Genomic DNA, 144,179 nt, shown 5'->3' with positions numbered 1-144,179 from the left:
GCATAGCAGGAGAGTTTGAGGGAGGAGGAAATTGACTTGTAGACTTGACTTCTGAGAGTAATGAGATTCTCTTTCTCATAATGATCCACAAAGTTGGGAATGTGGTTCAGTGGTACAATGCTTGCCTAGTATTCGTGAAGCCCTGTGTTTGATTCCTAAGTACCAGAGAGAAAGCTGAAAGTGGAGCTGTTGCTCAAGTGGCAGAGCAGTAGCCTTGAGCAAAAGCAACTCAGGAAGAATGTCCAGTTCTTGAATTCAAGCCTCAGGATTGGCAAAAAAAAACTTTTAAGCATAATGATCCACAGAACAATTAGAAAAGATGATGAAATGAAGCAATGAGCACAAACTTGAAGCTTTCAGTGAGTCTCTGGCCCTACCTAGTGGAATTTTGTATATCATAATTTCTGGCCAGCAAATTGGTTTCTAGAAAATCTGTTTTCTAATGTCACCCTGTGGACAGTGGAATGATTCCCTAGTATTACTCTGTCTCTGTCTCTCTCTGTCAATGTGTGTTATGAACTTGCATTGAGTGTGTCCACAAGCTTTGAGCTCAGGGCTTATGCCCTACCATGTTATCCACATCTTCACTTCTGGTATTTTTGTGATTAATTGGGCACAAGAGTTTCACAGACATTCCTGCTCAGGCCATCCTCCACCCTCCACCCTCATATGTTAATTTCCTGATCAGTTAGCATTAGAGCCGTATGACAACAGTGTTGTTTTAGGCATTCTTTTACACGTAATGTGTTTTTGCCAGCTGTGATTCACATATTAACAGGAAGAATATTGTTAATACTATTTTGTAAAAGAAGAATGTACTTTTTGGAACAAACACATAATTGGGTTCCTAGAACTGTCTTACCATGAACAAAATACATGCATACTTAAATCAACAGCCAAAAATCAGCCACATTAACATTTCTGGCTTCAGTGGTCCTATGGCACCAACTCAGTGTATTTCTGGGCCATAGCTTCCTAGCACTAACTGGAATTCTGAAGAATGAACTCTCTGTTCCCATCTGTGGATATGAGCGGAAGTAAGCTCTGGCACCTGCCCATAGTCATCTTCCTTTTAAATCCAAGTAGGATTCAAGAATAAAGAGCAGGAAATTTCATGACTACTTCAATAAGACTGAGGCATTCCTCTCAGAAAGCAAAGCATCATGTTGATTTCACTTAATCAGGTTCCTAGAACTGTTTAAGCATAGAATAAATGAATGAATGAATGAATGAATGAATGAATACACAACTATGTATAAATGATTGAGTTTATATAAAGAAATTTCTTTGAGAATTATCATAGAAAATTTATTATAATGAACACTGTAGGGACTGGGAATGTGGCTCAGTGGTAGATTGCTTTTCTAGTATGCATGAAGCCCTGGGTTGTATTCCTCAGTAACACATAAAAACAGAAAAAGCTGGAAGTGGTGCTGGGGCTCAAATGGTAGAATGCTAGCCTTGAGCAAAAAAAGCTCAGGGGACAAGACCCTGAGTTGAGGCTTCATGACTGCCAAAAAAAAAGGACAGTGTTATCACAATTGATTTTAATAGGTATAGTATAGAAGAGGTGAGGGAGTAGGATCAAGTGTTCTATGCCAGCCTGGCATGTGTAGTGAGATATTTTTCCACAAAAGTGAATCACAAAACCACCGTAAAACAAAATAATCATAGAAATAACAACAGCAATAACTTGCTGATTTCCATGCATCTCTGGCGGCACCCTGTACAGCTTTTTATAGTCTCTCAGCACTAGTTTGGCATTTTGAGAAATTAATTCTCCAATGCCAACCTATGTATGATATCCACATCTCTAGAAACCATGTGGAGGTGATGCCACAGCCTCACTGAAAGGATGATTTGAAATTTTATGGGTAGCACTTCAATTTTATCTGGGAATGAGTAAAAGCCATGTAATGGAAGGAAGAGGGAATAGGTAGTAAGAAACCTTTCCTGTTCCCTTCACAGAGTGACAAGGGCATTAGCTGCCAGCACTGTAGGACAGCACTAGAGAGTCCCAGCTTCACATGTTCCCCTGTCATAGGGGACTTCTCTCACTCACCCATCTCTTCTTGGACCCTGCCATTTTTTTGGGGGGGGGGTAGCGGTGAGTCCTGGACCTTGAATTCTGGGCCTGGGCACTGTCCCTGAGGTATTCAGCTCAAGGCTACTGCTCTACTACTTGTGCCACAGCACCACTTCCAGTTTTCTGGTGGTGTATTGTAGATAAGATTCTCATGGGCTTTCCTGCCTGGGCAGGCTTTGAACCATGATCCTCAAATCTGAGCCTCTCCAGTCACTAGTATTACAAGGGTGAGCTACCGGTGCCCAGCCCTGCCATTCTTTTTTTATTGTGAGAATACCATACAGAGGAGTTACAATTACATGGGCAAGATAAGGAGTAGGTCTCGCTTATGCAAACATAGTGTGTGCTATAGCCTGAGTACAACACTGGATCCAAACTGCATACTTAAGTCAGGACCAGACAAAATAATGCACCATCCCTTAATCAGCATGTCTTCATCATTTATTTTGTGGTCCATTTTGTGGCTGCAGGCCCAGAACACACACATAATGCTGGGGTTCATGTCATGAATCAGCATAGAACATATGGGTCATGCAACCTGACACCTGTACAGAGCAAATGCCCACTTTTGGGTAAGGTGCCCAGCATGCACATAGAGCATGTGCCAATCTGCAGCTGTACATTCTTTCCCAAGGAGCTCAGACCAACCTAGGGGGCTGCAGCACAGGTGCTGCAGGATAAGGCCTGAATGGATCCCCAGGGAAACTTCTACCAACAAATGTGTCCACATAACAGTGGTAAGAACACTGAATACCAGGTTAAGTGCTGGGAGGCCCAAGCACTGCCTGTGGAATGCATGGCTGTCACCCCATTACAGAAGCCCCGGGTATGTCAGACCTGTAGTTGCTAAATATAGAGGTACATGAAGGGTCACCTGTGTGTTCAGGACTATGCATCCATATGCCAGGAAGCCATCTGGCCCAATCAAGATATGTGTTGGCCCAGATGATATTGGCTCATTCCTACAGTTTGGGAGGCTGAGTTCTGAAGATTGGGTTCAAAGCAAGCACAGACAGGAAAGTCCACCAGATGTATCTCCAATTAACTTTGTAAAAAAGCCAGAAATGGAGCTATGGCTAAAGTCATATTGTGCTAGCCTTGAAAGGAAATCTCAGGCCCAGCACATACATCCTGAGTTTGAGCCCCAGAACCTGTGCTCAAAAAAAAATCTGGAATGGGGTAAAGGAGTGGTTATCATTGCTCCAGTTCTCCAGGACACTAAAATCTACAAACATGGCTTTGGAAGTAACCACTACAATTCCACGAAACCTTAAATTGTATTAGGGTAATATTTAATACTAATGATATATCTATAATTCGCATGAGTGCCATTGTCCTACATAGAATCTTCCAGATGCAATATTTTTAAGGGAAATCCAAGTGAGACCCAACCTGCTTTTCTTTTTATGTGTAGCTTTACTTAGTAGTTTTCAGCAGGATAAGATTTTCTCCTTTAGAGATACTGCAATGCTTGGAACAAGGTTGATGGTCACATCTGGGGATAGTGGACAAAGGCCCAGTAATCTACCTGCCCCCTGCAACCCAGAACAGAAGCCAAACACTTAGAGGAATGGGGGTCCAAACAGTGACAAGTAGAAAAAAATAATGATGCAATCACCTCCTCCTCTTCCTCCTATTTTCTTCTCCCCTTCCTCCTTTCTTCTTCGCCTCTAACTCCTTCTCTTTCTCCTGTCCCTCCTCTGCTTCCTCCTCCTCTTTCCCTTTCCTCCTCTTCCTCTACCTCTTCCTCCTACTCCTCCATCTCCTTAACCTCTTCTTCATTCTCCTCCAACTCTTTCTCCACTTCTTCCCCACTCTTCCTCCACCACCTCTTCCTCCAACTCTTCTCTGCTCTTCCTCCTCCTTCTCTTCCTTCTCCCTCTCTTCCATCTCTTCTTCCTCCTCCCTCCTCTTCCGTGTCCTCATCAATCTTCTCCAACTATTCCTCCTCTTCCTCCATTTCCTTCATCTCTTCCTCCACCTCTTCTTACCCTTCCTCCTACTCCACCTCTTTCTCCTCCACCACCTCTTCCTCCTCTACCACCTCTTCCCCCTCCTCCTTCTCTCTCCCTCTCCTCTTCCTTTGCTTCCTCCTCCTATTTCTCCTCCTCTTCTTTCTCCTTCCTCCTCCACTTCCTCCTCCACTTCTTCCTTGTCCTTCTCTTCCTCCTCCAGCTCCTCCTCCTCCTCTTACTACTGTTTCTTCTCCTCCTCTTCCTTCTTCACTTCCTCCTCCTTTATTTCCATATCCATCACCACCTTCATTTCCACCTCCCTTTCTTCACTTTTGCCATGCTACAGATGGACCCATGCTAGCTTTTTAAATTGCTGAAGACTTTTCTATCACTGAGCTACACTCCATATTCTATTTTGGACTGTGGATCTCACTTTGAAACCTGAACCACTCCATCCTCCTGCACCTGCCTCAGTGAAGGGATTGCAGACAGTGAGGACTCTAGCATGATGTAGTGTCTTTCTAAGAAAGAAAGAGAGAACAACCTGTAGACAATCAAAGTGTACGTATTTATTATCAGCTGAAATAAGGGCAATGCCTTAACTACAAATCTCTGGCAAAAAGGAAGTGGGGATTGGGGGAGGGAAGCCTGAGTCCATGAAAGTCTTACTGCAGAGATAAGGCAGGACTCTGTGGAAGATGCAGGGATTTGGGGTCAGCAATTTCTCTTCCATTTGGACTCCCCATAGGGAAGAGGTTGGCTTGGGTGGGGTCGGGGCTGTCCATGGAGAGGCTTCTGCTGGCTTCTCAGTCTTGTCTGTGGAGGTTAGGGAAGGGCTAGATCTGAAGAGGAGGGGGGTCAGCAGGAGGGTGATTCTCCCGGTCAAGTGGCTATTAGGTATCTGTGGGCGGAGAAGAGGACCCAGACATTGACTCTCTGTGTGCGGCTGTGCCAGGCAGGGCAGAGCATATTCTTTCTCTTTGCATGTGGCGAAGGCATCTAGCCGGGCCTTCCGTGGGAGGCGGGCTGGACTGTACTTGCTGATCAGCTTAGGGCTGCTGGATTTGGAGAAGGTCCCTTTCTTCCCAGTGCCGAGTCCGAAGTAGATGCTGGCTGGGTATTGGGTGGGCCAGCTATCCGCTAGTCCTCGCTGGGCATCAGGTTGAACAGCACTTTGTTTGTGGCTCCTGTCAGTTGTCTCCAAGGACATGGCAAGTACATAGGGTTTGGCGCCTCTCTTATTATAGATCCTCCTTTTGGCCAAGAAGCCGAATTCCAGCTTTTTCTGCTTGATAATCAGAAAGGTCGAAACAGAGAGGCCCGTCCAGCTTCCTCTTACCCTTGCTGCTGTGGCGGAGTGCTTAGAGCACAGTCTCCAAAGCACAGGGGTCAGACTTCTCCACTGGGGTGCAGTTGACTAGGCCGTTGGGGTGATACTGGATGGTCACCACATTGGGTTTCTGGTGGGCCTGGGTGTGCTGCTGCTGCCTGGATAATAGTAGATCTGACCAGGGCGCTGGGGCCCAGGTGCAACCAGGTGGCCAGTGATGGATGAGGGCATGGAGCCCAGTATGGGCAACCAGTCATGAACCTGGTGATAAGGGAACTCAGGGAAGTGTCCCAGTGAGCCTGAGGATGCTGCCATCCACAGGGCTGCTGGTCGAAGGGCCCCAGCTGGCTCTGCCAAGTGTTCAGGAAGCTGATCTGGAAAAACCCAGCCAGCTGTGCCTGGACAGCACCGGGCTTCACTGCCTGGCTGAAGCCCAGAATATGGACTTCATCCAGCACAGGCACCTGGCCAGACTTGTGGCCAGATATTTGACCATCTAAGTGCCAAAAGCCATCTGCAATTGGTGTGCCTGAGCCTCCAAGTGCGGCGTCTTTGGACCCAGGGAGGTAGCTGGGACCTTGGAGTGCCCTGGTAGTTGTCCAAGGCACTGCTCATGTTGCTATCCATGAGAGCCAGCACTGTTCAGCGAGTCTGGAGTCTTGTGGCTGAGAGATTGGAGCTTCCTGCAAGAAAACCTCTGCAGACTGTGGAGACACTGCCAACAGGAAGCACGCATGGCTAGAATAACCATTGGTCTCCAGGAAGCCGGCAGAGTGTGTGGAGGTTGGGCATGCAGGATTCTCTTTCTGGTGGTGCGAGCCAGGCACATGTTCTCTAGAAATGTGGGGAACAACACAGGTTGCAGAGGAACTTGCACAATCCCATGCTGCAACGTAAAAATCAATTGGAGTACCCCGAGGCCCATGCAAAACAGGCGCAAAACAAAAACTCTCAGGTGCATGCCCATGCACACCATTAGACTCTCTTTGTAAGTTTGTTCATGCATGTGAGCATGCCAGTGCAGCAGGAGGCCCACATGCACAAGCCGACTCATGGGCATCCAGACTTGTATGAGCTCCAGAAAGTCCATGAGCACCAGAAAGCATGTGTGCACCAGGAGGCACATGCTAACTACAAGGCCCATGTGCACAAATCTCCACGAGGTGGCACAAAAGAGCTCATTTCTCACAATGTCCTGCCGACAGGTGGTGCTATGCCTGCACACATCCACTAGGTGGCACCAGAGAGTTCATTTCGCACAATCCCTGTAACACCCAGGCACTATTCCCACATATCTCCATGAAGTGGCAGCAGAGAGCTCACTTCACATAATCCCCAGTGAGGTGCTCAAACCTATGCCCATACATCTCCACAGGGTAGTGCCAGGGAGCTCCTTTCTCACAAAGTCCTGCTGAAGGCTGGGTGCTATGACTTTCCAACTCCACGGGGTTGAGCCAGTGAGCTAACTTCCCACAATGCCCTGCTGATGGCCTGGTGCCATGTACATAGCTGTTCATGTTGGGGGGGGGTACCAGAGAGCTCACTTCTCACAATGTCCACTGGATACCCAGGTGTAAGACCCACATATCTCCACCAGGTTGATCCAGAGAGCTCACTTCCCATAATTCCCAGTGGCTCTCTGGTACTATGCCCACATATTTGCACAGAGTGACACCAGAAACCTCACTTACTATAATTCCCTGCTGACAGCAAGTGGCTATGAACTCACATCTTCATGGAATGCCGCCAGAGAGCTTATTTCCCACAATGACCTGCTAAGTTTCCAGTACTATGCCCTCACATCTCCAAGGGGTGGTGCCAGGGAACTCACAAGACCCTCCTGATGCCTAGGTGCTGTGCCCTCACTTCTCAGTGGGTTGGTACCAGAGAGAACGTTTCCCATAATGTCCAGCAGGAGGCCAGATATAATGTCCACACAACTCCACATGGTGGTGCCAGCGACCTAACTTCCCCAATACCCAGAGGGCAGCTGGGTGCTATGCCCTCACATCGCAAAGGAGTGGCAGCAGAGAGCTCATTCCCACAATGCCTTGCTGAGTGCCCATTGCTTTGCCTACACATCTCAATATGGTGGTGGTAGAGAGCTCATTTGCCACAATGCCTTGCTGAAAGCTGGGTTTTATAGTCACACATCTCCACAGGGTGGCATCAGAGAGGACACTGGCCACAATTTCTTCCTGAGAACTAGGTGTTTGCCTGCACATTTTCATATGGTGGAAGCAAAGAGCTAACTTCCTACAATGCCCAACAGGCAGCTAGGTGCTATGCCTGCACATGTCCACGGGGTGGCTCTAGAGAGCTCATTTCCCACAAAGCCTGCTGATAACCAGGTGCTATGCTTTACATCTCCACGTGGTGGCCCAGAGTGCTCATTTCCCATAAAGCTTGCTGACAGCCAGGTGCGGAGCCTGCAGATGTCCAAGGGGGTGGCATCAGAGAGCACATTTACAATAATTCCCTGCTCAGAGCTGTGATCGATGCCTGCTCGTCTACAAGGAGTGGTGCCAGATAGATCACTTCACACTATGCCTAATGGGAGTGGCAGAAAGCTCACTTTTCATAATGCCCTGCTGACTACCTAGTGCTATGCCTACACATGTCAGGGGTGGTTCCAGAATAAGCTCACTTCTCCCAATTCCCAGCATAGTTCAGTAGATCATATGATCAGCACTGGTGAGTTCTTGAGTGTCAGGTCCAGCACCAAAATTAAATGAAGGAAACAGATTCATTAATCAATCTCTGTGGCTTTTAGATAACTGAAATGTGACACTCTTCTGTGAATGAGGACTCCTCAGCACTTAAGCATGCTGGAAAGAAGTCATCTCATTTGACTGTGTGATTTTAATGGACTACAGAAACAATAACTTGAGCAAGGAGATGATGTCTCACCCTTGTAATATTACCTGCTCAAGAGGCTGAGATCTGAGGATGGAAGTGTGAAGCCAACCTGATGAGAAATATGTGTGGGACTCTTATCTTCAATTAACCACAAAATAGCTGGAAGTGAGGCCAGTGGTTCACACCTGTAATCTTAACTAATAAGACCTCTAGAGAGCTGAGGATCATGATACTGAGCCAGCCCAGGCAGGAAAGTCCATGAGATTTTAAGTAGCAGAAAAGCTGGAAGAGGAACAGTGGCTCAGTGATATAGTGCTAGCCTTGAGCACAAATTCTCAGGGATACTGCTCAAGATAGGCACAAGAAAAGAAAAAAGCTGAAAATGGAACTGTTGCTCAAGTGACAAAGCACCAGCCTGGCAAAAAATGCCAAGCAAGAATGTGTAGGCCCTGAACAAGTTAAGTTGATGTACACACAGAACCAAATATTCCTATCCCTGGGAAGGCAGTCAACAATGACAGAGATGTCCCTCATTTTAGTATCCACCACTCCTCTCTTCTAGCTCTTGGTCTTTTGCTTCTCTTTCTGTGCTGAACACGGCTTACATCCTAATCACCTGTGCCTTGAAGAGCCCTCGTTGTATTTGCAGACAAGACTTCTCATCCCACCCCGTCCTAAGTTGTACTCTTCACATGATGAAGAAGAAAGAGCAAGAGCTGATGTTTCCTGATGACCTTGCCTGCTGCCCCAGACAATCCGTGTGAGTTCTATGGTGGCACAAAAGGGATGAATAGCATTGACAAGCAGAGTCCTCAGGGAAGGCCCTGATTCTTAGAAGCCAGAAGTATCAACAGGCTGGCATTCTCACAGCAAAACAAAGCCTGGATGGTGGCAGACCTGTCCATTGAAGGGGTGGGAAGTCATTGTTGGCTTTATCATTTCAATGATAGCAAAGCTGGGATCAGATCCCTGACCATCATGACCCACAGATAAGGCCCTGACTCGAGGAACCAGCAGAGCCAGTGTCTAGCAAGTGGAAGGACATCTCCATCTTTCTCCTGATGAATGGCCCAGGCCCACGCACAAAGGCCTAGCCATCAGATACTGGCTTGAAAGCAGATGGCCTTTGTTCAGGGATCTGCTTGCTCATCTTGGGGTGTGGAAGCTCACAGCAGTGATTCACCCATCTTTTTCTGCCTCTGTTGCATCAGTTGAGCATTTCAGCGTGTTGTCCTTGACACAGGCATCGGTCTTCTTCTCCACAGGTGTGGCCCAGTTATAGTTTCCCATGAGTGGTAAGGATGGATTTGGACTCACAGTGTTTGGTGCTGGCTGAGGTAGTGGCTACTGCAGAGCCTGCACTTTGTGTTATAGTGGAGATGATCAAGATATGTGGGACCAATGTTCAGCGAGAGGGACAGCAAATGAAGAGGGCTCCATGAAGAGGAGCTGTTTTCCTGGGTACTCAGGGCTGGATCCCATAGACAGGAGGTAGAGTGGCAGATGGATGTGAGCCTCACAAGCAATGCTACTAGTCTGTGGGTCTCATCTAGGTCTAACTATGCCCAGGTAGCTGCTTAGGTAACTACCCTGGAAGTTGCCCATGAAAGCAGCCCAGCTGTGGCCCCGGGCTTTCCAGAGCAGTTCTTCTGGGTGGAGGGCTAAATCTTGGCCTTTACTGTGCCAAGGTATCTGCCCAGGTAGGTGCCCATGAGTCATCGGCAGTTGGCTTAGCTCAGCCTCTAAGCAAGGGGAGGCACGTTCAGACCTAGCATGGTGGCTCCAACTTTGGGGTGGACAGGAACTAAGGTGCTCCCCGTCTCTGCCCATAAGAGCACAGCCAGTCTGATGTCCAGTGGCTACAGGATCTGGGACTCTGAGTGAGCGGAGCACAGGATGCAACGGACAGAGTAGGGAAGCAAGCAAAGCATGTGGCATGCAGGGTGCCCAGGACCACTTATTTAGCAGTGCTACTTGTACAAGGCCTGTACTGATTCGTTGGTAACAGCATGGGGTGCAACAATAACCCAAGCACATCATGCTGCAGCAGAGAACATAAACCAAAGTGCAGCACAAAATATAAACCAACACACATACACACACACACACACATACACAGAGAAAGTGAGTGGAAATAAAATCCCATGTTCATGCCCACACATACAGCAGCAAACCAACTCCCATAAGAATGCCTCTGTATGCTAGCACCACTAGATGCACCAGAATGACTCCAGATTACAGGAGGGCAAACATGTCAACAGGCCTACATGCACTATGAAACCAGCCTCACCTGCAGGTGCACACGTACCAGGCAGCACTCAAGCGCCAAAGAACCCAGGCCTGCCCTTTACTTTACTTAAGTCATCCAGGATGGGTACTGGCAAGCCAGAACTAAGACTCTCAGCACAACTGGTAGCCCTTCCCAGGCATGGGAACCTATTCTATACCCCACGTGTGAACAGATGCTGACTCCCTCCAGCTATGATTCCCCACTCACCATGCCCATGCAGCTGCTCCTTCTGCTGGGGCCTGATTTCTTGCAGATGCTGCCAGCACTGGTGTTTGGGTGGGGCTGCCATAGGGCTCCCCGAGGCCTCCCCTCAAAGCGTGCACTGTGGCCCCTTAAGAAGGTTTGGGCCTCCTGGGACAGAGTGGGTTTCCACTGGATGTGAGGTGCTCAGTGTACATGAAGGGCTTGCTGGTACCACAAGTCAAGGAGCATAGGTAGTCATCTCTTCAGGGCAGCTGAGCCCTTGAGCACTCAACTGGACCCTATGTGCCCACACTCAGGTGTCTACATGATGCTACTCTGTCCATCCAAGACTTCCCATGTCGTTGTGTGGTATCAAATGTGCTGGTGCACATTTGCCTGCAGATATTCTTATCCTCCTGTAGTCATCCATGGTCCTTCTGGTGCACATGGTTGTGCTGGTGTGCGTGGGTATGCTTGTGTGGGAGTGGGCTCACTGGTGCACATGAACATACATGTGACATTTTGAGTTCATACATTTACTCTGTGTGTGCGTGTGTATGTATGTGTGTGTGTATATTGGTACCAGAGCACTAAACACAGCTCCACATAGTGGCCCCAGGTGCTCACTAAAAGAAGGAATTATTTTATTTTATTGTTTGTCTAGTATTTTTGTTCATGTTATTGTTTGGAAGATCATAAAAATTTGGATCTCACTCTACATGCCAGGCTCTGCCTCAATATCTCCTGTTCTGCAGTTTCACACAAGTGCCAGATACTGTTGGTATACTGATTTTTTTACATTTAATTTTCTGTGATAATAGATTCTTTATATTTCTCAATGAATCTTATTTATACATATACATTTTTGTATTTTACATACTCATTTATTGATCTTTCCTCTTTTTATTATTGGACACTTATAGGATCCCAGTTAGGCTACATTTTCAGGAATGTGTACTTTTTAGAAAAAAATGCCACATCTTTGTTAGAAAATATTTGGAATCACAGCAATGGGATTTCTTTCATTCTCTTCTTTTTTCTTTTCTTTTCTGTCTTTTTTCCTCATTATTTTAAACTTCTTTGCTTTCTTTTTGGAGCCAGATGTGACTCTTGAGCTGAGGGCCTAGTCGCTGAATCTGAGGTTGGCCATCTACCACTTAATGCACAGCTTTATTCCCAGGTTTTAGTGGTTAAATGGAGCTAAAGCTCTCAGCAGCATTGCCACTATTGATGCTGTCAAATCCTAATTCTCAGAACTCAGCATGCTGAATAGTTAGATTACCGTCATTTGTTACCAGCGTAGAGCAATGTCATGTTTTTAACATGGGGATTCAAGATGAAAAACGGTAAAGCAGAATAAAATGTGCAAAGGCTTTACAGTGTATTTGCTTTCCTATCCACAGGGTGACACCGGAGAGCTCATTTCCCACAATTCCCAGCAGGATCCACTAAAGAACCACTGTAAGCAGCATTGTTTTTGCCATTGTTTCTTTGGTTGTCTTGTTTTGTTGTGTTTGAAAACATTTTGGATAATAAGATCTCATTATACTTGCTAGGCAATCCTAGGATTTTTTGGGGGGCAGAGGTCCAGTTGTGGTGCCTGAATTCTGAGTGCTGTTCCTCAGCATTTCAGGTCAAGGCTAGCACTCTACTACTTGAGCCACAGCACCACTTCCAGCTTTTTTTATTTTTTCTGCTTATGTGGTGCTGAGGAATCAAAACCAGGGCCTCATGCATGCAAGGCAAGCACTCTACCACTGAGCCACCTTTCCAGCCTAATCCTAGAATTTTTAATCTTTCAGTTTAACCTCTCCTCTGATGCAATTATTGCAATCCATTAAGGCTACCCTGTATTAAAAGCAAATTTTCTATTTATTTCCTATCAATGATTTTTGAATCTCAATTATTTAATTTAATATATATGTAAATGTATATATATTTATGTGTGTATATATTAATATATATGCATATATATGCATAACATATATGCATATATATGCATATGTATATATAATATATGTACATATATATGTATATATATGTATGTACAGATAGATAGATAGATAGATAGATAGATAGATAGACAGATAGATAGATAGATAGATATGCATTCATTCTGGGAACTCAGTAAGTCTAAATCAACATGACAGAGTACTTTACAGAGAAGAACACCACAGTTTTGTTGAAAAGTATTTGGAATTTTCTGCTCTTTATATTTTAATCACAGTTCTGAAAGGGTAAAAACAATTTTCTTTTTGTCAGTTACAGGGCTGGAACCCAGAGCCTAGACACTGACCCTAAGCTTTTTCTCTCAAGACTAGCACTCTACCACATTGATCCATAGTGCCACTTCTGGTTTTCTGGGGGTTGCTTCATTTATTTTCCTGCCTGAGCTGGCTTTGAATCATGATCCTCACATCTCAGCCTCCTGAATAGCTTGGATCATAGGTGTGAGCCACCGGTGCTGAGTGATAAAAGCAATTTAAAAAGAAGATAACTGTGGAAAGGTGTTAGACTTTTTCCTCTCACGTTTACAAGGTGACAATATAGAGCTCATTTCCTTGAAAGCAAAAATGACGTTAGGAACTATGCTACTAAATGTCCACAAGATGTCGCCATATATCTGAGAAACCTCGCAATATTTTCGCTGCTATTGTTTCGATGCCATTGTTTTATAAATTTATTTTGTGAGCTCGTCTTATTGAATGAGACCTGATTATACATGAGAGCCTACTACAGAGCTGTACATCTTCCATTCTAAACTATCACTTCATGCAAATGTTCTTCTTGGTGCATATACACCTGCTAGTGTTTTAGCCTCAGGTGATATAAATGGGCCTCCTGATGTGCTCTCACCTGCTGGTGCCCATAAGCCTGCTGGTGAGTGAGCCTGCTGGTGCACAGGCTCATGCTTGCTGCTTGCCACTACGGGAGTGCAGGCACCAGCTCCTGTGCTTGAGCTTCTCAAGTGCACATGCGCCATCTACAGTCTTGAGCTTCTCAAGTGCACATGCACCACCTGGGGTCTGTCCAACTGCTTAGCATGTGGGCCTCTGATGCACATGTGCTACCTGAGATTTTCTGCCTGCTTCAGCTCCTGGGCCTCTTGGAATCCATGTGACTGTTGCTGTAAGTGAGTCTACTGGTGCATGTGCACCTCCTGGATTGGGTGAGAACCCTAGTGCTAATGTGCCACCTGGAAACCATAAAATTCTGTGGTACATATGTTCCTCCTGGATCCTGTGTTTCTGTTGCTGCTCATGCTGCTGCTTATACCTATGAGCCTTTTCATGCACATGCACTTGCTGCAGGCATGTGTGGGCTTCCTTGTACATATGCTCATCAGGGAGTCCATTTACCTGCTGGACTAGGTGGAGCTTGGGCTCCTGTAGAACTTACAACTGGTAGTCTTCTCCCATCCTCGGGATCCTATAGGAAGACATTCCTACTTCTAGCTATCAATCATCCTCCCATTGTATGGCTTTCGCCAGTTCCCTGCCAGATTTAAGTGCCAACCCCAAAATTTGAAATGCAAACTTTCAGCAAGGCTGTGGCATTATTCCAACATAATACCCAGAAAATGTGAATATTGTGAGCAAGGAGGCCCTGGAGAACAAATTTCCTACAATACCAAGCTAGAGTCAAGTGACATCACAGATATATTGAAACCAGGAAAGTTTTTGCTGTTCTTGATTCTTTGGATGTTTTGCAAGTCACATTTGGAGAATATTGTTTCATTATACATGCCCAGCTGGCCTAGAATGTTTTCCCCTGCTGCCTCAACTCTCCTGAGCCAGACAAATTACAATCAACTGTGAATATACTGTACTTTATAGAACATTTTCAAACGAGGATATACGATTGTTTTTATTATTTAATTTAATTGTTGATACAAACTTAAATATTAACCTATTTATTTACTTATTTAATCTATGATGAAACAGTTCCCAGAACCAGATTATACTAAATCACCATGGTGGTATGCTTTTCACAGAGGAACACCACGGCATTATTGAAGATATGTGAAATCTCCTGATCTTATCTCTTGAATCCCACTTAGAAAAAGGAAAAATGTAACTTAAAGGAGGATGGCTTTGGGCATGCACAAGGGCATATTTCCTTTCAGGTCCACAAGGTGGCAACAGAGAGCTCATTTCCCAGAATGCTATGCTGACTCTAAGAATTTATGCCCCTGAATTCCACTGAGTGGCACCACAGAGCCACTGTAACCAGCAATGTTATTGCTTTATATTTTTGTGTTGTTTAACTATTACTATTGTTTTCTGTATTGTTTTGTGAAATTGCATCTGAAAATATATGTCAAGGTGGCCCATTAAGACTCATCTTCCATTTTCAACTTTCCCATTGCTGAGGATTAACCCCATGCATTCAATCTTTAGAACAATGATCTTTAGAACAATGTGTCTACATTTACTTTCTATTACATTATATTATTTATGTTAACAGGATTTGGAATTCCCTGATGTTGATGCATGAACCTTAGCTGATAGAAAAAGCATTTTAATAGAATGATGACATCCTTATGCAACATATTTGGTTCATGTCTGTAAGCCTAATTGCTGACAAGGAGTTTGCATGTTAGAGGCTAGCTCACTGAGGAAAATTCATGAAACTCTTGTCTCTACACACTCAATAGAGAGAAGTGGAAATATATCCATTGGAAGGACGTTAGCCTCTATCATAAAAGCTCACATGCACACTGAGGCCTTGAGTCGATGCCCCAACATCAGCACAGAAAGACAAGAGAGCTAGAGAGAAGAAACTGAGTGTAAAATTCCTGCAGAATAGTCCGTGGGAGCAACTCCTTTCTTCTCCATAGAGTGGCACTAGAGATCTCCCTTCCCAGAATTCTAATCTACTGGCAGAAACTTACACTTACAATATTCCACTGGGTGGCGCCAGATATACACTGAAAACAGCACATATTTGGATCTCAGATCTGGGGAATGTATTTTCCTTTTCTGCCTTCTCTTTCACCTTTTCTTTCTTTGTTTCTTTGTTTCCTTCCTTCTTTCTTTCTTTCTTTTTTCCTTACTTTCTTTATTCCTTTCTTTGTTTCTTTGTTTGTTTGTTTGTTTCTTTCTTTCTTTCTTCCTTCCTTTCTTTCTCTCTCTCTCTCTTTCTTTCTTTCTTTCTTTCTTTCTTTCTTTCTTTCTTTCTTTCTTTCTTTCTTTCTTTCTTGCTTGCTTGCTTGCTTGCTTGCTTGCTTGCTTGCTTGCTTGCTTGCTTGCTTTCCTGCTTGCTTGCTAACTTTGACGCTCCAGCTAAGTGGCTAGAAGCATAAACTGAGGTTAGCAGTTATTCCCCAGGTCCATCTCCACACTGATAATCGTTAATTGGATTTAAACTTCTCAGCCCACTTTTTTACTTGGGCTGGTTTTAAAACCAAGGTCCTGACATCTCAGGCTGTCCTAGCAATTTTTATCCTTCTGCTCAACCAAGTTAGTTTATTATAAATACAAATTCTATTAATGTAGCTAGATAGTTATAAATACCTTTATTTCTTTATATAATTATATAGCTGTACATCAATACAACTGAGACACTGAAAGCATGCAGTATTCCAAATATACTGAACAATTGATTTTTGAGAAGTATAACCCAGACTTATTGCAAAGGAGTTGAAATCTCCTACTCTCAATACTTCAATCCCAGGTACTAAAGGGTAAAAGCAATTTAAAAGAATGACAATTTTGGATGTCGATAGAGTTCTTTATCTCTCATGTACACAAGGTGTCCAAAGAGAGTTCATTTTCCACATTGCTAAGCTAGTGCTAGGAAGCTAGGCCTCCAAGCTCCATGGATTGGCCCTACGGATCCACTGAAATCAGCATTTTTTGCTTCATTTTTTGCTGTTAATGATGTTTATGGTTGTTGTGGTTGTTTTCTGGGTTGCTTTCTGAATGTGCATGCATGCCAGTATATATTGAGATGAATGCCTCCATATTCAATGTTCTCAGTGATGCAGGTAAACCCACATGCATTCTACTGTGTCTATGCTGATTTTTTTTTTTTTTTGGTCAGTCATGGGGCCTGAACTCTGGACCATGGTACTGTCCCTTATCTCTTCAGTCCAAGGCTAAGGCTCTACACATGAGCCACAGTGCCACGGCTGGCCTTCTGCTCATGTGGTACTGAGGAATGAAACCCAGGGCCTCATGCATGCAAGTAAGCACTCTACCATTGAGCTACCTTCTATCAATCAGATTCTTTTGTTTTTATTTTTGTGTTTTTTTGGGGGTCCGGTCATGGGACCATGAACTCTGGGCCTGGGTGCTGTCCCTCAGCTCTTCAGCTGAAGGCTAGTGCTCTACCACTTGAGCCACAGTGCCACTTCCGGCTTTTTCCTTTTTGCTTATGTGGTGCTGAGGAATCGAACCCAGGGCCTCATGCATGCAAAGCAAGCAATCTACCACTGACCCACCTTCCCAGCCCCTTACATGAGATTCTTTAATTGAAAAATGACCATTTATATATTTAGATATTAAAGTATATATGCATTTATTTTGTTCTAGGCAATAATTCTAAGGACCCAAATAAATCTGCTCATATTCATAGTTATTATGAAAGAATAGAATATCATTGTTCAGAATAGGATTTTGAGTTGCCTGTTGTTTTGAATTGCCTAATTCATACACGAAACACAGCTGACAAAGAGAGAGCATATTAAGGAAAATTGCCTGATCAAACACAATTTGCTCACAGAAGTAAGCCTAACCACTCAGAAAGCTTGTATATGAAGTTGGAAGTTTGAGGCTCACTGAGGTAAAATTGATGAAACTGTGTTGCTGCAAAGTTACTAGGTTCTCATGTTCCACCGCAAGGCACCAGGCCCACAGTATACATTAGTAACCTAAAGTCCATAGTTGGAAACTAAAAGAAAATTTTCTCAAGTAACATTTTCCTGGGATGGGAATGTGGCTTAGTTATTGCCTCACATGCATGAAGTGCTGGATTGATAACTCAATTCCACATAAACAGAAAAAGCTGGATGTGATGCTGTGGCTCATATGATAGAGTGGTAGCCTTGAATGAAAGAAGTTCAGGGACAGTGCCCAGTCCCTGAGTTTATGCCTCAGTACTGGCCAAAAAAAAAAATTGCCTGACTTGGTTCTACTTATGCCAACACTGGATGGGCTGAGTTAGGAAGTCTCAAAACAAGAAATGTTGCATACTAAAGCTAAATCTTTGAAGAGGGCGGAAAAAATCCAGATGCAGTGCCTGAAACTGATCAGTATGGTTAGCTAGGTCGGAAGAGGTGATTGATGGAATGAAGTTCAATGCTAACGGAGGCAAAAAGTAAATGATACAATTATTTTTTCCAAGAAAGTAGTGGAGGTTGGCAATGTGACTCATGTTTTTAATATTATGTGACTGAGATCCAAGATGATGATGGTTTGAGGCTATCCAGGCCTAAAAGTCTACAATATAAAATCTCCAAATATATCAACCAATGAAAACCAGAGCTGGATAAAAGAGATTTTGAATGAGTCCAACACTGTATTATGCACCTGTGTTATGACCAATATATGAGGTTTCAGGTCTGGAGCCATTTCCAGTTGACAGTGTGAGAGTGCCTGACAAAATAACTAAAGCAACAGGAATAAAGTTGGTGGCATTCCCAAAGCAGTTTAAAAGGTAGTGACTCTGGGAAGATACTAGGGAATATTTCCTCCTATGTTCACAAGGTGGCAACAGAGAGGTCATTTACCAGATCGCCTAGCTGGTGCTAGGAAGCTATGATCTTATTCTCCACTGGGTGGCAACACAGAGTCACTAGAGAGTAGAATGCATTTCCTGTGGTTTGTTGTTGTTGTAATGATTATCATTGCTTTCTGGATTGTTTTGTGAAAATGCATTTCAATAAACAGTCACCATTGCCTAGTATGCTAAACCTCCACCATCTACTTTCCAGTACTATAGGAAATCCTGTGTGTGTTCAACTGTGGTTATACTGATCTTACTATAATATATCTATGTTTCCTTCATATTATGTTGTATTCTTTAAGTTCATGAAAGTTTAAGCTTAAGTCCATGAATTTTAATTTATTTGAATATTAAAATGGGTATGTGTTTACTATTGTCATAATGAGACACTCATAGGAATGATTTAAAGTATGTCTATGTGCATACTTCTGTAAAAGTTAATACATTCTTGTTCACATTTGGACTTAAAGTTTCCTGCTCTTAATACATGAACTCCAGCTGTCAAAGAACATTTTCAAAGAAAAAATTCTTGAACACAATTGTCTCTCTACTCTCAGACTAACCTTAAGAATGGTTAGACATGAGCTTTGAGATTTGAGCATAGATGAGATAGGAACATACATGAAATACGTGTTTCCATTTATACAGAAAAAAAGGTAGAATTTGAAATGTAACTTAAGTGGTTGAGTATTTTCATCAATCACAACATTAACGGTAACACTTGGGATGCGTTATAGATTAACATCTGGACAAAAAGAAAGGGGGGTGGAGACAGAGAATGCCTGCAGTATACTGCTAAGGGTCAGTTGCTCTATCATCCACAGGGTAGAATTAGGGGTCTAAGTTCCTAAGAATGATAATCAGCTGGCTGGACCTTGTGCCCACAAAATTTCACTTAGCAATGCCAGAGATGTACTGAAAGCATTGCAATGCTCTCTTGCCGACACAGTGACACTAGAAATTAGAGTTCTCAGAATTTCAATCAGCTGCATGAAGTTATGCCACAGGCTGGCACAGTTCTACTGAAAGCAGTGAATTCCACTCTGGTCCACAGGGTGTTACTAAAAACCTCACTTCCTAGAATTCCCATCTCCTGGCAGGAAGTTATGCACAAAAAATTCCACTGAATTGCACCAGAGGTCTACCTAAAGCAGCACAGCCTCTCTTGCCCAAATGGTGGCAGTAAGGAACTTTATTTCCAATTTCTGTGCATGAAATTATACACACAAAATACCATGGGGTGGTGCCAGACAGCTACTGAAACAAGCACAATTCCTCTCTTGCACACTGTGTGGTGCTAGAGTTCTCAGTTCTCAAAATTTCAGTCTAGTGGCAAGAAGTATGCAGTCAAATTTCCACTGGATGGTGCTAAAGGTCTAATGAAAGCAAAACAATTCCTCTGGTCCACAAGGTGACACTACACATACCAATTCCCAGAAGTCCAATCCGCTCTCAAGAAATTATAGATACAAAATTCCAATGTGTTGTGCCAGAAATCAACCTTGCACTCAGCGTGACAGTAGAGATCTCTGTTCCCAGAATTCTGCTGAAGGATATTATGCACAGAAAGTACACAGAGATCTAATGAAAGCAGCACAATTCTTCTGTTGCCCACAGGATGGCGATAGAGTGCTCAATTCTCAAAATTCCAATCTATTGTCAGAAATTTATGCAGATATCATTCTGTTGCATGCCACCAGAGATTCATTGAAAGTGGCAAGGTTTAGATCTCAGTTTTAGGGAGTCTTAATCTTTCTCTGAGTCTGTCTCTGTGTCTCTGAATCTCTCTCTTTCTCTCTGTCTTCCTTCCTTTGTACCTTTTCTTTGTTCAAGCATTTCTGTGGCTTGAAGTGAGTGCTTGGTGCTGAATTTGAGGTTGGTAGTCTACCACTTAATTCACAGCTCCATGATTTTGGTTGCTACTGGGAATGAAACCTCTCTGCCATATGTATGCTCATACTGGCTTCCACTGAGATTTTTATATCTCGGCATCCTGATTACTTGGGTTGTACTCTTGAGTTACCAGCTCACAGCCAGTATTGTGGTTTTAATAAGGGATTCTCAGGTGAAAAGCAATGAAAGCAAAATAATATGTGAGAAGGTCTTACAATACTTTTCTTTTCCCAGCCACACAGGGACACCAGAGACTTTATTTCCCACAATGTCCTGCTGGAGCCAGGAATAGATGCTTGCACATCTCCTTTGGATAATGTCCCCAAAACAAGGAAACTGGCCATATGGTTACTCTTGTTTCTTGTGTTATTTTGTTGTATTGCTTTGTTGATCTTTTTGGATAATGAGAACCCCCTGCACTTGCTAGGGTGTCTTAGAATTTTTTTGTCCTTTTACTCAACCTTTCCTATGATAAACTCATTTCAAACAATAGAGACTCTTCTATATTACTTAATTATTTATATTGTTTTGACATATAATTCTTTTTTTCTAATCATGCACATTTCTAAGAATTTGGTTAACCTGTCTCCATGGCTGTGTATTCTCTTCCAAAAGATACCAGAGCCTAGTTGAAGGAAATTTGCAATGTCATGTTATTAATAGGTGAGGTTCCTCTCAAAAGCTAAGGAAATTAAAATACAGAATGAATATGCCGAAACACTATGGAACATTTAATCTAATGTCCACATGGTGGCAGCATTGAGCTTATTTTCCAGAAAGCTATGCTGGTATAAATTTGCTATGCCCTAACACTCCACTTAGGGGCAAAATACATTAACAAATTAAGTTATTGTTTGAAATTAAAAGTTGAGAAATTGTTCTCAAGAAAGACATTCCCTGACTGGGTTCCATTTATTCCAGCATTTTGATAGACTGAAGTTCCATTCTAGCATAGGCAATAAGTCAATGATACAGTCATCTCAAAGAAAGTAGTGGAGTCAAGCACTGGAATTGCATGTACATAGGCATAAAAAAAAACAAAAACACAAAACTATAATATGAAGGGTCTAAGAATATCTACCCACAAAGAGAGCAAAATAAATGGGGCTGACAAGGCTCACTGTGGGAGTATACACCTGTAATCTCAGCAATATATGAGCTAAAAACCAGGGTTTTCTGGTATGAAGCCACTTCTTGGTGAAAATGTGAATCAACCTAAAATAATAAGTAAATGGGCTGTGAATGTGGCTCAGTGGTAGATTGCTTGCCTTGTATGCATGAGGCCTTGGATTCGATTCCTCAGCACCACATATGCAGAAAAGTCGTAAGTGGCGCTGTGCTTCAAATGTAGAGCAATAGGCTTGAGCTGAGGATCCAAGGGACAGTGCCCAGGCACAGAATCCAGGTCCCACAACCGACAAAAAATATAACTAAGCATCATAAAAACTGCTAAATGGCATGAACAAAAACAATTTGAAAGAGGGTGAGTGTTCCTCTCATGTCCACAAGGAGGTATCAGAGAGCTCATTTCCCAGAGTGCCTGTCTGTTGGTAGGATGCTATGCCATCATTTTCGACTGGGTGGCACCACAGAGCCAATGAGTCCAGCAATGGTTTTAATGTGATTTGTTGTTGTTATGGTCATTGTGTAATTATCCTTACTATCTTCTGGATTGTTCTGCAAAAATACATTTCGATATACATACCAGAGTGTTCCAGTATGCTTTAGTCTCCCTGACAACTTTCCAGTAATCCAAGTAACCCAATGTGTACTGCACTGTGTCTATATTGACCTTTAGAACAGTGTCTATCTTCACTTGCTATAACATTAGATTCTTTCAGTTCGTTGAAGTACTGAACATTCATATATTTGAATATTAATGTTGAAGTACTGAACATTCGTGTGCTTAATTATTTTTATTGTGAGACTCCATTAGGCACTTTATTAAACTGTATCTATATTTGTATACATTTTCTTAAAAAGTTAGCACCTTCTGGTTTCAAAGAGGATTTGAGGTCTCTGTTTTTCATACTGAACCCCAGCTCATAAAGGGAGAGAGCATGTTATAAGGAAAATTTCTACACAAACACAATTGTCTCTTTACATCTAACCTTCAGGCAGCTGTGAGTTTGGAGGCTTGAGGTTAGATCAGACAGGAACATCGATGAAACCAATGTTTCCTAGTAACCCTGAAATAGTGAGAAGTAGAACTATGGCTCAAGTGGTTGGGTATTAGCTTCGAGCACAAATGTTCATGGACCCAGCCAGGCCGAGTTTTGGACATCAGAGGCAAAAGGTTGATAGAGGGAAAGAGAGAGAGAAAGACAAGAGAAAGACTGTGAGTTTAAATGCCGGCACAGTACTGGCAGTGAACAATTCCTCTCCTCCCTACACGGTGGCATTAGGATCTCAGTTGTGAGAATTTCAATCGGCTGGCAGGAAGTTATGCACACACAATGATTTGAGCCACAGATTCATTGAAAACAGCAATGTTTTCTCCTGCTGTCTTTTGCTGTTATTGTTATTGTTTAATTATTATTATTTTTCTTTTCTGGGTTGTTTTGTGAAAATGCATTTTAATATACATGCCAGTGTGGCCCCAAATGCCTCAATCTCCATATTCAACTTTGCTGTGAGTAAACCTATGCATATTTAAGTTTGGCTACACTGATCTTTAGAAAATGTTTCTACAAAAGGAAAAAGAAAATGTATCAACATTTACTTTCTCTATTACTTTCAATTCTTTAAATTATTTGCAGTAACTTCTTTTTTATATATTTGCACACTAATGGAACCCAATTAAACTGAACTGACATTTCTGTGTACCTCTTCTTAAAAGAATAAACCATTCTTGTTCAAAATAGGATTTGCAGGGCAGGGAAGGGGGCTCAGTGGTAGAGCGCTTGCCTTGCATACATGAGGCCCTGGGTTCAATTCCTCAGCACCACATAAGCAGAAAAATAGGGCCAGAAATGGTATTGTGGCTCAAGTGGTAGAACACTCGCCTTGAGCTGAAGAGCTGAAGAGCACCAAGGCCCAGAGTTCAGGCCCCACAACCAGACCCTCCCCCCCAAAAAAGGAGGATCAGTTTTTTGCCTTGCAAAATAGGATTTGCAGTGTCCTGTTGTTCATACATGAATCCCAGCTGAAAGAGAGATACCATGATAAAAGAAAAATATTCACTTCAATACCATTTGTTCATAGCTGTAAAACACCCTTCAGCGTCCTGCAATATGAGTTTGGGGCTAACAAAGGCAGAGGTGTCCTTGAAAATCTTATTTCCAATTAACCTCCACAAAGCCAGATATGGGGTGTGGCTCAAGTAATAGGGTATTAGCCCTTGAGTCCAAATGCTCAGAGGCACTCTCAGACCCTGAGTTCATGCCCCAGTGTCTTCACAAATTGTCACAGAGCGAGATTGAGAGAGAGAGAGAGAGCGCTAGAGCACACATGCCTGGAGAATAGTGATAGGGAGCAATTCCTCTTTTGTCCACAGGGTGGCACCAGGGAATTCATTTCCAAATGCTGGTAAGAAGTTATGCATAGAAAAATCGACACCAGCCATTTACTGAAAGCAGCAAATTTTGGATCTCAAATTTGGGAATACCTCTGTCTTTGTTTATCTTCCTTCCTTTGTTTCCTTTCTTTTGTGGGCCTGTTCTGGGGCCCACAAAACGGATAGGATCTGCATCTGAGGAGAGCGTCTACCCCTTAAGGCTCAGCTACATGTTTTTGCAGGTTAGTTATACTTAAAGCTCTCAGCCACTTTTATTTAACCTGGCTGTCTCTGAAGCAAGATCATCAGCTCTCAGCGTACTGAGTAGTTGGATTATAGTTGGGAGCCAGTAGCACAAAGCCAGATAAGAGTTTCTGGATTAAAAGCAGTAAAAGCATGATAAAGAAGGCTTTATGATGTTCTTTCTGTCCTGGCTATGGGGTGAGAGCAAAGAGGTCATTTCCACAATACCCAGTTGAAATCAGGGAGCTATGACTGCCCATCTCTACAGGATGGTGGGAGAGGACCACATGAATCAGCAATGTGTTTGCTATTGTGTCTGTGTTGGTTTTCTTTGTTTGGGGATCATTTTAAGAAAAAATAAATCTCACTACTTACTTGGCTGTCCTACATTGTTCTATCCTCTGCTCAAATTCTTCCATGTTGAACTCTCACTCCAATCAACTGAAGCATCATTGCACTAAGAATAAATTTTCTATAAGCTTTAACTCTTTGTATTCATATAATTCACTATATTGCTAACATAATTATGTATTAATATAATAATTATTAATGTAATTATGTAAGTATATATTAAACATTAATTGCTTTCTAGGTCTCTTTAGTTGTATTTTAATAGATTTTTCATATTTGCTGACACAGTTTATCGAACCCAGTTACATTAGATCAACTTGACCATATGCGTTTCAGTGAATATCAACCCTGGTTTATTGAAGAGGAGTTGCAATCTCCCGGTCTTAATATTTGAATCTCCCTTGGCAAAGGGTAAAGGTAATTTAAAAAGAGGATGACTGTGAAGATTCTGTACAGTGTTCTTCCTCTGAGAAAGCAAAGATGATGCTAAGGATTTACACTAATAAGTGTCCACCAGATAGACCCACTGGTTAAGGAAAACCCTCAATATTTTTGCCACTGTGGTTTCTATGACATTATTTTAAAACTTCTGTGAGATCAGTGGGAGGTAACGTCTTGTTGAGCTTCTCTTCCTCCATCCGAAACTTCTTTCTTGTGTGACTGAATATCCAGATTTGTGTGTGCCTATCTGGTGAGCCTTGGCCTCCTGCTGAGCATGGACTGGCTGGTACCAATAGACGGCCTGGTGGGCATGTCCATAGTATTGCACTGGTGCATACTCCTAGTAATGCTCATGCCCCCAGTAATGTGCATATCCATGGCCCTCGTATCAAGAATGTGCATGGTTCCAGTAGTGCACATACCCATGCCCCTTGTAGTGCTCAGGCCCATGAACCCAGGCATGTGCATGCCCCTAGTAATGTGCATGCATATGGCCCTCTTAGTTCACATGACCATGGTCCTGGTTGTGTGCATGTGCATGCCCCATGTAGTGTTCAGGTCCATGACTATAGTAATGCAGACATGCATGCCCCTAGTCATGCTCATGTGCTTACTACTACTAGCATGCATAACAATGTCCTAGTGAGAATGTGCATGGCCCCAGTAGTGCACATGCCCATGTCCCTTGTAGTGGTCAGGCCCAAACATCTATTAGTGCACACGGGCATGCTCCTAATAGTGTGCATGCACATGGCCCTCATAGTGCACCTGCCCATTGCCCTAGTAGTGTGCATGTGCATGCCCCTAGTAGTACTTAGGATTATGCCACTAGTATTGCACATGCAATGCCCCTAATCATATTTAGGTGTTTGCCCCTAGTATTGTGCATGCCCCAGTACTGCATATGCCCCTAGTAGTGACATGGGCATACCTCTACTCATGTGCATGCCCACGCCCCTAGTAGTATGCTTGTGCATGCCCCAGTAGTGCACACGTGCATGGTCCTAGTAGTGTGCAGGTAAAAGTCACTGGTAGTTCACATGCACATGCCCTGAGTAGTGCTCATGTGCATGCCCAGTAGTGTGCATGCACTGAGTACTGAACATGGGTATGCTCCTAGTAGTGTGCATGCATGTGCCCCTTGTAGTCTATATGCGCCACATGGTACTGGGCCTGTGTGCCGCTTAGGAAGTGCTGAACATCCTGGAAAACAGGGTGCTTCCAAAGCATATGACATGCTCTCTGTGCATGAATGTTTCTTGGCCCACATCTTGTGAGATGTGTCTCTTCCCAGGACAAATGGATCACAGGTGTGTGCAACTGCAGTGATACGTGGACCTCCTGACAGGCATTCACATCCCATTGTTTGGGGTGTGTGGGCCTCCATCTTTGCCTGCTACTGTGTGTGGGCCACCTCTTGCCCATCCACGATATAAAGATTATGTGCCTAACTCATATACTTAAGCTTCATTTTGCACACGTGCCTGTTGATTCACCTTGTCCCTTGGTGCACATGTGCCTGCTGATATGGATATCCTGGTGCATGTGTGCCTAATAGCATGCAGGCTGGTGAATGTGGACCCACTGGTGCATGCATTAGTGCTTATGCTCTTGCTAGTGTGAGTGCCCATACTGGTACACATGCCCCTACTTATGTTCCTTTGGGTGTGCATGGTTCTGCATGTGCTTGCCCATACTGGTGCTTGTGGGCAGGCATGCTGATGGTTGTGGGCATTCTGGTATACATCAGCATGATGGTGTGCATGTGCATGATGGTGTGGGTGTGCTTTCAGAAGCACATGGACAGGGAGCTGATATTTGTGTGTGTGTGTGTGTGTTGGTACTGAGGCAGTCCAGTTTATTTTTCATGCTGAAGCTTGGAGTACTTGTACTCACGTTGAACCCCATACTGTTTTCAGTATGTCTGGATCCCAAACACCACTGAGCATGTAGAAAGGTGAGCCTGGATTGTGATGCATATGTGCCTCCTGGCGCATGTCCAACTGTGGATGTGCACAAACATCCTGGTGTGCATGCTTTAACTGGAGCCCGCCTACCTTATGGTGCAAGTGAGCCTCCTCTGCATGTGCATCAGCTGGTGTGAGAGCCTCCATGGGCATGCACCCTCTGGTGGCTGCACTCCAGCTGGTGCGTGTTCATTTCCTAGTGTGCATGATTTACTGGAGTGCATGTATACTGACTGCAAGCATACTAATGCACGTGCACAAGGTGATGCCTGCTTGTACCTCCTGGAGCATGTGTCTGCTGGTGTGCACAGGCCTCCTCGTGAGAATGCACCTCATCCAGCCTGAGTGTCTCTGCCAGTAAGTGTGCTTCTCCCGGTATGCTCGAGTCTCCTGGTGCATGTGTGCCTGCTGCAGCTCAAAAGCCATCTCGTGTCAGTGGGTCTAGTGGAGCACGTGAACGTCCTGGGGCTCTTGCACATTATTCAGCCTGCATGTCTGCTGGTGTGCAAGATCCTCCTGATATGCTTGAGCCTTCAATGGGCATGTGCCTCCTGGTACCTCTGGGCCTGCTGTAGCTTGAGAGCCATCTGATGCTAGTGGGCCTACTGGAGCACATGAGCCTCCTTAGAGGAACTTGTGCATCTGCTGATAAGCACAAGCATCTTAGTGAGCATGAAAAAGCTGATGTGCATGCCCTCTTCTGAGCTCACCTATCTACTTCTGCAAGCGAGGCTCCTGTGCATGTGCAGACGGTGGGCCTCCAGGATGGGTAGAACCTCCTGGTCATCATGCTCCTGTGGGAGCCCATGTCCCTGCTGGTGAGCACCAGCATCCTAGTGCACATTTACACACTGGTGCCTGAATGCATTCTGATGCTCATGCGCTTCCTGGAGCCTGTATGTCTGCTGGTACCATGTAGTGTTCTGGTGCTGGTGGACCTCGTGTTGCACATGCCCTATAGGAATGTATAAGCACGTAGTGGTGCACATGGCAATCATGATGAGCAGTGCAGGAGAGCCAGAGTGGGCATGTGTGGAGAACACAGTCAGCAAAGATTGCCCTGAGAGGAAGTTGAGTGAGCAGAGCTGGATTTGTTTACTTTCAGTGGGTAAACAGCTCATGGAAGTTTAGGTGCATGATAGGGTGTGGCCTTTACAGTGATTGGTTGATTCCACTTCCTCCCCTCCCACACAGTCTTTTGCTTTACAAAGGGCTTACTCTATGTTAATAAACGACTTTCTGCTTGACTTGACTCCCAGCTGCATCTGATTGTCTCCCAGGTTGACGGAGGCTGGGGAATGGGCAAGTAGCCACACTTACATTTCCTTGGACCCCGTCTGTCTTTCGTGGGACAGAGGAAGACCTGACATGCATGTGGTGCTAAAGATGTACATTCACCCCATCTCTGCTGACGTCCTGGAGACTAATCATCACTTGAATCCCATGTGTTTCCATCTGGTGGTATCCATAAATATCGACAAGATCCAAGTACCGCTGGGCACAGGGTCCCATGATTCCTGCACCACATGCCCTTTGCCTACCAAATATTTTGCTTCCTATTGTGCACAGGCCATGGTCTGTGTAGTTTAGCCAGCATGTATAGGTATACTGGTGCACGTGCTGGAGCATGTGAGTGTGCAAGTGCGTGAAGCTCTACTGGTATTAAGGGGCATTCAGATATGTTCATCAACTGGTGCACATGGGCACCTGTGCTCTTGCACCTCCTGATCCTGTGTGTCTATGAGAGCCACCTGTTGCTTATGCACCATCTGGATTCCTTGGCTTTGCTAATGCTTAGGAGCCTCAAAATGGGCCTGCACCTGCTGATGCACATGCACCCCCTGCTGTGCATGTGTCATCTGTAGTTACCTTGCCTGCTATTGACATGATTTCCTGGAGCAGTACACCTATTGGTTCACATCAAGATTCTGTTACATCGATGAGCACATGCCAATCAGCTGGGCATGCCCATCCCTGTGCATGAGAGACTGCTGGTGCTTGTGAAACTGCTGGTGTGCATGGGCCTCTCATGTAAGTGAGCCTTGTAGGTAGCATGTACCTCGTGGTGCACACAGCTTCCTGGTACTCGTTGACCTTCTGGTGCTCATACAAGTCTGTTTGCCCGTGAGTCTGCTTGTGCACATGGGCCTCCTGATGCACACTGGTGAGCTGACATGCCCAAGAAAGCTTACTAAAGAGGGTCTGAGGGTGTGTGTGGGTATGCACCTGGAATTTTGTATGTTTTGTGGGGGTATGGTTTGTGTACATGGACCTCGGGGTCCTCCAATTAATGGATTTTTATGCTGCAGCATGCTGGGTACAGGTTTCCTCTGAGCCTGGAGCTGTTCCCCACGTGTCACGAGAACATGCCAGGCTCGAGCAGCACTACCAGGAGGAGGCTTCCACGTGTCGAGCACCACATGCTCGCTTCCGGCTTCCTGGAGATCAATTGTCACTCCAGCGGTAAGCACTTCTTGTCTGTGGCATCTGAACACGTTTGCAGAGGTTTCCTTGCAGGAAGCTCAGATCCTGCAGCCACACAACTCTGGACCCACTGAACAGTGTTTGCTATCATGGGTATCAAGGTGAGCAGTGCCCTAGACAGGAACCAGGGCACTCCAAGCACCCAGCTGCCACATGGGTTCACAGGGTGAAACTGCCCTCGGAGGCTCAGGTACACCAATCCCATACGGCTTTTGGGCACCTACCTGGGCATCTATCTGTGCAGACGCCTGGCCGGGTGCCTGGGCGGCATGAAAACCATTTACTGGCCCTCAGCCAGGCAGCGAAGCGTGGTGGTGTCCAGGCTCAGCCAGCAGGGTTTTTTTTCCTGGGCAACTTCCTGAGCACCTGGCAGAGACACCTGGGGCCCTGTGGTCAGCAGCCCCAGGAGTCTCCCACCCTCAGGCACACTGGGAACCCCACCCGGAGTCCCTTGATCACCAGGTTCATGAATGGGTGCCCATCCCGGGCCCCGGACCCTCCACCATTGCTGTCTGTCTGGTTGCACCTGGGGAACCTCACTCCAGCCAGATCTACCATTACCAACGGTGGCAGCAGTAGCTCGCCCAAGACCTGCACCAGCACCCCTACACGGTGACCATTCACATCAGTCCCCCCTATCTCCCTGAAAACCGTGTCACTTATGCCCCTGTGGACAAGAAGCCAGACCCCTGTGTCATGGAAACCGTGCGCTCAGCCAGTGCAGCAAGGGCAAGAGGAAGCTGGGCGTGCCTCTCTGGTTTGAGCTGCAGGACCCCAAGCAGAGGAAGCTGAACCCCATTTTTCAGCCTTCAGGTGGATATATGGCAAGAGAGGTGCTATGTCCATTGACAGGAGCCACGAAGGAAGTGCACTACAGCCTGATGCCCAATGAGGATGTGGCGAATGCTGGCCCTCCGAATACCCAGCCAGCTTCTACTTTGGACTCAGCACGGGGAAGAAAGGGAGCCGGCCCCGGTTGCCCAGCAGCTCTGAGCCAATCAGCAATGGAAATAAGCAAGTTCTCTACAGCCTGCCTGCCACAGAAATCCCCCTCGATGCCTGCCCCATATGCTACCAAGAATAATCATGCTCTGCCCTTCCTGGCACAGCCAGACTCGGAGAGCCAACTTCCAGGACCTCCTCTCTGCCCACAGACACCTAAGAGCCACTTGGCTAGGAGAATCCCCTGCCTGCTGACACCCCTTCTACTCAGAGCCAGCCCTCCCCTGAACCCCACATATGACACTGAGCCACCAGCAGATGCCTCTCCCTCTCTATGGACAACCTTGACCTCATCCAGGCCCCCCAACTCCATCTGGAGAGCCACATGGAAGAGAAGTTGCTGACCCCCAATCCCTGCATCTTCTACAGTCTTGCCTTATCCCTGCACTAAGACTTGCAGGGACATGGGATCACCTACCCCCAATCCCCACTTCCTTTTTGCTAGAGATTTGTAGTTATGACATTGCCCTTATTTTAGCTGATAATAAAGTTATATAGTTTGTCTATAGGTTGTTCTCTCATTTTTTCTTATAAAGACAGTACATTGTGCTAGAGTCCTCACAATCTACAATCCCTTCATTGAGGTAGATGCAGAAGGATGGAGGGTTTTAGGTTTCAAAGTGAGATACTCCATTCAAAAAAGTATTTGGGATGTAGCTCAGTCTTCAGAAAAGATTGAAAAGTTTAGCATTCCCTGGGGGTCCATCTGTAACATGGCAAAAGTGAAGAAAAGAGGTGGAAATTGAGGTGATAATAGGGGTGGAAATGGAGGTAGTGGGAGAGGAGGAGGAAGAGGAGGAAAGGAAGATGATGTTGAGTAAAACTTGGAGGAGGAGGAAGAGGCGGAGGAGTTGGAAGAAGAGCTGGAGGAGGAGTAGCTGGAGGATGAGCACCTGGAAGAGGAGGAGGAAGCGGAGGAGGAGATGGAGGAGGAAGAAGAGGACCATGGGGGAAATGGTTCTGGAGGAAGGAAAGGTGAGAAGGAGGAGGAGGTGAAGGTGGAGGATGAGGAGAAGTTGGAAGAGGAGTTGGAGGAGAAAGAGATGGAAGAGGATGAGGAAGACGAGGAGGATCAGGAGGAAGAGGATGAGGGAAGTTGTGGAGAAAGTGGAGAAGGAGGAGGAGGTGGAAGAAGAGGTGGTGGAGGAGGATGAGGAAAATGAAAAGGAGGAGGAAGAAATGGAGGAGATGGAGGAAGAAGAAAATGAGTAGCAGGAGGAAGAGGAAGGAACAAGAGGTGGAGGAAGAGGTACTGGTGGAGGAGGAGGGAAGCAGTGGAGGAAGTGGTGGAGGAGTAGGACAGGTAGAGGAAGATGTGGAGGAGATAGAGAAGGAGGAAGAAGAGGTGGGGGAAAAAGAAGAGGAGGAGAAGGAGGAAGACGAGAGGAGGAAGAAGAAGAAGAGGTGACTGTATCATCCTCCTCCTCTCCCCCCCAACCCCCACAACTCCTATAAGTGTTTGGCTTCTGTTCTAGGTTGCAGAGAGTGGGATAGATTCCTGGGCCCTTGTCCACTATACCCAGTTGTGACCATCAGCATCTCTCCAAGCATGGCAGAATCTCTAAAGGAGAAAATTTTGTCCAGCTGACTTGAGTATGCAGCTACATATGAAAAGGAAAGCAGGTTGGATCTCAAACTTTCATTTAAAAATATTATGTCTGGAAGATTCTATGTAACACAATGGTATTCATGCAAACTATAGATATCTCATAACTATTAAATATTATCATAATACAATTTAAGGTTTTGTGGAATTGTTGCATTTTTTTTCCATACCAGGTGTGCAGGTCTTAGTGTCCTGGAGATCTGGGGGAGTGATAAATACTCCTTTACCCCATGCCGGATGTGAGTGCTGGCCCTGAGATTTCTTTTTATTTTTTATTTTTTGGGTCCAGTGGTGGGGCCTGAACTCTGGGCTTGGGCACTGTCCCTCAACTCTTCAGCTTAAGACTAGCACTCTACCACTTGAACCACAGTACCACTTCTGGCTTTTTTCTTTTTCTGCTTATGTGGTGTTGAGGAATTGAACCCAGGGCCTCGTGCATGCAAGGCAAGCGCTCTAAGTCTGTACAACCTTCCCAGCCCCTGAGATTTCTTTTCAAGGCTAGCTTGCTATGACTTTAACCATAGCTCCACTTATGGCTTTTAAAAGAAGTTAATTGGAGATATGTCTCTGACTTTTCTGTCTGTGGTGGCTTTGAACCCAATCCACAGAATTCAACCTCCCAAACTGTAGGAATAAGCCAATGTCATCTGGCCCAGCACATATCTTGATTGGGACAAATGGGCATATAGAAGCTAAGTCTCTGACCACACAAGTGACCCATCATGTACCTCTATATTTAGCAACCACAGGTCTGACTCACCCAGGCCTTCTGTAATGGAGTGACAGTCAGCATTCCACACCCAGTGCTTGGGCCTCCCAGCACTTAACTTGTTACTCAGTGTCCCTGCAGCTGTTATGGGGACTCCTTTGTGGGTAGAAGGGTCCCCTGGTCCTCCCTGGAGGCCTTACCCTACAGAACCTGCACTGCAGATCCCTAGGTTGGTCTGGGCTCTCTGGGAATGACCATGCAGCTGCAGATTGGCATATGCTCTGTGTGCATGCTGGGCACCTGGCCCACAAGAGGGTATTTGCTCTGAACAGGTGTTAAGGTACGTGACCCATACGTTCCACACTGGCTCATGATGTGAACCCCAGCATTGTGGTTTGGGTGTGTGTGCTGGGGCTGCTGCCACAAAATGGACCCCAAAATATGCGAGCAAGTCATGTTTATTAATGGATGGTGCATTATTGTATCTGGTCCTGACTTGAGTATGCATTTTGGATCCAGTGTTGTACTCAGGCCATAGCACACACTTGGTTTGCATTAGCTAGACCTAGTAAAGAATGGCAAGGCTAGGCACCGGTGACTTACACTTGTACTCCTAGTGACTAGGGAGACTGAGATCTGAGAATCATGGTTCAAAGCCTGCCCAGGCAGGAATGTCCATGAGACTCTTAACTCCAATAAACAACCAGAAAGCTGTAAGTGGTGCTGTGGCTCATGAAGTAGAGCACTGTCCTTGAGCTGAAGACCTCAGGGCAAGTGCCCAGGCCCATAGTTCAAGCTCCAGGACTGATCTCTCCTCTCAAAAAAGAATGGCAGAGTCCAAGAAGAGACAAGTGAGTGAATGAGGTCTCCTCCCATAGGGGACCATGTGGAGCTGGGGCCCTCTGGTGCTCTCCTGCAGAACTGGCAGCTGATGCTTGTGCCATTCTGTGAAGGGGACAGGAAGGCTTTCTACCACCTGTTCCCTGTTCCTTCCATTATATGGCTTTGACTCATTGCCAGATAGGATCTAAAGTGCTACCCACAAAATTTCAAATCATCCTTTCAGTGAGGCTGTGGCATCAGTTTCACATGGTCCCTAAAAATGTGGATAGCATACATAGATTTGCCCTGGAGAATTAATTTCTCAGAAGGCCAAACTAGTGCAAAGGAGATTATCACAGCTGTACAGGGTGAATGGAAATCAGCAAGTTATTGCTGTTGTTGTTTCTATGGTTATTTTGCTCTATGCTTGTTTTGTGATTCACTTTTGTTTAAAAATGTCTCACTATACATGCAAGGCTGTCATTGAACACTTGATCTTACTCCCTCACCTCTCCCATGCTTTACTTATTGCAATCAATTGTGGTGACACCCTTTATTTTTTTGGCAGTCCTGAAGGCTGAATTCAGGGTCTGTGAACTTTCCCCTGAGCTTCTTTTGCTCAGGGATAGCATTCTACCATTAGACTCACAGCACCAGCTTTTTCTGTTTTTATGTGGTATGTGGAATCGAACCTAAGGCTTCATGCATGCTAGCAAAAAACTCTACCCCTGAGCCACATTCCCATCCCCTACTCTGTTCTTTATAACAAATTTTGCATGGTAATATTCAAAGAAAGACATTAAATCCTTTGCGATAGTTCAATGATTTATACATAGTTGTGTATTAATTAATTCATTCATTTATTGCTAAGACAGTTCTAGGAATCTGAATAATAAACATGTTTTGTTTACAGGGAAGAATACATCAGTCTTATTGAAGAAGATAGAATCTCCTACTCTTAATTATTGAATTTCACTTGGCAAATGTAAAAGCTATTTAAAAGGAAGATGACTATGAGAAGGTGCTAGAGCTTACTTCCTCTAATGTGCACAGATTGGAACAGAGAGCTCACTCCCCAGAATTCCAGGTTAGTGCTAGGAAGCTATGACCCAGAACTACACTGAGTGGTGCCATAGAACTACTGAAGCCAGAAATATAAGTGTGGATGTTTTTTTTGGCTGCTGTTGTATGTATGTGTGTATTTTTTCATGGTGAGAGAGTTCTAGGAACCCAGTTAAACTAGATCTACATGTATGTGTAATTGTTACAAAAATACATTCTTCTTAAAAAATAAAATTAACAATTTTCTGCTTGTTAATACATGAACCCCAGCTGGCAAAGGTACACCGCATGTTAAAAGAATGCCTAATCCAACACTGTTGTCTTATGGCTCTAATCCTAATGGTTTAGGTAGCTGACATATGAGGGTGGAATTGGAAGCTGGGTTGAGCACCAACATTCATAAAACTCTTGTATCCAATTAATCACCAAAAAGTCAGAAGTGAAGATGTGGCTCACGTGGTAGGGCATATGCACTGAGCTCAAAGATCTTGAAAACACTCAGGCCCACAGTTCATACCCCAACATCAGCATAAAATGACAGAGAGAGAGACAGAGACAGAGAGAGGCAAAGTGATTCCCTAGTGAATCATTTGCTGTCCACAGGGTGACAATTGAAAACAGATTTTCTAGAAGCTAATCTTTTGGCCAGAAGTTACAATATACAAAATTCTACTAGGTATATCCATAGACTCAATGAAAGCTTCAAGTTTTGAGCACATTGCTTCATTTCATCTTTTTAAAAAAACGTTTTTCTGTGGATCATTATGGTTAAAGTTTTCTTTCTTTTCTTTTTTTTTTTTTTTGCCAATCCTGAGGCTTTAAATCAGGAGCTGAACCCTGTCCCTTGAGCTGCTTTCGCTCAAGGCTAGTGCTCTTCCACATGAGCCATAGTGCCACTTCCAGCTTTTTCTGAGGTTCTGAGGAATCAAACATGAGGTTTCACTCATGCTAGGCAAGCACTATACCACTGAACCACATTCCACCTCTGTGGATCATTATAAAAGAGAATCTCACTACACTAAGAAGTCAAGCTACAACTCATTATCCTCCTCCCTCAACCTCCTCTGCTATGCAATTGAACACATGTACCACCTAGTTTAGTAACCTTGTTCTTTAGACCAATTTAACACATTAACCTTGAGTCTATGACATTTTGTTAATTATATTGTTAAGTATTTGTATTACTTCTTCATTTGTCTCTTACCTAGGACATGTCTAGGAATCTGGTTAACAGTCTACATTACTGTCCTCTTTCTATAGAAGAATACTGCAGCCTTTTTGAAGAGAATTTGCAATCTTCTGTTCTAATAGGTGGATTCCACTATCAAAGGGGAAGGGAAAGTTAACAAGAGACTGAGTATGTGAGTAGTTCTCAATCTCCTGTACCCAGGGTGCCAGTAGATAGCTCTTTTCCCAGAATTCCAAGCTGGTGCCAAGTTGCTTATGTCCTCACACTTCACAAGGGGATCCCACATGCACAAAAATATATTAAGGAACCTAAATATCAGAGTTGGAAATTAAAATCAGAAAATTGTTTTCAAAAATAATTGCTCAGGTAGAGCTCCAAAATTGGGAGACCATGGCAAAAGAAAACTAGCAAAACAAAACAAAATATGAGAAGTCTTCACAGTGTTCTTCCCTTCCTAGCCACAGGATGACACCACAAAGTTTATTTCCCCCAAGTCTAAGCTGAAGCCTGGGAGCTATACCCACACATCTTGACTGGGTAGTGCCAAAGAACCATGGAAATCAGCCATGTTTTTGCTGTTGTTGTTCTGTTTCATTTTGGGGGGGATCATTTTGGGGAAAAAAGATCTCACTGTACTTGCTAGGCTATACTAGAACTTTTATCCTCTCCTGTGTTGCACCCATTTGACTATACTGTACTAAAACAAGTTTCCATTTATTTTCCAAAAATAATTTTGATGCCTATCAACCTATTTAATTATATACTTATAGATTAGTTCATTCATTTCTACCCTGAGACAAGTCTAGAAACCCACTTTAAGTGAAAATGACAGTGTACATTCCTTTTTTTTCTTTCTTTTTACCAGTCCTGGGGCTTGAACTTAGGGCCAGAGCACTGTCCCTGAGCTTCTTTTGCTCAAAGCTAGAACTCTACCACTTGAGGCACAATGCTGCTTCTGGCTTTTTCTGTGTATGTGGTACTGAGGAATCAAACCCAGATCTTTATGCATGCTAGACAAGCACATAGCCACTTTAGAATCTCCAACCCTTAATGCTTGATCCCAGTTGGCAAGGGGTAAAAACATTTGTGGTTAATTATGGAAAAGGTACTAGCATCTTTTTCCTCTACTGTACACAATATGGCAACAGAGAGCTGCTTTACAGAAAGCAGAACTGATACTGTGGGGCTATGTTACAGGAATACTCCACTTGCAGGTGTCACAGATGGACTGAAACCTGCCTTGGTTTTGGGGTTTTGCTTCTGTTCATTTGTTTTTGTTTTTGCTGGCTATGTATTTATAGCATTGATTTTATTGTTTTCTTTTGAGATCATCTTGAATTGGATCTCCCCTACCTGACACAGGTGTTGCAGCAGAGACCACCTCATCCTCCATCCTTAACTTCCTCCTTGGGTACATGCCTTCTTGCTGTGCATGTACTTGCTGGTGTGCCTTGGTCTCCTCATGAAACAGCTGGTAATACTGATCATGCACCTAGCTGAGCCTGAGCCTTCAACTGGTGGCTTGGGTCTTGAACTGAGGGTCTGGTGCTTGAAGTGGGACTTGAACTCATAGCTGGGCCTGAAGCTCTGGGCCTGGGCCTTGAACTCACAGACTGGGCCTTGGAATCATAGCCTGGGAATAGAACTGGAGCCTTGGCCTTGAACTGGGGACCTGGAATTTTTACTCACAGCCTGGGTTTTGAACTCCTGGCCTGGTACTTGAACTGGGGCTCTGGACATTGAATTCAGGTCCTAAGAATTCAAATCAGGCTCTGGGCCTTGACCTTGGGACCTAGAATGTGAGCTTTTGGCTTGGAACTTGAACTATTGGCCTGGGTTTTGAAGTCATGACTTGGAGCTCAAAGTCATAGCATGGGACTTGGACTCAGGAATTGGGACTTGAGTTTAGAACCAGAGCCTTGAATTGGTGCCCTGGGCCTTGTTCTAAGGGCCTGGGATTGAACTCATAGCATGGGAGGTTGATGAGGAGACCTGAAATTTCAACCTGGGATCTGGTGCTTAAACTGACAAGCTAGGCTTTGAATTTATGTCCTGAACTTGAATTCAGGGCCTGGTAATTTGAATTCACATCCACAACCTTGAACTTTGGCCTGACCATGAACTTTGGTCTGCTACTTGAGGTGGAGTAGGACCTGGAATTCAGGGCGTGGACTTGGATTCACAGTTTTTGGGCCTGGGCTTTGAACTATCAACCTGAGACTTTAATTTGGGATGTAGGACTTGAAGTTGGGGTCTGGGCCTTGAACTCAGCCTGAGACTTGAGTTACTCAGCTGAACCTTGAACTCTTGGCTTGGGCTTGAACTGTTACGCTGAGAGTTAAATACAGAGCCTGGGATGGGACATGAACTCATGTCTTGTGCATTTACCTCAGGACTTGGGACTTAAACTGGGGCTCTGGATCTTGAACTTAAGGCCTGGGCCTTGAACTGACTCTAGAGCTTGAACAAGTGGCCTGGAATTTGAATTCAGGGCCTATGACTTGAAATTGCATCCTAAGCTTTTAACTCAGGGTCAGGTCCTTGAACTCAAGACCTAGAATTTGAAGTTGGGGCTTGTGACTTAAACTTGGGCCTGGGACTAAACTTAATAGCATAAGCCTGAAACTCCCAGGCTAGTACTTGAACTGGGGCCTTGAACCTTCAACTCAGGGATTGGGAATTGAAATTGGGACCTAGACCTGATCTTGGGGCATGCAACTTTTACAGGTGGCCTGGATTTTTACTCATGGCTTGAGACTTGAACTTTGGGCATGGGATTTGAACTCAAGGCCTGCTCCTTGAACTCATAACCTGGGCCTTTAACTCAAAGCCTGGGACTTGAAGTCACAGATTGAGCCTTGAACTCTCAGCCTGGGACTTCAAATGGGGCCCTGGACCTTGAACTCAGGGACTGGGAATTGAAACAGGGGCTTGGGCTTTGAACTCTTGGCCAGCAACTTGAACTTGGAACCTGTGAGTTTTACTCATGCCTGGGACTTGAACTCACAGACTGAACTTTGAACTCTCAACCTGGGAGTAGAATTAGGTCCTTGGTCTTCAATTCAGGGGGAGGAATGAGGGCATGGGACTTCAATTCTGGGCTTTGGCCTTAAATTCATGGCCTGGGCATTAAACTCATGGTGTTGGCCTTAATCTCATCATCTGGGCCTTGAACCAAACACCTGGGCCTCAACATTTCCTGGTAATTGAATTCAGGACCTGGGACTTGAAATCATGGCCTGGGCTTGAAGCTCAGTAGCTGGGGCTTGAACTCAGAGTCTGGGCCTTGAACTCATTTTGTGGTATTTGAACTGGGATCCTGGACCTTGAACTTGAGGCCTGAAATTTGAAAACATGGCCTGAGCTTTGCATTTACAACTTGTTCCTTGAAGTGGGTGCCTCGTCCTTGAACTGGATGCCTGGCACTTGAGCTCACAGTCTGGGCCTGAAACTCTGGGTCTTGAGCTGCTACCTGATTAGGGTCTCTGGACATTGAATTCGGGGCCTGAGAATTGAAATTAGGGTCTGGGATTTAAACTTGCAACCTGGCGCCTTGATCTTTTAGCCTGGTTCTTTAACTCAAAACCTGGGACTTGACCTAACAGACTGAGTCTTTAACTCTCAGCTTGAAAGTACAACTGGGACCCTGGACCTTGATCAGCAGCCTGGGATTGAACATGGAGCCTGGGTCTTGAAGGCACAGCTGGAACAATGAAGTCAGACCTGGTATTTGAACTGTGGCCCTGGACCTTGAATTCAGGGTTTGGGAATGAACTCAAGGCCTGGGACTAGAACTCAAAACCTGAACTTTGTACTAGGTGCCTGGACATTGAACTGGGGGCTTGGGACTTTATCTCATAGCCCAAGCCTTGAACTGAGCCCCTGGACCTTTTATTTAGGGGAGAAGGAGGACATCGGCTTTCAATTTGGGGCCTGGGCTTTGAATTCATAGCCTGGCTCTTAAACTTATGGCATTTGCTTTAGTCTCACCATCTGGGCCTTGAACTCAAAGGGTGGAATTTGAAATCCTGGCCTGGCCTTGAACTCAGCCTAGGTATTCAACACAGAATCTTGGACTTGAACTCACTTCCTGGTCCTGAATCTTTGAATCTGGGCCTTGAACTCACAGCCTGGGACTTGATCTCATGGCCTGGTACTTGGGGCCCTAGACCTTGAACTCAGGGAGTGGGCCTTGAATGAAGGCTTGGGATTTGAACTTATAGATCAACCTGAAACTCTGTGCCTAGACCTTGAAGTCACAGACTGGGCCTTGAACTCACAGCCTGAGAATTGAAATCAGAGCCTGGACCTTGAACTCTGTACCTGAGACATGAACTTGGTACCTGTGATGTGTGCTAATGGCCTGGAACTTGTACTCTTGGCCTGGGATGTGAACTTGAGGCCTGGACCTTGAACTCAGCCCTAGACTTAAATTCAAGGACTAAGACTTGAAATGAGAACCAGATTCTTGAACAGGGGATCTGAGCTTAGAACTTGGGGCCTGGGACTTGAACTCATAGGCTGGGCCTGAAACTCTGGGCCTGGGCATTGAACTTACAGTCTGGCCCTTGAACTCATAGTCTGGGCCTTGAACTCATGGCCTTGTATTTGATCTGGGGTCCTGGACCTTAACTACAGGGGTCAACAGGGTACCTGGGACTTGAACTTGGGACCTGGGCCTTAAACTCATGACCTAGGCCTTAACTTGGCACCTAAACTTGAATTCAGGGCCTGGGAATGGAATTCACAGCTGGGGCCTTGAACAAGGGGCCTGGCCTTGAACTTTAGTGTGGTATTTGAAATGGAGGCCTGGGTCTGGACATGAGTTGGGAGCCTGAGACTTGAACTGTGTGCCTGGGTCTTGAACTATATTTTGAGATTTGAGCAAAGGATCTGGGACTTAACCTTGGGTCCTGGACATAGAATTCAGGGCCTGGGCTTTGACTTTGACTCTGGATCTTTAACAAGGGGTCTAGTACTTGAACTTAGGTACTGGCACTTCAACATGGAGCCCAGGACTTGAATATATAGTTTCAACTTTGAATGAACAGTTCTGGCCTTGAACTCGGGCCTGGGCCTTGAACTCAGAGCCTGGGACTTGAACTTACAAACTGAACTTTGAACTCTAGGCCTGGGACTTGAACTGGGGATTTGGATCTTGAACTCGGGGCCAGGGAATTGAAATTGGGTCCTGGGCCTTGAACTCAAATCCTGGGACTTCAACTCATAGACTGAGCATTGAACCCTAAGCCTGGGACTTGAATTGGGCCTGTGGACCTTGAACTTAGAGCTGGGGACTAGAATTCAGTGACTGGGACTTGAGTTTGGAACCTGAGACTTGCACTCATTGTGTGGTGCTTGAACAGGTTATGGAACTTGAACCTGGGACCTGGGACTTGAACTTGGGGCCTGGGCCTTGAACTCACAACCTGGGCCTTGTACTTGGGGCCTGAGCATTGAACTCAGAGCCTGGACCTTGAACTGTAGGCCTAGTACTTGAACTGTCACCCTGGACCTTGAACTCATGGCATGTGACTTGAACTCACAACTTGGGCCTTGAATGGGGGACTGGAACTTAAACTCATAGCGGGGCATGAAACTCTGGGTCTGGGCCTTGATCTCACAAGCTGGGCCTTCAACTAATGAACTGAGCCTTGAACTTTCAGCCTGGGCCTTAAACACCCAGCCTTGGTCTTCAGCACTCAGCTTTGGTGTTGAACTCAGGTTTGTGCCTTCAACTCGGTTCCTTGGCCTTGAATTTTTGGACTCAGGGCCTGGGACTTGATCTTTCACCCTGGTCCTTAAATCATAGCTCGGGCCTTGAACCTCAGCCTTGAACTCAAAGCCTGAGCCTTGATCTTGGAGTATGAGTCTTGAACTCAAAACCTGGACCTAACTCTTGGGGCCAGGGCCCCAAGCATATTGAACTCAGATCCTGGGAATTGAATTCAGGGACTTGTCCTTGAGCTCAGAGCCTGGTCCTTCAGCTCACAGCCTGGGTCTTCAACTGCTAGTCTGATTCTTGATCTCATTCATGGCCTTGAATTCAGGGTCTGGAACTGAACTCATGGCCTGGGGCTTAATCTCATAGCTTATGCCTTGAATTTCCAGCCTGGGCCTTGAACTCAGCCTGTTCCTTGAACTCAGGACCAGGGAATTGAATTCATGACCTGAGTCATGAACTAGAGGCCTGGGCCTTGAACTCTGGGCTTGGGAAGAGAAATTTCAGCCTGGGCCTAAATCTTGGGGCCTGGGCCTTGAACTCAGTGACTGGGCCTTGAGTTCATAGTCTGGGACTGAAACTCAGGTCTGGGCCTTGAACTCAAGGCCTAGACCTGGAATTTTTGGGCTGTATTTTGAACTCAGGGCCTGGGACTTGACTTGCATCCTGGTTATTGAACTCACAGCCTTGGCCTTGAACTTGAGATGTGAGACATGAACTCAAAGCCTGAGCCTAGAATTCAGTGCCTGGGGTATGAACTTGAAGCTGATCCTAACTCTCAGGGTGTGGGACTTGAACTTAGGGCCAAGTCTCTGAGCTTATAGCTTAGGCATTAAACTCAAAGCCTGGGCCTTGAACTCAAGCCTGGGCTGTGAACTAGGGGCCTAAGCATTGAATTCTTGTCCTGGGTCTTGAACTCAGGGCCTGGGAATTGAACATGTAGCCTGGCTCTTGAACTCATAGCTTGGTCCTTGAACTCAAGACCTGAGCCTTGATCTCAAAGACTGGGCCTACAACTTGTACCTTCAAAATTTGGGGCTTGAATTTCAATCAATACTGGACATAAATCTTGGGTCCTGGACCTTAACCTCACAGTCTGGGCCTTAAATTTGGAGCCTGGGACTTCAACTCCTGGCCTGAGCTTTGAACTTACATCCTGGAACTTGAATTCCCAGCCTTCATCTTAAACTCAGGTCTCGACCTTGAACTCATGGTCTGAGCCTTGAACTCACAGCTTAGGCCGTGAACTCCCAGTCTGGGCCTTGTATTCAGGTCTGGTCCTTGAACTCAGTGTCTGTGACTTGAATTTGTACCCTAAGCCTTGAACTAGGGGCTTGGGCCTTGAACTCGGGCCTTGGGACTAGAACTCACAGCCTACGTCCAAATATCTGAGCCTGGTTAGGATCTGGGATTGAACTCAGTATCTGGGCCTTGAGCTTGCAGCCTGAGATTTGAACTCATAGTATGGAACTTGATCTTGTAGCCTGTACCTTGAGCTGGGGCCTAGGAATTGAACTAATGTCTTGGGCCATTAATCCACAGCCTGGTACTTGAACTGGGGTTCTGGATCTTGAACTTGGGGCCTGGTACTTCAATTTGAGCCCTAGGCCATGAACACAGGGCCTGGAATTTCAACTCATATCCTTGGCCTGAAACTATGGGACTGAGCCTTGAACACAAACCTGGACCTTCAACTTACAGGCTGGACCTTGAACTCAGGGCCTTTACTTGACCTCAGGGCCTAGAACTTGAATTCATGGCCTGTTCCTAGAACTTGGCCTAGACCTCGAGCTCGGGTCCTTTGGCCTTTAGCACACAGCTCGGAGGTGAACTAAGGTCTGGGCCTTGAACTCATGGCCTGAGACTTGAAGTCATAGCCTGAGCCTTGCATTTGGGGCCTGAAACTTTAACTCACAGTCTGATCTTTAAATGAATTACGTAGGCATTGAACTTGGGGTTGAGGCCTTGAACTCCATTATGAACCTTGAACTTGTGGTCTAGACCCTGGACTTGGGGCCTGGGAGTTGCAGTCGAGGCCTGGGCCTTGTACTCAAAGCCTGGGCCTTGATTGCATGTCTTAGGCCTTGAATTCACAGCCTGGGCCTTGAACTCTATGTCTGGGATTGGTACTTGGGACCCAGGTCTTGAACTTGGGGCATGGGCTTTGAACTCAGTTCTGAAAAGTATGAAGGAAGAAATGGAGTAGGAGAGAGGGAGGGAAGGAAGCAGAGAATAGAGGAAGGGAAGGGAGAAGGAAAGAAGAAAGAAATGAAGGGAGGCAGGAGGAAAGAAGAAAAGGAAGGAAGGAAGGGAAGAAAGGAAGAAAGAGGCAGGAGCTCAGATCTCTGACACAGAGAAGGGGAAGAGAAAGGCCTTGCTTGCTGTCCTCTTTGCTATTGGATCCTTCCAGAACCAGGCGTCCAAGGTTCCTGAGAGTGTAGGGCAGTGACCTTAGCTGTCAGTTCCTGCTGCACAGGAGATGGCCAGTGTGTTTGCAAGTGTGTGGATGCACATGTGTGTCCATGTGCATGTGTGTGTGTGTGTGTGTGTGTGTGTGTGTGTGTGTGTGTGTGTGTGTGTGAGTGCTAAGGATTGCGGTTTGAACCCAGCCTGGGACAGGAAAGGACATGAAACTCTCAACACCCATGAATCCCCCAAAATCCAGTATTGGTGTTTTGGTTCAATCAATAGAACACTTGCCTTCAGAAAAAAGAATCTCATGGACAGCACACAGGGCCTGAGTTCCAACCCCAGGAGTGGCAAATAGTAAAAATAATAACAACAATAAAAATGATGATCATAATAATAGTAAAAATAATAACAATAAAAACAACAACTCAAGCTGATTCAAAACTTTGGCAAACTAGCAGGATATAAAATTAACCCTCAAAAATCAATGGCTTTTCTGTATTACAACAATGAGAATGTGGCTAAAATCAGGAAAGCAATTCCTTTTGTAATAACCCCACAAGAAAAATAAATTACTTACTAATTAACAAAAGAAGTGAAGGACCTCTATGATGAAAAATTTTAAAACCTGAAAAAGGAAATTAAAGCAGAACTTAGGAAGTGGAAAATCTCCCATGCTCCTAGATTGGAGCCCAGCTTTTTCTGAGTAGTTTATTGGCCATGAGAGTCTCATGGACTTTCCTGACAAGGTTGGCTTCAAACCTGTGATCCTCCAGAATATCAGTGTCCTCCTGAGTAGCTGGGATGACAGGAATCCCTGGGTAGAGACTGCGGGGAAAGCTGGAATCAATGGTGTACACCTGTCATCCCAGCTACTCAAGAGGCTGAAATGTGAGGATCACATATCTAAGGCCAGGCCCCGGGCTCAGAAGAAATCCACAAGAGTCTTATCCCCCAATGAAACAGCAAAAAGCCACAAGTAGAATTGTGGTTCAAGTGGTGGAGCAACCAACTTGAGCAAAAAAGAAGGAAAGGAAAGGAAAGAAGGATGTAAAGGAGGGAAGGAAGGAGAAAGGGAGGAAGGAAGGAAAGAAGAATTAAGGAAGGAAGGAAGGAAGGAAGGAAGGAAGGAAGGAAGGAGAGAAGGAAGGAAGGAAGAAGGAAGGAAGGAAGGGAAAAAGAGAAGAAAAAGAGAAGGAAGGGAGGGAGAAAGGGAGAAATAGAAAAGAGAGAATGAAAACAAGAAGGAAAGAAGGAAGGAAGAGCTCAAGGCCCTGAGCTCAATGCCCTAAGTTCAAAGCCCTGAGTACATGGCCCTGGATTTATGGTCCTGAGCTCAAGGCCCTGGGTTTAAGCCCCTGGGGTAGGTATAGAAATGAAATAAAAAAATAAGATATTACCAAGCAATTACCTCAAGCATGATCTTAAAGAATGGGGTGTTGAAGGCCACCCTGGCCCTCCTCTGGTTCTCGGTGTAGATGTCCTTGGTCCTCTTCATCAGAGAGACTACTGTGCAGTACACTCCAGGGTTAGTGTCCCACATCTCCCATGCCTCCACACATCCTGCAACCCCCGCCAGTCATCCTGGCCAATCAGGAAGCTGAAAGCTGCAGCATCACAGGTTAGAAGTCAACTCCTGGAGCAGGAAAAGTCCATGAGGCTCTCATCTCCAATTAGTCATCAGAATAACAAACAAACAAGAAACAACAAACACAAACCCAGCAGTCGGGCTGTGGCTCAAATGGCAGGGTGCTAACCTTGAGCACAAACAGCTCACAGACAGTGCCCAGGTCCTCAGTTCAAGCCTCAGGATGGGCACAAAACACACACAAACACACATACTCACATACACAAAAAGCCTAATTAATTAGTTAACTATGTTAATAAACCACAAATATCAAATAATTAAAGATAAATACATAAAAATGAACACCACCACATAAATAAATAATAATTGTAACAAAAAGCAAGTATCCAATAATGATAATTAGTAAATAAAAACAGATAAATAAGTAAATAGTAACAATCACAAATGACAAGAAGCAGATGAGGACAATAAATCAATAATAGCACAATAACAATATAATAACAATCCCAAATAAGATGATAAGTAAATAAAAACATAAATAAATAAGTAAATAATTATTATCATAAATGACAAGTGTCAGACGATGATGAGTGAATAAAAATACCAATAAATAAGTAAATAGTGATTATTACAAATGACAATTATCACATGATGACAATAAATAAATGAAAAACCAAGTAAATAGTCATGACCACAAATAAGTACCAGATAATGACAATAAAAACATAAAAACAAATAAACAAATGAATAGTAATAAGCACAAATGATAAATATCATGTGATAACAATAAATAAATAAAACACTAAATATGAGCAAATAGTAATGATAACAAATAGGAAGTATCAGATCATGACAATAAATAAAATTAATTAAATAAGTAAATAATAATGTAAATAATAATGATCACAGGTATCAGAGGATTAGAAACAATAAATAAAAACATAAATAAATAATAACATTGATATTAAACCAGAAATATTAAATTACGTTTAGTAGCAAGTAAATAAAAACACAAATAACAGTTAAATAAAAAAGAACGCTAACAGTTAAGGTGTAATGATGAGCAACCTATAAAAACCAACACAAATGAATGATAAATGAATATAAAAGCATATAAATAAGTGATGACAATGATGGATATGCATAATAGCAAATAATAAGTGTAAAATTATAAATATAAAATCTATAAATATAAAACAAATTAATGAAACATAAATATAAATGCACACATAAAATAAGTAAATACATTATTAATAATATACAAATGAATGCTAGCTCTGCTCCCAGTTGTGTGCACTCTCCTGTGCCTGGGCAATGCTGTTTGAGCCCTGGTTCTCTCCTCTGAAGCCTTATCACAGGTGCTCTGCCTGTTGGACCAGGGATCCCAGGGAGATTTTTCCCTCAGCACACAGGACTCACAAGGGAACAGCCTGCTCCTTGCTACATTCACACCTGGGGACAGGACATCCAGGCTGGCCGGTCAGTCACTCAACAGCCATTACCCAGCTAGTCATAGAAGGCTGAGATGTAGAGGATCAGCGTTCAAGAACAGCCAGACTTTGGCTTGGGAAAGTCTTGAGTCTTCCATCTCCAATGAATCACCATAACACTGGAAGTGATGTTGTGGCTCAGAGTGGTACAACTCCAGACTTAAGTGCAAGAACACAGGGACAGCACCCAGCCTTAGCTCAAGAGTAATGACTGATAGAAAAGGAGAAGCAGAAAGAGCAGAAGGAGGACAAGGGGGAAGAGGAGGACAAGGAGAAAGAGGAGAAGGAGAAGAAGAAGGTGGAGAATCAGAATGAGGATAAGATGAAAAAAGAAGATGAAAAAAGAGGAGCAGAAGCAGGAGGAAGATAAGGAGGAGGGGGTGGAGCTAGCAGAATGGAGAGATTGTTGCATTATACATCTTTGTGGACACACTGTATAGATTTGGTCAAGTACATCCATCCACACAGCACCACAGGGACCCATCATGAATGGCTTGGCTGAGACTATGGGCGTGTTCTGCAGGTCTCAGCTGCTCGTCCATGGCTTTCTAAGCCAGTGAGGGTGAGGACATTTTGTTCAAGTACCCCCTAACCCCCAGTCACCTCAGTGGACAATTTCTGGACTCCTCACCTGGACATAGATGGGTAGAGGATCAGGATGCCCTCAGAAGAGTGGCTAGGCGCCAGGGAGTAGAGCAAGATGGTGCTGGGTTAGAGGTGAGAAACTGAGTCTGGGTACACACTAGAGCATCCAAACTATCTAAACATTAACTATGTTGCTATGACCAAGGGGGATAACATACCAACAGCCATGACACATTTTTCTTCTTAAAATTGTGAAGCAAAAATATCTCTAAGAAACAATGTTTTTTAGTAAAATGTTTTAACACTTAGGTAAAGTACATCATGCTTCAATATAAAGATATCTCAAAATAGATATTCTGCAAATAATCTATGTTTTCATGCACAAAATTCTGTGGCTTCTAGTCTTGTGGTGTGATTTTAATTATATTTTTTACTTGTGACATGAATCCTACTTGCACTAATTTCTAACTTCTGTAATTATACAAATCATGTCTGTACAGGCTAATTTTCATAAGATAATATTCAAACAAAATTATCTATTTTCCTGTCTCCAACAAGGAAAGATGGTGCTGAAGTGTATTAAATGAAAACACTCTAAAAGAGAGTCTTTATGAAGTGGAAACTTGCAAGGTGTGGATGGGATTATGAGCACTTTCTATTTAGCTGAACAGGAATTCTTGTTTCTCCAGTACTTTCTTACCTTTTAATCACACAGATAAAGCCACAAAATTTGAAGTTCATATGCATAAATTACATTACTAAAAGATGTGGTAACCCAAATCACAGCTATTGCTATGTATTCATTAGAAGAGAGGAAAAAGATTATATTAACCTCCAATTACTCCCTTTGGCCTTCAGTATACCAATTAATTTTCACAACAATCCAGTAAGATGTTAGCTTATTTTTCCCCTTTTAATTAAAGTTTAAGGAATTGATTTTCACAATAAAAAGCAATGACAATGGTATAAGACCTCTGATATGAGCACCTTCACCCTAACAAGTAATGTTCTATGAACTGCAAATATGTAAGCTCCACTAAAATTCTCCACAGACTCTCTCTCTCTCTCTCTCTCTCCCCCCCCTCTCTCTCTCTCTCTCTCCCCCCCCCTCTCTCTTTCCTCTCTCTCTCTCTCACACACTCACAGCTTCCACCCAGACACATCAGAGATCAGAGCCATTTTTTTGTAAAGATAATTGATTGATGTTTGTTCCATTGATTTTTCTTTGCTTCAGGATCTTGACTGGACTTGTAACTCTCTCAGGGATTAAGTCCTGAGTCCTTAGTATACTATTGTGTCTGTATATTCATAGCATTTTCCTGGCTTTTTTTTGGCTCAGGCCAATTAACTGTACCCTAGATACAGTATCCTCAAACAAGGCAACCTCCATGAATTTATACTACTATTCAAAAATACTGAAATCTATTGCATATAGAAACCAAAAAAAACCTCATCCTGTCATTTTAATAGTAATTGACGTCATGAAAGTAGAAGAGTATTGTCCAGGAACTGAGATAAAAGCAGGCAAGTATGTGTAAAAATATAGAATATTGGATACAAAATCATCTTCTATAGGCTAGTTTATTGAAAAGTTGTAATTCTGTATTGAAAGTTCAATTTATATATATAGTTTTCCAGTTATTTTGTTTACCCTTCATTTCTGATCACAAATCCTCTTATGAACTTATATAGTATCCTTGAATAAAGCACACTATTTGCATATAGTCATCACCTTAAGAATGCCTGTTTGCTTAATAAATGTATTCCTGGACACAGGATATTGACAGCAAAGCTGGGTGTAATTTACATTTGTTAAATTTCAAATACAAACTTTGTTTTGACTACTCATTTTCTAAAAATGAGTGATAATAATGAACAGTGATATTTTGGGGCCTTCAAGTAGATTGAGACTTGATGTGGTAGTTCTTGTGTCTAATTGACTTAACCATTAGATTATTCATGTATAAACACATGCATTGCACATTTTTATTTATATATATAAGATATATATATATATAAATATATTGGATATACTTTAAAGTGAAATTGGGGGGGTTGTTTTCATGTTCCATACTATTTATTTCAATAAAAGTTCTAGAAATACATGATGTTTACTGGAGCAATATAAAAGATGAGAACATATTTCTAGTGAGAATGGTTTTATTGATTAAAACGTAGAAAAGACTAAATATGTTTTTATTTGAGACTGCATAAATTTCATATGAATTTAGCTCAAAATAAGACTCAGAGTTTTGCCCATATAAATATTACTGAGATTTGCATCACTGTATAGGCAAAATAGGGGTTTTAAGGAATTGGTCATTCAAAGCCCCAGATATCTAATGGATGAAGAATGTAACTGAAAATAGCAGAGGAAAACAATTCAACATATAGCTATTGTGACTGCATAATGCTAATATTAAGAACTGGAGCTTTTGCCTTTTCTGAAAGAGAAAGTTTAGCCAGTAATTTCAATGTAAGGCATCAGTTGTAATTGAGTCTAAAGTCTTTTCCTCCAAAATAACCAAGAGTTCTATACTCATCTCTGAATAGTAAATTAGTCATTATTTTCATTAGTTTGATTTAATATTAATTTACTTGTAAAGCAAATAGGTTAAAGTGTCTGCTCTCTTTCTTTCAAAGTAGTAGCATAGATTTCATATTATTACTGTCTCTTCATACAAGCCTGAGATCACTATTTCAAAGTAAACAAAAGGAAAAACAAAAACAATCTGGTAAAAAAATCACAACTCCTGGGGCTGAGAAGGTGGCTCAGTGGTAGAGCGCTTGCCTTGCATGCCTGAGACCCTGGGTTCGAGTCCTCAGCACCACATAAGCAAAAAGAAAAAAAAAGCTGGAAGTGGCGCTATGGCTCAAGTGGTAGAGTGCTAGCCTTGAGCTGAAGAGCTGAGGGACAGCGCCCAGGTCCAGAGTTCAGGACCCACGAATGGACCCCCCCCAAAACAATCACAACTCCTAAATTATGTTAAAATATACAAAATAAATCTGAGGAAGAGGAAAAACAATGTCAGAATAACAACAGAAAAGTACCCTAGCTCTCTCTATTGAAATAGAGAATTAAAGTCCTAGCAGCGACTCCACTTCTTGGGGGTCACACAAAGTCAACTATAATTCTACAAAGATATACAATTCAAGGGAAGATTTTATACTGTCTTCACAAGAAAACAGAAATTTATGAAAAGGGCACAGCCATGCAGGTGACTGCTGTGACTGCATCGGCCAACATATACAAAGCAGAGCTGTAATGTGGAAATAAAAGGGCCACATTGGGGGGGAGGAACAGAAACAGAAGTGTACATCAGAGACAGCACATCCAGACACAGAGAAAATTCACTATACCACCAGACAGTCCAAACTGTCACTGGAACCACAAGTATTAAAATCACAACATCTTACCACAACTTATCTCTACTCTCACATTTAATGGTCTAGACAAAAATTCCAGAGAAACAAATCACAACAAAACTGGTAAATCAAACAACAACTTAGAGAATCACGTATTATTCAGATCCTAGATCCCCCAAGAAGTCAACCAAATGGGCAGAACAAATTACAAAAATACCAGAAAAGTGATAAGCAAAGTAGTTTAATTCTCACACAAATAACCAGGCCCTAGAACAGAAAATCAAGGTCATAGAAGATAGTTTTCAAAATATATTACAAATACTGCTGAAAAAATGTGATTAATGAAAAGATATAAAACCTCAACAAGCCAATTTATGAACAAGATGAGACTACACAAAGATTATCAAAATAATTCATGGAGACTACAAACAGAAAGATAAATTCTGAGAAGTCAAGGCAGTGCAAGGAAAAATTGCCTAGTTAGAAGATATTAGAGATCACACAGATAAAAAACCAGCCTCCCGAGCCCCCTTAAAGCTCTCTCACAAAGAAATGTAAAGCAAGTACACACAAGACCTAAAACAAAGTTTTAGTAAAGAAATAGAAGCCCTAAACATGACCAATTAGAAGACAAGGAAATCTAAACCAAAGTTGAAAGTCTCCACAGTGAATAGGTTACATAGTAGATAATCTCAGGAGTCAAAGACAGAATAGCTCTAATAGGAAAGAAGAGATAATTATTTAATGCAAGAAATAAGAAATGTCCTTGCCAGAACTTCAAGACTCAGTTAGAAGATCAATTATGGGACACATAGGTATCAAGAAGAAGAACAGCAGGAAACTAAATGGGTGGAAAACATATTACAGAATTCCAGCAGAGAACATTACAAGCATCCAAAGAGAGGCTCTTCAGGTAACAGAAGCCTGTTGAACACCAAACAGAGAGTACCAGAACAGAATAACACACCATCACATCATAATTCATTAGAGGATCATTAGATATCAAGGAGAATATTCTTAAAGCATCATAGAGAAAAGAATGATTATTTAAAAAGGATATACAGTCAGAATAAATACAGACTTCTTATCTGATCTGGTAAAAAGGGAACCTGGGATGATATATGCCAAACATTAAAGGCAAACAACTACCAACTGTGAATACAGTCCCAGGTCAAACTCTTCTTTAGATGTGAAGGATATGTAAAAATATTTTATGACAGGAGCTGGTTTTATAAAATGCTCCCTACTGGATAATATAGTAAATATAAGAGTAGATGAGACACAGCTCTTAGGAGAAGGTGTATAACATAGCAGGATTTATCAGATATTTCACAGTCTTAGCTCTCAATATTATTGGACTTAACTTTCCAATTAGAAGGTATAGATTACATAATAGTATCAAAAATATGACCCATCCATCTAGTATCTGCAAGAGACATATATTATTGACAAAAACACATACTCAAAGTGAAAGGCTGGAAGGAAAATTTCAAGCAAAAGGACACAATAAAGAGGCCACAGTAGAATAACGAATATGTGATAAAATAGATTTCAAATTAAAATTAGTAAGAAGAGACATCACATGTTAATAAAGGCAATTTTCTATTAGTAGGGTATAACAAGCCTAAATACCAATGCTTTGAATCCTGGAGCACCCACTTTATCAACCAAATACTTCCTAACCTAAAACAAATATCAACACATCATTGCCATCCATGGATAGGTCATCCAGTAAAAACTCAACCAAGTAACTGCAGACCTAAATAACGACATTGACCACCTAGCCCTAATAGACATCTATAGAGTACACATTTAACCTCAGAATATACATTGTTTGCAGCTGCTCATGGAAGATTCTCCAAAAGAGAACATATCCTATGTCACACAGAAATTCTGTCCAAATTGAAAGAAAAATAATTTGATGTCCCATAACTTGTCAGACCACAACAGAATAAACTTAGAATTCAACAGCAAAAGGAAAAAAATTCTCAAACCCATGAAGACTGAATAACACATTGCTGAATGACCAGTGGGGAACTGAAGAGATTAGAATGTAAATCTGAAAGTTTCTGGAATTTTACAAAAATGTGTACATAAAATATTGTTCCTCTGGGACACAGTAAATACAGTACTTAGAGAAAAATGTATAGCTCTAAGTGGATACACCAAGAAATCGGGGAAATCCCAAATCAATATTTTAATGATGCACCTCAAGCTTGTGGAGGAGATGGGGAAAAACCAGTTGTTTAAGGATACAGGTGGACCTGTTGAAACAATGAGAAGTACAAGTTGTCATGTCCAAAACGAGCTTTACAATGTCGGTGCGGGGGGGGGGGGTAAGGGGGGGAAGGAGAAGGATTGGGATTGGGGGGGAGGGGGGAGGCTGGGAAGGGATGTGAAGGGTAAACACAGGAGGAGGCTGCAATGCTTGGTAAGAAATGTACGCATTATCCTGCCCATGTAATTATAACTCCTCTGTAGAGTATGTTCACAAATAAAATAAAATTAAATTAAAAAAACAGGAAGAAGCCCAAACACAACACAGTAGAGAGAGACAAATATTAAAATTAAATCAGAAATAACTAAATGAAGACAAAATAAAACAAAAGAAGAATCAACAAAACAGAGTTGGTTGAACAGGATTGATAGACCCTTACCAAATCTGACTAAGAAGAGAATTATATAGATAGAACCATAAATAGAAAGCCCACAGATTGGCAGAAGATCTTTATCTGTGAAGCAAAAGATAAGGGCCTCGTGTTTCAAACATACGTAGAGCCCAAAAAGTTAAATGCCCCCAAAACATATCCTCAAAGAAACTACAATCTTCATAATAAGCGTGCTAAAGATTTAAAGAGAGACTTCTCTGAAGCATAAATATGAATGGCCAATAGACACATGAAGAAATGTGCAACATTTCTGGAAATAAAAGAAATACTAATCAAAGTAATATAGATATTCCACCTCTCTCCAGTTAGAATTACCATTATGAAGAAAACTACTAATAAAAAGTGCTGGGCTTGTGGGGATGTGTCCAAAAAGGGACATTACTACTGGGACATTACATTACTATTGCTGGAAAGGTAACCTTGTTCACTCGGTTAAGAAGTATAGTGGTAGCCCTGCGCCAGTGGCTCATGACTGTAATACTAATTATTCAGGATGCTGATATCTGAGAATTGCGTTTCAAAGCCATCCTGGGCAGGACCGTCCATGAAACTTGTGGTTCAAGTGGTAGAGTGCTAGCCTTAATCTGAAGAATTGAGGAACAGTGCCCAGACCCAAAGTTCAAGCCACGTGACAGAACAAAAGAAGAAGAAGAAGAAGTATATTTGTTTCTCTAAAGAGCTCCACTATGACCCAGCATGCCCAACTTTGGGCATTTTCCCAAATGACCACAAACAAGAACACACTAAAACTACCATCACAACTGTTACCATTGCAGTATTATTTACCATAACTAAGATTTGGAAGCAACACAGATGCCCCTCAGTAGATGCATGGATCAAGAAAATGTCGTATATATCCACAATGAAATTCTAGGGGCTAGGAAGATGGTTCAGTAGTTGAGCGCTTGCCTGGCCTGTATGAGGCCCTGGGTTCCATTCCTCAGCACCACATAAGCAAAAAGAAACAAGCCGGAAGTGGCGCTATGGCTTAAGTGGTATAGTGCTAGCCTTGAGCTGAAGAGCTGAGGGCCAGCGCCCAGGCTCAGAGTTCAGGCCCCATGACCAGACCCCCCCCCCAAACAAAAAAACAAATTCTATGCTTTCGTCAGAAAAATTGACATCGCCCCATTTTTAAGGAAATGGAAAGACTTGGAAAACATATTAATCAAAACAAGCCAGACCCAAAAATCATAGGGTGTATGTTTTCCCTCATTTGGAAAAACTAGAATATGTTTAGGATATTCTTAGGAAAAAAATCACAGTAGCTCAATAACTATGTGACTATCACCATATAAAATGATTCTTCCCAAAATGAGCTCCAAGAAATGGATGTAAGGTGATTGCATAGTGAACTATTTGTAGTTATTTCTAGTTACTTTTCCCCTCTTTGTTTTATTTCTTGTAGTCACTTTTTGATTTGTATACCCTTTGTCTTAAATATAAGTTTATCTGATTTTGGTAAGGGAAGGGATATTACTGAAATGGTGGGAGAAAGAGTAAACCAAACCAACAGTGATATACACTAGACATATCTTTACAACTTTGGGGGAGTGGGATATCTGAGTGAGGGGAAGCAGGAGAAAATGTAGAAAAGGTAATCCTGTTAAAAAAATGTACTCATTACTTGTGTAACTGTAACCCACCCCTCTGTATATCAGCTTTATAATAAAGAAAATAAGAAAACTCATCCAAATTGATAAAATTAGAGACAAACATGAGACATCACAACAGAAATAAGCAAAACTGAGAGTTATATGTGAGCACTTTGAAAACCTTATGCCAATCACTTGGAGAATCCTGGAGAAACTGAAGCTTTCCTGTACTCTAACTGAACCAAGATGTGACACATACGAAGTAATAAAACTGAAATGACAATAAACCACTTCCCATACAAGAAAAGTCTAGGAGTCAATGAATTTACATTGAAATTAAGGACTTCAAAAGAGAACTTATAATACTCATCTAACTCTTCAATGGAATAAGGGAAACAGAATTATCAAACATATTCTATGCAGCCAGAATCAGATTCTTCCCCAAATCATATAGGGACCCATCAAAGAAAGAGAACTATAAACCCATCTCTTTGATAAGATGCAAAACTTCTCAATAAAATTCTCATGAACCAATTTCAACAACTAACAAAAAATCATATAATATGATCAAACAGGATTCATCCTAGGATACAAATTGATCCAATATATTTGTCAATAAACATAATACAAACCATCAACAGAAGCAGGGACAAAAACCACATGTTCATCTATATAAGATGTAGAACTAGCTTTTGACAACCTCCAATACCCCTTTGTGATTAAAAGGTCTGAGAAGTTAGAATTGCATGGAACATTCCTCAGTATAAGACAGACTATGTATATAACAAAGTTATAATAAGCATGTACCTAATGGTGGAACCAAGGAAACATTAAGTCTAAAATCAGGAATGAGACAAGGCTGTCCACTCTCTATACTACTCTTCAATACAGTAGTGGACTTTCTAGCAAGAGCGATAGACAAGAGACACACATAAATGGGAATCAAATAGGGAAGAAGTAAAACTATTCATTTTTGCCAAGGAAATGATTCTCTATTTAAAGGACCTTATAGCTTCCCCCCTCAAGGTGATGCTGACCTTCAGCAATGTAGCAGTGTAAAAAACCCACAGAATCAATAGTTTTACTGAAGTACCAACAATGAGAAATCTAGGCTGAAATCCACAAACAACCTCTTATGTATTATCCTCAAAATGAAATGAAATGAAAACAAAACAAAATGACAACAAAAAGCTAGGAATTATTTATTTTAGCTAACAATGTGAAGGACCTCTACTGTGAAAACTTTAAAATCTAGAAAGAGAAATTGAAGGAGATTCAAGGTAATGGAAAATCGTTCCATGATCCTTGTTGGAAGAATTAATATTGTGAAAACTGCAATACTGTACACAAACAACTGATGATACTGTACCCACCAATATCCCATCAATATTCATCAATGAAGTAGAGAAAACAATCCAAATTTAATATAGAATTACAAAAAAACCTGAAAAGAAAAAAAAATCCTCAGCAGGAAATGGTGGAATATCAATATCAAACTTCAAACTCGATCAGTAAGCCAAAGTAATAAAATCAACTTTTACTTAAACAAGAATGGGCTTGAACAGTAGGCTTAGAAATGAACTCAGGTGACTTTTGTCATCTTACACACACACAGACAGCACACACAAACACACACACAATGGAATTCTATTCACTCATCAGAAAGAGTGATATTGTGCCACTCTTATGGAAAATGAAAGGGTCAGGAAAATTTGATTAAGAGAAAGAAATGCAGACTCAGAGAAAAAAAATTTATGGATTTATTCATTTATGGTAGCTAGAAAGTTCCTATAAGTCTACATGTAAACAATGCAGATTCTAACTCATCCCAGTTAGAACTGCCATTATCAAGAAAACTAAAAATAACAAATGCTCTCATGGATGTAGCCAATTGTGAACTCATTACACTGGTTGTGGGAAAGTAAACTTTTTCAATCTCTCTGGAATGCAGTATGGAGATTCCTCAAAAAACTAAACATAGAGCTCCTCTGTGACTAGTAATTCCCCTCCTGGGAAGTAATCCGATAAATAATAAACAAGCTCACACTAAAACTACCAGCATAACTATGTTCAGGGATCCGGTCCAGAGTTCAAGGACTGGCAAAAAAAAAAAAAAAACCCACTGCTGCTTTTGTTTCCTCAAATATGAACCTTTTGACATAAGATAGCAAATCATTCTGTTTGAAGTATCTAGGATAGGACTTAAATGTAGTGGGTGATAAAACGGCTTCTTTGTTGAGTATTAAGAAAAAATGTACCAGTCCAAGAAAAGGTGGATTTTTTGTTGTTGTTGTTGATCTTGGGGCTTGGACACGGTCCCTGAGCTCTTCAACTCAAAGTGAGTGCTCTACTACTTGAGTCACAGCGCCACTTCTGATGTTCTGGTGGTTAAATGGAGATAAGAGTCTCAGGGACTTTTCTGCCTAGGATGGCTTTGAAGCAAAATCCCCAGAGCTCCGCCTCCTGTGTAGCTAGGATAACATTAGTTCTAACAATTCAGAGAAAAGAACCACACTTATATGGCAGTAGGATAGTCTTTTTTTTCCATACTGGAACCAACCCAGTGTTGTGTAGATGTATACATCTTAGGGTTTCAAAGTTATGTGTAGGCATTTTCCTATTTAGCTCTCTTTTTCTTTGCTTGGAGAGGAATACTGTGGCTTCGGGGTTGAGATTATGTATAGTTGTACGTTTTGAGATAACCTGGGTTTGGTTGATAAGTAGTCTGCTCCTTAGCATTATTAAGATGGGTCCTTTTTACTCAAAATAGCCAAATGGAACCAATTTTGTGGTCAAATACAGAACCAACTGTAAGTTGTAAGTTAGGGATTAATGAGCTGGAGCAGATGGAGAAGTGAAGGGTTAGGATTGGAGAGATATGAATTCACTTTCAGAAGAGAACTTGGGTATAATGATAGTAGAGGGGTATATGTAGTAGGAGGAGAATAAAACCTTGTTACTGAGTGTAAGAAATGGAAAAGAATTCGAAGAAATTTTATGTAGCAAGTAGCTTAGAGATGGAGATGAAGGTAAGAAAAAGAAGTTTTATATATAAGTGTATTTGGGATACTTTCTCAGATTAGAGAAAGCTTCCTGGAGAGTCCATTAATCTAAGTTAACTCTTGCAATTATTGGTTACCCACATAGAGGTAGGCCTTACTTTGTGCATAGAACTAGGCAGTGTAGGTCTGATGTAGTATTGTATAATGTGGAGAGAAAGGAAAAGGGGAGAGTGAGAGGAAAATAAAGAAGAGAAAAAATAACCTTACAAATTAAGAAACTGGAATGTGGGAGAAAAAGAATAATGTTGAAAAATAGAAGCCTTAAGTAGAATAGCAAATCCTAATTCAGAATACACATAAGTAACACATACAAATAAAAACAACATATGATCAGACAGAAACTAACAAAACAAAACAAAAAATCTCTGAAGAATAGTTTTTTTGAGTTCTTTGGGGGAAGCATTAGTCTCCCCATAGTCCCGACAGATTCATGATAGAAACTTGCATGCCTTCCTGTAATCTACTTTCCTTGTGGCTTGGTTGGGAGCAGATGGCCTTTTGATAGAGGAGGCTGCCTGATACCTATAGTCCCAGTCTCAGGCCTGGTTGGAGGGAGTTTTGGGGGGTTTCAGAATTATAGACTGCTATCATAGGCCTGAAGCTGTGTTCCCAGGCTTTTCCAGGTAGCCACAGTAGCCTTAGAAATAGAGCTTATATCTGTATTCTGCTCTTGTATGACCCCTCCCTTTTGGAATGTGGCTTGGGTCAGAGGGCTTTGGGATCCCACAGGGAATTGGCACCCAGGGAGTGGGCCCAGTTGGGTTACTCATGAGGTCTGTAGCTTGTGATGTGCTGGATCCATGGAGCCTGTGCTTTGGCAGGTAAGTTGGAGTTGGCAGGTTCTCAGTCAGAGGGTCTGGGTGTTAGCAGTTGCAGGTGAAGGGTTGGCTCTGCTGAAGCTGAAGGGTCTTCTTTGTTGCATCTTGGAGTGTCCTGGCACGGGTTGGGGAGAGGGCAGGTGGAGGTTGGTGCAATAGGCTAGTGTGGGCTGCTGGGGGCCATGCGCATCTGAAGCAGAGGTGTTAGGAGGTGGCCAGTTCATGGTGTGCAGCCTTGGGGGTGGATGCTTATGGCTACTAGGTGCATCTGTAGAGATGCCTTTAGCAGCTTGGTGGTGTCATGGCTGTGGGAGCCTGGGGTCTGTGCCTGGTGGGGAGGGAGCAGGTCCCACCAGAGTGCTTGGCAGGGTAGTTGGCACATAGAGCTTATAGGGATGGTTTGGCTGTGTCTGTGGTTTCTTGGGAGCCTTTTGCGTGTTTGGTTGGGGACCACGGGGATTTCACTAGTATTGCAATCATGGGTTGACTTTGGGACCTTACCCTGTGGTGCCAATTTCTGGCAATTGTAATGGCAATATTGTTGAGTTAGCTCCTTCCCTGTAGCCGCCCTCGTGGCAGGGTGAACGTGTTGTGGGGGAACCTTTGCTAACTCAGAGGTCTTCACCAGATTCCCTCCTAATTTTCTGTGGGTCTAGTGTTGTGTACCTTCTTCAGTTTCTGGGTGCTCCTCTGAGCTGCAAGGTCCAGCTGGTCCACAGTGTTCCCATTCACTCTTTCCCTTTCCCTTTCCCTATTTACCTGCTAGGATAGTCCTCTTGTAGTAAAAAATAAGTCTTTAGGAATTTAGAGTTTGATTGGAGGGGATCTCAAGGTAATGTGTGGCTGTGCCCCTAGATCTTCTTTGGGTAACGTTCCCATAGTAGGACTACCTGTGAAACCTCCACTATGTTCCCCAAGTCTAGGATATTGATATTTAGAATTGTTATATCCTCCTGATGGAAATATTTCTTTATCAATACATAATGTCCTTCTTTGTCTCTTTTTATATTCACTCCAATTTAATTTAAAGTCTGTTTTATCTAAAATTAACACAGCTACTCTGGCAGGTTTATGAGGTCCATTTTTAATTTGTAAAAGTGATGCACACAAGGGTTGAAATTACCTAAGTGAAGTAATGAGCACATTTCTTTTTGAACAGTGTCATCTCTTCCCTAATGTTCTCCCAACCTTCCAACCTTCCTCCCTCCCTCAAAATTTGTAGAGTTCATTTACTTTCTTTTTTTTTGAATTTATCTCTTTATTTTTTTAATCAAATTATTTTCCTCCACATTACAAAGTATTATTATATACCTGTAATACTTGAGTTACAGAGCATTGGCAGGAAATGTTATTATTGATTTTTTTTAATTTAATTTAATTTTATTTGTGAACATACTGTACAGAGGAGTTACAATCACATGAACAGGATGATGCCTACATTTCTTACCAAGCATTGCAGCCTCCTCCTTTGTTTACACTTCACATCCCTTCCCAGCCTCCTCCCTCCCCCCCCATCCCAATCCTATTCCTTCCCCCTTCTCCCCACGGCACCCCACCGCACCAAAGTTGTAAAGCTCGTTTTGGACATGACAACTTGTGCTTCTCATTGTTGCAACAGGAGCACCTGTATCCTTATAGAACTGGTTTTTCCCCATCTCCTTCACTAGTTATACTGACATCAAATATAGTGAAAGCAGGGGTTATACTGTGGGGGAGGGACATACAAAGTAACAAAGAGATAATCTTATAAATGCATTAGAAACACATGCATGAAAGAAAAAAAACATTAAAATACACATCTAAGGGTTCATTTTCCTGACATCACATTATCTGACCTTTTCCGCTTGACTCATACATATACTAGATATTACAAATAAGGGAAACCATGGGACCTATGTTTCTTTGGGCCTGGCTTACTTCATTTAATATAATTTTTTCCAAACCTTTCCATTTCTTAACAAATGGGGCAATGTCATTCTTTCTGATGGAGGCATAGAATTCCATTGTGTATATATACCACATTTTCTTAATCCATTCATCTACTGAGGGGCATCTGGGTTGGTTCCATATCTTAGCTATGGTAAATAATGCTGCAATAAACATAGTTGTGCTGGTAGCTTTAGTGTGGTCTTGTTTGTAAACATTTGGGTAAATGCCCAAAAGTGGGATTGCTGGGTCATAGGGGAGTTCTATGTGAAGTCTTTTGAGGAACCTCCATACTGCTTTCCAAAGTGGTTGAACAAGTTTACATTCCCACCAACAATGAAGTAAAGTTCCTTTCTGTCCACATCCCCTCCAGCATCTGTTGTTATTAGAGTTCTTGATTTTTGCCATTCTAACTGGAGTGAGGTGATATCTCAATGTTGTGTTGACTTGCATTTCTTTTATGGCTAGGGATGTTGAACATTTCTTCATGTGTCTATTGGCCATCCTTCTTTCTTCTTCAGAGAAGTTTCTCTTTAAGTCTTTCGCCCACTTATTTCTTGGACAGTTGTTTCTTTGAGGATTTGTTGTTGGGTGGTTTAATTTTTTGAGTTCCAAGTATATTTTAGATATGAGACCCTTGTCCATTGTATGGCTAGTAACGATCTTCTCCCAATCCGTGGGTTTTCTATTGATCTTGCTAGCTATGTCATTTGCCCTGCAGAAGCTCTGCAACTTTATGCAATCACATTGGTTCAACCTTTCTTTGATTTGTTGTGTTTCCGGGTCTCTATTCAGAAAATTTCGGCCTGAGCCAAGGAGACCTAGGGTTTCTCCTATTCCATCCTGTAATGTTTTCAGAATGTCTGCTTTGAGTTCAAGGTCTTTGATCCATTTGGAGTTGATTCTGGTGCAGGGTGATATATAAGGATCTAGCTTAAGTTTTCTACATGTAGTTAACCAATTTTGCCAGCACCATTTACTGAAGAGGTTGTCTTTCTTCCATTCTATTGTTTTAGCTCCCTTATCGAAGATTAGATGGCTATAGATATGTAGGTTCATTTCTGGGTTTTCAATTCGATTCCATTGGTCCTGAGGTCTTAGTATGGCTTTATAGTAGAGTTTGAAGTTTGGTATTGATATTCCTCCAGCAGTGTTCTTTCCGTTGAGGAGCGTTTTTGCTATTCGGGGTCTTTTATTGTTACATATGAATTTTTGGATTGCCTCTTCTATTTCCTTGAAGAATGAGGTTGGAATTTTGATAGGTATTGCATTGAATTTGTAGATAACCTTGGGAAGATTTGCCATTTTCACGATGTTAATGTTTCCAATCCAGGAGCATGGGAGGTTTTGCCATTTTTTAAGTTCTGTGTTGATTTCCTATTTTAAGATTTTAAAGTTTTCATCATAGAGATCCTTCACTTCTTTAGTTAAGTTAATTCCTAGGAATTTTATTTTTTGTGGGGCTATTACAAATGGAGTTGTTTTCCTAATTTCAGCCACACTTTTCTCATTGTTGGCATACACAAAAGCCATTGATTTTTGGGGGTTAATTTTATAACCTGCTACTTTGCCAAAGTTTTGAATCAGCTTGAGTAATTTGGGAGTGGACTCTATGGGATTCTTTAAATATAAAATCATTTCATCTGCAAAGAAGGAGAATTTTATTTCTTCTTTCCCTATTTGGAACCCCTTTATGTCTGCATCTTGTCTTATTGCTGTAGCTAGGCATTTTAATACTAGATTGAAGAGAAGTGGAGAGAGTGGGCATCCTTGCCTTGTTCATTAATTAAGAGGAAATGGCTTTAGTTTTTCACCATTGAGTATAATGCTGGCTGTAGATTTGTCATATACAGCCTTTATTATATTGAGGAATGTTCCATGGATTCCTAATTTTTCCAAAACCTTCATCATAAAGGGGTGTTGGATCTTGTTGAATGCTTTTTCTGCATCTATTGAAATAACCATGTGGTTCTTATTCTTGCTCCTGTTGATCTGATGAATAATATTAATTGATTTGTGTATATTGAACCAGCTTTGCATCCCTGAAATGAATCCTGTTTGATCATGGTGTATGATTTTTTGGATGAATTGTTGAAGTCGATTGGCCAAAATTTTGTTGAGAAGTTTTGCATCAATGTTCATCAGAGAAATGGGTCTATAGTTCTCTTTCTTTGATGAGTCCCTGCCTGGTTTTGGGATGAGTGTTATGATGGCTTCATAGCATGTCTTTGGTAGTGAGCTTTCTCTTTCAATTTCATTGAAGAGTTGGAGGAGTATTGGTGTGAGCTCTGCTTTGAAGGCCTTATAAAATTCCGCTGTAAAACCATCTGGTCCTGGACTTTTCTTCGCTGGGAGGTCTCTTATTGCTGTTTCTATTTCAATGCTTCATATGGGCCTGTTGATCTGGTTTAACTCATCTTGGTTTAGTTTTGGCATGTCAATATTTGCTAGGAAAAGGTCCATTTCTGTCAAGTTCTCAAACTTATTAGCATAAAGTTTTGAGAAGTATTCCCTTATAATGTTCTGAATTTTGGTTGTATCCGTGGTGATGTTTCCATTCTCATCTCTGAGTTTATTAATTAGGGTGTGTTCTCTTCTTTTTCTGATAAGATTTGCTAAGGGTCTGTCAATTTTGTTAAGTTTTTCGAAGAACCAACTCTTTGTTTTGTTGATTCTTTCTATAGTTTTTTTGGATTCTAATTCATTAATTCTGATTTAATTTTGATTATTTTTTTCCATCTAGTGGATTGGGGTTTATCTTGTTGCTCTTTTTCAAAGAGGTTTAGATGTGTCATTAAATTGCTAATTTGAGATCTCTCCAATTTGTTGATGTAGGAGCTCAGAGCTATAAACTTGCCGCTGACTACTGCCTTTGCTGTGTCCCAGAGGAGCTGGTAATTTGTGTGTTCATTTTTGTTCAAAAGCATGAACATTTGAATTTCCTTTCTAATCTCTTCCATGACCCACTCTTGATTCAGCAGTGTGTTGTTCAGCCTCCATGTGATACCGGATTTTCTTTGGTGGCTTTTGGTCTTGAGTTCTAATTTTATTCGCTTGTGGTCAGAGAGAATGCAAGGTATAACTTCAATGTTTCTGAATTTAGACAAGTTTGGTTAGTGGCCGAAAATGTGGTCTATGTTAGAAAACGTTCCATGTGCTGCTGCGAAAAACGTGTATTCTGATGCTGCTGGGTGAAATGTTCGGTAGATGTCTGTTAAGTCTAGTTGATCTATGCAGCTGTTTAGATCTGCAGTTTCTCTTTTGAGTTTTTGCCGAGTTGATCTATCTAGTGGGGAGAGTGGTGTGTTAAAATCCCCAACAATTAATGTCTTTGGATCTATATGGGATTTGAGGGAAAGTAGTGTTTCTTTGATAAATTTGGGTGCTCCATTGTTTGGCAAATAGATATTTAGAATTGTAATATCCTCCTGAAGGAGAGATCCTTTAATTAGTATGTAGTGACCTTCTTTGTCTCTTCTCACGAATTTTAATTTGAAGTCTATTTTATCTAATATTAGGATTGCAACTCTCGCCTGTTTATGAGGGCCGTTTGCTTGGTAGATTTTGTTCCAGCCTTTAACATTGAAAATGTGTTTGTTTTTACGGGCAAGATGTGACTCCTGCAGGCAGCAGATAGAAGGGTCTTGTTTTTTAATCCACCTAGACAGTCTATGTCGCTTAATTGGAGAGTTCAGTCCGTTAACGTTAAGAGATAGGACTGAGAGGTATTTGGAAGTTCCTGCCATGTTATCCACCTTCTTGGGGGCTGCGAAAACTGGGTTCTTCCTAAGATTTTTGGATTCTCAGTTTGGGTGCAGTTTCTTGGCCTTTGTTGCGGTCTTGTTGGTTTTCTATGTGTAGGACATCTTTAAGAATCTTTTGTAGGGCTGGTTTGGTGGAGATGAATTGTTTCAATTTTTCTTTGCTATGGAAGGTTTTTATTTGGCCTTCAGTTATGAAGGAGAGTTTAGCTGGGTACAGTATTCTTGGTTGATCGTTGTTTGTTTTTAGGTCATGGCATACGTCATTCCAGGCTCTTCTTGCTTTGATTGTCTCTGCTGAGAAATCTGAGGCAATTCTAATTGGTTTCCCTTTATAGGTGATTAATCTTTTCTCCTTGACAGCTTTAAGGATCTTTTCCTTGGTCTGGGTTTATCCTGTGTGGATTATAATGTGACGGTGGGATGTCCTATTCTGGTCTGGTCTATTTGGAGTTCTAAAAGCTTCTTGTATCTGAATAGGACTATCTTTTTGTATGTTTGGGAAGTTCTCTGCTAGGACCTGTTAAACAAATTTCCTAGACCATTAACTTCTGTTTCTAGGTGCTCCTCTACACCCATTATCCTTAGATTGGGCCTTCTGATGGTGTCTTTCAGGTGTTGGATAGACCTATCATATTTCTTGGACTTGTCTTGGATAGTTGTATGTTCTTTCTCTATAATATCTAGGCTGTCTTCAATCCCTGAGATTCGATCTTCTGCATGGTCTCACCTGCTGTCAAGACTCTCTACTTTGTTTTTTATCTCTTTTCCTTCTAATTGGTCAGCTTTGATGTCTTCAAGTTCTTTGTTGAAGCTCTGTTTTAGGTCTTGTATGATTTTCTTTACTTCCTTAATTTGGTGTTCAGTGTTTGTTCTCAACTCACTTAGTTGATTGGTTATGGTTTCTTTGGACTCCCATTCCTTCTGTTGTGTTCCATTCAGTATTCCCTTTGTGGTCTCCCTGATTTCCTTCAGCTCTTTGTTAATGGATTCCATGATTGCCTTTAGTGATCTTTGTGTATTCTCTACCTAGTCTCTCAATTCCTGAATTACTCTTTGATTAGCTTCCTCACGTTCGTGGGATTCCTGCAGTTCTCTTTCTTCCTGTTCATGGGATTCCTGGAGTTCTCTTTGAGTGTTCTTAGCCTGCTCATGCCATTCCTCCCTTTCTCTTTGAGTATTCTCAAGTTGTTCACGCAAATCCTGTATCAGTTTTTGAGTAGCTTCCTCACTCTTATGATATTCCTGTATAAACTTTTGGGATGCCTCCTCTCTCTTCTATCACGCTCATACAGAGACCTTTGTAAGTTGTCAAACTTCTCATTTATCATGTTTGCCACCAGTGTTTGTAGGGCTATTTGGGAACTCTCCTCTGGGTTGTTCATTATCTGATCTGACCCCTGATTATCAAGATTGGGAATTGAGATACCCGGATTTGCCATTTTTCTTGTGTTTTTCCGGATTACTCTGCCCATTTGAGATGAAAATAGCACCAGTTTTGTGCTAGAACACTATCTTAAGGCAACCATCAACGAACATTTGCATTTATACAGTCAATACTCTACAGATACAATCTAGTTCAACAGATACATCTATTCAACATCAAACAACTATATGTTATTGGGTTTCAAACCGCAGAGAAGAATTTGGAAAACCAGAAATTTTTAGGGTTAGGGAGAGATGTGGGTAAAAAATAGGAATAGATTGGTGTGGGGAGGCACAGGGAGAGTTAACTATGTCCTAATCTCAATGCAGGAAATAGGTTGGGTATGATGCCAGTAGAGAGAGAGAAAAAAGGAAGAAAGGGAAAGGTAAATGAAAAGAGACCAGAAAAAAATAGAAACGTAAAAATTAATATTATTATGGAGATTAAAAGACCATCTATTTAGAGAGGAATGTGAGTATATTAATAGAAGGGTAGGGACATAGAGGAGAAGTGAAAAACTTAAGAAAATGCTTAAAATATTATATAGGTATAAAGAGGTAGTACTGCTATTAAGGAATTAAAGTCTCAGAGGTTTTGAATAGAGTAATAAATTTGTGGATTAAGTGTGTACACAATGGGGGATAGGGTCTACTAGTTAACTATGGCTTTATCTGAGGATGTGCAGGACAAGAGTTAAGTCACATACAGAAGATCAAAAGAGAGTAAAAGGTGAAAGGGTTTAGAAAGGGAGAGAAAAAGATCAGAAGTTCAGTAGAGCTAGACAAAAAAAACAAAAAGATAGTTAAGAAAGAAAGCAAAAGAGAAAGAAGACAAGAAAAGAAAGGAAAACACACATTCATGTATTCCTAAAATAAAACTTATAATAGGAAAAAAAGTTACTGGAAAACAATTATTTTTTCAAAAAAGGCAAAAATTAAAGATTAATAAAATTTTTAGAAAAGGTAAAAAATTATATATATATAAGGTACCAAAAAAAAAGAAAAAAAAAGAGAAAAAAAAAAAGAAGAAGAGGAAGAGAAGAAAAAAAAAGTTCTTTGATTTTTTTTGATTTTTTTGGGATGGGTGGGAAGAATCCTGTATCTCCCTTTTGTCTGTAAACAGCCTCTTGTTGGAGTCTCTGGTCAGGTTGTGGTCCTGTCGCTTGATTGGTTTCTTAAGTTAGTTTGTTCGAACAGGCAGAAAAATGCTCTGCTTTACCCAAGATTTTGAGATCCCTCTCCCAGATTAGTTTACTGGGAGGGTGATCTGCTTTTAGAATCACAAAAGAGGGGGATGCAGTGGTAAGGCTAGTTTCTGGGTAGAGTTGAGGCCTTTCAACAATCAGTAGCTTCTTCTTGGGGCTATTTTGTGAAAAAACCAACAAACAAACAAACTCACAGAGCCCAGCCTGGAGTCGTTCTCAGGGTTTCTGTTTTTCAATTGATTGTGGAGGCTGCTAGAGGGAGGGGCAGACTCTGGCTCTGGTTACCCAGTGAGGAAAGCCAGTCCAATGGCTGGTGCCTGAGCTGGGTGACTTTTCCCTGGATGGAGCAGAGTCTGGCAGGTCACTTTGCCGCCGTTAAGTTCTTGTGACCTGCTAAATGACTCGTTTTATTCCAAGGCCTGGGTTGGAGCTGGCAGCTCCTCCGAGCTTTGTCGGTATCCAAGATGGAGATCACCGGTGCTGGGGGTGGAAGGGTGGCCTTCCCTCCTCTGCTTCCTGAGAAGGAGTGAGGACGTCGGGCTTCTAGTCACGTCGAGTCTTGGATCCTGGGTCGTCTCTGGTCTGCAAACTGCAGGATGAAGATGTCTGCTCCTTGTCGGTTCTTGCTGGTGTTGAGTAGAATCCTCTCACCCGCTGTGCCTGGCTCCTTCGTCCCGGACACTCTAGAGTTCATTTTCAATGTAGCATCTAGTGAGTTGCACTGATGAATTTGTTCACATTTTGTCCCACCATTACTGTTTTTGCTCTTGCCCTTTCCAAACTTCCATATAAGACAAAAGGTTCAGAAATAAAAACAGCAACAGAAGACAGAGGGGAAAACCAAAATAATAATAAAAAACGAAACTCTCATTTCCATTTCTTGGAGACCATTTTGTTGAGCATTATTTTGTATGATCATATTCATATACCTATTGAGTCTTTTTGATCCTTTCCAAAGGGAATTCTTCTTTGATCTCTCTGAGTAAAGGTTTATAATTCTATATAATTTATCATGTTCAAGTGTAATATTTTCTCTTTCACTGTCCCAGTGTGATTACTTGTAGAATTCTAGGCTCTGTATAATACAAAAAATGAGAGGAATCATGCAACCTATATTTCTTTGAGTTTGTCTTTTTTTCACATAATATAATTTTTTTGTCTTTCCATTTCCTTAAGAATGGTGCAGTATCATTCTTTCTGGATAATAAGAATTGCATCAAACTGAAGAGTTTCTTCATGGCAAAGGAAAAAGTTAGCGATATACAGAAAGAGAACAGAATGGAAGAAAGTTTTCATTAGCTAAGCATGAGAAGGGTTTCACAAATAATCTATATTTAGAGATCAAAAAATTAAACCCAACAAAGATAAATCATCAAATAAACAAGAACTCAATTAATAAGTGAGCTAAAGACTTAAGGAGAGATTTCTTAGAGGAAGTTACAATGACCAATAGACACATCTCTCTCCATAAAATAAATGCAAATCTAAACAACACTAAACTTCATCTCACCCCAGTTACAATGTCATTATGAAGAAAATTAACAATCACAGATACTGATAGGGATGTGGCTTAAAGGAAAATCTATTACACTCTTGGTTGGAATGTAATCTTGTTCAACCACTTTGGAATACACTATGGAAGTTGCTCAAAAAATGAATATAGACATACCTATGATCCAACAATTCCACTCAAGGACATTTATCCAATGAAGTAGAAACAAATCCACACTGAAACTACTAGCACAGTCATGTTCATTGTTGCACTATTTACCAAAGCCAACATGTAGAATTGGCCCAGATACTTTCAATGAAAATAGTATCAATGAAATTATATAGATACACACACACACACACACACACACACACACACACACACACACACACACACACAGCTATATAATGGAATGCTATTCATCCATCAGAAAGAATAATATTGCACCATTTTAAGGGCAATGAAAGACTTCGAAATAATGATGTTAAGTGAAATAAACCAGACCCAGAGAGACTTAGGTGCATGACTTTCCTCATTTGTTGTAGATAGAAGGTGCCTATAAATGTAAAAGTAGACACAGTGGATGGTAAGCAAGGAGGTACAAATGAAACATCTGAAGTGTCAGAGTCCATGGATAGTGAAAATTCTATAATTCTCTTAAAAGACTAAGTCAAACTCCCACAAAACACCAGGAAATGTGTACAGCAAGAGAGGATATTGGGGGCAATGTGAGAAGGGTAGAAAAATGAAGGGGAAAAGCATAGAATACAGGGAAGAATCCACTGTATACTTCCCAGAATTGCAATATATAAAGTAAGGGGTACATTGAAATGGGGGTTGAAGATGTAGAAGTGGTAACAGAATTTCAGGTGAATTATATACATAAATTGCCTTGTTCAATGGCAAGTAATACAATATATAACATAATATTGAGATAAGTAAGGACTGGGTTTGATTGTGAGGGGTGGATGAGCATGTGGAAGTGGTGACATTGATCCAGATGCAAAGTATCCATGAAATGTTTGGTGAATGGCAACTCCTTTGTACAACTACTTAAAGATAATAAAAATATTCAGAAAATTAATTATGATAGTTGAATAGAGAGTTGAAACTCAATTCAATTGCCGCTTAAAAATATTTTTACAAATAAATATTTTTAAACTGAAGATTTGAAGAATAAAATTCAAATAATAAAGCATTATGAATCCTTTTTCAGAATTTGTGAAATTTAAATCAAAACTGCTTTGCTTTTTGTCAGCCATTGGCTGTTATAAGAAAATACTTCAATTTTGTAAGTGCCTTGAAACCATCAGGAGTATACTTTCCATACTCAAGAATTCGAACATTGATTATAAAACTGATTATTGCCAGTAAATTACTTACCTTAAGGAGGCTACTTTCTGGTTAATTATAATCTATTTGCTGGATGTTCACATGGCAGAGTAGTTATATTAGGCTTCTTTTATCAGGATCATAATTTCAGGGTCATCTCTGAAAGGTTGATTCTAATGTCATCAGACAGGGGAATACGATTTTAACATGTGTATCTGGAAGCCTTTACACAGTCTAATACACTTTGTAACTTTTGCATATTGGATATTATTTCATATAAAATTAATAACTTAAGGACAAACCTATATCATGTGAATTATGTGGATGATTCTTCTTACAATGGGAATAATCATAATGATGGCAAAGTAAAGTTTGATTGTTTAGTGGCTCTTGACTCACATCAGACATAATCATGTAAATGTGATACAGCCTTTGTAAGGCCCTTCTGAACTATTTCAACAATCTCCAATGAGACAATTGATTTCAGAAGTATGCATTTAAGCCAACAAATAAAGATCTCCCTTGATTTTAATTAGGGACTACTATTAGGACTCCCATAGACACCAAAATCTGAGGATGCTATTTCTCTCCTAAAATACATAATATAATTGATATAATAAATATAAAGACTGTAATATTAATAGCATTAAAATATTAGTCTTATATAAATTATAAATATAACATAAATTAACATCCTTTAGTTACATCAATTTTCAGAATATTTATAACTACATGCAAATTGTTTACAAATAATTATTTGATGTTTAGAAAATAATGAGAAAAAGATTTGAATACACATTTTGTATGTATACTAAAGATACATACATATTTAGTATGTATACTAAAGATGCAGAATCACCTAGTTATTTCATTTCTTGCTTTCATTTATCCACTGAGGACATGCAGAGAAGTGACAACTGAAAACTTACATTTACTAAATGGTTAACTTCCATGAAGTTTATGTTTGGCTAAATAGCAGATTTTATAAATTAAATTTTTTTTCCTCCCTCCTTCTCTCCCTTCTTCCCTCCCTCCCCTTCTCTCTCTTTCTTCCTCTCCCTTCCTTCCTTCCTTCCTTTCTTTCCTTTTTTCTTTTTTCCTTCCTTTCTTCCTTCCTTCCTTCCTTCCTTCCTTCCTTCCTTCCTTCCTTCCTTCCTTCCTTCCTTCTTTCCTTCCTTCTTTCCTTCCTTCTTTCCTTCTTTTCTCTCAGAATACTTCTTAAGGCTATAGAAAAATACAAGCTGTTGTACTGCAAGGTGTTATGAGTAATTATAAATATTATTTAGATTAATATTAATCTTAATAATTTATTTTATATCTCTTCTTTTTGGTCTTGGCATTTGAACTCTCGGCCTGGGCGCTGTCCCTCACCTCTTCTATTCCAGGTGAGCACTCTACCACTTGAGCCACAGCACCACTTCTGGTTTTCTTGTGGTTTATTGGAGATAAGATTTGTAGAGATTTTGCTCCTGCACTGGCTTTGAACCATGATATTCTGATCTCAGCCTCCTGAGAAGCTAGGATTACAGGAGTGAGCCACCACATCCAGCTATTAATTTAAATTATATCTTAAGAGAAATTGTTTGTAATAACTAGTATATGTCTGAGTCAAGTAGAAAAGGTCAGATAAGTTGAAGGTAGGGAAATGAACCCTAAGATATGTATTCAAATGTTTTTTTTTTTTCTTTCAGGTGATTGTTTCTAACACATTTATAAGATTATATCTTTGTTGTTTTGTATGTCCCTCCCCCATGGTATAACGCCTGCTTTCTGTATTTGAGGTTGGTATAATTTGTGGAGGGGAAGGGAAAAAAACCAATTGTTTAAATAGGGATACAGGTGGATCCATTCCAACAATGAGATGTACAAGTCGTTATTTGGAAAAACGAACTTTACAACTTTGGTGGGGTTGGGGGCCGGGGTGGGGGGGAAGAATGGGAAGGGATGGAAGGGGAAGCAAAGGAGGAGTCTACAGTGCTTGATAAGAAATGTCTTCATTATCTTGCCCATGTAATTGTAACCCCTCTGTACAGTATTTTCACAATAAAAATTAAATAAAAAAGAAAAATTGTACTAAAAACCATTTCACAAAACTTTCAGGATAGTACCAAATATTACTTTTCATGATATTCTTTTATTTCTGCAAACTAAAATAAGAATTTAAACATAATTTTCTCTCTGTATGTATATTGTTCTTGTGATTTGAACTCAAGCCCTGTCGCTTAGTTTTTTCACACAAGGATAACATTTGAGCCACAACTCCACTTCTGGCTTTGTGTGTATGTGTGTTTGTGTGATCAATTGCAGATACATCTCACTAATTTTCTTGGCAAGGCTGGCTTTGAACTTCCTGAGTAGTGACACCCATATATCTAAGAATACAATAAATTTCTTATTATTTGAATTCTAGAGGCTAAATATAACAAAGGAGGAGGCAACTATGCTTGAAAGAATGACATTGCACCATTTGTTAGGAAATGGAAAAACTTGGAAAAAATTATATTAAGTGAAGTAAGCCAGGCCCAAAGAAACATAGGTCCCATGGTTTCCCTTATTTGTAATATCTAATATATGTATGAGTCAAGTGGAAAAGGTCAGATAATGTGATGTCAGGAAAATGAACCCTGAGATGTGTATTTTAATGTTTTTTTTTTCTTTCATGCATGTGTTTCTAATGCATTTATAAGATTATCTCTTTGTTGCTTTGTATGTCCCTCCCCCACAGTATAACCCCTGCTTTCACTATATTTGATGTCAGTATAACTTGTGGAGGAGATGGGGAAAAACCAGTTGTTTAAGGATACAGGTGGACCTGTTGCAACAATGAGAAGTACAAGTGTTCATGTCCAAAACGAGCTTTACAACGTCGGTGCGGAGGGGGGGCGGGGAAGGGGGGAAGGAGAGGGATTGGGATTGGGGGGAGGGGGGAGGCTCGGAAGGGATGTGAAGGGTAAACAAAGGAGGAGGCTCTAATGCTTGGTAAGAAATGTACGCATTATACTGCCCATGTAATTGTAACTCCTCTGTACAGTATGTTCACAAATAAAATAAAATTAAATTAAAAAAAAGAAATGTACTCATTACCTTGCTCATGTGATTGTAATCCCTCTGTACAGTATTTTCACAATAAAAACATTTTAAAATATAGCAAATTAACATTTAGGTATTTATTTATTTATGAAACTAGAACCTGCCATGTGGGAAAATATAGTCTTCATTTTTAGGAAAAAAATATACTAGGAGGTTTTAGATGACAGAATGTTTGGACAAATTGAAATAGTTTATTAATATTAATTAAATTTCTCATGTAAGCTCAAATAAATAGTCTCTGTCAGGCTGAATGAAGCAATTTTTCATTAACTTTAAATATTATCTACTGCAGTTACATGATTTTATCTTCTTTTTAACCCACATGGCAGGTTCTAGTTTTTAATGTCCCCAAATTGACTTGTATTTTATTCTAATCATATTTTTAATTAACTTTAAGTAGTTGTATGGGAGTTGCTGTTTGACAAAGCAGTTTGTGAATAGTGTTAATGTTTTAGTTTTTGTTTTTTTCTTTCTCTCCTGAGTTTTGAACCCTTGTCCTCAGTGCTGTCTCTAAGCACTTGAGGCACCTCAGCACTTCCATATTTTTGGTGATTTTATTGGAGATAAGAATCTCACAGATTTTCCTGACTGGACTGGCTACAAACTTCAATCCTTAGCCTCTGGAGTATCTAGTGTTACAGGTATGAGCCACCAGTACCTGGCTTAACACAATGCATCTTGTTTGGTTTGTTTTTTTTTGCCATTCCTGGGGCTTGAACTCAGGGCCTTGGTACTAAGCTTCTTTTGCTCAGGCTAGCATTCTATCATTTGTGTCATAGTGCCTATTGTGGCTTTTCTGTTTATGTGGTACTGAGGAATCTAACCCAGGGCTTCACACATGCAAGGCAAGCAATCGACCCTAAGCCACATTCCCAGCCCTATACAAAGCATCTTGTTCATTATCCCTAATCCCTCTCAACCCTATCTCAACTCTCAATTTAAATAATTTTTAAAAATATTCATTGACTAGCAATGTCATATATAGTCACTCAGAGGACATATAACAGATCATATTTTATTGATAGTACTATTCATCAGCATACTAAACTTATGCATTACAGAATTCTGTGATCTTAAATTCCAAACTACCAATCAGATTCAGTCATTACAAGTCTAAAATTTTTCCTAAGTTTAATGCAAATGCAATCTGTAATTATTTGATAAAGTACAATGATTCTTCCAATGTTAAAGAGTTGGACTATGAGCATCACTTCCAGTTCTTATATATTTTGACATAACTACCCTCTCAAAATACTCCAATAACTATCAGTAGTCGTGTCCTATCATCATTTCAACCTACCATTGCCTTGAGCAACTATTATTTCACATTCTACATATGTGCCTATTTTAAAGGCTCATATAATTGGAAAAATATAGCCTATTTTTATACATTTCTCTTATGTCATATTAGTGTTTTCAAAGTACATCTATGTAATTTTTTTCTTATGAATAGAGCATATTGTGTAGGATGCATGTGTATAATGGTATAAATTCTCAATGGGCATTTCAATATTTTCTTACATGTTATTGTAAAAGATTTTGCTATAAATAATTTGGACATGTATGTTATTGGGTATACTTTCAAATAGATTACATATATAAAATTATGATTCACAATGCTGGATCATAGAGGCAACTATATATGTAATATCTTAAAGATTGCCAATATGTTTAACAAACTGACTATATCACCTTAAGTGCCAAGTCCCAATGTATAAAGATTCCAATTTGTACATAGTGGTTGTGCGTGTTATTTTTATTGTGAAAATACTGTACAGGGTGGTTATATTTACATGAGCAAGGTAATGAGTGCATTTCTTATCAAACATTGTTGCCTCCTCCTTTGTTTCCCCTTCCCATTCATTCCCATCTCTTCCCCCCACTCTCACCCTCCCACCCCTACGGCGCCAAAGATATATAGTTCATTTTCGACATAACATATTGTATATCTCATTGTTGCAATGGGTCCACCTGTATCCCTATTTAAACAATTTGCTTTTTCCCTTCCCCTCCACAAATTATATCAACATCAAATACAGTGAAAACAGCGGTTATACCGTGGGGGAGGGGACATACAAATCAACAAAGAAATGTTATAAATATGTTACACACAATATCAAGAAAGGAAAAAGATTTAAGTCCATAACTTGGGGTTTATTTTGCTTATCATCAACTTACCTGACCATTTCAGCTTGTCTCAGATATATACTAATTATTGCAAATAAGGGACTTATGTGTTCATTTTTTCCTAAATCTACTATTCATAATATATCTGGCATGTCTCATCTGGAGCCTAAAAGCAGTATTCTATAGCTTGGTTCCAAATATGTTGTATTTTTTCTATGTACTAAGAATACTGATGCAAGCCAGGTGCTTGTGGCTCACACTTAAAATGCTAGCTACTCAAGTGGCTGAGATCTGAGGATCACAGTTCCAAACCAGTCAGGGCAGGAAAAGTCTATAAGACTCTTATGTCCAATAAACCACCAGAAAACTGGAAGTGTCACTGTGGCTCAAGTGGTAGAGCCCTAGCCTTGATCTGAAGAACTGAGAGTGCCCAGGCCCATAGTACAAGCCCCATGACCACCACGACCACCACTATCAACAACAACAACAACAAAAACAAAAAGAATACTGTCCCAAAAAGCAATAGCCTTAAGCAGTCTTAAAGATAGGCTCAAGTCCAAAATTTTAGATTTTCTTAGATACCAATGGTCTTCTAGTCTAATGAGCCATGAGCCCTCAGTATGTTAATTTCTTAGTTTATTTATGCCATTACTATAGTTATGTATTTTCTCATCTATCTTACATTTCACCACAGAATCTGCATTTATCCTTTATGTCATATTTGAATACTAATGTCTTTGGAAGATATTTATTAATTGATGTATATTAATTGTATGAACAAACCTTACAGAAATATTTTACACACTCATATATTGATCAAGGACCTGATTAACCTGTTTCTTTCTCCATTCCTATAGCCTCTTATTTTTCAACTATTTTCTGTTCATTTTTTGTGCTATTTTCACACCTCGTCAAAATGTATTTCAGTGTTGTTCACCCGCCGTCACTGAAAATTATACAATGCTGAATTATAAAAAAAAAATCTTAATAAATGGAAACATCATTTTTGTGGATTGGAGGATACAATTGAGCAAAGATATTACTTCTTCCCTTTGTTTTTCTGGTCATTCATGTGGCTGGAAATCTTCAGCTCAAAATGGGTGCTGTCCCCCTTGAGCCACTGTGCCATTTCCTGTTGTCTGGTGATTAATTGGAGATCATAGTCTCACGGACTTTACTGTTCAGGATGATTTAGAACCACAATCCTCATATCTCAGGCTCCTATGCAGCTATGATTACAAACCTGAGCCAACAGCACCCAGCTTCAGGATTTTATTTATAAGTTTATGTCAATTTCTAAAAACATCTACACAGCACTCTTTGACTCATTGACAAAGGAAAGTAAACTGGAATATATTTCTCTGTCCAATATTAAAAATGCAAGTGTAAAATTGTCATATTTTAGAGGAAATATTATACAGCTCAATGGGTCTGTAGGACCCCAGAGTAGATACACACAAATATTATCAAGGAATATTTAATGAGTATAAAAGCAAACATTTGTGGAATGACATTTTCTTCAATAAGCAGTCATAAATTAGACAGTATTGGGGAGAAATAAAAAATGAAGGTTCACTTAAACCTAATCATTTATTCAAATATTAACTTCAAGCAGGATTTGAAGGTGGCATATAAAACAGAAAGTGATGTAAATGTAAAGCAAAGGAAGATAAGGTGTCTTGACAGTTTTGGAGACAGAAACATTCTTAAATTTGGCAATAAAATTATAGCCAAGTAAAACTTGATAAAGTAGAATTCAATAAAAGTGTACAATAAGTTGTTCTGTGAAAGTTCATATACAAGTAATGAATAGAAACTGGAGCAGGTGACATGTATCTCATCCTAGCTACTTGTGAGGCTGAGATTTGAGTATTGTTCTTTGAAGCCAGCCCAGATAATAAAGTCCCTCAGAATCTTTTCTCTGATTAATCTGCAAAAAGCCAGAAGTGGGGCATCACTCAAATAGTAAATTATTAACAAATAGCAACAAATCTCAGGGACCCTGAGTTCAAACCCCAGGACCATACATACATGTATAAAAATAATTGTAGTAGTACTAATAATGTTGATGATGATGATGATGACGACGACGACTATGACGACAACGACGACGATGACGTGTACCCATAGTCAAGGATAAAATATTTGCAAATCATATACCTGAAGAATGCCTCATATCTAGACTATACATAGAATTCTCCAAACCTAATGTTAAAAAATTTAATTAGAAAAACAACAAAATACATCTTGTGAAAAATAAGCACAAGAAAAGCATCATCAGTGATTAAACAAATGCATATTAAAAATAAAATGACATCACAAAACATGAATGAGAATTACTTCACATAATATAACAATGACCATGTGAAATGCTGTGAAGAAACAGAGAAACTTGATGCTGGAAGGAATATCAAATAGCAAAGCTACTTCTGAAAACAGCTTGACAGCTCCTAAAATATGAAATATACAAACACTGTATACCACAGGAATTGAGATCTTCAGGTTTTGTCACATAGAAATAAAGTGTAACATTCAGCAAAGGGCCAAAACACAGTTTTATAGCAGCATTATTTCCTCTAGTCAAAGAAATGGAAATCAATTCATGCTTTCTTCATGTGAATGGGAAGTGAATTGTGCTACATTCCCTAATAACAGAACCAGAAAGCAACTCGAGTTGCCTTAAGGCATACAACTGGGAATAATCTATCATCGATTTGAAGGCAATCCTAAAAGCTTATTTACTGCATGATCCAGAAGTTGGAGAAAATCTGTCGTTTGTCGTTTGGATGGGACCAAGAGAAATAGTGGGTTTAATTATAAAAAGGAAGCATGAGAGAGACTTATTTTTGGGAAAAATAAAGTATCTGAAAATATAGAGTTGAAAAAAATTATATAGGACTTAATATGTGCACAAAATAAAACAACTGAAGTCTTCATATGGTGCTTGTGAAATATTAATGTCCTACTTGTGATATCATACTATAAACATTTAAAGAAAGTGGAAAAAATTTTCAAGGGATTTCTCTGTGCTCTTAACATCATAAAAATACAGATTAATCTCAATAGAATTTAATGGTATCTAAAAACCAGAAGCCAATATTGAATGTTTCATTGAAAGATAGTCTGGGTCCAAGCATCAGATGAATATACCTTCCTAATTAGAAGGCAGAGATTTAGAAGACTGGGATCCAGGGCCAGTTCTGACAAAAATATTGAGAAACTATAATAACAGAGAAAGCTAGATTTAGTGTAATTTCTCTGTTATCTCACATTTGTGGAAGGCATAGGTAAGAGATCATTTTTGAAGGTAGGCTTGGCCAAATAGTAAGACCTCATCTGAAAAATAATCTAAAGTGGTCAGAGCCTTAGCAATTTCAAGCAGCAGCAATGACAAAGGAAAGAAAAAAAGGTGAAAACAGAAAAGGAAAAGAAAGGATAGAAAAAGAAAACTTTTCCTCTACATTTTTGCAGATTCATGTCATTGGGTACAAGAGTTGATATTATTTTGTTTATTGTTTTAGCTCTAATGTGAAAGCATTTATTCCAAGTAATTATTTTATTTATTCTATTTATCAACTGAGTTTTTGGCCTTCTTTGGGATTGAACCCACGGCTTTGTTCATATTAGTCTAGTTCTATAGCTAAGTTTTATCCAAGCTCTTGGTATAGTCTAGGAAATTATTTATGAATTCTTCAATAGTTAGCTATTCTACTTTTAATCTTTTCTCTCCCACATTTTCCTTTAGGTATTTTAGTTTATGAGTTGAAAAGTTTCATCAATTTTATCTATTAAGCTTAGAATTTTGCTTTTGAATTTATAGGGAATCTGCTTATTTTCATTACATCTGTTAAAATTATATAGAGATTGATGGATTTTACATATTTGATTTATTCTTAGAGTTCATTGCAATAAGTATGATTTTATATGATCACATGCACATAGCTTTTTAGCCATTGTGATCCTCTCCTAAGAATAGTTTCCCTTTTTCTCAACATGTGAATGCTTACAGTGCTGTTAGTTAATCATGTCCAGTTGTATTTGTTTGCCTTTTACTAGCTATAGGATTAACCTGTAGATTTATGAACATATTCTAGTTATCATAAATGAGGTAAACCATGCAGCATATATTTCTTTGGATGGGGATTATTTTATTTAATATTTTTTTCAAGCCTTTCCATTTCCTCAGGGATGGAGCAATGCCATTCTTTCCGATGGAAGCACAGAATTCTAACAATAAAACACAACTGAAGACCCAGAAATGAATTCACACCTGTAGGCACATAATCTTTGATAAGGGATCCAAAGACACAGGATGGAAGAAACACAGCCTCTTCAAATATTGTTTTGGTAGAATTGGCTTTATGACTCTCTCTGCTCTTTTCTAGCTCTTTCTCAGCTCTTTCCATCTCTTCTCTTTCCCATCTCTCTTCTCTTTCCTAGCTCTCTCTCTTTCCCACCTTTCCCAGGCGCTCTCATTTCTAGCTCTTTTCTAGCTCTTTTCTCTCTTTTCTAGCTCTTTTCTCTTTCTTTCCCAGCTCTCTCTCTTTCCCAACTCTTCCAGCTCTCTTTCCCAGGCCTTTCCCCAATGTGTGGAGGACTAAGATGGCCTGATGCCAGCCGGAACGATGAATAAACCTACCCCTTACCTGAAAAAAAAAAAGAATTGGTTTATGCAGAATACCGAAGTTAGAACCTTACACATCCCCCTGCACCAGAAAATTCCAAATGCTTCAAAGACCTTAATTTGAGACCGGATGCCTTGACAATATTTCAGGAATTGTTAGGGGAAGTACGAGGGCTTCTAGGCACATGTCAAGACTCCCAAAAATTCCGAATCAAAACAACTCAAAGTAAGTCTGGATAAATAGGATTACATCAAACCAAATTAATCAACTGTTAGAATCAAAACCCATGGAGAAAAAAATGAGATGTGTAGCACAGTTTTATTAGGAAGCAAACCTACAGATGAGAGTCTCAGCCAATGCTAAACCTTTACTCCCTTTTATAACGAGGATATGTATAGTGGGTTTGCATGAATATGTGAATTTTCTGGTGGGATTAGTAAGAAAACAACTGATGCTAAGACATAGATAACATTTGAAATGATTTGTGGCTGGTGAAAGGAAGGATTAAAGCAGGGGGTGAAGTTCAAAGCCTTGCTAGGTGCCAGCTAAGGAAGATGTAGCTACACAAGGGAAGGGCAGTAAAGCAGGAGTGGTTTTCAACAAAAGCACTGTTCTGAAGCCTCAAAATAAGGACCCCTGTGTATGTGGACTGAACAGTCTCTAACATGATGTTTTATTTAAATTAAGAAGCACAATGTTAGATTTTTGCAGAGTGGGATGGTGCATAGTCACAGGCAATCTCTGCTATGTCAGCTTATCCAATTTACTCATTCATGTGTAACCCAATATCCAGGTTTCAACACAAATCAGTACAATGAGATTGTGCAAGTGAGACTGTGACTTTTCCCTCCCCTGAATGAAAATTCTGTGAAATGATTTGTCTTCCAGATGTTTACAAAACATTTCTCATGATGTTTTCTACTATTTTGTCTTCATTGTTGATGTCATATTACTTTTTTTATTGCTGTCTTGTGTATATACCATTTGTGGGGCTTAAACTCAGTGTTTCATGGTCTCCTTAGATTTTTTGCTCATGGATGATGAAACTATTCTTTGAGCCATATCCTCACATTCTTCTTGTGGGATAATTGGAGATGTTTTCACATTTTTGTCTGTTTAGACTCACATTGAACCAAAATCTTCAGGTCTTATCCTCCTTATTTTCTAGGATTCTACACGAGGCCACAACCACCAAGCTTTGTGATACTGTTGTTTAAATTATGTGGTAGAAGAAAGTGGAATTATATTTGTGTTAAGTATGCAATTTTCAAATACAAGTTTGAATCAACTTGTTTTAATGTAACTTATCAATTTTAACTGTTAAATCAATGAATATTACACATTCAAACAGAAATATAATTGAAAACAAAAGGCATATTTGTTTTCTTAGAACAAGTAATGGAACCATGAATTTGTTTCACTTTACAATTCATGTTTTATATCTTTAATTAGCAGACTTCCTTGAATATAGATAGATAGATAGATAGATAGATAGATAGATAGATAGATAGATAGATAGATATAGATATAAATTGTATACCACAATAAGCAAAGGGATTATAGTTAGGAATACATATTTCAACATAGCCAAAAGATAAGTTTTGAGCAGTCTCACTAAAAAGTAATGTTACATAAAGCAACTAATGGATATGATATAGTTTGATCATTGCACAACATATAAATGTATGGGGCTACCACTCAATTCTTCATAAATATGTAACAAATAATTATGTAGCTCAGAGCCAGTGGCTAATGCTTGTAAATGTAGCTACTATAGAGGCTGAGATCTGAAAATTATGTTTCAAAGCAAGCCCACGCTGGAAAGTCCATGAGACTCTTATCTCTAATGCGCCACCAAAAAACTGGCAGTGGCTCAAGTGGTAGAGCACTAGCATTGAGCCGAAGAGCTGAGGGAGAGCATCCAGGCCCAGATTTCAAGCCCCATGACTAACAAAAATTAAAATTGGAGTTCCGGGAAGATGGCGGAGGAGAAGCTGGAATCTGAACAAGCTCTCGCATAGAAAGGAGTTTTAGAGTTCCAGTGAACAGTCCTAAGCCAGAGAATCACACCAAGTGTGTCATCACAGGACAGAGAGTTAGACAAGAGAGGGGAAGCCAAGGAAACGCAGCAGCTGCCGCTCCAGCGGCGGGGCCGCGGCGGCGACCACCGCCGCGGAGACATACCTGAGACACAGAGAGTCGGGGACGAAGGAGCCAGACGCAGCGGACGAGCGGATTCAACTCAACACCAACAAGAACCGACAAGGAGCGAACATCTTCATCCTGCTGTTTGCAGACCAGAGACTACCCAGGATCCAAGACTCGGCGTGAGTACAAGCCCGACATCCTCACTCCTCAGGGAGCAGAGGAGGGAAGGCCACCCCTCCCCCCCCAGCACCGGTGATCTCCATCTTGGATACCGACAAAGTTCGGAGGAGCTGCTATCTCCAGCTCAGGCCTTGGAATAAAATGAGTCATTTAGCAGGTCACAAGAACTTAACGGTGAAGTGACCTGCCAGACTCAGCTCCATCCAGGGAAAAGTCACCCAGCTCAGGCGCCAGCCATCGGAGTGCCTTGCTTCACTGCGTAACCAGAGCCAGAGGCTGCCCCTCCCTCTAGCAGCCACCACAATCAATTGAAAAACAGAAACCATGAGAATGGCTCCAGGCTGGGCGCTGTGAGCTTTATCACAAAATAGCCCCAGGGAAAAGCTACTGTTTATTGAAAGGCCTCAACTCTACCCAGAACCTAGCCTCATCACCACATCCCCCTCTTTTGTGACTCTCAAAGCAGACCACCCTCCCAGAAAACTAACCTGGGAGGGGGATATCAAAATCTTGGGTAAAGCAGAGCATTTTTCTGCCTCTTCCAACCAACCGACTTAAGAAACCAATCAAGCCACAGGACCTCAAGCTGACCAGAGACTCCAACAAGAGACTGGTTGCAGACAAAAGGGAGATACAGGATTCTTCCCACTCCTCCCCCCCCCAAAAAAAAAAGCAAAAGACTTTTTTTTCTTTTTTTTTCTTTCTTTTTCTTTTTTTTTCTGTTTTTTTTCTTTTTCTTCTTCTTTTCTTTTTTTTTGCTTGTTTTTTGTTTTTTGTTACCTTATATGTATATATATATATAAATATATATATATAAATTTTTTCCCTTCTAAAATTTTATTAATCTTTAATTTTTGCCTCTTCTGAAAAAATAATTGTTTTGCAGTAACCTTTTTTTTTCTCATCTTATAATTTTTATTTTAGGAATACGTGAATGAGAGTTTTCCTTTCTTTTCTTGTCTTCTTTCTCTTTTTCTTTCTTTCTTAATTATCTTTTTGTTTTTTATCTAGCTCTACTGAACTTCTGATCTTTTCTTCTCCCGTTCCCATGCTTAAAGCTTTTCACATCTCCTCTATGTCCCTCCCCTTCTCTGAACATATTCACATTCCTCTCTAAATAGAGGGTCTTTTAACCTCTATAATAACATTAATTTTTACGTTTCTATTCTTTTTCTGGTCTCTCTTTATTCCCCTTTCCGTCTCTTCTTTTTCTCTCTCTCTCTACTTGCATCCTACCCAACTCATTTCCTGCACTGTGATTAGGACATAGTTAACTCTCCCTGTGCCTCCCCACACCAATCTATTCCTATTTTTTACCCACATCTCTCCCTAATCCTAATAATTTCTGGTTTTGCAAATTCTTTTCTGCGGTTCGAAGTCCTTTAACATATAGTCGTTTGATGTTGAATAGATGTATCTGTTGAACTAGATTGTATCTGTAGACTATTGACTGTACAAATGCAAACTTTGGTTGATGGTTGCCTTAAGATAGTGTTCTAGCACAAAACTGGTGCAACCTTTATCTCAAATGGGCCGAGTAAGCCGGAAAAACACAAGAAAAATGGCAAATTCGGGTATCTCAATTCCCAACCTTGATAATCAGGGATTAGAACAGATAAAGAATAATCCAGAGGAGAGTTCCCAAATAGCTCTACAAACTCTAATAGCAAACATGATAAATGAGAAGTTTGACAATGTACAAAGGACTCTGTATGAGCGTGATAGGGAGAGAGAGGAGGCATCCAAGAAGTTTGTACAGGAATATCATAAGCGTGAGGAAGCTTCTCAAAAACTGATACAGGATTTGCTTGAACAACTTGAGAATACTCAAAGAGAAAGGGAGGAATGGCGTGAGCAGGCAGAGAACACTCAAAGAGAACTGCAGGAATCCCACAGAAGGGAGGAAACTAATCAAAGAATAATTCACGAATTAAGAGACCAGGTAGAGAATACACAAAGATCACTAAAGACATTCATGGAATCCATTAACAAAGAGCTGCAGGAAGTCAGGGAGACCACAAAGAGAATGCTGAATGGAACCCAACAGAAGGAATGGGAGTCCAAAGAAACCATAACCAATCAACTAAGTGAGTTGAGAACAAACACTGAACACCAAATTAAGGAAGTAAAGAAAATCATACAAGACCTAAAACAGAGCTTCAACAAAGAACTTGAAGCCATCAAAGCTGACCAATTAGAAGGAAAAGAGATAAAAAACAAAGTAGAGAGTCTTGACAGCAGGTGAGACCATGCAGAAGATCGAATCTCAGGGATTGAAGACAGCCTAGATATTATAGAGAAAGAACATACAACCATCCAAGACAAGTCCAAGAAATATGATAGGTCTATCCAACACCTGAAAGACACCATCAGAAGGCCCAATCTAAGGATAATGGGTGTAGAGGAGCACCTAGAAACAGAAGTTAATGGTCTAGGAAATTTGTTTAACAGGATCCTAGCAGAGAACTTCCCAAACATACAAAAAGATAGTCCTATTCAGATACAAGAAGCTTTTAGAACCCCAAATAGACCAGACCAGAATAGGACATCCCACCGTCACATTATAATCCACACAGGATCAACCCAGACCAAGGAAAAGTTCCTTAAAGCTGTCAAGGAGAAAAGGTTAATCACCTATAAAGGGAAACCAATTAGAATTACCTCAGATTTCTCAGCAGAGACAATCAAAGCAAGAAGAGCCTGGAATGACGTATGCCATGACCTAAAAACAAACAACTATCAACCAAGAATACTGTACTCAGCTAAACTCTCCTTCATAACTGAAGGCCAAATAAAAACCTTCCATAGCAAAGAAAAATTGAAACAATTCATCTCCACCAAACCAGCCCTGCAAAAGATTCTTAAAGATGTCCTACACATAGAAAACCAACAAGAACACAACAAAGGCCAAGAAACTGCACCCAAACTGAGAATCCAAGAACCTTAGGAAGAACCCAGTTTTCACAGCCCCCAAGAAGATGGATAACATGGCAGGAACCCCCAAATACCTCTCAGTCCTATCTCTTACCGTTAACGGACTGAACACTCCAATTAAGCGACATAGACTGTATAGTTGGATTAAAAAACAAGACCCCTCTATCTGCTGCCTGCAGGAGTCACAGCTTGCCCATAAAAACAAACACATTTTCAAAGTTAAAGGCTGGAACAAAATCTACCAAGCAAACGGCCCTCATAAACAGGCGGGAGTTGCAATCCTAATATCAGATAAAATAGATTTCAAACTAAAATTCGTGAGAAGAGATAAAGAAGGTCGCTACATACTAATTAAAGGATCTCTCCTTCAGGAGGATATTACAATTCTAAATATCTATTTGCCAAACAATGGAGCACCCAAATTTATCAAAGAAACACTACTTTCCCTCAAATCCCATATAGATCCAAAGACATTAATTGTTGGGGATTTTAACACACCACTCTCCCCACTAGATAGATCAACTCGGCAAAAACTCAACCGAGAAACCGCAGATCTAAACAGCTGCATAGATCAACTAGACTTAACAGACATGTACCGAACATTTCACTCAGCAGCAACAGAATACACGTTCTTCTCAGCAGCACATAGAACGTTTTCTAAAATAGACCACATTTTAGGCCACAAAGCAAACTTGTCTAAATTCAGAAACATTGAAGTTATACCTTGCATTCTCTCTGACCACAAGGGAATAAAATTAGATCTCAACACCAAAAGCCACCAAAGAAAGTCCGGTATCACATGGAGGCTGACCAAAACACTGCTGAATCATGAGTGGGTCATGGAAGAGATTAGAAAGGAAATTCAAATGTTCATGCTATTCAACAAAAATGAACACACAAATTACCAGCTCCTCTGGGACACAGCAAAGGCAGTACTCAGAGGCAAGTTTATAGCTCTGAGCTCCTACATCAACAAATTGGAGAGATCCGAAACTAACAATTTAATGACACATCTAAACCTCCTTGAAAAAGAGCAGCAAGATAAACCCCAATCCAGTAGACGGAAAGAAATAATCAAAATTAAATCAGAATTAAATGAATTAGAATCCAAAAAAACTATAGAAAGAATCAACAAAACAAAGAGTTGGTTCTTCGAAAAACTTAACAAAATTGACAGACCCTTAGCAAACCTTATCAGAAAAAGGAGAGAACACACCCAAATTAATAAACTCAGAGATGAGAATGGAAACATCACCACGGAAACAACCAAGATTCAGAACATTATAAGGGGATACTTCTCAAAACTTTATGCTAATAAGTTTGAGAACTTGACAGAAATGGACCTTTTCCTAGCAAATATTGACATGCCAAAACTAAACCAAGATGAGTTAAACCAGCTTAACAGGCCCATATCAAGCATTGAAATAGAAACAGCAATAAGAGACCTCCCAGCGAAGAAAAGTCCAGGACCAGATGGTTTTACAGCGGAATTCTACAAGGCCTTCAAAGCAGAGCTCACACCAATACTCCTCCAATTCTTCAATGAAATTGAAAGAGAAAGCTCACTACCGAACACATTCTATGAAGCCATCATAACCCTCATCCCAAAACCAGGCAGGGACTCATCAAAGAAAGAGAACTATAGACCCATTTCTTTGAGGAACATTGATGCAAAACTTCTCAACAAAATTTTGGCCAATCGACTTCAACAATTCATCCAAAAAATCATACACCATGATCAAACAGGATTCATTTCAGGGATGCAAAGCTGGTTCAATATACGCAAATCAATTAATATTATTCATCAGATCAACAGGAGCAAGGATAAGAACCACATGGTTATCTCAATAAATGCAGAAAAAGCATTTGACAAGATCCAACACCCCTTTATGATGAAGGTTCTGGAAAAATTAGTAATCCATGGAACATTCCTCAATACAATAAAGGCTGTATATGACAAACCTACAGCCAGCATTATACTCAATGATGAAAAACTAAAGCCATTTCCTCTTAACTCAGGAACAAGACAAGGATGCCCACTCTCTCCACTTCTCTTCAATCTAGTATTAGAATGCCTAGCTACAGCAATAAGACAAGATGCAGACATAAAGGGGATCCAAATAGGGAAAGAAGAAATAAAACTCTCCCTCTTTGCAGATGACATGATCTTGTATTTAAAGAATCCCATAGACTCCACTCCCAAATTAATCAAGCTGATTCAAAACTTTGGCAAAGTAGCAGGTTATAAAATTAACCCCCAAAAATCAATGGCTTTTCTATATGCCAACAATGAGAAAAGTGTGGCTGAAATTAGGAAAGCAACTCCATTTGTAATAGCCCCACAAAAAATAAAATTCCTAGGAATTAACTTAACTAAAGAAGTGAAGGATCTCTATGATGAAAACTTTAAAATCTTGAAAAAGGAAATCAACACAGAACTTAAAAAATGGCAAAACCTCCCATGCTCCTGGATTGGCAAGATTAACATCGTGAAAATGGCAATACTTCCCAAGGCTATCTACAAATTCAACGTGATACCTATCAAAATTCCACCCTCATTCTTCAAGGAAATAGAGGAGGCAATCCAAAAATTCATATGGAACAATAAAAGACCCCGAATAGCAAAAACGCTCCTCAACGGAAAGAACACTGCTGGAGGAATATCAATACCAAATTTCAAACTCTACTATAAAGCTATAGTAATCAAAACAGCTTGGTATTGTCAAAAGAACAGACCTCAGGACCAATGGAATAGAATTGAAAACCCAGAAATGAACCTATAGCCATCTAATCTTCGATAAGGAAGCTAAAACAATAGAATGGAAGAAAGACAGCCTCTTCAGTAAATGGTGCTGGCAAAATTGGTTAACTACATGTAGAAAACTAAAGCTAGACCCTTATATATCACCCTGCACCAGAATCAACTCCAAATGGATCAAAGACCTTGAACTCAAAGCAGACACTCTGAAAACATTACAGGATGGAATAGGAGAAACCCTAGGTCTCCTTGGCTCCGGTCGAAATTTTCTGAATAGAGACCCGGAAGCACAACCATTCAAAGAAAGGTTGTACAAATGGGATTGCATAAGATTGCAGAGCTTCTGCAGGGCAAATGACATAGCTGGCAAGATCAATAGTAAGCCCAGCGATTGGGAGAAGATCTTTACTAGCCATACAACGGAAAAGGGTCTCATATCTAAAATATACTTGGAACTCAAAAAATTAAACCACCCAACAACAAATCCTCAAAGAAACAACTGCCCAATAAATAAGTGGGCGAATCACTTAAAGAGAAGCTTCTCTGAAGAAGAAACAAGGATGGCCAATAGACACATGAAGAAATGTTCAACATCCCTAGCCATAAAAGAAATGCAAATCAAAACAACATTGAGATATCACCTCACTCCAGTTAGAACAGCAAAAATCAAGAACTCTAACAACAACAGATGCTGGAGGGGATGTGGACAGAAAGGAACCTTACTTCATTGTTGGTGGGAATGTAAACTTGTTCAACCACTTTGGAAAGCAGTATGGAGGTTCCTCAGAAGACTTCACATAGATCTCCCCTATGATCCAGCAATCCCACTTTTGGGCATTTACCCAAATGTTTACAAACCAGACCACACTAAAGCTACCAGCACAACTATGTTTATTGCAGCATTATTTACCATAGCTAAGATATGGAACCAACCCAGATGCCCCTCAGTAGATGAATGGATCAAGAAAATGTGGTATATATACACAATGGAATTCTATGCCTCCATCAGAAAGAATGACATTTCCCCATTTGTTAGGAAATGGAAAGGTTTGGAAAAAATTATATTAAATGAAGTAAGCCAGGCCCAAAGAAGCATAGGTCCCATGGTTTCCCTTATTTGCAATATCTAGTATAGGTATGAGTCAAGCGGAAAAGGTCAGATAATGTGATGTTAGGAAAATGAACCCTTAAATATGTATTTTAATGTTTTCGTTTCTTTCATGCATGTGTTTCTAACGCATTTATAAGATTATTTCTTTGTTGCTTTGTATGTCCCTCCCCCACCGTGTAACCCCCGCTTTCACTATATTTGATGTCAGTATAACATGTGGAGGAGATGGGGACAAACAAGTCGTTTAAGGATTCAGGTGGACCTGTTGCAACAATGAGAAGTACAAAATGTCATGTCAAACCAGCTTTACAATGTCGGTGTGTGGGGGGGAGGGGGGTATAATTGGGTGGGGGTGGGGGGTAAAATTGGGTGTGGGGAGGGGGGAGGTGGGGAAGGGAAGTGAAGGGTAAACAAAGGAGGAGGCTGCAATGCTTCGTAAGAAATGTATGCATTATCCTGCCCATGTAATTGTAGCCCCCCTGTACAGTATGTTCTCAAATAAAATAAAATACAATTTAAAAAAAATTAAAATTAAGCAGTTAAAAATAAAATAATATTTTGATATGAATGTTAAAATATATATTCTAAAAAAATTTAAATCCATACTAGATATACTAGTTCATGTATATGTAGAGATGTGTTTTCTGGTTTTAGTTGACAGTGAATTGTGTAAATCAAACAATTCTCATTCAATTCATATTTATATGTTTATATTCCATAAGTATAATTGTTAAGTGATAGGTAGTACTGGTTTAGGAATCTCCCTTGGCTTTCTATCATTAACCCTTCTAACCTAAAATCGATATAAACTACAACCTTGTCAGGATTTTCATTGACTGTAAACTCACTCATCACATTGGAGTAGAAAAGTATGAGACAAAATCATTGTTTGAAACAACTGTCACATTTTGCATGCATTTCACTTAGTTTAAGATATAAAACATTGAAGTTATATTAACTGTGCCAGGAATAGGAAAATGTTTTCTGAGCATTTCAATCTCTAAAAAGATGAAACTCTTTAGTTATACATGTATTTTTTTCTCTCTAACATCCTATTCATTAGGAAAATCTTTTTATGTATCCCTGTGTTCCTGATTAGAAGACTGGACAAAAAGCAATAATGAAAATAGCCAAGGAAATACTTGAAAACAATTAAAAATAAATCACAGACCCTCCTTATTTCACTAACAGCTCATGGTAAAATATCACTTTTTTGTTATCATTTAAAGAACAACAAATAAATTTTAGCAGTGAAGAAGGGAAGAGAAAACTTTTTGAGGACAGCATGACTTTGAAAATTTTAACATAAGCATAATGGATTTATCATGTTTTTCTATGTAGTTGCCAACATAATGGAGAACAACACTGAAAGGGAAGAAAACACCTAAATCACAGCAGTAAACTTTGGTCTATAAAATAACTGTGAGGGTGTGACTCAAAGTCAGGGTTACAAAGAGGAAAAGTGTATTTTAATGTAAACAATAAAAATATAAAATACTTTATTAATATTTTACATATCTTGACTAGGGCTTCTCATGTTGAAGAAGAGGAAAGGTATGAGAAATTTCAAGTTTTTTGTTTGACTATTCCCCAAGAACATTTTATTTTGTCGGTCCTGGGGCTGACTTCTGGGCATGGGCGCTGTCCCTCAGCTCTTCAGCTCAAGGCTAGCACACTACCACTGAGCCACAGCACCACTTCTGACTTTTTTGGCTTATGTGGTGGTGAGGAATTGAACCCAGGGCCTCATGCATACAAGGCAAGCACTCTACCACTGAGCCACCTTCCCAGCGCCAAGATCATTTTTACTTATCAGCTATAGCATCAAAAATAGACTTGGTTAGGCTTAGTATCATGCTTCTTTACATCTAGAAACATTATTTGTTGCTGGGGTATAGGGTGCAAACACTTGCACATTAATAAAGAGTCATTTCCTTAGAAAGGAATGTTGCTATGTAAAGAAACCTAAAATATAAAAGACAGCATACTGGAAACTATTTTCTAGCAATATCAGTCTGTAGGTGTAGATTTCGTTTCCCATTGTTTCAGGGGACCCATTTTTGTTATCTTTCTTTTCTCCATCTGGTGATCCTATAATATCTAACATCTTGGGATTGCTCTGTCTTTACTAGATTCTCTCATTTCTGTTGGAAAGGTCAGAAGGATAGAAAATTGTTTCTGTTTCTGTTTTACCTTTTCTTTTAATTATTTTTGGAACTGTAACTCAAAATGACATATAATATCAGGAGTCAGATTTCATTTACATATTTCTACCTTTGGCTTTGGTACTTAGTGATTCCCAAATGTGAAAACACAGATAGGGAGCTGCTTATTTAGATATTACTTAGAATTTCAAGACTTCATTAATTCAAGGGCCTTAGTAATATGTACACCATACATGTTTACAAAGCTGGTAGCAACTTTTACTTATTTTCAGAAACTAGGACATGTGGTATTCCAGTAGTTGCATCAGGAAAACTCTGTAGTTGAATTTAGTTTACTAAACCAAGACTGCTGTACCAAATTTCTATAAGTTTAGTGAATTGAGTTATCTGCATTTTTCATTTTATAGTTCTAAAGGACAGAAATCTAAAAGAAGTCTCACTAGATTAAAGTCCAACGAGAAACAGAGCTGAAATACTTTCAGATGATTCTAGGGGAAAAGGCATTTACTTTCTGTTCGACTTGTTGTCTTTTCCTTTATTTTTGATTTCACATCCTGGTTGTTGTCTTTTCCTTTATTTTTGAATGTACCATCTTTACACCTTTCTGATGGTTAGTCCCCAATCATTGACCTTTCTAACTAAATCTGGGACTTTTAAGTACCCATTTGAGTATAGTTCCTCCCTCTGATAATTATTCAAATTTGCATTCCTTGGGTAACGAAAGGTGATTATTTTTACTGATAACAAAAATCTACATTTGAGGGATTATATTTGGGGGAAATAGATGTTTTGGGAAGCTATTTTTCTGCCTACCACAGTGAGTGTGTACCATTCTTTCTACTATATTCTATTATCCTTTCATTAGATTTGACCAACGGATTACTTCAATGAAATCTAACTTAAAAAAATATTCCCTGAAAGTAATTAATCCTGATTAAAACATTGTCACCTCCTAGAAACATTAAATCCCAGAGAGCAGCTCCTAAAACAGTTCTGGCACTGTCACTTTTTATACACTCTTTTTTAAAAGTTTCTCTTTTCAAGAGCATTTGATTGCTATTTTTGTTAATATGGTAATATTTATTTGACTGCTATTTTTAAGGAATACATTACCCAATACTGATCCTCTTTTCCTATCTTTGCTGTGTCTATTTCTGAAAGAAACACAGCTATTTAAATTACATGAACTGCTTGTTGAAGTTAAGTCAGTGTGGAGAGGAAAAGAAAAAAGATGTCTCTCTATATATGTCACATTAAAAATATACCTACAAGCTATTTATCTTAAAATCATCTATTTTTCATTATATTTAGATTCAGATAAAATTTAGCCTCAACAAACAATGTTAATGCAATCTTATTTCATGCCTCTCAAAAGCAAACAAAAAATTACAATTTATTTCATCTTTTAAAAACTTAGCCAAAGCAAATGGTTTATTAAATATTTAGAGTCATGTTTAGACACTAGGGTGGAAACCAGAGAAGGAAAGAAAATCATGTTTTTATTTTTCCAGGAGCCACTCTGATTTATTTCAGCTATTTCTGAAAGAATGCAATTCTTACTTGCATGCCTTTTTCTTAATATCCATAATATGTCATTCTTCCTTTATTAATAGGAGATTTTGGAGAAAGGATGATAATTCACACTAGAAAAAGGAGAAGAAGAAAATGAAGGAGAAATCTAGACATTTTTTTCCTCCTCATCTCACTCACAATGTCTGGATAATGATTGTGGATATTAAATACCGTGCTCTAGAGTGATTAAACTCATCTATTGAAAAGATAACCCCACATGCAAGTGATCATATGGAGAATGCTTATTGATAGAAAAACAATGTAATAGCATCAAACAGGAAATGTTATCTATTTGTTTACTTATTTTTTAGTATTTGTTAAAGTCTAGTGTACTATAGTTAACTCTTATGGAGGTATACAAGGATGGTAAGGAACAAACATCTTAATATTATGTTCTAATATAAGCTTAGTTTTGCTGTGTTGTCGGTATGAGTATTTGAGTTTTGCCTCTAGTTCATATGGTTTATTTTTCCAGAATATAACTTGAAGGAAAACTCCCTCTGCAAATATGCTATTTTTATAGGTAAGAGAAAACAATCAGCTTTCTGTTAGGCACAGACAATGGGATAGAAATCTTCCTCTAAAATAATCTTTCACCACTTCTGTTTCATTTTTGTAAGCTGAAGTAAATCACATGACCTATCTTGACATTGCTGATTAGAGGGAAACATCATTTACAGGAAGCTGATGCCGGTCATACAGTAATGTGCCAAAATATGCAACACGTGAGAAAAAGAGAAAAAAAGAGAGAACTGTAGTACAATCAATAATACTTGCCATAACGTATCTATGCAGGAAGGAAGTTATTATATACCTTTGTTTATAAAACTACTGAGAACTTCAAATCATGTTTTTAGGCCTTGGATGTTGCAGGAATTAGAGAATATTTTGATACTGAGATAGCATCAAATCTCAAACAAAGCTGGAGTAATCTTTTCAATACTAGAAGAAACCATTTTAAAGAGAATGCTTTATATTTTGTAATGTGGTTTCTTTTATTTTTCTATAAATATATTTTGTCCATGACTAAGCTATTATTTTATTTTAATTAATAATTTTAATATTACCACTGTGTATGCATTCATATTAAAATTTTGAACAAAGAAACAAAATAACTAAACAATATCAAGTACCTTGACTATATGCAAATTACAAATTATTGAACAGATTTTTTTGAAGCATTGAAAATTCCTACCCAGTATGAATTAATTTCCTCTCTGTCACTACAGATATTTGAGTTGAACAGATTTTTTTCATGTAATATACTATAAATGTTACTACAACATCATGTTTAGATCTAAAATTCCCTTGAAAGAAATAAACTCTAATTTCTATTTTACTCTAGGAAACTTTTAGAAAAATAGATTTTATGTCTTTGAAATGAAAAAGGTAAAAAATAGTAGCATAAAAGTTTTAGAGGAAGTCTGTCTTCAGAAATATATATATATATATATATATATATATATATATATATATATATATGTAATTTTACGTGTAGAAAGACATTTTTAGAGAGAATTTGTCATCATATATATATACACATATCTAAATTTATGTGTAGAAAGATGTACATTACAGTGAAACTAAAATCTTAAAGCATAAATAAAAATTTGAAAAGTACATCAAACCAAGTGCCAATGACTCATACCTATAATTCTAGCTACGCAGGAGGCTGAGAGCTTAGAATTGCGTTTGAAACTATCCCAGAGAGAAAAATACATGTTAGACTGTTATTAACCACTCAAATAGTGGTTCAAATGTTAGAATGCTGGCCTTGAGCTTAAGAAGTCTTAGGGACTGTGCCCAGGCCCTTCAACTAAAAACAATAACAATATCAACAACAACAAAATGTATCTCCTTAATTTAATTTCCTTAAATTCTTAGAAAAATGAATAATGTCTCTGGAAAATGTTAAGAAAAAAGTATAGCACATTTACGTCTATGTTAAAGACATGATTATGTAGAATGTTTAAGATATTTAAGGATTGATTAGGAACTAAAAATAATGATATGTAGGTAATATGTTAGGACTGGTCTTTTATTCTACTTTATGATTGTATGAAAATGATATTTGTAATGATTATTTAAAACTACTCTTGTTTGGTATTTGAATTTCCGTAATAAATATTTTTAAGTGACTTCCAAAGGAAAGAGTCATTTTCTTAGTGATATCAATTTTTTTCATAATTTCAAAACAAGTAAGAAAATGATTCCTTCTGGTTCAGTCTAAGACTATAGTTATATTCTTGTTCTAGTTTCATATGTTCATAGAAATTAAAGTTCTAAAATATCAGTGGATGTTGGCATGCAGGAACATTTTCATATATACTAGTACTGGAGCCCTTTAAGTAGAATTATTTTTTTTTTCATTTCTTGTTTTCACGAAAAAAATCAATGTTATTGTGTATTTTGGTACTTTTTAAAGCTATTGGCTCTTATGTTTTTTAAAATTTTATTTAAGAAGTTTTGCTAATTGTGAAAATATAGTACAGAGGGGTTAGAATTACATGAGCAAGGTAATAAGTACATTTCTTATCAAGCATTCTTGCCTCTTTCTCTGTTTTTCCCCTACCATCCCTGCCCTCCCATCTCCACAACTACAATTGCCTCTCTGCACACCCCCACCCCAACACCCCCTCTTAAATTGTAAAGTGCATTGTACATCTCATTATTGCAATGTCCCCTTGTTTTTCAAGCAAAGTAGAGAAAAACAATTAGATTGAGCATGTAGCATATAGCTTTCATAAAATGCAGAAGCGTAGATTTGGGACTTCTCTCATTTGCTAAAAGTTTCTTGCAGAAAGGGTTATGCATTACTTATAAATGATACATAATTCCAAAAGACTCCAGTTATCACATACACTTTTGATTGAGTTATCTGTATAAACTCAAAATAAACAGAAATCACATCTTGTTTTAAAAGCTGTAGTTTACAAAGAAATTTTTTAGCCAACACTGAAAACATCTTTTTAGGTAGTCTGTATTTTGTGTGAAATATTTGTATCAATATTTTTTGTTGACAGTAATTCACATGCAATATATTATCTGCTTTAATTTTATACACAGAAGTGTAATGGCTGGATAGTATACAATTCTTTTTCATCTTTTGAAGACTTGAAAACTTGCTTGCTAAAATGATTGCAGTATTGTACAAATCGCTCCACTATGTGGAGTTTATCAACTTCTACACAAATGCATGGCTATATTTTGTGTGGTCTTTTTATATTTTAGTCACACTAGTGAGTTTTCTTTTTTCTTTTTTCCCGAAATACTAAAGAGGGCTTTATGTCATACGTTCTTCCTATTGACTATTAATTTACATAAGTTCTTTAAAAATGTCCTATTCAGAAAAAACTTCTATAGAATTAGATGATATAAATTATTTAAAACTGAGGATCATTGTAACATTAACATTGTAGCATTAACAAATACGTGCCCTACTGATATCTTTTCACTTCTGGTATAGTGTCCTTTGAATTATGTAAGGTTATCAGTTGATATTATCGAGTTTATTCTTGCTTTTCTTTAGCCACTAATGCTATCACTGTCAAATTTTTAGAAACCTCTACTGATCCAATGTCATGAATGTTTACATTTATGCTTCATAGTTTTTTACATCTTACATTTAGATGATAATCGTTTTTATTTCAATTTTTTGTATAAAGATTGAGGTAGTAGTCTAAGGTCATTCTGTAAATTTGACTCATTTAAGATGTGATTTTTATTTTATAAATAATGGCATTCTTTTCAAACTCTATTGACAAAAAAAAGAATTAATTAATTAATTAATTAATTTAGTATTGTGAAAATACCATACAGAAGGGTTATAATTATATGGGCAAGGTAATGACTAAATTTCTTTTTTTTTAAATTTTTATCTATTTTTTATTGTGAAAATACTGTACAGAGGGCTTCCAATTAGATGGGCAAGATAATGAGTACATCTCTTATCAAGTATTGTAGCCTCCTCCTTTGTTTCCCCTTCTCATCCCTTCCCAGCCTCCCCACCTCCACCCCCCCACCCAATCCTTCCCCCACCACCAAAGTTGTAAAGTTCATTTTCCACATGACAACTTGTACTTCTCATTGTTGCAACGGGTCCACCTATATCCTTATTTAAACGACTTGTTTTTCCCCTTCCCCTCCACAAATTATACCAACATCAAATACAGTGAAAGCAGGGGTTACACTGTGGGGGAGAGACATACAAAGCAACAAACAAATAATCTTATAAATGCGTTAGAAACAAATGCATGAAAGAAAAAAACATTTGAATACATATCTTAAGGTTCATTTTCCTAACATCACCTTTTCTGAACTTTTCTGCTTGACTCATATGACTACATTTCTTATCAACCATTGTTGCCTCCTTCTTAGTTTCCCCTTCCCATCCTTCCCATCTCTGACCCTCCCCTTCCTCACTCGTCTCCTCCCCCTCCCTTCTCCCTCTGGCCTAAGTTGTAAAGATAGTTTTCACCATGACGTCTTATACATCTCATTGTTGCAATGGTCCACATGAATCCCTATTTAAACAATTATTTTCTCTTCCTCTCCACAAATTAAATCAAATACAGTGAAAACAGGGGTTATACTGTGGGGGAGGGACATACAAAGCAACAAAGAAATCATCTTATAAATACGTTAGAAACAATCACAAGAAAGAAAAAACAAAACGTTTGAATCCTTATCTTGGGGTTCACTCACCTAATGTCAACTTCCATTTGTGCTTGTCTCAGACATATCCTAGTAATTGCAAACAAGGGCAACCATGGGATCTTTGTTTCTTTGCAAGAATTTATTTTTGACAAATCTGTTACATTCTTCTGTTCTTATATTAGAGACATGTTTTTTACACTATTAAAAATGGTAAAAAGATTTGAATCTAGTATGAGTGCTCATGCTACATCATTTCACAAGATTGTTGTGACAGACCTGTATTCCTAGAACTTGCATATGAATTTATGGAGCAGGTGGAACAATGTTTTTCAGAGAAATCTGGATGTTTAATAGTCACTCATATTTTGCACCTTTTGAAAACACAAGGCCCCAGATATTATCTGTAGAGAAATGTATTTAGACAATGCTTGAAACAACTAAAATTAATTTAGGAATGAGTTAAGATTTAGATAATGCTATAGCATAATAAAGCTTAATGATAACAGATTTGAGCAGTACAGAAAAGGGTGAGAGGGGATCGAATTATGGACCACAGGGGAGCTATATGTCATCAGTATTGTGTTTCAACAAACAGAAAGACTTCAGAGAAGTGAAGGAGGAAAATAATCAAAGTGACCTGAATCAAGCTTCTTTTTATTCCACCTAATAGTGTGAACTGAGAATCAGAGATCGTGGGGAAAATAAACCGAAAATGAATCATTGTATAGACCTGTTACAATGTAAAGAAATTGTAATAGGAATATGATAATTTCCAAAGACATTAGAGAAAGAATAAGTAAACTCTAAAAGAAAAAGAATGAAGATAGAAAAGATGCAAAATAAAACATTTATCTATAACAAACACAAGAGTAAGGCATTGGAAATATTCTAAATAATAAAAATTGCTAATGTAGATAGAATTTGGATCACATTTTATCATATGTAATTTTGAAAAAACACACAGGAATGAAAATTTTTAAAGTCATAATTTAAACACAAATTAGATAATAACTAGACAGGATTGCTCAGTGGTAAAGCATTGGCCTAGCATATAGGAAGCAATAGTTTGATCTCCCACCATTATAAAGTACATACAAAACACACACACACAAAATACCACATACACACACACACACACACAAATACCACATACACTTATTTGGAATACTAATATTATCACATTTAAATCTAGAAAATTATCACAAATAGTAAAATATGTTAATATATGAAAATAATATTGCTTGTACTATTTAAAAGTTTAATATAAATAAAATAGTCACAATATACTTAGGTGCTTATAGATTAAGTGGATTAGAAGTTAAGAATTAGAAGTCATGAAAACCTTTGCAAACAAGTTTTTAATAATAAACATCTTGGGAAGAGCAATGGGACAAGGAGGAGGTGGAATGAAATAGTTCTATAATTTTAGAAAGAGTGAGAGAGAAAAACTTAGACTTCAAGATTCTATTTCTGGCTTTGCTTCTGTTTCCAGCCAGGAACCATATCTCTACTTTCTCTCCATTAATTACAAAAAGTGGAGATGAATATAGCGTGGGTATAAAGTACCTTGTCATGCTTGGATTAAAGACTCGGCATTCTGGCCAGTACAGACTCAGAACTGATCATGTTGTAAATCTACCTTGTGTTGTAATAGATAGGTTTCAAGTGCTGCAGGAATATTTTCACTCTGAATTCATAAGGTCAGAGAAGGCAAAATTGCTTTTGGAGGTAGAACACCAAAGATGTATATAGTACATTGAAAACAGGTGCTGATGTTGAGAAAAGCTAGCTCTAAAATAATTCATAATGGTGGATTCTCACCAATGCTTCACACAAATTACTTCTCTGGAAGTAAAAAGATCAAATTGTGAAAGTAAAATTTTGAATGTTCAACAGCCTGTATTCTTGAAATGCCTGAGTAGGATTTCTCTTGTCATTTAGAGAGAGATTCAGAAATCATCATGGGAATGGTACCAGGAGGTTTATACACATAACTACATCAGAGATAATCACATTTTCTTAGTTTAAACTTGCTATTATATCTTGTTAGGTGGAAGAAAAATTACATCTTTTGTAAGGTTTTGTGAAGATTAAATGCGATAATTTATATAACATGCTTATTAACCTTTAATTTTATGATTGTAGATGAAAGGGAGAATGATGCCATGATAGAACCTTAAACAATATAATTCCAATAATTTGTTTTTATAAATATTTCCTGTCTACTTGTGTAATGTAAGGAAGAGCCCTGTTCTTTTGGGAAAAAGAGGTGGTAACTGAATTATATAGCATTTTCTTTCTACAGAAGTGATTACAAAAAAAATCACTGAAGATGAAGGCAGCATACCAACAATGCTGATATCATACTTTCTAAATTTTTCTTTTCATATAGTAGTTTAAAGCATAGACTCTAGAATTAAAGCTGAGTTGGGTGAAAAGCTGTCTCTGGTCTTTTTCTGGATATATGGTCTTGGACAAGTTTATTGATGTCTCTGTTCAGTTCCATCATGGTGGTATCCATTCATAGAACTGCATAGGGATTAATTGTTTCAATTTACTTAAGATGTATTGCTGTTAACTGTCTCTTTACTTGCATCAGTTTGTCCAAATGGGATATACAGTCAGCTAGAAGGCTTGGTTAGCTGTTCACCATAGCCTAACAGGAGGAAGTGCTGGTGAGTCACTGTGTTCAAAAATCTAGTCTTCTATTTAAAGTTCAAACTCACAGACTTGTAAATTTGAAGACTAATTTCTTCATCTCTCACAATAAATATAACCACGAATGACTGTAAAATATAATAAACATTTTGAAACATGCATTCTTTTATTTTGACAAAAGATTGATGTTATTGGTGTTTGAACTCAAGATTTAGAATATGCTAACCAGGCCCTCTATATTTCACTAAGGAAAGCTATATTCCTAATCATTTCACTTTGGATATTTTTGAAATAAGGTCTCATAGTTTCTCAGGCTCTCTTGAATCACAATCGCTATTGGACTTCCCACCATGGCTAGAAAATGTAAACCACACATCACCATGCCAAGCTCAATTTTTTTTAATCCAAGTACAAATATTTAGCAAAAATGACCAGATCTTAAAGTCTATGTTATAAAGTAAGTGATTCTTGAAAATAGAGTAAGAAAATACAGTATTTGTTATCTGGAAAATATGTTTAGAACTATAAGAAAATAAATTTATTTAAATCACCAAACATAAAAATTACGATAACAATATTCAAATATTCACATTTTAAATATTTTGAAAGCAAAATATATGTGTCAGAATAATTTACATGTGTGAAAATCATGCAAAATTAAATGAATCCTTCAATTCTGAAAAAATAATTACCCTGAAGAAAAAAAGAAAATAAGTAATGCAGTACAAAATTGAAATTTAGAAAACAAAATGAAGTGTACTCTTTATCTGACTTAAGTAACTGTAAACCCTCTGTACAGAAAATTTATAATAAAAATAAAAATGCATGAAAAATGAAAGCAAAAGGGTCCATTGATCAACAGCAACAGCAAAAGCATGAATTTTTTTTAGAAAAAATTTGAGACAGGTAATAACAGTGTTTCATAAGAAATATACTCTTTGCTGTACTTATTTAACTGTAACCTCTCTTTTTTTTAATTGTATTTTATTTTATTTGAGAACATACTGTACAGAGGGGCTACAATTACATGGGCAGGATAATGCATACATTTCTTACCAAGCATTGCAGCCTCCTCCTTTGTTTACCCTTCACTTCCCTTCCCCGCCTCCCCCCTCCCCCCACCCAATTTTACCCCCCTCCCCCCACCCAATTATACCCCCCTCCCCCCACACCGACATTGTAAAGCTGGTTTTGACATGACATTTTGTACTTCTCATTGTTGCAACAGGTCCACCTGAATCCTTAAACGACTTGTTTGTCCTCATCTCCTCCACATGTTATACTGACATCAAATATAGTGAAAGCGGGGGCTGTAACCTCTCTTTACATTACCTTTAAATAAAATAATATTATATTTTAAAAATGAAGCAAATAATATAACAAAAATTCTTAGAAGCCATTGGTTAAAAACTTTGTAAAATATTTACCCTAAGTACTCAAGAGCTATACACTGATAATATTAAATACTTAAAATAAACTTCAGCAGAAAAGCAAAAGGTTTAAAAACTGTTAAAAGTAAATAGTAAATCAGAATATTAATATTCATGATATTAATATTAATAATAATCAAGATGAATGCATAGTGTTAGTCAAATATGTAAGAAAGGAGACAATTTGCCATTGGTTTCCACTTAATAAGTGAGAAAGAATTCTGTATACCTCATTAAATATATCTTAAGTTTACTGAAGAAAGTATTCAGGCACATCATATGATAATGAGATAAAAATATTAGAGCAAAGAACAAATTGTTCTAACTTTTGGTACATTAATGTATATACTTATTTTGGTAATTAGAAATCATGGGGATTTTAAATTGGGGTATTGTTCTTGCTAGACTGGCATATCAATGCTTAATTTTAGGGTAGGGATTCCTTTTCCACCAGAACATGCACCTGATCTGTCCTTTTAGCCTTCCCGTCATCACTGGCTTCACAGTTGCACACCAACTTCCTACCCTGGCTGACCTGGATTCTGCAGTCCTTCCAATCTTAGCCTCTCAGAGAGTGCAGTATGGTGAAAGTGATCCAATGCAGCCAGCTATAGATTGAGAAAGAAGTCCAATAAAATTTGCCCTGGGTTCTGTTCTCAATCCTAGTTAAGCATACAGATGTGAGCCCTTGGTGCTAAGCAGTGACAGTATTTTTGAAGCAATTAGACATGTATATGACTTAAGGAAAAGAATAAAAGAACAGTGAAGGATAGAAACCAGACAGAATTTTAACTATCTACTCAAAGGTTGAGTAACTTTAGCTAGCTACTCGGGAAGGTGATATCTGAGGGCCACTGTTCAAAGCCAGCCCATTCATGAAAATACATGAGTTTATCGCCTATTAACCACTAAAAAAGCCAGAAGTGGTGCAGTGGCTCAAGTGGTAGACCGGTAGCCTTGGGCACAGAAGCTTATGGACAGTGCTCAGACCCTTTATTCAAGGCTCAGGAATGATGTGTACATGCATGGGCACGTACACAATTGTGCACATGTGCATGCATGTGCACACACACAAACACATACGCGTACACGAGTATTTCAATGCAATGGTCTTTATTTTTACTTTGATGTACTTATTTCCAGGTATTAGTTCAAAAATTATCAAAATCAGCTAAGTACCTATTTACATACATCTAATCATGTTTCTCCACATCTACTCTCTTTTTGGAAGCTTGCTTTTATTTGACCCAAAAGTAAATTATTCAGGAGGTCAATTCACCTTCCCTAAACTCTGTAGTATTAGATGATTCTTTAGGTTCTTCCTAGCAATATGATTTTGTGCAATCATTCATCAAGCAGCATATTTCTTTTACTAGAAGTAGAGCCCCTGTCAAAAAATTAATATTTTTTTGCCTCAGGGCAAGCATCTGTACTTTTATTATCTTCATATTATTCCTGACCTGTCTGCGTATGTCAAAGACTGCTGTGAAACTGAAAAGAGTCTACTCAGAGATTAGCATCCTTATACAATTCATAGATGTGAAGGTGTTTAAATATTACTGGAATTGTTTGGAATAAATAATGTTGACCTTGACTTTCTATAGAAAGAACAAGTGGTTTCTCAGCACTTTAGGTCAGAAATTAAGTGAAAGAAAGAAAAGGAAAAGTGAGGAATAACTGAATACAAATGTTCAAATGAAACAAAACAACCCAAGAAAACATGAATTAATTCAGTACTCAAGAACCTGCAGGAAATTCAAAGATTAAAAATAAAAAATAAGGTATGACAAGTTTTGAAAATCCTGACTACATGTTAGGCTCTTGTTGTTAGGATAGTGATTAAAGGCCAGACTTGACAAAAAGATCTGGACAAAGTGCCATCCTTCTGCTATTCTAACTTCCAGGAAGACTAACATAAATTGAACTGAGCCCAAGATCATACACAAGTAAGAGGATGTATTCTACCTGAAATAATAGTCCGGATAATTTAGGTCTGGGGACTTGACATAGTGGTAAGAATACCCTTTTAGGAAACACATGGCACTCAATTGAAACTCTAATACTATGGTTAGTAAAGAAAAAATCTCTCCCTTAAAACAATTGGAATAATTGTAAGATTTGAGTATTTGAGTGAAGAAAAATCCAAGAGAAAGAGAATGAACCAGTGTTGCAATGCTTTCTACTTATATGATATCTCTCGTACTCCAGAAATGACAAAGTAACCTTGCAAATGAGCATAGGATTTGTGGTTGGATGATGGATATACTCTATTTACACAGGTGTAAATTAAGTTAATTTTTTGGTAGATGGTGGTTCTTGAATTCAGGTTTTGGGTGAGATCCCTGAACTTTTTTCTCTCAAGAGAAGCAGTCTATTTTGAGCCACAGCTACAATTCTGATTTTCTGATGGTTGGTTGGAGATAAGAGGCTCATGGACTTTCCTCCCCAGGCTGGCTTCAAATCATTATCTTCAGATCCCACCTCAGTAACCAGGACTCTAGTCATGAGCCAGTCGATGTTTTTAATACTTTAGTAAATTGTATAGTTACAGAAGTTATAAATTATTGGTATAACCTGTGAAATATATGGGTGTCTATCTATATATCAAAGAATACTGATAAAATATTTTAACATTTTTATCTACAAAAGGTTTATAAAATCATCCTTTGTTAAAAAATAAAATGGATATGAAAATTAATAAGGAACAAAGCAAAGGGAATTGGCACACCCTTCTTGTTGTTAAATGGAATAGGAATTGCAAGAATCAGTTTGGGGACACCATTCTTACTTTAACAAAATGGATAATGGCTATTATTCCAATTCATCTATTTGCCCATATTGTGCATGCTTACACATTAGTATTAAAATCAAACCACATTTTGTCTTTGTATTTTACTCACTTGTCATAATTTAGAGGATAGATGAAGTAATCAACTAAAAGTTAAAATAAAAATAAAATAAAAGTGAGGCTATGATTTAGAGCTGAAGATGCTTTTATATATGATAATAGCTAATTAAATTGCATTTTTCTTACTTTTAATGTAGTATATGTTCCTCATTCCCACAGTATGATAGTGCATAGAAGGTTCTCACTAAATTGTGTGTACAATTATGAAAAAAACTGTATTGAAGCTAAGATATGGAACCAACCTAGATGCCCCTCAGAAGATGAATGGATCAAGAAAATGTGGTATATAAACACAAAGGAGTTCTATGCCTCCATCAGAAAGAATGACATTGCCCCTTTGATTAGGAACTGGAAAGACTTGGAAAAAATTATATTAAGTGAAGTAATACAGGCCCAAAGAAACATAAATTCCTTGCTTTACCTTATTTGCTATATAGCATATGTCTGAGAAAAGCAGAAACGGTCAGATAGTTTGATGTTAATCTAAATGAATCCCAAGATAAGGACTCAAATGGTTTTTCTTTTTTTGATATTGTTTATAAAATATTTATAAGGTGATTTTTTTGTTGCTTTGTATATTTCTCTCCCATAGTATAACCCTGTTTTCACTGTATTTGATGTTGGTATAATTTGGGGAGTGGAAGGGAAAAAAACAAATTGCAACAATGAGATGTACAAGATGTTATGTTGAAAAACGAACTTTATAACTTTGGCAGGATGGGTGGGGGTGAACTGTGATGTGGGGAAGGAGGTGGAGGGGGTTGATGGGATGGAAAGGGGAAACAAAGGAGGAGGCAACAATGCTTGATAAGAAATGTATTCATTACCTTGCTTATGCAATTGGAACCCCTATGTACGGTATTTTCACAATAAAACATAAAAAACTTATTAATAAAAAAATAAAAGAATATGGGCATAGTGTGGTATTAGCTCATTGTGACCTGTAGGGATAGTGTGTTTTTGAGGAATTGGGAAAAGTTTTGATAAAAATGAACTGAGGGACATTTTATTCCAGAAAGTTGGCTAGAAAATTGCTTCCAGGAAGATAGTGATTATTTCTTCCAAAAGGTTACAGTAAAATCACTTTCACAACAGTGTTCACTATTACACTGTGGCCAAGTTATTGAAACAGACCAGATGCCATTTGGTGGAGGGATGCTTGGAGAGTGTGACATTTATACACAATTGGATCACACCCATCCATTATGAAGATTGTTACTTTATTTCCAAAGATATGGATAGATCCAAAAATATGTTAAGTAAAGCAAGTGAGACGTAGAGACACAAAGGACGCATGTTCCACATGTATAGGGAAGCCAGAACTTTATGAAAGTTTACAAATCTATTAACCAACAATACTATTTGCATAGAAGTATTTAAAAGGTGTAATTTCTTATGAAATTGAACTCAAAATCCAACAAAATAAACACAAGGAAACAATCAATTGGAAGGTGTGAGGGGAAGTCAAAGGGAAGGCATAAAGATAGTTAGGGAGGAAAAGAGTGAAGTCATAATATTCAATGATGATAGTATGAAACTAGAAAAAATGAAAGTGTGATTAGGTTTGGAAGAATGTGGGAAAGTGATAGAAAGATCCATTGTAGTTATAAACTGATTGCTTGAATGGAAATTCCTTTGTACAATTATTGAAGTTAGTAAAAATATAATTAAGAAGACTGGAGACATCTGATCTTAAACTGAGTTTTCTTAAACCATGAGCCAATATAATAAATTCCTTTTCAGAAATGGTCTTTCCAGGTATTTTTCTCACAGTTACAGAAAAGTACAACCAAACAAATATCAATACATCACAGTACACATCATAAACAGACAAAATATAAAAGTCACAGTAAAAATGTTAGAATTCATTTCATGATAAAATAACAGGTAAATTGTATCAAATGCTGATTGATTGCTTTTCCAAGTATTTTACCTATGTTATATAATTTAATCCTCACAATATTCCTATAATGTGGAACTACTTCGGATTTTAATTTTCATATGATGGTATTGACATCTTCACAGTGGAAATTACTCGTAACATCTTGCACATATGGTACATGGTAGCCTGGGGCCCATCTCCCACTATATCAGATAACTTCATTCTATTGTACAACCAAAATATCAGTACTTAGTCTACTAATACTAGGAAAAATTTCCTAAAATTATCATGTAGACTCTAATAATATCTCACTTAATATTTGTTAGTAACTATGTAACGGTAATATGAAAACTCCAAGTTCATAATAAATTTACACCTCCCTGATGAAAGGAATTGTTAAGCTATAATATTCTTCATTTCTAGTTCAAAATAGTACAAATCACATTTGTACTCGATGACTCAACACTGAACTGCCTGGAGACCCAATGTCTGTACAACACAGGCTTACTGAAAGAATGGCCTGCCCAATTCCTGATGGAAACGGACTTCAGGTGTTTCGGACCAATCCTTTCCACATTGTAGCTTACCTAGGTTGTTTACCATATTGATTGCTTTTAATACTCAATATTTTGAGAGAAATATACTACTTTAAAATGCTGTTAAAGCAAGACATATAAAAAATCACATTTGACACCAGATAAATATTTTACTTTCATATATCCAAAAATGCAATGTGACCTATCATTACATTTAGGAACTAGAGCTTAAAAATCATAGACACCAAGACCTAAGCATGAATTAAAGATTTTCCAACTTGTGAGCACTCTTTTTTTTTAATATTATTTTATTTTATTTGAGAACATACTGTACAGAGGGGCTACAATTACATGGGCAGGATAATGCATACATTTCTTACCAAGCATTGCAGCCTCCTCCTTTGTTTACACTTCACCTCCCTTCCCAGCCTCTCCCCTCCCCCCACCCAATTATACCCCCCTCCCCCTCCACCGACATTGTAAAGCTGGTTTTGACATGACATTTTGTACTTCTCATTGTTGCAACAGGTCCACCTGAATTCTTAAACGACTTGTTTGCCCCCATCTACTCCACATGTTATACTGACATCAAATATAGTGAAAGCGGGGGTTACACTGTGGGGGAGGGACATACAAAGCAACAAAGAAATAATCTTATAAATGCGTTAGAAACATATGCATGAAAGAAACGAAAATATTAAAATACATATTTAAGGGTTCATTTTCCTAACATCACATTATCTGACCTTTTCTGCTTGACTAATACCTATACTAGATATTGCAAATAAGGGAAACCATGGGACCTATGCTTCTTTGGGCCTGGCTTACTTCACTTAATATAATTTTTTCCAAGCCTTTCCATTTCCTAACAAATGGGGAAATGTCATTCTTTCTGATGGAGGCATAGAATTCCATTGTGTATATATACCACATTTTCTTGATCCATTCATCTACTGAGGGGCATCTGGGTTGGTTCCATATCTTAGCTATGGTAAATAATGCTGCAACAAACATAGTTGTGCTGGTAGCTTTAGTGTGGTCTTGTTTGTAAACATTTGGGTAAATGCCCAAAAGTGGGATTGCTGGATCATAGGGGAGATCTATGTGAAGTCTTCTGAGGAACCTCCATACTGCTTTCCAAAGTTGGTTGAACAAGTTTACATTCCCACCAACAATGAAGTAAGGTTCCTTTCTGTCCACATCCCCTCCAGCATCTGTTGTTGTTAGAGTTCTTGATTTTTGCTGTTCTAACTGGAGTGAGGTGATATCTCAATGTTGTTTTGATTTGCATTTCTTTTATGGCTAGGGATGTTGAACATTTCTTCATGTGTCTATTGTGAGCACTCTTTGGGAAAAAAACAAATTGTTTAAAGAGGGACACATGTGGATCCATTGCAACAATGAGATGTACAAGACATTATGTGGAAAAACGAACTTTACAACTTTGGTGGGGGCTGGGAGTTTGGGGAGGGTAAGATCGCGGCAGGGGCTTGGGCGGGCAGAATCAGGGAAATAGGAAGGGATAGGAAGGTGAAACAAAGGAGCAGGCAACAATGCTTGATAAGAAATGTTCTCATTACCCTACCCATGTAATTGTAACCTCTCTGTACAGTATTTTCACAATTGAAAAAAAAGAAAAAAGAAAGAAAAAAAAAGCCATCAATATTACTGCATTTAAAAATTTCCTATGATACTGAAGATTCAATTATAAACTATAAATACTTGAAAATCATTCACTTCAAGTTATCATGGGTCTTACATTTTACCTGCCTATCCACATGTGACTAATTAATTAATTTATATTTATTTAATACATTCATTCATTCATTCATTTGGTGCTAATACTAGAACTTGAAATCAGGGCCTGGCTCTGTCCATGAGTTTATTTTGTTTTTGTTTTTGTTTTCTCAAGGCTAGCATTTTACCACTTGTATCAGAACTCCATTTCTAGCTTTTGCTCATTTCTTTCAAATCAGAATCTAATGGACTTTTTTTCCTGGTCTGGTTTCAAACCACAATCCTTAGATTTCATCTTTCTGATTAGCTAGGACTAAGGCATGAACTATCAGTGTGGCTTCTACTTTTTCCTCTACACTTATCTAATGCACATACTTAGATAGTAATTTAAAACAGAGTATAGAAGCACAATGAATCATAATAAGATTGTCCTGTCAGAAATTCAAGTTACAAATTTAAATTTCGTCTTAAGACTAAACACAGTAAAATTCCAGGATACTATGAGTAATCACTATTGAAAATATGAGCTTTAAGAGCTTTTTAGTAGATCCATTATTTACTCTGCATGGCAAAGGATATAGCTAGCAAAATCAATAGAAAGCCCACAGATTGGGAGATCTTCATTGGAAAAAAATGTATTATGAAATTCTAGAATAGAAATCCTTTGTATAACTATTTAAACTGATTTTTTTTTCTTAAGATGCTTGCTTTCATCTAAAATCAGGTAGACCTCTCTATTGAATTCAGGTGATTTTGATGATTGAAGGTGCTTGTAAGAAGTCAAAATGTATTAGTAATTTGCTATAAATTAAATCTCACCTTTTTTGTCTTGGAGAATATAATGATCAAAGGAAAAAATATGAGCAAGCAATAGTTCAAAATCATGATTCCAGTGTGAGTGGATCACTAGTCAGTACTCCTTGATACCATTTTCCACAGTCTTGTCACAAATACAATTGGCCTGCCTTGTCTAGCTGCTTTCCTACCCTGGAGCTATTCCTTCATTGTATAGGAATAGTATGATTCAGTCTATTTGTCAGATCAGTTACCAGAATTATCAAGGATTTACATTCTTTTCTGTAATTTGTTGAAAGCTATGTCTCTCAATGTAGTCTACTAAAATCGATTTACTAATTTCAAGTAAATTCAAAAATTCTATTTCCATTAAAAATCCTTTTTATAAAAAGTAAATTCTGTTTGCCCTATAAATTGATCAGAGGCATTGATTTTGTGGCTACCTGGGTCATTGCACACCTCCCTCTCTCTCGCTCAATCTTTCAGGGTTCTCATAGATAATGATTGCTCCATAATTATCCTATTTGATTTTGCTTTTGGTTGCATAATTTTACTTTCTACCCTTCCTTTTTCCACATATATAACAGGCCATATTTCATATTTTCCCATTCCTAGAATAAGCTGCACATGCAGAGACTACTGGTCCTCATTTTCAGTCTGTACATTTCAATACGGAGTAACATCTTTCGTCTGCCCTTCATCAATTTCCTACTCTGCAGTTAGAATAATGGAAAATTTTATAAACCTAAAAAATAATTCATAAATACGAAGATAGCTAGACATTGTATAAAAGTACTTTGATACATTCTGAGAAGACTAATGGCAACAAAGTATAAAATATGTATTTACCCTCCAAGTTTTTACACCCAGTTTAGGGACATGTGGAAAAAAAAGTTCAGAAGTGAATTTAAAAAATAACAGCATCATTGGCTAACACATGGGTCCAATTGAGTGGCTGGCACATAGAAAGTAATAAATCAAACCAAAATTTACAAAAGATGCAGAAGGTTAAAGGTTGGTAAGTTGGTAACATTGTATTAGAGGATGTGCATATTTCTTTATATTTATACTCTCCAAATCTGACAGTACACAGGGTTTCTTGTGTTCTTTATCATTGTCTGCATTCTAAACTACTGATATTAATATTTAGGGAGAACATAATTTGTTAGAATGGTATTTGCTGCAATTTTAATACAAATTATATGAGTATTAAATAACATTTTCAATTGTAGCCTGGCGATGGTGGCTCATACCTGTAAGCTGAGCTATTCAGGAGGCTGAGATCTGAGGACTGTGGTTCAAAGCCAGCCTGGGCAGGAAAGTCTATGAGACTCTTATCTCCAATTAACCACCAAATAATTAAATAAATAAATAAACCTGGAATTGGTGCTGTGTCTCAAGTGGAAGAGTGCTCTTCTTGAGCTGAACAGCTCAGGGACAGCACCCAGGACTGGAATTCAAGCCAAATGACTGACAAAAATAAAAGAAAAAACTGTCAGTGCTGTTTTTCTAAATTATTGTTTACATGATGATGTTTTGGGTCTCTTTTCACATAGTAGGTGCGCTAATGGAGAAAAATAAGTCAGTAAATCATATCCTTTTGTAATGATTACTAAGGTCAACAATATGAAGGTGGCAAGAGAAATTCTAATAGATCATGGATAGTCTCTGTGCAGGTTAAGTGAGTTAGTTTTATATTGCAGTGGGGTTTGAGATGTTAGCTCACAACACAATCAGGAGCTTGTGCCAGCACATAAATCAAATCCTTGTGTTCTTCAGCAAGAACATTTTACTATGGAGGAGAAACAAGTAAATTCAACTATATATTGTGGTTAATTTCACATGTGATTTACCTCTTGACTCAAGTTCTTTGCCTTGTTGCTGACCACTATTAATTCACAACTGATTGCCAGGATTCCAGAGCTATGTAGCTAGCACAATTGTTTCATAGCATGTTTCCATGAATATTTGATTTTCCCATATTCTCCTTTCTCTCTAGAATGTATAATAGAAACTATGCACATATATGTAGGTATATATTATGCATATATTTTTTGATTTTGTCAGTTCAGAAAGGATTTAATAGGAAAAAGGAAACAACTCTGTCATTCACATTGGTGGGGATGTAAGATTCTCCTACAGTCTCTAAAATATCAATCTTTATTTTATGAAAACAGTCATTATTAATGAGTTGTGGGGTTTCTTTTTTGGACTTAAGATTCGATTTCAACATACATACTACCAGGTAAGATATGAGTGAATTCAGCAAATCATCACCTGTAGTGCTTCCTGGATATATACTCACTACCGTAATCTGTATTAAAGACAATGCAGAAGATATGTTACCAGCGCTGAATAGAAGAGCTAGATATATGAAAACAAGAATAAGAAATTCTTATGTTGACTCAAACTTATTTATAGGATATGTTAAAAATTATTTATAGGATACGTTATAAGTTCCAAAAATAAAATGAATGCTACCAGAGTTTGTGGAAAGCCAATAAAAGAAGCCAAGACTCAATTGTGTTAACCTAAATTTTTTTTTAAAATACACATCTCTTTTTAGTTGGTCTATTTCAATGTCTTTCTTAAAAGTACATACCACAACTATATACATACATCTCTCTTTCTCTCTCTTTTTTAAGTGTATTGTTATCTCAGTGATAATCTGGTAATTAAGTAGAAATTAGGCTAAGCCTGGCGTTATAAATAAATACTCTCAGTTATCTAAGGAGTTGACATAGGAAGGACTGAACTTGGAAGCCAATAGTTGTAAGGAGTTAGTAAGACTACTTCTGAACCAACAGTCCTCGAAAGGAGTCATGCCTGACAGACAAAGATATGAGGTTTGAGACCTGAGTCCCACCATAAGGTAAAATGTGAGCCTTATGTAAAAACTAATGAAAACAAAACAAAACAAAAACGTGTCTGGAGGTGTGTTTGAGGTATTAGATTCCTTACTTAGGAAGTGCAATGCTCTGAGTTCAAATCCCAGGAAGGACTCCCTCCCTACCCCCCAAAAATACCCAAAGACTTAATTTAATGTATCACGCACAATTTTTTTCACTGGTTTTTTAAAAAAATATTTTATTGTAATGTTGCTGTACAGTGCATTTACAGTTACATGAATAATGTAATGAATACTTTTCTTGTGGAACATTGTTACCCACTCCTTTGTTGTATTCCTACTATTTCTTCCCTGTCCCACTCCTCCTCCCCCACCAACTCAAAGGTGAAAAGTTCATTTTCAATAAAGTGTCCTGTGGGTATCATTGTTGCAACCAGTTATCCTGTGTCATTGTTTCAGTGTTTTTCTTTGTTGTTTTCAATATACCATTTGATTTTTTTGTTTCTTTTGTATGTTCTCCCTCATATTTTTACTGTACTTCATTTTGTAGACAAATTTCTCTAATTTGGGAAGGGGTAGGGAAACCTCATGTAATTAACATAATGCTAAAAAGCATCACTCAAATCAGTAAGAACAAATTTATCTAAAAATATCTTAGTCCTATTACTATTGTTACTTTGTATTTGTTCACCTTATAGTACATGAGGGTATTTCTTATTCGTGTCCCTATAACAAGACTCTCAAGAAGTTGTTTCTTCCCATGTCACTATATTACAATGAAGAATAATGTAAACAATGATGCATTCTTCTTCACAAATACAAACCATTCAACAATACTGAATAATAATATCATTATTTTGAAAATTATTTTGAATTACTTTCTCTGGGATTGCTTGTTTCTTTTCAACTCTTTTTCTGACTTCAAAGATACCTGTGCTTTTAATATTTAATCACCTTCACTCTTTTTCTGTCACTGTAGTAAAGTACAAGTAACTTTCCTCAGAACCTTTCAGCTTTTATTGCTTTAATTTTTTGCCCCACATATAGATTATATTAATCACCTTTCTAACAATTATTCTTTAGAGGGATACAATTCTAAATCCATTTCAAGCTTTTCATCCTATCTTTACTGAAGGTAAATATCTGAATTTAAGTGAAACATCCATACCTTTATTACAGAAGCACTGCTTTCTACAGTGAACTTTTTTCCTAACATTTTAGTTACCTATTTTAGACAGTGAGTTTTAGGATACATCCAAGACAAGAAAGGAAAATGTAGACGTGTAGTCTTGAAAAGACATAAAGAAGTAGATAATTCCAAGTTCCAAAAGTTTTGTATTCAATAAAGGAAGTAATTATACTTTTTTGTTCTTTGGCAAAGTTTTACATTTATGGTCTGTGTTCAGATACATGTTTTTAATTATGGCAACCTATAAACAGAAGATTATGTAGGAAAACCAAGTGTAGTGAATCTAAACTGAAATTTGGAAAAATAATTAAATTGAAAGTTGCTTTTGGGAAAAGTATACCCTTTCTATAAAAATGGTAAGAACATGTGATATACTCTCCTTGTCTTTCAAAGTTAAACACAATTATTCTTTAACCTCAGACTCATTTTTTAAAGGTAAATTACTGATATTTCTATTATTGTTAAATATTTTGTATTTAAACTCTTTTGTGGTTGTTCAAAAAAAAAGGTTGAAAAATACCCAGGTGCCAGTGGCTCTCACCTATAATCGTAGCTACTCAGGAAGCTGAGATTTGAGGATCTCGGTTTGAAACCAGGCTGGGTAGAAAAGTCGATGAGATTCATATCTCCAATAAACTACTCAGAAAAATCCAGAAGTGGTGCTAAGGTGAAGTTGTGGAACACTAGCCTTGAACAAAAAAGGGTTCAGTGACTGTCTTGGAGTGCATAGTGGTTGGCAGGTTTGAAAACGTGGATAACTTGTAAGAAGAGGAAAGCAGGAAATGGATGGTAAAGGGACAAGCTGATATATATACACTCCTACTCGAGTGTCTATAGTATACCCCCTTCTGTTTTGCAGATGTTGTAAAAAAAATCAGAGCAAGGAGAGAAATACTGAGTAAGGAAGTTTTGGACAAAGGGGCAAAGATACCTAATACTGCCATTTGTTTATTTGCCATCTGAGGTACTATGAAACTGTACAGATATCCAAACGGAATTTAACGATTAAATGACATCACTTTTTTCCCTCAGAATACTGAGTTATATTCAATTTTTTTAGAATAGGGGTTGACAGAAAATTTCAAATAATGTATAGTCATTTTGAGACTACTTACTGTAGGTTTTATAAACTAATTGCTTGATTGAAAATTAAGTTAATGTGTGTGTATTTTTAGAACAGGGTGACCTATTGTAACACTGTGATGTACAATATACTATGTTGAAAACAAACTTTACAATTTCTGTAGTGCGGGGTAAGTTGTGGAGCTGGGTGGGAAGGGGAGAAACAAAGAAGGCGGCAAAAATGCTCCATAGGAAATGTTATCATTACCTATCTCATATAACAGAAACCTCTCTGTACAGCATTTTCTCAATAAAAACACAAAAAAGGACAGCCTAAGTATGTTAGAAACAATCACTTATATTAGCTATTGTTTTTTGTATATATTATTGTAAAAATACTGTACAGAGGGGTTTGTTATATGAGCAAGATATTGAGTACATTTCCTATCGAGCATTGTTTCTAGCTCATGTATATATATTCTCTTCAGCTGGGCAATAAACTTTATAATCACTTTTCTGCTACTTCTACTTTTTTTGTGTGTGTGGGTCCAGTCGTGTGGCTTGAACTGTGGCCCTGGGCCCTGTCCCTCAGCTCTTCAGCTCAAGGCTGGCACTCTATCACTTGACCCACAGTGCCACTTCTGGCTTTTTTCTTTTTGTTTATATGGTGCTGAGGAATGAAACCAGGGCCCCATGCATGCAAGGCAAGCACTCTACCAGTGAGCCACCTTCCCAGCCCCTACTTCTACTTTTTAAGTCTAATACTGTGTCTCATCATTTGTTGTACAGGTTCTATGATACTCCAAAATGTGATAGAATCTTTCACAAGAAGTCCTGACTGGCATCTGCTATTTCAAAATTTTCGTTTTTCAGCATAATTTTGAAAATAAAATATTTTCAAGACTATACCATAAGTTCCTTATGAAAAGTTGCAAAGATATATTTTTAAATGATAAGGAGAGCTATGGCATATAGTAAGATGAATGAAATTGATTAAACTTACATTTTATTATAGAAAAACCTGGCTTATATATATGTAATCTGAATTTACAGAAAGGAATTGATGATATTACCATGGCAGGATTTCACATCAGTCTCATGTCACCATGAAAATGACTAAAAAGTATACATTTTTATCATTTTACCTCTGATTTTACTTAATCTTTCCAATTAATCTAAGTATTATATTGTGCCTCCTTTGGAATATGGAAAATTAATCTGACCTGACCAGATAATCCTCATATTATTCAATCATTGTCAACATATAGAGCAATTAAGAAAATGTAATAGTTTTTTATTTGTTATCTACCAGCTTAGTAAGTATTTAATAAAAGTCTAATATTTATTATTTAGTTGCATCACAATGTTATGTGAATTTTAAATTAGATCTTAGTTATAACTCGTATGCAAGTTAACATTCTAAACTTGCTAAAATTTAAACCCAATATTTGGCTTTAAACATTAAAAACATTTACTTGTGGCTTTAAATAATAGCATTCCTTCCTTTTGATATTGGGATATAGACTTTCAGAGACTTTCTTATTTTTACTTATTTTTTCTTTCTAATGTCCTTGGCCCTACCTCCATGGCCTAAGGTTAAGTCAAACAGAGAAGGGCTCATGATATATGCATGAGTATTCACTGGAACTTAAATTAAATAGAGGTGCTGTTTTCTAAGTGTCATCCTGAAAGTGATTCACTTTTTCTTCAGATATGATGACATGAAAAGGGTCTCAAGCAAGTGAATTTACTTATTCATTTTTTATTTTTTTAATTGTCCAAATACCTTACAGAAGGGTTACAATTACATGAGCAAGGTAATGAGTACATTTCTTATCAAGTATTGTTGCCTCCTCCTTTGTTTTCCCTTCCTATCCCTTCCCATCTCCACCTCCAATCCCAGAAGCCCCGACCCCATCGTTCAAAGTTGTACAGTTCATATTTCAACATATGCCTTGTACATCTCATTGTTGCAATGGGTCCACCTGTATCCCTATTTAAACGATTTGTATTTTTTTCTTTCCCTCCACAAATTATAACAACGTCTAATACAGTGAAAACAGGGATATACCATGGGTGAAGGACATTTATTTTCATTAAAAAATAGAATTTATTACTTCCAGTGGACCTCATGATACTTGAAAATGATATTCACAACCGAGAACATTAGAGAAAAATTTGCTTTTTTGTTACTAATTGTGTTTCTTTAAATGAAGTTTTTATTGTGAAAATGCAGTAGAGAGGGATTACAATTACATGAACGAATTGAATATATTTCTTAACAAGCATTATTGCCTCCTCCTTTGTTTCCCAGTCTCATCCCTTCCCATCTATCCCCCACCCCCGAATGCCCAATCCCCCCTCCTACTTCCTCCCTGCCAAAGTTGTAAAGATCGTTTTTTGACATAATGTCGTGTACATCTCATTGTTGCAATGCGTCCACCTTGTATCCCTATTTAAAAAATTTGTTTTTTTCCTTCCCCTCCCCAAATTATACTAACATCAATTACAGTTAAAACAAGGGTTACACACTGGAGGAGGGACATAAAAGGATTAAAAAATCACGTGTACCCTATAAATAGAAAAAATAGCAAGAAAGAATAAAACCATTTGTGACCTTATCTTGGGATTCATTTTGATTAACATCATCTTATCTGACCTTTTCTCCTTGTCTCAGACATATACCATATAAGTGAAACCATGGGGCCTATGTTTATTTGGGCCTTGCTTACTTCACTTAATATCATTTTTTTCAAGAAGAAAATTTTTTAGTAAGAGACCCAGAAACACAACAAATCAAAGGAAGGTTTTTACAAATGGGATTGCATGAAGTTTCATAGCTTCTGCGTGGCAAAAGACATAGCTAGCAAAATTAATAAATAGCCCACAGATTGGGAGAAGATCTTCACTAGCCAGACAAGGGTCTCATATCTACAATATACCTGGAACTCAAAGTATTAAATCCCAAACAACAAATCCTCAAAGAAACAACTGCCCAATAAGTAAGTGCACTAAAAACTTACAGAGAAACTTCTCTGAAGAAGAAATGAGAATGGCCAATAGAGACATGAATAAATGCTCAACCACTTTTGCCTATAAGAAATGCAAGTCAAAACAACATTGAGATTCCATCTCACCCCAGTTACAATGGCTATAATCAACACTCTAATAACAACAGATGCTGGAGGAGTTGTGGAAAAAAGCAAACCCTACTGCTCTGTTGGTGGGAGTTTAAAGTTGTTCAACCACTTTGGAAAGTAGCATGGCATTTCCTCAAAAGACTCCACATAGGAATTCTCCATGAACCAGCATTCCCCATTTTTGGACAATTACCAAAATGATCACAAACAAGACTATACTACAGATAACAGCACAAATATGTTTATTGCAGCATTATTTACCATAGCTAAGATATGGAACCATCCCAGATCCCCTCAATAGATGAAAAGATCAAGAAAATATTGTATATATACACAATGGAAGTCTACGCCTTCATTAGAAAGAATGGACATTGCTCCATTTGTTAGAAAATGGAAAGACAATTTCTGTTCTTAGATCAAATTTCCTTACCGAAGGTACACTCAATTTCATTGAAGAGTTGGAGGAGTATTGGTGTGAGCTCTGCTTTGAAGGCCTTGTAGAATTCCGCTGTAAAACCATCTGGTCCTGTACTTTTCTTAGCTGGGAGCCTGTTAAGATGGTTTAACTCATCTTGGTTTAGTTTTCGCATGTCAGTATTTGCTAGGAAAAGGTCCATTTCTGCCAAGTTCTCAGACTTAATAGCATAAAGTTTTGAGAAGTATTCCCTTATAATGTTCTGAATCTTGGTTGTTTCTGTGGTGATGTTTCCATCCTCATCTCTGAGTTTATTTATTTCGGTGTGTTCTCTTCTTTTTTTGATAAGATTTGCTAAGGGTCTGTCAATTTTGTTAATTTTTTCGAAGAACCAAATCTTTGTTTTGTTGATCCTTTCTATAGTTTTTTGGGGATTTTAATTCATCTAATTCTGATTTAAATTTAATTATTTCTTTCCATATACTGGATTGGGGTTTATCTTGCTGCTCTTTTTCAAGGAGGTTCAGATGTGTCATTAAAAGCTACCAGCACAACTATGTTTATTGCAGCATTATTTACTATAGCTAAGATATGGAAGCAACCCAGATGCCCCTTAAGTAGATGAACTGATCAAGAAAATGTGTTATATATACACAATGGAATTCTATGCCTCCATCAGAAAGAATGACATTTCCCCATTTGTTAGGAAATGGAAAGACTTGGAAAAATATTTATTAAGTAAAGTAAGCCAAGCCCAAAGAAACATAGGTCCCATGGTTTTCCTTATTTGCAATATCTAGTATAGTATATGTATGAGTCAAGCAGAAAAGGTCAGATAAGGTGATATTAGGAAAATGAACCCTTAGATACGTATTTAAATGTTTTTTTTTCCTGTATTTGATTCTAACGCATATATGAGATTATTTCTTCGTTGCTTTGTATGTCCCTCCCCCACAGTATAACCCCTGTTTTCACTGTATTTGATGTCGGTATAATTTGTGGAGGGGAAGGGGAAAAACAAGTCCTTTAAATAAGAATACAGGTGGACGCGTTGCAACAATGAGAAGTACAAATTGTCATGTTGAAAAAGAACTTTACAACTTTGGTGGGGGGGTGAAGGGGTCGGGATTGGGTGAGGGGGCGGGGAGAGGCTGGGAAGGGATGTGAAGGGTAAACAAAGGAGGAGGCTGCAATACTTGATAAGAAATTTACTCATTATCTTGCCCATGTAATTGTAACCCCTCTGTACAGTATGTTCACAAAAAATTAAAATTTAAATTAAAAAAGTCTCTTAATTGTGATAACCTGTTTTTTTTTAATACACATCTCTTTTTAGTTGGTCTATTTCAATGTCATTCTTAAAAGTAGATACCACAACTATATACATACATCTCTCTCTCTGAATATATGTATATATATATACATATATATTAGTGAACAGCCATGAATAGCAGACTAAACATTGCCTTTTCTAAGTGTATTGTTATCTCAGTGATAATCTGGTAATTAAGTAGATATCAGGGCTTGGCCTGGCATTATAACCAATAATTTCACTTATCTAAGGAGTTGACATAGGAAGGACTGAAATTTGAGGCCAATAGTTGCAAGGAGTTAGGAAGACTACATTTCAACCAAAAGTCCTCGAAAGGAGTGATGCTTGACCAAGATAGGAGGTTTGAGACCTGAGGCCCAGAATAAGGTAAAATGTGAACCTTACGTGAAAATTAATGAAAACAAAACAAAAACGTGTCTGGAGGTGTGTTTGAAGTATTAGATTCCTTACTTAGGTAATACAATGCTCTGAGTTCAAATCCCAGGAAGGACTCATTCCCTATCACAAAAAAAAATACCCAAAGACCTAATTTAATGTATCACCCACAATTATTTTCAGTGGTTTTTTAAAAATTATTTTATTGTAATGTTGCAGTACAGTGTATTTACAGTTACATGAATAATGTAATGAATACTTTTCTTGTGGAGCATTGTAACAATGCTTTAATTTACTCCCACTATCGCTTCCCTGCCGCAACTCCTCCTCCCCCGCGAACCCAAAGTTGTAAAGTTCATTTTCAATAAAGTGTCTTGTGGGTATCATTGTTGCAACCGGTTATCACGTGTCATTGTTTCAGTGTTTTTCTTTGTTGTTTTCAATATACCATTTGATTTTTTTGTTTCTTTTGTATGTCCCCCCCCCATTTTTACTGTACTTCAATTTGCAGATACATTTGTCTAATTTGGGAAGAGTTAGGGGAACCTCATGTGATTAACATAATGCTAAAAAGCATCACTCAGATCAGAAGAACAAATTTATCTAAAAATATCTTAGTCCTGTGACTATTCTTACTTTGTATTTGTTCATTTTATGGTACATGAAGGTATTTCTTATCTGTGTCCCTATAACAAGACTCTCAAGAAATAGTTTCTTCCCATTTCACTATATTACAATGAAGAATAATGTAAACAATGATGCATGCTTCTTCACAAAGACAAACCAATCAACAATGATAATAATGTCATTATTTTGAAAATTGCTTTGAATTCCTTTCTCTTGGATTGCTTATTTCTTTTCAATTCTTTTTCTGACTTCAGAGATACCTGTGCTTTTTATATTTAAGCACTTTCACTCTTTTTCTCTGACTATAGTAAACTACAAGTAACTTTCCTCAGAACATTTCAGCTCTTATTGCTTTAATTTTTTCATCCCATATATGGATTATATTAATCACCTTACTAAAAATTATTCTTTAGAGGGATACAATTCTAAATCCATCTCAATCTTTCTGTCTTATCTATACTGAAGGTAAATATCTCTATGTAAATGATCCATCGAAACCTTTATTACAGAAGCACTGTCTTCTACAATGAAGTATTTCCTAACATTTTAGTTACCTATTTTAGACACTGAGTTTTAGGATAGAACCAAGAAAAGAGAGGAAGATGTAGGTATGTATTCTTGAAAAGGCACAAAGAAATAGATAATTCCAGGTTCTAAAGGTCTGAAGCTTTTTTTGTTCTTTGGCAAAGTTTTAAATTTATATTCTGTGTTCAGATACATGTTTTTAATTGTGGCAATCTGCAAACCTCTGTTCAGTATTTTCACAATAAAAATGAAATCTTAAAAAAAAGTTTATTTAGTAAAATCAAGTGTATTGAATCTAAAGCGATATTTGGAAAAATAATTAAATTGAAACTGCTTATTTTGGTAAAAGTATACACTTTCTATAAAAATGGAAAGAGCATGAGATATACTCTCCTTGTCTTTCAAAGTTAAACACAACTATTCTTTAACCTCTGCCTGTTTTCAAAAGGTAAATTATTGATATTTCTATTATTGCTAAATATTTTGCATTTAAACTCTTTTGTGGCTGTTCAAAAGAAAAAGTTGAAAAATAGCCAGGTGCCAGTGTCTCCCACCTATAATCCTAGATACTCAGAAAGCTGAGATTTGAGGATCTTGGATTGAAGCCAGCCTGGATAGAAAAGTCGATGAGATTCATATCTCCAATAAACTACTCAGAAAAATCCAGAAGTGGTGCTAAAGATCAAGTTGTGGAACACTAGCATTGAACAAAAAAGGGCTCAGTGACTGTGCTCAGGACCTGAATTTAAATCTCTTGGCGGGCAAAAATTAAACAAACAAACAAAAACAACTTGAAAATTATGCATAACTGTGTGCATCCCATTTTATTTCAGAGCTCTTTGTCAGAAGCCTGAAGCTTTTAGGGCAGAAAATTGTCATTTAACTACTATGTAATAAAATTTTCTTCTTTATTTAAAGTCACTTAAATTATATTAAAATTATTTTAGAAAAAGAAGTGCAAGTGATTAAAATAAATATATAACCCTGTAACTGGAGTACTTTTAAACAACAGAAATCTTAAAAAGTCATAAAAACTTATTAAATATGAAATAAAAACATATTGGAGTTCATTGTAATATCATTTTTGAATTCCTTATCAAATGACAGACTTTATGCTCATACCAACCCAGATTATTCACAATTTGTTAGTTTGTGAGAAATAAGATAGTCCTGTGAAATACAAGGAGTTTTCCATATATCTGAAATGTATTTTGTGTAAAGTAAATTTTATAGTACATTTGTTTTGGAATCTTTTGGGAATAAATCATAAAACATTAGTAAACTATTCATGTAAGAAGTAGTCAAGGGCCTCAAACTTAGCTCTGAATATGTAACCTAAAGTTTTAAGAACGTTAAAACAGGGGACAAGGGGCACGTTATTAATTTGAATACAGATAATAAATACACATAAGTAGTCAAGGTTATGTATTGGACCAAATCTTGGCAAAATATCCAAATTGGCAAGTAATTGTCTGAGATGAATTTGGAGACAGAGGCATATAAAAGTCTGGCAAGAAGGTAATATAAATAGGAGTGTGATTCCGTGGCCAGACTTAACAATTTGAACAGTGGTCCCTTAGATCATAATCAAAATGAGGCAATTCGCACACTCATTACAATCTATCTATTTAGATGATGGAGAAAAGTTAGTGATTGTAACAATTAGGGAAAGAATGAAAGCCAAAACAGAAATCAGGATGTTTGAAAAATCTAGACCAAAAGGGGAAAAAAGAAAGAAAACAGAAAAAAAGAAACTCTGTTAAACTGATTGCATACACATGTATATTTTATTCTGTTTGTGAGGAATAAAGAGAAAGTGAAGAAGAACAGCATAGATATGTACTTTATTTTATTTTATTTTTGGGGGGAGGTCGGGTCATGAGGACCGAACTCTGGGCCTGAGCGCTCTCCCTCAGCTCTCCAGCTCAAGGTTAGCTCTCTACCACTTGAGCCACAGTGCCACTTCCGGCATTTTTCTTTTTGCTTATGTGGTGCTGAGGTATCGAACCCAGGGCCTCAGGCATGCAAGGCAAGCGCTCTACCATTGAGCCACCGTCCCAGCCCCAGATATGTACTTTAATAAGAGGACTCATCAGCCCCTTACAACATTTTACACTTTGAAATTGACAAAATGCTTGCTGAATCCAGGTCTCTCTTCTAATTTAGTAAATTTCAGATAGTGTCAAGTATTTGATAGCAGGCATTTTGACTGTGTTTAGAACAGATGAAAATGACTTATGAAATGATAAAACATATGAGAATCTATGTTTCCATTTACTTACAAGTAAAAATGTCTGACCCAATTTGAGAAAGTCAAATACATGAGCTAGTGTGATCTCTAAAAGCACAGATGTAAGTTGAGTTTCATGCTAGTATTTACCTAACAACAGAGGAGTCCAAGACAGTGTTCTCTTCTTAAAATTTTTAAGGCTTTTACTGTCTTCAGAATTCTTTCTTTGAATTCCACCTAATCTGTTCAAAATGTGTAGAATTTCCTCATCCAATAGGCATAGAGTTTACAATGGCAGGTACAAACACGGAGTCAAGAATGCACAGCTCACCTCCATTGTTCTGATATGTGGGATTCAGTGTGACTGTCTTGGAGTGCATTGTGGTTGGCAGGTTTAAAAAGGTGGATAATTTGTAAGAAGAGTAAAGCAAGAAATGGATGGTAAAGGGACAAGCTCATATATATATACATATACATATGTGTATATATATATACATATACATATGTATATATATATACATATATATAAATATATATATGTACATACATATATACATTTATATACATCCATATATACATATATACATACATATATATGTACATACATACATCCTTATATATGTGTATATATATATATATATATATATATATATATATATATATATATATATATATATATACATCCCTACTGGAGTATCTATATGTGTTTTGCAGATGTTGTAAAAAAAATCAGAGCAAGGACAATAATGTAGAGTAAGGAAGTTTTGAACAAAGGGACAAAGATTACTGATATTAACATTTGTTTATTTGCCCACTGAGGTACTATGAAACTGTATAGATATCCAAAAGGAATTTATCGATTAAATAACATCACTTTTTTTCTCTCAGAATATTGAGTTATATTCAACTTTTATTAGAATAGTTGTTGACAGGAAATTTCAAATAATTTATAGTCATTTTGATACTGCTTAGTGTAGGTTTTATAAAGTAATTGTTTGATTGAAAATTAAGTTAATGTATGTTTCTTTTTAGAACAGGTTAACCCATTGTAATAATGTGATGTACAAGATACTGTGTTGAAAACGAACTTTACAACTTCCGTGGGGGGGTTAGTTTTTGAGATGGGTGGGGAGGGATTGTAGGGTAAAAACAAAGAAGAAGGCAACAATGCTCTATAGGAAATGTACTCATTACCTTGGTCATATAACAGAAACCCCTCTGTACAGCATTTTCCCAATAAAAAAATACAAAAAGAACAGCTAAATATGGTAGAAAAAATCACAGTTCAGCTGTTCTTTGTATTTTTAATTGTAAAAATACTGTACTCAGGGGTTTCTGTTATATGAGCAAGTTAATGAATACATTTCTTATAGAGCATTGTTTCTCGATCATGTATTTCTATTCTCTTCAGCTGGCCAATGAACTTTTCAATCACTTTTCTGCTACTTCAACGTTTTATGTCTAATACTGTGTCTCATCATTTGATGAACAGGTTTTTTGATACTCCAAAATGCGATAGAATATTTCACAAGAAGTCCTGACTGGCATCTGCCATTTCAAATTCTGTTTTTTCATCATAATGTTGAAAATGATATAATTTAAAGACTATCACACAAGTTCCTTATGAAAAGTTGCAAAGATATATTTTAAATTATAAGAAGAGTTATAGCAAGTAGTAAGATGAATGAAATTGATTGAACTTATATTTTATTATAGAAAAACCTGGCAAATATATATATATATGTATATATATGTATGTATATATACATATTACATATATATTACATATATATGTATATATATATGTATATGTACTCTGAATTTACAGAAAGGAATTGACAATATTACCATGGCAGGATTTCACATCAGTCTCATGTCTCCAGGAAATGACTCAGAAGTATACATTTTTTATCATTTTATCTCTGATTTTACTTAATTTTTCTAATTAATCTAAGGATTATATTGTACCTCCTTTAGAAAATGTAAAATTAATCTGACCTGGCCTGCTAATCTGCATATTATTTACCCATTGCCAACATATAGAGCAATTAAGAATGTAATAGTTTCTTATTTGCTATCTACCAGCTTAGTAAATCTTTAGTAAAATTCTAATATTTATTATTTAGTTGAATTACAATGTTATGTGAATTTTAAATTAGATATTAATTATAATTCATATACAAGTTAACATTCTAAACTTGCTAAAATTTAATACCTAATATGCGGCTTTAAACATTAAAAAAATTCACTTATGGCTTTCAATAATAATATTCTTTCCTTTTGATACTGGGGTATAGACTTTCAGAGGTTTTCTTCTTTTCACTTATTTTTTTTTTTTGTATCTTATGTCCTTGGCCCTACCTCCAAGCCTAATGTTAAGTCAAACAGAGAAGGGCTCATGATACATGGATGAATATTCATTGTAACTTAAAATTAAATAGAGGTGCTGCCTTCTAAGTTTCATCCTGAAAGTGGTTCACTTTTTCTTTATATATGATGACATGAAAGAGTCTCAAGCAAGTGAATCCATTTATTTATTCATTTTTAATTTTTTAATTGTCCAAATACCATACTGAAGGATGACAATTACAGAGCAAGGTAATGAGTACATTTCTTATCAAGCATTGTTGCCTCCTCCTTTGTGTTCCCTACCCATCCCTTCCCATCTTCATTCCCCAACCCCCCACAACCCCATTCTCCCCCATCCTCCAATTTGTAAAGTTGTAAAATTAGTTTTTTGACACAACGTCTTGTGCATCTCATTGTTGCAATGGATTCTGTATCCCTGTATCCCTGTTTAAACAATTTTTTTTCCGTTTCCCTCCACAAATTATACCAACATCAAATACACAGAAAGCAGGGGATATACAGTCGGGGAGGGACATTTATTTTCATTAAAAAGAAAATAGAATTTGTTACTACCAATGGACTCCTCATGAAACTTGAAAATGATATTCACAACCGAGAGTATTAGAGATAAATTTTCTTTTTTGTTACTATTTGTGGTTTTTAAATAATTTTTTTATTGTGAAAATGCTCTAGAGATGGGTTACAATTACATGAACGAATTAATGAGTATATTTCTAATCAAGCATTATTGCCCCCTTCTTCCTTTCCAATCCCATCCCTTCCTGTCTACCCCCATTCCTCCCGCCTCATTTCCTCCCCTATCTCTTACCCTTGCCAAATTATAAAGTTCGTTTTTTTCATAACATCTTGTACATCTCATTGTTGCAATGGGCCCACCTGTATCCTATTTAAACAATTTGATTTTTTCCCTTCCCATCCCCAAATTATACCAACATCAAATACAGTACAAACAAGGGTTACACACTGAGTGAGGGACATAAAAAGGAATTAAAAATCACTGTACCTTATAAATAGAAAAAAATAGCAAGAAACAGAAAACCACTTGTATCCTTATTTTGGGGTTTATTTTCAATAACATCATCTTATCTGACCTTTTCTCCTTGTTTCAGACATATACCAGTTATTGCCAATAGGTGAAACAGATGGGATCTATGTTTCCTTGAGCCTGGCTTAAACAGAAAATTTATTAATAGAAACCCCCAAAATACAACAAATCAAAGAAAGGTTGGACAAATGGGATTGGATGAAATTGCAAAGCGTCTGTATGGCAAAGGACATAGCTAGAAAGATTAATAAAAATCCCACGGATTAGGAGAAGACCTTCACTAGGCATACAACGGAACATGGGTCTCATATCTACAATATACCTGGAACTCAAAATACTAAATCCCCAATAACAAATCCTCAAAGAAACAACTGCCCATTAAATAAGTGCACTAAAGACTTGCAGAGAAACTTCTCTTAAGAGGACATGAGAATGGCCAATAGACACATGAAGAAATGCTCAATCTCCCTTGCCATAAAAGAAACGCAAATCAAAACAACATTGGGATTCCACCTCACCCCAGTTAGAATGGTTAGAATCAAGAAATCTAATAACAGATTCTGGAGGAGATGTGGACAGAAGCATACCATATTGCACTGTTGGTGGGAGTGTAAACAACCACTTTGGAAAGTAGTATGACACTTTCTCAAAAGACTCCACATAGAGAATCTCCTACAACTCAGCAATCCCACTTTTGGGCATTTACCCAAATAATCACAAACAAGACTATACTAAGGATACCAACATAACTATGTTTATTTCAGCATTATTTACCATAGATAAGATATGGAATGCGTGCAGATGCCCCTCAATAGATGAATGGATCACAACATATTGTATATAGACACAATGGAAGTCTATGTCTTCATTAGAAAGAATAACATTGCCCCATTTGTTAGAAAAAGGAAAGACTATTGCTGTTGTTATATACACTCAATGCCATAAGGCACATCTAAGAATTATTTGAGAACTGTAACTTAAATTATTATTTATTCCCTATTTGATATTTTACATACATATTAGTAACTGCATACTCCACAGTAATAATAAAAGATTATTTTATGCAATTAAAATAACACTTTTGCAACAATTATCCACAAAGAAAAAACCTGCATTTTAGTATTATAGATTATTTTGACTAATTACAAATTTTCATATAAATGTACCATACAGAATCAAAGTAATTTTTGCTGTCAAAATAATTTATTATATTCATCCATGCCATTGCATCAGTTAGCAGTTTAATTATTTTACTATGTACTAATCTAATTTATGAAAATAGCATACATTTTGTTATTTTTAGTGGAAGTTTACAATTTTTTCTAAGCATTTTCTTTTAGTGACTTTTGTATTTTCTTTTCTTTCCTGTGTTCTTACATTCCGGTAGTTTCTGTTAGCTTTAGTTTAAGATTTTGTCTGATTCTAATTTCTTAGAATATAAATTATGCTATTTTAATATTTTTTTATGTCAGTCATGGTCCTGAATTCTGGGCCTGGGTGCTGTCCCTCAACTTTTCAGTTCAAGGATAGTGCTTTCCCACTTGAGCCAAAGTGCCCTTTCCAGCTTTTTTCTGCTTATATAGTGCTGAGGAATTGAACCCAGGACCTCATTCTTGCAAGACAAGCATTCTTCCAGTAAGCCACCTTCTGAGGTACAAATTATGCTATTTTACTGGTTGCTCTAATATTTAAAATACAGATTATCATATTCTAAATCCCTCCAAAAATAACAGGCAGGATACTATATAAAGTTGGTGTCTCAAATTCATAAGAGAGTATTCCCAGTTATTCTCTCATTTCCCTAACAAAATTGCAGTCATTCATTTCCCTGAATCATAACCTCTAATTATTTTATGTGTTGTTGCTATTATTACTTTTTACTAACATTCTATGGATAGTCTATAATAAACAGGAGGAGAATATTTTATTTTGATATATTGAAAACACCTCAAATTAATTTTCCTTTTGAGTGTAAAAAATGTATGTTGGGCCTCTCCCATTTTCTTCTTTCTAAAAAAGTTTCAACATTATCTGCCCTGCAAGTACATTTGTAACAAATGGCTTCAGATTTTTTCTCTGTGACAATCTCTGTCTCTCTGTTGTACTGTCTCTGTCTCTTTGTCTCTCTCTCTGTCTCTCTGTCTGTCTGTCTGTCTGTATGTCTCTAGATAGATAGATAGATAGATAGATAGATAGATAGATAGATAGATAGATAGAGATAGATACATATAATCACTGAATGAAAATTTCTGGATTGATTGGAATTTCCTTTCTTCCTCTTGTTTCACATAATCTCAACAACTTTGTAAATAATCTCTGCATTTTTTTGCCATTTAATATTTTGCTATTGCAAATGGGTAGCAAGACTTTCATGCATAAAATATAAACATAATATATAAACATGACATTTCATCTCATTTTATCTTACAGCTAATAAAACTGTTGCATCAGTTCAGGTGGCCCTTCAGATAGATTTGAAAAACAAGGCATTGGTTTATTCTCCTAATCAAAATAGCTAGGTGCTCCTGTTGCAATAGGTGAAATTTTGGAAAACTCCAGGACTTATTTGAACACCACTAATTTAGAAATTAAAATAGAAAGCCTCTGTACTGCAAAACTTCAAAATCTCATTGACATTGACAATATTACCCCACTCTTCTAGTTACCACAGCAGAATTTGGGAACACTCTAGGCTAAGGGTAGATCTTAGTAGGCTTGTCTTTTTTTCCACAGATATTAAATCCTCTGTCTACCTATACATGCACAACCAGACCCTTCCTTGTTTGAGAGCACAGAGGTAAAAAAAAATACTCTTAGACCGATTCTGTTCTTCTGATGCTGTCACAAACCATTTATCTCTTCCTTTACCACATTTACATTTAAATATTATTCTATGATTTATTATTTTCAAAGACATCCAATCATATTTTAGATTTCCTACACATGGTTTCTTTAAGTTGGGTGGTGATTTCTCTTGTGATTTACCATTTGCATCCCTTTCTGTAGTCTTTGGAGAACAAACAATAACTCCAGCTCGATTACCCTAGTAAAATGGCTTCCTCTTAATGGCATCATGATAAACACACATTTTTCCTTGAACAAATTCTTGTGGATGGCAGTTGATCTCATATCCTTTTATTATTAGTTTTTAAAAATGACTCATATTTTAGGAAGCTATACATGCCACTATTCAACTTATTCTCTAGATTTTATTGCATCTAAAAACAAGAACAATAAATCACCCAAGTCCTGTAGAATACCTACAAATATTTTGGGGAAATAGTTTAGAAGCCTCTTCTCTGGGCTAATGGTGAAATCATCTCCTACTCCAAACAGTTGAGTAAGGTGAGATTCGTAGACCAGTCCTTACGAGTGAATTGAAACTATTTTTTGTTACTATTGTTCCTAAGGTATTTATTAGGTACCACACGATTTTTTTGTTGCTTTGTTTCCCTCCCCCATTGTATAATCCCTATTTTCACTATATAATAAGATAGATAGATAGATAGATAGATAGACAGACAGACAGACAGACAGACAGACAGACAGATAGACAGACAGAAAGATAGATAGATAGATAGAAAGATGATAGATAGATAGATAGATAGATAGATAGATAGATAGATAGATAGATAGATAGATTAGATAGATAGATAGATTAGATAGATAGATATTATATGATATGATATATTTGGGGAGATGAAGGGAAAAACAAAATAAGAATACAGGTGACCCATTGCAACAACGAGATGTAGAAGACACTATGTTGAAAAAGGAACTTTACAATTTAGGCTGAGAATGCCAGGGGGAGTGTAGCAGTGGAGATGGGAGGGAAGGGAAGGTAGGGGCAAATCAAAGGAAGAGGCAACAATATTTGATAAGAAACATGCTCATTATCTTGATCTTGTAACTATTACCCCTCTGTACAGTAGTTTCACAATAAAAAAAAAAACTCATTTAAAGAAAAATTACACCAGTATTTCTAGCTATTCAGGAGTGTAGAAATCCTAGGGTCATATTTCCAAGCTAGTTCAGGGGGAAGAGTCTGATAGATTCCATCTCCAATTTACCAACAAAACCAGGGCGGGATAGAGAGTTCACTTAGCAAAGCATTAGCCAATAAAGCAAACAGAGTGAGTAGGAAGTCCTGAGTTATAATCCTAGCACCACCAAAATCAAGAAAAAAATTCCTCACTTTCTTTCTTTTGATTCTTTCCCAGTAATCATATTGATATATGTTTTACATTTTTGGGGCTTTGTTTGGGTTTATATTTTAAGAACACACAATTCCGTAATACATTTTTAAAATTTCTGGTTCCTACTAGCAATTTCTTTTTTGAAATTTTATTGTAAAAATGATACACAATGTGTTTACAGATATGCATGGAGTACATTTTCTTGTGAACGGTATCATCACCATCCTCATTCTCTCCCACTTGACTTCTATCCACTCCCCAGTTATATAGTTAATTTTAAAAATATTTTTCATTTTATTTCTTGTTATATTCATATTTTGTTTTTTCATTCATATACAGTTTTAGTTAGAATGAATCAATTCCTTTACTTATACCTATCAAAGAACCGAAATGTATCTTAGTTATATTGTTTTTTGGTGTCTCTTTTATATTAGCTCATATATATAGAAAGAGATTTTATTGTAGTATTTACCTGCATTTATATAATGTTCTTTGATAAAAAGCATCTTGGGTGACATCATTAATTTCCATAAAACTATAGAGAATATTATGATCCCCTTTAAATCCACTCCATTTGCCCACTCCCTTTCTGTAATGTTCACTCCAAAATACTCTTTATTTAGTGTATATTTATTTTTAAGGTTCCAAATGCACATATAAAACTCTATGTGATAACATTAATCTTTCTGCTGAATTTAGAACACTTGACACTGTTACTTTCAATTTTCTCCATTTTCCTGCAAATGACATAATTCTTGATGGGTGAAGAATATTTGTGTAAATACACTACATTTTCTTTATTAATTCATTGTTTGAATGGATCACCTAGCTTGATTGCATTGATTGACTGTGTAAATTATGCTTCAATAAATGTTGCTGTGCAGCTATCGCTATTGTAACTCGATTTACATTCTTTTGGATGTACACTTGAGTGGAATTAATAGATCATATGTTCTATGTTTAGTTTAATGAGAAACCTTCATTGCGATTTCCATAGTAGCTTTACTAATTTATATTGCCATAAATAGCATAGGGATTACTATTTTCCCAACATCTTCAATAACACTTGTTTGGGGGTATTTGTTTTGTTTTGTTTTGTTTTGTTTTATTGCTTTGACGATAGTTATTCTGATGACAATGGCACAGAATCTCAGTGTCTTTTGATTTGCATTTTTCTATATAGGAAAGGACTTCAAATAGTTCTCTATATTTTGGTCAGCCATTTGTACTGCTTTGGAGAAATGACCACTTATTAAATTGGTTGGTTGTTTGGTTCTGTAGTCATATTGCCTCTATGTCACAACATAACCAGATCATATGTTCATATTTGAGTCAGGCCACATTTTTTCAACTGTTTTTGGTAAAACTAAACTTTCCTTCTCTTTCCTTTTCAAGTCTGAGTCAAAATATGCTGGCATATGAAGACTGAGGGACAATGGGACATTGAGCTTTTCTTTTCTTTCTAATCCAGTTTTCAATGGCTTCCCTTGTAAAAGGTTTTACTCTCTTTACAACTAAACTGTGTTTACATTTTTCTCTCTTTACCTTAGTTAAAATTAATAAATATTATTTAACGGGTTTACAGTTAAAATTAATACATATTATTTAAGTGGTTTACCTGTCTACTACTTATGTTATGATAAGTGGCTCTACTCTGTGTTAGAGTTCTATCTTATAGGAAAATATTCAAAACCTTCTACTGGTTGCTTGCCCACATGAAATAATATTCTAAACAGCAGCAAAGAGCAGAAAGCTCAGATTCTCATCCTAAGATATGCTTCCAAATTTAATCTGCAATAGGGTTTATTAAACTACTTCTTCTATATCTGGTATGAAATAATGGTTTATTGTCTCCAAAACTTTCTATATTTTTCTCTGAGCTCATTTCCATTTGGAATCCTAGATTACAAATGACAGAATGCCTAGGTCAAATACACACACACACGAAGACACACACATACATACATATATATCCATATGCTACATATCTTACTATAATCAATAATGCGGTGATAAATATAGTTCTGGTGGCTTTCCATGTTTCAGTGTTCTCTGACCACACATATAATTGACAGCATTTACTGATAACAATCTTAAGTCCATCTATTTAACTGTACCATTTCTTGTTTACTAACATTGCTGTAAAATAAACCTTACTGAACTCATTTTTCAAATTGATTCATATTAGTAACTCTCTGTAATAATTCTATGAGCAGACTCCCAACTGCCCTCCCATCTTTCATTTTCTCTCAGTGGATCACTCAGATTCTAAGTTGAGGTTTGGTTAACTTGTCTTACCTGTCTCTTCTTCTAAACTCTGTTGATCCAATAACCTTCATCTTTCACTGGGATCCTTGTATCTTGTTGATTTTTCAGTAGACAAATCACAAGAGATTTTGGAAAGTGATAGACTGTGTTAATGAATTATGAACAAGGAATGAATTGTATGATGAAATATGGAATACTAGGTTGACTTTGCATTTCAGATTAACATACTTTTACTAAAATTTATATATAATTTATCTGAAATGCAAATTCAAGTGGATATTTTGTGCTGTTTCATTTTTTATTTTTGCTAAATCTACAATACTATATATTTATTTAACAAGAATTTGGTACTTCAGTTAATCACATTTTATCATTTTTATCATTCTTTCTTTATTCATATTGTATACAGTCCATTTCATGCCTATCAGACTCAATTCCTATGATTCCTTTATCCCGTATCCAGTTTAATGTGGTTGCTACTACAAACATTTCTCAAGGGCAACACCTGGAGAAAATTAAGCTATTGATCTAATATGTAAATAAATATTGATGTATTTGCTCATAGACCCATACTGGAGAACCTGGTTCAAGTTGCATCAGTAAAATAGTTAAGTTCGGCCTTATCTCATTGACCTTTTTCATTACCTTTAAATTTTACTATGATATGGAAAACTCCAATTATTAAATGAAAATAAATTGATATTTAAAAAAAGATTTACTTAAGTTACCTAGGGTTAGGATACAGGAAATAGAAATAATCTGTACTTATTAATATTGCTGTGCCTCCACAGAATGGTGCATCGGCCAGGGAGACCCAAAGAGAAGTCAACAAATGATATGGGAATTAGAGGAAGGAAGTGCCTTCTGTCCCATCAATGCTTGTAAGAGGAAACAAGGAGAGAGCAACAGATTTGTTCCCTAAGTACTAGCAGAAAATACTATGTGGACTCAAAATGCAGGAAATCTCAGGTTATGCAGTTCAAGGAGGATGTCATAGAGAGTGGAAAATGAACCCAAAGAAGAATATACCCCTATCAGTAAATAAGAAAGTATGCAAATATTTAAATCTATCCTAAGTAGTCATAGAAAATAAAGTAAACGTCTAATTGAAGACGTCAAATATATCAAAACTATTGAGTGATCAAAGTCGGAAATATTTTCAACTGACAAGTTACTTTTGGATATTTGCAACATCATGATGCAACATGCAAAAGTTACCATCACAGACAGGTCCAAGGCAGCCAACAAAAAGCATATGTGTCTGACCTGTCATGTACCAAGTGATTTTGTGGGATATATGCAGTCAGTGAATATATCCTACACCTCCACTTCTCAATGAACTAGGCTTAGTGGTTGAAACTTGCTACATTCAAAGATACATAAAGATAATATTATTGGGTAAGGATGAAAATAATAATTTTCTAGTACTAAAGAAAATGTTAGTGGCAGTATAGTCTTGTATAATATTGAGAATAACAATGATTCTGCATGCCACGAAATTTAGCTAAATTATATGCATATAAGAATTATTTTATAAAATTAATATGAGAAAATGAAAAATGATTGCAACAAGTAATGCAGACTTTGTGGAATGGTGCATAACAGTAGGAGGATTAGGGACTGTCAATAGAGAGAAAATGATGTGTGAATTTGCTTGAAATGCTTGTAAGAAAATAAAACAAGAAAATACAAAACCTTATCAGAGTAAATTGTGTATAAGAATTGAAATGTCACGAAGAATTCCCTCACTTATACATCTAATATGTAATGATATAAAAATAAATGTGCCCAATCTATATTCTGAACGTTAAAATGCAAGAATTTATTCTAAAAAAGACTACTGTTTGTTTTGTAGATACAAAAATTTATGCATGAATATAAGAATATTCATTTATGATTATAAAAACAAAAGCAATTTAAATATGGTAATAATTATTGAAATAAATATAGTGCATCTAATTTGCTCTCAAAGGGCTTTTTGATTCAGCAGTTTACTTCGATGAAATGTACTTAAATGAAGAGATTTATAAAATAAAATATACACTGCCACTTAACCTTTGTTAAAAAATTATCTTGATAAGCGTAAAACTCTAAAATAATGGCTAGAAATAATTTTTTTAATTGAATTTTATTTTACTTGTGAACATACTGTACAGCAGGGTTACAATTTCACGGGCAGGATAATGCATACATTTCTTACCAAGCATTGCAGCCTCCTCCTTTGTTTACCCTTCACCTCCCTTCCCAGGCTCCCCCCTCCCCACACCCAATCATACCCCCCTCCCGCCACCACACCGACATTGTAAAGCTGGTTTTGACATGAAATTTTGTACTTCTCATTGTTGCAACAGGTCCACCTGAATCCTTAAACGACTTGATTGTCCCCATCTCCTCCACATGTTATACTGACATCAAATATAGTGAAAGCGGGGGTTCCACTGTGGGGGAGGGACATACAAAGCAACAAAGAAATAATCTTATAAATGCATTAGAAACACATGCATGAAAGAAACGAAAACATTAAAATACATATTTAAGGGTTCATTTTCCTAACATCACATTATCTGACCTTTTCCGCTTGACTCATACCTATACTAGATATTGCAAATAAGAGAAACCATGGGACCTATGTTTCTTTGGGCCTGGCTTACTTCACTTAATATAATTTTTTCCAAACCTTTCCATTTCCTAACAAATGGGGAAATGTCATTCTTTCTGATGGAGGCATAGAATTCCATTGTGTATATATACCACATTTTCTTGATCCATTCATCTACTGAGGGGCATCTGGGTTGGTTCCATATCTTAGCTATGGTAAATAATGCTGCAATAAACATAGTTGTGCTGGTAGCTTTAGTGTGGGCTGGTTTGTAAACATTTGGGTAAATGCCCAAAAGTGGGATTGCTGGATCCTAGGGGAGATCTATGTGAAGGCTTTTGAGGAACCTCCATACTGCTTTCCAAAGTGGTTGAACAAGTTTACATTCCCACCAACAATGAAGTAAGGTTCCTTTCTGTGCACATCCCCTTCAGCATCTGTTGTTGTTAGAGTTCTTGACTTTTGCTGTTCTAACTGGAGTGAGGTGATATCTCAATGTTGTTTTGATTTGCATTTCTTTTATGGCTAGGGATGTTGAACATTTCTTCATGTGTCTATTGGCCATCCTACTTTCTTCTTCAGAGAAGCTTCTTTTTAAGTCTTTCGCCCACTCATTTATTGGGCAGTTCTTTCTTTGAGGATTTGTTGTTGGGTGGTTTAATTTTTTGAGTTCCAAGTATATTTTAGATATGAGACCCTTGTCCGTTGTATGGCTAGTAAAGATCTTCTCCCAATCGGTGGGCTTTCTATTGATCTTGCTAGCTGTGTCATTTGCCCTGCAGAAGCTCTGCAACCTTATGCAATCCCATTTGTCTAACCTTTCTTTGAATTGTTGTGCTTCCGGGTCTCTATTCAGAAAATTTCGGCCTGAGCCAAGGAGACGTAGGGTTTCTCCTATTCCATCCTGTAATGTTTTCAGAGTGTCTGCTTTGAGTTCAAGGTCTTTGATCCACTTGTAGTTGATTCTGGTGCAGGGTGATATATAAGGTTCTAGCTTTAGTTCTCTACATGTAGTTAACCAATTTTGCCAGCACCATTTACTGAAGTGGTTGTCTTTCTTCCATTCTATTGTTTTAGCTCCCTTATCGAAGATTAGATGGCTATAGGTCTGTAGGTTCATTTATGGGATTTCAATTCGATTCCATTGGTTCTGAGGTCTGTTCTTATGACAATACCAAGCTGTTTTGATTATTATGGCTTTATAGTAGAGTTTGAAATTTGGTATTGATATTCCTTCACCAGTGTTTTTTCCATTGAGGAGCATTTTTGCTTTTCGGGATTTTTTATTGTTCCATATGAATTTTTGGATTGCCTCTTCTATTTCCTTGAAGAATAAGGGTGGAATTTTGATAGGTATCGTGTTGAATTTGTAGATAGCCTTGGGAAGTATTGCCATTTTCACGATGTTAATCTTGCCAATCCAGGAGCATGGGAGGTTTTGCCATTTTTTAAGTTCTGTGTTGATTTCCTTTTTCAAGATTTTAATCTTTTTATCATAGAGGTCCTTCACTTCTTTAGTTAAGTTAATTACTAGGTATTTTTTTTTTGTGGGGCTAATACAAATGGAGTTGCTTTCCTACTTTCAGCAACACTATGCTCATTGTTGGCATACAGAAAAGCCATTGATTTTGGGGGGTTAATTTTATATCCTGCTACTTTGCCAAAGTTTTGCATCAACTTGAGTAATTTGGGAGTGGACTCTATGGGATTCTTTAAATATCAGAACATTTCATCTGCAAAGAAGGAGAATTTTATTTCTTCTTTCCCTATTTGGATCCCCTTTATGTCTGCATCTTGTCTTATTGCTGTAGCTAGGCATTCTAATACTAGATTGAAGAGAAGTGGAGAGAGTGGGCATCCTTGTCTTGTTCCTGAGTTAAGAGGAAATGGCTTATTTTTTCACCATTCCGTATAATGCTGTCTGTAGGTTTGTCATATACAGCCTTTATTGTATTGAGGAATGTTCCATGGATTCCTAATTTTTCCAAAACCGTCATCATAACGGGGTGTTGGATCTTGTCGAATGCTTTTTCTGCATCTATTGAGATAACCATGTGGTTCTTATCCTTGCTCCTGTTGATCTGATGAATAATATTAATTGATTTGCGTATATTGAACCAGCTTTGCTTCCCTGAAATGAATCCTATTTGATCATGGTGTATGAATTTTGGATGAATTGTTGAAGTCGATTGGCCAAAATTTTGTTGAGAAGTTTTGCATCAATGTTCATCAAAGAAATGGGTCTATAATTCTCTTTCTTTGATGAGTCCCTGCCTGGTTTTGGGATGAGGGTTATGATGGCTTCATAGAATGTCTTCAGTAGTGAGCTTTCTCTTTCAATTTCATTGAAGATTTGGAGGAGTATTGGTGTGAGCTCTGCTTTGAAGGCCTTGCAAAATTCCGCTGTAAAACCATCTGGTCCTGGTCTTTTCTTAGCTGGGAGGTCTCTTATTGCTATTTCTAATTCAATTCTTGATATGGGCCTGTTGAGCTGGTTTAACTCATCTTGGTATAGTTTTGGCATGTCAATATTTGCTAGGAAAAGGTCCATTTCTGTCAAGTTCTCAAACTTATTAGCATAAAGTTATGAGAAGAATTCCCTTATAATGTTCTGGATCTTGGTTGTTTCCATGGTGATGTTTCCATTCTCATCTCTGAGTTTATTAATTAGGGTGTGTTCTCTCCTTTTTCTGATGAGGTTTGCTAAGGGTCTGTCAATTTTGTGAAGTTTTTCGAAGAACCAACTCTTTGTTTTGTTGATTCTTTCTATAGTTTTTTTTGGATTCTAAGTCATTTAATTCTCATTTAATTTTGATTATTTCTTTCCGTCTACTGGATTGGGGTTTATCTTGCTGCTCTTTTTCAAGGAGGTTTAGATGTGTCATTAAATTGTTAGTTTCAGATCTCTCCAATTTGTTGATGTAGGAGCTGAGAGGTATAAACTTGCCGCTGACTACTGCCTTTGCTGTGTCCCAGGAGCTGGTAATTTGTGTGTTCGTTTTTGTTGAATAGCATGAACATTTGAATTTCCTTTCTAATCTCTTCCATGACCCATTCATGATTCAGCAGTGTGTTGTTCAGCCTCCATGTGATACCGGACTTTCTTTGGTGGTTTTTGGTGTTGAGTTCTAATTTTATTCCCTTGTGGTCAGAGAGAATGCAAGGTATAACTTCAATGTTTCTGAATTTAGACAAGTTTGCATTGTGGCCTAAAGTGTGGTCTATTTTAGAAGACGTTCCATGTGCTGTTGAGAAGAACGTGTACTCTGATGCTGCTGGGTGAAATGTTCGGTAAATATCTCTTAAGTCTAGTTCATCTATGCAGCTGTTTACAAATGCGGTTTCTCTGTTGAGATTTTGCCGAGTTGATCTATCTAGTGGGGAGAGTGGTGTGTTAAAATCCCCAACAATTAATGTCTTTGGATCTATATGGGATTTGAGGGAAAGTAGTGTTTCTTTGATAAATTTGGGTGCTCCATTGTTTGGCGAATAGATATTTAGAATTGTAATATCCTCCTGAAGGAGAGATCCTTTAATTAGTATGTAGCTTCCTTCTTTATCTCTTCTCACGAATTTTAATTTGAAGTCTATTTTTTCTGATATTAGGATTGCAACAACCGCCTGTTTATGAGGGCCGTTTGCTTTGTAGATTTTGTTCCAGCCTTTAACATTGAAAATGTGTTTGTTTTTACGGGCAAGATGTTACTCCTGCAGGCAGCAGATAGAAGGGTCTTGTTTTTTAATCCAACTACACAGTCTATGTCGCTTAATTGGAGAGTTCAGTCCGTTAACGTTAACAAATAGGACTGAGAGGCATTTGGCAGTTCCTGCCATGTTATCCACCTTCTTGGGGGCTGCAAAAACTGGGTTCTTCCTAAGATTTTTGGATTCTCAGTTTGGGTGCAGTTTCTTGGCCTTTGTTGCGGTCTTGTTGGTTTTCTATGTGTAGGACATCTTTAAGAATCTTTTGTAGGGCTGGTTTGGTGGAGATGTATTGTTTCAATTTTTCTTTGCTATGGAAGGTTTTTATTTGGCCTTTAGTTATGAAGGAGAGTTTAACTGGGTACAGTATTCTTGGTTGATAGTTGTTTGTTTTTAGGTCATGGCATACGTCATTCCAGGCTCTTCTTGCTTTGATTGTCTCTGCTAAGAAATCTGAGGCAATTCTAATTGGTTTCCCTTTTTAGGTGATTAACCTTTTATCCTTGACAGCTTTAAGGAACTTTTCCTTGTTCTGGGTTGATCCTGTGTGGATTATAATGTGACGGTGGGATGTCCTATTCTGGTCTGGTCTATTTGGGGTTCTAAAAGCTTCTTGTATCTGAATAGGACTATCTTTTTGTATGTTTGGGAAGTTCTCTGCTAGGATCCTGTTAAACAAATTTCCTAGACCATTAACTTCTGTTTCTAGGTGCTCCTCTACACCCATTATCCTTAGATTGGGCCTTTTGATGGTGTCTTCCAGGTGTTGGATAGACCTATCATATTTCTTGGACTTGACTTGGATGGTTGTATGTTCTTTCTCTATAATATGTACGCTGTCTTCAATCCCTGAGATTCGATCTTCTGCATGGTCTAACCTCCTGTCAAGACTCTCTACATTGTTTTTTATCTCTTTTCCTTCTAATTGGTCAGCTTTGATGGCTTCAAGTTCTTTGTTGAAGCTCTGTTTTAGGTCTTGTATGAATTTCTTTACTTCCTTAATTTGGTGTTCAGTGTTTGTTCTCAAATCACTTAGTTGATTGGTTATGGTTTCTTTGGACTCCCATTCCTTCTGTTGGGTTCCATTCAGCATTCCCTTTGTGGTCTCCCTGACTTCCTTCAGCTCTTTTCTAATGGATTCCATGATTGCCTTTAGTGATCTTTGTGTATTCTCTACCTGGTCTCTCAATTCCTGAATTACTCTTTGATTAGCTTCTTCCCATCTGTGGGATTCCTGCAATTCTCTTTCTTCCCGTTCGTGGGATTCCTGCAGTTCTCTTTGAGTGTTCTTAGCCTGCTCACGCCATTCCTCCCTTTCTCTTTGAGTATTCTCAAGTTGTTCACGCAAATCCTGTATCAGTTTTTGAGTAGCTTCCTCACGCTTATGATATTCCTCTATAAACTTCTGGGATGCCTCCTCTCTCTCCCTATCATGCTCATACAGAGTCCTTTGTACATTGTTAAACTTCTCATTTATCATGTTTGCTATTAGTGTTTGTAGAGCTATTTGGGAACTCTCCTCTGGATTATTCTTTATCTGTTCTAATCCCTGATTATCAAGATTGGGAATTGAGATAGCCGAATTTGCCATTTTTCTAGTGTTTTTCCAGCTTACTCGGCACATTTGAGATGAAGATTGCACCAGTTTTGTGCTAGAACTCTATCTTAAGGCAACCATCAACCAAAGTTTGCGTTTGTACAGTCAATAGTCTACGATACAATCTAGTTCAACAGATACATGTATTCAACATCAAACAACTATATGTTAAAGGACTTCGAACCGCAGAAAAGAATTTGGAAAACCAGAAATTATTAGGATTAGGGAGAGATGTGGGTAAAAAATAGGAATAGATTTGTGTGGGGAGGCACAGGGAGAGTTAACTATGTCCTAATCACAATGCAGGAAATGGGTTGTGTAGGATGCAAGTAGAGAGAGAGAGAGAAAGAAGAGATGGAAAGGGGAATGAAAAGAGACCCGAAAAAATAATAAAAACGTAAAAATTAATGTTATTATAGAGATTAAAACACCGTCTATTTAGAGAGGAATGTGAATATGTTCAGAGGAAGGGAGGGACATAGAGGAGATGTGGAGGAGATGTGAAAAACTTTAAGGATGGGAAAGGGAGAAGAAAAGATCAGAAGTTCAGTAGAGCTAGACAAAAAACAAAAAGATAATTAAGAATGGAAAAAAAAATAGAAAGAAGACAAGAAAAGAAAGGAAATCGCTCATTTACATATTCCTAAAATAAAAATTATAAGAGGAGAAGTAAAAAAAAGTTACTGGAAAACAATTATTTTTTTCAGAAGAGGCAAAAATTAAAGATTAATAAAAGTTTTAGAAGAGAAAAAAATTTTAATATATATATAAGGAAACAAAAAACACAAACAAAAAAAGAAAAGAAGAAGAAGAAAAAAAAATCTTTTGATTTTTTTTGGGGGGGAGGGGTGGGAAGAATCCTGTATCTCCTTTTTGTCTGTAACCAATCTCTTCTTGGAGTCTCTAGTCAGCTTGAGGTCCTGTGGCTTGATTGGTTTCTTAAGTCGGTTTGTTGGAAGAGGCAGAAAAATGCTCTGCTTTTCCCAAGATTTTGAGATCCCCCTCCCAGGTTAGTTTTCTGGGAGGGTAATCTCCTTTGAGAATCACAAAAGGGGGGGATGTGGTGATGAGGCCAGGTTCTGGGTTGAGTTGAGGCCTTTCAACAAACAGTAGCTTTTCCCTGGGGCTATTTTGTGATAAAGCTCACAGAGCCCAGCCTGGAGCCATTCTCATGGTTTCTGTTTTTCAATTGATTGTGTTGGCTGCTAGAGGGAGGGTCAGCCTCTGGCTCTGGTTACCAAGTGAGGCAAGGCACTCCAATGGCTGGCGCCTGAGCTGGGTGACTTTTCCCTGGATGGAGCTGAGTCTGGCAGGTCACTTCGCCGTTAAGTTCTTGTGACCTGCTAAATGACTCGTTTTATTCCAAGGCCTGAGCTGGAGCTAGCAGCTCCTTCGAGCTTTGTCGGTATCCAAGATGGAGATCACCAGTGCTGGGGTGGGAGGGGTGACCTTCCCTCCTCTGCTCCCTGAGAAGGAGTGAGGACGTCGGGCTTGTACTCACGCCGAGTCTTGGATCCTGGGTTGTCTCTGGACTGCAAACTGCAGGATGAAGATGTCCTCTGCTTGTCGGTTCTTGTTGGTGTTGAGTACAATCCGCTCATCCGCTGCATCTGGCTCCTTCGTCCCGGACTCTGTCTCAGGTATGACCCTGCAGTGGTGGTCCCCGCCGCGACCCTGCCGCCACAGCGGCAGCTGCTGGCAGGTGTTCAGATGTGTCTCCTTGGCTTCCCCTCTCTTGACTAACTCTCTGTCCTGTGATGGCATACTTGGTGTGATTCTCTGGCTTAGGACTGTTCACTGGAACTCTAAAACTGCTTTCTATGCGAGAACTTGTTCAGATTCCAGCTTCTCCTCCGCCATCTTCCCGGAACTCTCCCTAGAATTAATTTTGATAGCAAATATCTCTGAGTGTCAAAAAATAAGTGATTGCTATTTCTCCAATATATTTTTTCTTATAAAATTCAGGTTAAATGTACTCAGCAGTTTAACCCCTCTGTATATCATCTTGATAAATAAATATTTAATTTAATAATATATTATTAATTTAATTAATACTTAATGTAATAACTAAAATGTTTAATGTAATAAAAATTTAAAATAAATAAAAATAAAATTCAGTTTCAGTTAAAATTCATTTGTAATAAAATACAACTTTACCAGGTGCCTCAGGCACTTCTGGAGTAGCTAAATCTAAGGATTATAGTTCAAAGTCTGCCCCGGCAAGAAATTCCATGAGACTCTTTCTATAAGTAACAACTGGATAAACTGAAGTGGTGCTATGTCTCAAAATGTTAGAGCACTAGTCTTGAGCTGAAGAGCTCAGGGACAGCCCCAGAGTTCAAATCCCATAATGAAGGAAAGAAAGAAAGAAAGAAAGAAAGAAAGAAAGAAAGAAAGAAAGAAAGAAAGAAAGAAAGAAAGAAAGAAAAAAAGAAAGAAAGGAAGGAAGGAAGGAAGGAAGGAAGGAAGGAAGGAAAAAAGGAAGAAAGAAAGAAAGAAAGAAAGAAAGGAAGGAAGGAAGGAAGGAAGGAAGAAAAAAGAAAGGAAGGAAGGAAGGAAGAAAGAAAGAAAGAAAGAAAGAAAGAAAGAAAGAAAGAAAGAAAGAAAGAAAGAAAGGAAGGAAGAAAGGAAGGAAGAAAGAGAAAAAAAGAAAATGGGTAGGTAGAAAGAAAGAAAGTAGGTAGGTAGAAAGGAAGGAAGGAAGGAACGAACGAACGAACAAAGGAAGGAATGAAGGAACGAAGGAACAAAGGAAGGAATGAAGGAACGAAGGAAGAAAAGAAAAATTAAAGAAACAACCAAACAAGCAAACCTACCTGTTGTTGTTGTGCATGTAAGTGATCTCTAAAGGTGTACTATTGTACCAAACTTTTGAGATATAGAAAAATCTCATCATCTCAATAGTTTGCAAATGTCCTAATGACTCTCTCATCACCTGATAATTTAGGAACTGATGATTAACTTTTTCTCTTACAATTTTGACTTCCTGAATGACATTTAAATGAAATCATAGGGGTTGTAGACTTTTTGTTTATAGTTCTGTATATATTATTAGTTTTACTATGTTTTCTTATAGAGTTATATTCCATTGTATTGTTGTGTCAGAAAATATTTATCCATTCTCTATTAGGTATAGACATTGGTTATGTTTTAACTTTGAATATTAAGAACCAAACAACCAGAGCCTGTGTTAGAGAGTTTCTTTGTT

Source organism: Dipodomys merriami, unplaced genomic scaffold, assembly GCF_024711535.1.
Source record: "Dipodomys merriami isolate MVZ:Mamm:240054 unplaced genomic scaffold, mDipMer1.0.p SCAF_18, whole genome shotgun sequence".
Taxonomy (NCBI): domain Eukaryota; kingdom Metazoa; phylum Chordata; class Mammalia; order Rodentia; family Heteromyidae; genus Dipodomys; species Dipodomys merriami.
Note: the sequence above shows the minus strand (reverse complement) of the source record.